This window comes from Sorex araneus, chromosome 10 (genome assembly GCF_027595985.1).
Source record: "Sorex araneus isolate mSorAra2 chromosome 10, mSorAra2.pri, whole genome shotgun sequence".
NCBI lineage: Eukaryota > Metazoa > Chordata > Mammalia > Eulipotyphla > Soricidae > Sorex > Sorex araneus.
Genome location: NC_073311.1, coordinates 9,626,005 through 9,770,183, shown reverse-complemented (window position 1 = coordinate 9,770,183; position 144,179 = coordinate 9,626,005). Strand labels below are relative to the sequence as shown.

The 144,179-nt window shown below is 39.0% G+C and overlaps 1 protein-coding gene and 1 pseudogene across 1 annotated transcript; both read right to left on the bottom strand.

Moving 5' to 3' along the window:
• Positions 1-10,170: 10,170 nt before the first annotated feature.
• On the bottom strand, positions 10,171-30,711 carry LOC101540188 (RNA-binding motif protein, X-linked 2-like; annotated as a pseudogene).
• Positions 30,712-50,555: 19,844 nt separating this feature from the next.
• CAND1 (cullin associated and neddylation dissociated 1) lies at positions 50,556-95,492 on the bottom strand. Its single transcript, XM_055118648.1, has 15 exons — positions 95,108-95,492; positions 83,834-83,977; positions 76,741-76,895; positions 74,255-74,378; positions 72,194-72,450; positions 72,006-72,111; positions 70,982-71,127; positions 64,977-65,269; positions 63,392-63,533; positions 61,563-63,056; positions 60,806-60,901; positions 59,031-59,200; positions 58,762-58,926; positions 56,618-56,725; positions 50,556-55,865 (listed from the first exon to the last, which is right to left on the bottom strand). Exons 1-15 carry the CDS (start codon positions 95,173-95,175, stop codon positions 55,641-55,643), a joined length of 3,693 nt encoding a protein of 1,230 aa, XP_054974623.1. The 5' UTR covers positions 95,176-95,492; the 3' UTR covers positions 50,556-55,640.
• Positions 95,493-144,179: the final 48,687 nt, after the last annotated feature.

Genomic DNA, 144,179 nt, shown 5'->3' with positions numbered 1-144,179 from the left:
ATTTTTATTGAATTATCATGAGATAGTTACAAAGTTATTCATGATTTGGTTTTAGTCATACAATGTCCCAACACCCATCCCTTCTCCAATATACATTTCCCACCACTAATGTCCCCAGTTTCCCTCCCACCATCCCCCAACCCCAGTCTGTCTCTTTGGCAGACACTCTCTCGCTCTCTCTCTTTACTTTTGGGCATTACGGTTTGCAATACAGATAAGGAAAGGTTATCATGTTCGTTCCTTTCCCTCCTTTCAGCACTCAATTCTTGTCCAGAGTGATCATTTCCAACTATCATTGTTATAGTGGTCTCTTTAGCTGCCCTCCACCCACCCCCAACTTGTGGCAAGCTTCCAACCACGGACCAGACCTCCTGGCCCTCATTCCTACTGTCTTGGGTATTAGTCTCATACATGTTTTCTTATATACCACAGGTTATGACTTTCCCTCTCTCTCTCTCTGTCTCTCTTCTTTGAGTCATTTCACTTACTTTTTAAAAAATCTCCAAGTAATCATTTCACTTTCTATGCTCCCAGTGCCATGTTATTGCCAGTTCCTCTTTCCACCACTGCTTCCAGTTCCATATGCCACCCTGCAAGCAACAGCCAGTTTCCTCTCAGACTGGCCTGTCACAAACACCTGCTTTTCAGTGATGAAAACCAGGATCATGAGAAAGGATGGTCTTATAGCTCCTTCCCCTTACCCCCAACCAAGGAGAAGAAGTTCATTTTTATTTTCTTTTTGGGTCACACCTGGCAATGCACTCAGGAATTACCCGTGGCGGTGCTCAGGGGACCATATGGGATGCTGGGAATTGAAGCTGGGTCGGCCGCGTGCAAGGCAAACACCCTACCCACTGTGCTATCACTCCAGCCCCCAAAGAAGTTGATTTTTAAGAATCTTGTTCAGTCCTCTAGTTCTGAAAAAACTGGATGTAGAATATCATAAACTAAGTCTTTATGTACCTAGAGTGCAGGCTCGTACAGTAAAAGTTAGTGTGGTGTCATCCCTTTCTAATTAATCCCCAGATAAACGAAGGGTCTGGCTTCGAAAGAGAAGGGACCGGCTTAGGAAACAGTCAGACCAGCTGAGACCAACCTTAGGAAAGGCCCAGCCCCACCACTATGGACTAGTGCTGGGCGCCAGGTATGACCACAGAAATGGCCACACGAACCCCAGAAAACATGTGGGGATCCTTAAGCAAAAGGAACAAGTTTGTCCAGAGGTGCAGATTTTACGGAGAAGCCCAGATCTAGCCCAGCAGGCCTTCCTCTGTCTCTACTCCCCGTTCCTGATGTAGAGAGGGAAACAATCATCATTCCGGAGCTCCCCAGAGACACGCAGCATGATGGGAAGTTTGTGAGAACCAGAAGCGTCCTCCAGGCTGCTCCATGCTATCAGTCAGGAGAAGCAATGGGTGCCCCAGGCTAAACCTGGTTGGACAAGTATAGCCAGGTGTGTCCCTGGCTCCCCAGATCACTGTCTGTGGTTTCTGTGTTCTATTTTGTTTGGGGGTCACATCTGGAAGTGGTCAGGGCTTACTCCTGGCTCTGTGCTCAGGGAACCATATGTGGTGTTGGGGATCAAACCTGGGTCTGCCACAGGCAAGCCAAATGCCTTACCTGCTGTACCTGAAGAAATTGTATTTTGCGAGAGAGGTTCCCAAAGAGTTACATGAGGGTCTGAGAGGTGGGCCCAGGCTCATGCCTCAGCACCACACATAATCCCCGAATCAACACCACCAAGAAGAGCAAGATTTGCTCAACTAGGTCAGGTGGTTCATTGTAGGACCTGAGAATTCAGAACTGCTCAGCCCCTGTGGAACTGCAGATGACCAGGACCAACCTAAGGGTCCTGGGGGCCTGGAAGTACTTGAGGCCTATAGAGCACTCTTTGTAGTGCTTAGGGGTCATATGGGCCTGCGGTTCCAACTGGGTGGGGTCTTGGAATATTTGTGCCCCTGACTGCTGAACTATCTTCCTGGCCCCAGAAAATTCTATTTTTTATTTGTTTGGGGTACACACCTGACTATGCTTCAGGGCTTACTCCTACTCTGAGCTCAGGGATAACTCCTGGCAGTGCTTGGGGGACCATATGCAGCTCTGTGGAGCAAAACCAGGTGACTACATTCAAGACCAGCACCTTACCTGCTGCACTCTTATTGGCCCCCAGAAATTCTTTTTTTTTTCCAATTGGATAAAATGGCATTTCGGTCCAGAATAGAATAGAATTGAGTTAAACTCATATCACCCAAACTTTAACTACATGTTAGTGGTGTCTTATAGAATGTTTTAATGGCTCCTGCCAAAATAGAACAATATTTACACTGTTTCCTGTATGAAAACTTTATTTTTTGTAAGCATGTTCAGCAGTTCTTCATAACAGACCATTCAAAATATATTTTTTGGTTGTGTTTTGGGACAGGGCTTGGGGCTTGAAATGAAAACATCCTGAATTTGGTGGTGGGAAGGTGTAATGGTGGTGGGATTGGTGTTTGAATAATAAATGGAACCAAATATTGTGAACTAACTTATAAAATAAAAAAATTAAAAAGAATAGAATTGAGTTGAGAAGCCTATACTTTAGCAACATTTAAATTTGGTAAAACATTTTAAGTACCATAACTTTTTTATAACTTTGACCTAAAACTACATGTCCAGTAATGCTATTCTTGATAGAAATAATAATATTGGTTTAAGTATTTACTCATTTTAGTACATATTAAAAGATAAATTTAAGACACTCTTGAATTTGACAGAATTTTTTCTTAGTTTATTATGTGCCTCATTGTCCACACAGAGAATATATCCTATTTTTATAGAATCTGAGAGGCTGGAGATATACTTTATCAACTAGTCCTCAGGCTTTTCATGGCTGAGTTTGATCTCTGGCACCAAAAGTTTTCCTGGGCACCGCCTGAAGTGACCCTCAAGCAACAGCCAAGAATAGCTCCTGAACACCTCCAGGTGTGTCCCCCAAACAAACAAAAAGTTGGATCTTTAAAGATATTTCACAAGACATTTCAAAATTTTCCAAGTTACCTTATACTACAAATTATAGACAACGTTCAGAAAAAGTTGAAACCATCTTAAATTTACTCAAAGGAAATGGAGAAACCTAGCACTATAATCTTAGAGAAAGATCCAAATAAGAATTTAATTAAGGGGCTGGAGTGAAAATACAGTGGGTAGGGGGTCTGTCATGCACAGAGCAGACCTGGGTTCAATACCCAGTACTACCTATGGTTCCCTGAGCACTGCTAGGAATGATTCCTGAGAGCAGAGCAAGGAGTAACCCCTGAGCATCACCATGTGTGGTCCTAAAATAAAATAAAACAAAACAAAATTAAATTATTGGGCTGGAGAGAGAGAGTACACTCCTGTGTACTTGCTTTGCATGTAATTAACCTGAGTTCAGTCCCTATCCCCACTTACCGTGCTCTGAACACTGCCACAAGTGATTTCTAAGCACTGACCTATGAGTTATCTGTGAGCACTGTCAGGCCCATAAAACAAACAATAAGTTATTTTTTGCATTGTTTTGGAATTTTTATATAAGCTATACATATCCTTTATTATTTTAGACAGACCTTTAAAACTTAATGGGGGTGGAGCCACACCTGACAGTTTTCAGGGCTTACTTCTGGCTATACACTCAAGGACAACTCCTGGTGGGCTTCGGGGACCATATGGGGTGCTGGGGATCAAACCTGGGTTCGCAGTATAAAAGGCAAGAGCACTACCCACTATCACTCTGACCCTTAAAACATCATTTTAGTTCCGCCCAGAGATGAACCGAGAGCCGCGGCACGAGAAGCAGAGCCTCCGCGCCTATTGACTGTGATCCTGAGGTCTCCTAACCCATTTTGGCACCAGAGCGGATGCTTGAGCCATGCATTTTGACTGTGAACTGAGCTACAACCTTGTGCAGGCCGGGGAGGGTTTTTTTTTTCCCTCTCCACCCCATTTTTCTGAGCAAAAATGGCGGCAGCGGCAGCAGCCACGCGGTGAGAGCCACCCTCTAAGACCCCTCCACCAGGAGGTAGGACTTTCTTTAGTGACGTAGCCTGTAGGTGGTCCTGGGAGGGGGGGTGTTCCCGGCGCGCCTTCCGCCCAGAGATGAACCGAGAGCCGCGGCACGAGAAGCAGAGCCCCCGCGCCTATTGACTGTGATCCTGAGGTCTCCTAACCCATTTTGGCACCAGAGCGGATTCTTGCAGCCATCCATTTTGACTGTGAACTGAGCTAAAATATTAGAAACCCAAAAGGGTTTCTAATATTTTAAAGAGTGAAGACTTTGAGGACTCAAAGTCCACTCTTACCAATGAAGAGAAATTATTAGATGATGCCTATTCGGCAGGCCTGATTATTGGGGAAAATTTCCAATCAATAATAGTGAGTTCTGTATGGAAATATGAAATGTACTCAATATATAGAGAGAATAATGGGAATATCATTAGCTACTTAGATGGGGGGTGGGCTGGGAGGGGGGTGTATTGGGGTTCTTGGTGGTGGACCGGGTGCACTGGTGAAGGGATGGTGGTTTAATCAGTATTTGACTGTGACTTGAACCTGAAAGCTTTGCATTTTTTTCTTGTTTTCACGGTGGTTCAATAAAATATTTCTTTAAAAAAAAAAAACATCATTTTAGTGGGATTTTTTTTCTAGATCTAACAAGACTATGAAAGTGGAGCCAGAGAGATAGTGCAGTGGAGAAGGCATTTGCCTTGCACGTGTCAATACAGATTTGATCCCAAGCAGCACCCAAGCACAATTATGGGGTGAGCCCTGAGCACAGAGCCAGGAATGAACTCTGAGCACAGCTAAGTGTATCCCAAAACAAAAACATTTTTTAAGAATATAAAAATAGTTCATTAATAAAGTGTATGTATTATAAAATTCACATAACTTTTTTTTTTGAGGAGGTCTTTGACCTACACCCAACAGAGCTCAGGAGTGATACCTGGTGGTGGTTGGAAACCATGTACAGTACCAGGGATTGAACCAGGGTCCACAGCATGCAAGGCAAAAGCCCCTCTACAGTCTCCCCGGCCTCGATAGGTTAGTTTCTCTTTTAAACTCAGTCAAAGGGCAGAGTGTGCAGCAACAGAAGAGTGTGGAAGGAAATTTTACTCAGGGCTTACTTTCAGGCCATACTGAATTATATCAAATGCTTAAAGGGACAGGACCTTGTGCAAGGGGAGATGGATGGACAGTGCCTTGCCCCCTTCAGCCACAGCAGCTCAGCCCCTTCTGTTTTACTTCTTGGTTTTCCAAGCAAGTACTAACTTGGAGAAATGGTTCTCCAGCTAAAAATAAACCTGAAAACACTGCTATAGGCAATGAAGAGTTGGGGAAGAATTTTAAGCAGGAGAGTAACATGATCAGGTTTTCATTTTTAAAGTCACTCTTGCAATAGACATAGGATGGAAATTTATGAAAATTAAGCACTGGGATATATAAATTTAGCACATTCATAGAGGACTTTATTAAAATTTAATATCATGTTTGACTTTTAGAAAAGACTAAAAATCATGTGCCCAAGGCCCACTGTATGAGAATCTGCATATTAAATTGTGAGTGGAAGTCCACAGAAAGAAAAATTTTTTTCTTTAGAAAACCTAGTTTTATTTTAATTTCAAGTCAACAAGAACTGTATTATACAATGTGTTAGTCTTTTAATTATGTTTTGGGTCACACGCAGTGGTGCTCAGGGCTTGCTCCTGATCCTGTGCTCAGGGATACTCCTGTAGGACTCAGAGGACCATATGGGATGCCAGGGATTGAACCTGTGTCAGTCACGTGCCAGATAAATAACATACCCATTGCACTCTCTCTCCAGACTCAACTGTATCTCTGCTTTGCCTTTTTTTCCCTAGATTCCCATCTTTTGAAATAAAAATAAAAATCACAAATAAAAACTAGGGGCGTGGGGGGCTAGGGGTGTGGGGGTGCGGGATGGAGCTATACTGTGATTCTTTGTGGTGGAATATGTGCACTGGTGAAGGGATAGGTGTTCGAGTATTGTATAACTGAGACTTAAACCTGAAAACTTTGTAGCTTTCCACATGGTGACTCAATAAAAAAATTTTTAAAAATAAAAAATAAAAAATAAAACAACAAGTGTTGCTAGGAATATGGGGGAAAGGAACCCTCATCCACTGCTGGTAAGAATGTTAACTGGTCCAGCCTTTTTGGAAAAAAATATATACATTTCTCAAAAAAATAAAAACTATAACTTGCTCTCCCATATGATCCAGCAATTCCAGTTCTTGGCAGTTACCACAGGGGCCCAAAAATTCCCTTCAGAACAAATATTTTCACTCTTATTTTCATTGCAGCTATTCACAATAGCCAAAATCTGTTAACAGCCCATGTCCAAGGACAGAAAAAGAAACTGTAGTACATGTATCAAAGAATAAGTCAAAATCACAAAATTTGCAGTTATGATCTGGAGAGTATCATGCCGAGTGAAGTTAGTCAGAGAGGAACAGATACAGAATGACCTCCTTTTTTATGTGGTATACATAAAAAACATTTAAAAAATTAAATACTTAAAATCAAGAAAAACCTGAGTTGGGCTTTAATAGGAAGCACACCACTGTGTATGGGGGTGGGGAAACTCTTGGCTATGCTGAAGATAAGCTGATGCTCTAACAGACGGTGTGGTATTGGAATGGTTTTGCATGAAAATCTGCCATTAACAATATTGTAAATCATGATACTTAAAACAAAGTTTAAAAAATAAAAATATAAGTCCTCAAGAGTCAGAGAGATAGTACAGGAGGTGAGGCACTTATCTTGCATGCAGCTGAGGTGGCTGTGACCCTTCTTCAATCCTTGGTCTACATATGATTCACTGAGCACCACCAGGAAACACTCTTGGGCCTAGAGCCAGGAACAGTTCCTGAGTACCACCAGGTGTGACCCGAAAACCAAAGCAAAAATGACTTCAATGAACTAAAACTAAAATATTTAGGAGTCATCTCTCTGATCTTCAACTCCCTCTTACATAAAATAAAATCTAAAAATAATGAAAGGTTGTAGGGAATTCCAATGTGAAAAATAATGAAAAAACATGTTGAAAAATTTAATGTGACATGCAAGTGTTAGTTTTTCTGGAAAAGATACCATGGATTCTTTATTATTACCTTATACTTCTGGCATGGACTGAAGCAATAGCATAGCGGGTAGGGCATTTGCCTTGCATGTGGCCGACCCGGGTTCCATTCCTCCATCTCTCTCAGAGAGCCCAGAAAGCTACCGAGAGTATCTCGCCCACACAGCAGAGCCTGGCAAATATACCCGTGGCATATTTGATATGTCAAAAACAGTAACAAGTCTCACAATGGAGATGTTCCTGACGCTTGCTCAAGCAAATTGATGAACAACGGGATGGCAGTGCTACAGTGCTACTTTCTGCACATTTCATCGGCAAGTCACAATTCACAGTAGTCCAGAGTTTTGTGACTTCTGGGCAACCCTGCTTTAGTACAGGGTATCATGATCTCTCATCAGGATGAGACCCATGATCTGGGTCTCCTGATATTCCTCCAACACCAGATAGAGTGATTCTTTTAAAATTCAGTGCAACAATGGAATACTATGCAGCTGTTAGGAAAGATGCAGCCATGAAATTTTCTTATAACTGGAAAGTCATGGAGAGTATCATGCTGAATGAAATGAGTCAGAAAGAGAGGGACAGACATAGAATGACTGCACTCATTTGTGGAATATAAAATAACATGAGACTGACACCCAAGGTACAACAGTCAGGAATATTGCTCCATAATTGGAAGCCTGCCTCATGAGCTGGGGAGAAGGCAGCTGGAATAGAGAAGGGATCACTAAGTCAATGATGGTTGGAGGGATCATTCGAGATGGGAAACATTCGATATGAAAGTAGATAAAGGACCAAACATGATAGCCTCTCAGCAGTTATATCAGCAAACCATAATGCCTAAAAGTAGAAAGAGAGTATAGGAGAAATTGTCTGCCACAGAGGCAGGGGGAGGCTTAGGGTGGCAGGAGATGTGGGGAAGTTGGTGGTACTGCGGACATTGGTGGTGGAGAATGTACACTGGCGGAGGGATGGGTGTTTGATCATTGTATGACTGAAACTCAAACATGAAAGCTTTGTAACTGTATCTCATGGTGATTCAATAAAAAATATTTAAATAGATAAAAATGAAAATAAAATTCACTGCAAGGGCCAGAGGTTCAATCCCCAGCACCACATATGGTCCCCAGAGCTCCACCTGGAGTGATCCCTGAGCACAGTTGTGTTGTTGCTCAAACACTAAAAAGCATATGAAAAAATAAAGATGCAATGCAGATCTTCTCCCTCCTCTGATGTAACTCTTTGAGAAAAACAGATTATTGACCCCTCATAGATTCCAGTAACCAGATTCCCTCATCAAAGAAATGGGTTTTCTTTGATTAAAATCCCCTTGAGGTATTAGAGGGGATAGATGATTCTTGATTTTCTGGATCCTTATAAATAGGAAAAAGAAAATGGGGGGAAGATACAGAATAGGGAAAAGAGAGGTGGCAGCCTGGCTGGAAGCAGCTAGCCTCCAGAAGCAGAAAAGCCAAGAAATAGATTATCCCTTCTTGCAGCAACACAGTTGTGCCATTGCTTCAATTTTAGCTGAGTTACAGATTGAATTGGGTGCCACCCCACCCAGCCCCACAATATGTTGGAGTCACTTTCACTATGGGTCAGCATAAGGTCTCAGAATGAGACTATATTCGAATACAGTCTTTATAGATACGATGCAGTTAAAATAAGGTCACTGCCAGAGAAACGGTATAATGAGTAGGGCTCTTCCCTTACCTGCAGCTGATCCCAGTTTGATCTGTTACCACATGTAGTCCCCCAAGCACTGGTAGGAGAAATCTCTGAGTAGAGAGCAGGAATAAACCCCAAGCACTGCCAGACATGACACAAAAGCCAAAATGGAATAAAACAAAATGAGATCTTCGCCATGGGTCCTATTCCAATCAATATGATGTGTGTACAAGTGGAAATTTGGACTCAAATCCACACACTTACAGAGAGAATGCCAGATGAAGATAAAGTCAGAGATCAGGTGATGCTTAAAGTAGGATATTTAAGAATTCCAACAAACGTCCAGACACTAAAGGGAACAGAGGCTTCCTCGAAGCACTCAGAAGGAACCAACAATTCTGAAACCTTGTTCTCAGGCCTTTGGTCTCCCAGTGTGTCCAACAATACTTTCCTAGTAAGCCAACTAATTGTGGTACATTTTTTGTGACAATCCTAGGTAACTGATATATCCCCAGCAGACCCATTTTAGATGGATGGACTCCAGAACTATGAGATAATTAACTTGTATTGCCCTAGGTCACTAAGTTTTTGGTCTTTTATTACAGTTGCAATAGAAAACTAACATTTTCCAAAGGCTCCCCATTTCTTAAAACTGGAAGTCCTCACCATAGCTTCACACCCTCCAAGATGACACTTCCTTTAACTTACCTCTGTTCCTTGCTCTTTCCCTCTGTCACTAAGCCACCTGCCACAATAATATGTTTTGAACTGTTTGTTTATTCATCTTAGGATTTGTGGCTGTTCTGACTCCCAACTTTTCCAGAGAACATGGCTTCAAGTTCCTGCTCCTGGGACATCCTATCTGAAATCCTCAAATCCCATATCAAACAACACTCTCTTTCTCCTGTCTTTGTTTTGTTTTTCTTAGCACTTGTCACCACTTGACATGATATACACCTCTTAATTTATGATCACCATCTCCCCTTGGCCCCCATTTACTTTTTTTTCTATATAAAGTATAAATCTCTCAAGGATTGATACACAAGGGACTAAAATAATTTAGATTCAAAAGATTTTACATATCAAAATAGAGAAATAATTGGTATTGCTTTTGAAAAACTGCTTTTTATAACAGCTCAAATCTGGGGCCAGAGAGACAGTTTAGTGGACAGGGTGTTTTTCTTGCAGGCAGCTGTCCTAATTTCAGTCCCCAGAACCTCATATAGTCCTGAACCCTGCCAGGATTGGTCCCTGAGCGCAGAGCTAGAAGTCATGAATACCTCCTGGTGGAACCCAAAACACACACAAATACACACATACACACACAAAAGAACAAACCATTTCATATCCAATTCTACTAAGCAACACAATCGGCTGCAGTCTCAGTGATGCCTGTAGTCTCTGGAAGTGGGGGTTCCCCAATCCCGGGAGTGCCAGGATCTTTGGTACCTGTGGGATTTATCACTGCTCCTACTCCTATAACCATGCCATTCAGGACGCTCGTTCCGGCCAACATGAGTATCTGAGCTTCAATCTCTGTCCCTATCCCTGTTCTTTTCTGCCCTTTCCTCCCTCCTACTTAAGGACCTGTGTTCGTGTTTTGGCTTCTCCTTCTTTGGCTCCTTATCTTGGGCCTCTGCTCCGGAGTGGTAGGTTGTCCTGACCTCAGGGGAGCTGTGGTACTGCTTCAGCCCCTCTGTGGACTCTGACTTCAGAACCTTTTCAGAATCCTTGCTGTTGAACTTTTTATAGTCAGGGGAATTGTTTTCCTTTAGCATCTTGCTTCTGGGTGATGAAGAGGAGACTGGTGGTTCTGGCGGTACCTCCCGCTTGTCTTTCTTCATTTTCTTTTGTTCCTTTTTGCCTTTTTTGTGCTTTTTTGTGGGTTTGTCATCTTCAGAGTCCTCAGCTGAACTGTTTGAAGGCGTGTGAGCCCCACAGCCCTTCTCTTGAAGCAATCTGGTCACATCATCCAATTCATCTCAGTCCTTAGGAGCCCAATAGTTAGACACATGATCCACTCGAATAGTTCATCCTTTGATCTTGATGCCATTAAAATTGTCAACAGCCAGAATTGTGCTCCACTGGTCTTCATAGCAAAGGAAACAGAATCCCTTGGATTTCCCAGTCTTCTTATCCCATACCAGATTTATGTTAACAATCTCATCATATCTATTTATTTACCAAAAAAGACATGGGAGAAAACACAGATAACATCCCCTTCAGTCAGTTCATAAGGAAGTCCTCCCAAGAAGATCCAGGCGCAGTCCTTGTACTCGGACACCTTCTCCGCCACCCCCAGCTGGACCTTGCTCGCTGAGCTCGTTGATTAACTGCACTTTTGTTAACGGGCTGCGGGAGTTACAGCGGAGTAAAGGAACGCGGTCCGTTGAGCAGAGAGTGCTGAACCAGGGCTACCCTGAAAGAGTCTCTGCTTTCCGGGCTTAGAGATCCCTCTCCCCCTCAGACGCTTCACTACCCCACCTCGGTGGCCCCCATTTAAATAGATCTTGAGAACAGGAAAATGTTTGCTTCTTCCTTATGTCACCGCTACCTCCACTCCTGCAGGGCATGTGGGAAATGCGTCTTGGTTCATCAAATGCCAAATTGTAGCTACATTCTGCCTGGAACATTCTTTCCATTTAAACGACTTCCAGTATCTTTGTTTCTGACCATAAGAACAGTGAGATCAATAGGCTCTGGGGTCATGAATTCAGGCTGCTCACCCCATGTGACCCTCATCAAAATAAATGGAAAGGAAATGAGCTCACCAGGGAGATAGCGGCACGGATTTCTCTCAACTTCAAAACCTTTCAAACCAGTCAAGAATACAGGGTTGACTGCTTCAACCAGAGAAACCAGTTGGAATTTAATGACAGCTCTGAACTTGTAATTAATCTCATAAAGTTGGTTAGGCAATTAAACCTGGACTTGGAACCATGTATTAAAATATTTTTGCATTAAATGTAATAATGCAATAAATGGGGGTTGACTCTAGTTGTTTATAGGAACTCAAAGTTAATCATTGTTTTCAAAAGCTCCAGCATATCTAAATTTCAATTTGAGCTAGTAGAAGGTGGTTGTTGGTGACAACATAAGCAGCCTTGTCACTGAAATAATAACGCAGCTAGAAAGCTGGAGGTGCAGCTTGAAAAGAAATTGCTTTTCAATCCCACACCCTTTCTACTATTTTTTCCCTTCAATTTAGAAGTTTGATCACACTCCAGTGATGAATATGGGTAAGGATAGAAGCATTTTTTTGTCTTTATTTACATCCAAACTCATTTTTTTAACTTGTAGCGCCACTACTTTATAGGCTTAGAACCTATAAAGCCAAACACAAGGAGCAGATAAATGTACTTTGTTTTTGTTTGGAGTCCACACCCAGCGATACTCCTGGCTCTGCACTCAGGAATTAGTCTTGGCAGTGTTTGGGGGACCATATGAGGACTCAGGGATTGAACACAGGTGAGCCATATGCAAATCAAACACCCTACCAGCTGTCCTATTGCTCTGGCCTCCTGAATGTGCCCATTTTTAAAGCGTTGTTTGTTACTTAGCACTGCTGGACATCTAGCAGGTTGATTTTTTTAAAGTATAGAATAGATTTATTTCACACCTTGAAAGATGCTTCTAAACTCCTCACATCCTTAAGGCTATAACTTCCTTTTAAAAAGAGAAACATTTATACCTTTCCCAGCTGCTCTCAAAGCAGGAGGAGGATCCTGAATCCAAAGTAATAGCCAAAGTAATCAGCTGGATATATTTGGTTTTAGTTTTGTTTTAATACGTTTCATTATCATTTATGTAACATGGCTGTAATAGTGCTAACACTTATGGCACTGGCATACAAAGTTACCACATCCCACCACCACCAAAGTGCCCAAGGCCCTCCACTACTGTCCTCACACTAATTTTCGTCCCACCTCTCCATACCCATGCTTGGTAATCTGAATCTTGTAATCCAAGGCCAAGGGTTTCTCGTTTTTCTGATGCAGGCAGATAGATATGACAGGGTCCATAGCAATGGAATTCCTAGGAAGTAATAAAGCCGATGCCCCAACACTACAAAGGGCCTAAGTTGTGAGTTCAGAGGTCTGATAAAACTTCGCCTGGCACCGACATACCCAGAGAAAACTGGACTCCCCTCAAAGAAAAGCTACAGTACCAAAGTCCAGAAAAGGAATTTCAAAGAACACCAGTGACCACTTCCAACTCTACCTCCTTGGCAACCACAGCGCACTCTTACCTAGTAGAAGCCCAACATAAGACGGCTTGGGAAAAACCTTATAAAAGCCACCTTGAACAAAAGAAGTGCACATACCGGGGCTGGAGCGATAGAATAGCGGGTAGGGCATTTGCCTTGCACTCAGCCGACCCGGGTTCAATCCCATATGGTCCCCTGAGCACTGCCAGGAATAATTCCTGAATGCAAAGCCAGGAGTAACCCTGTGTGTGACCCCCCCCAAAAAAAGAAGTGCACATACATGCTCCCCAAGTCCCAGTGCTGAGCACATGTGTTGCCCACATCTCCCATCTCTCTCTGCCTTTGGAGAAGCCCATGTTCTCTCTTGAGCATATAAGTCTCTTCCTTTCTCTCCCTCCTCAAAAACCCTCCAAATAAAATGCTTTTACTTCACTACTCTTGTCTCCTCTTGAAATTCCTTTCTGTGAGATAGGACAGAGATCTGTAATACCTGGATAAGGCCTGGAACTGGCCTTCTTTTCCTGCAGAGCAATTCCTCGCTCTAGCCTGAGGCTGTGGCTTCCTGAGAAATTGGGGTGGGGGTTAACTCTCCTGCAGAGAAGGTCAAACGGACAGCAGGCCTGGCTTGACGGCCACCTGGTGGGGCTGGGGGGCTCTGGCCTTATCATTCCTAGCCTCCTGAGCCCGCCCCAGGGGCCAGAGGCGGCTTTCTCCTCTCCGCCTCCCATAAGCCGACTGTGCCTGGTGAATCCCCTAGTTCTGAATAGGACATGTTCGAGACTGTGCTTTAAACAAACGTTAGCTCCTTCAAATTCTCTGCAGCAGACAGTCACTGCGTGTGAGCTGCCTCCAGCCCAGCAGTCTCTGTTCCCATTTCATGCTCCAACCTGCCCATCACCAATGAAACCTCTACCAGGAGACCAAGAAGGAGTGGGGAAAAGATTCCAAGCTGTGGATGGAGACTTGAGGGAAGTTAGGGAATCTCATTTGTTGCCTCTATTTATATCACTGTAGTACTGGCTTAATCTTCCTTCTCCCCAATAATGAAGAGAACTCTTTGTTTTTCAGATGCTATTGATCCTTACGTTGAATTTCCTCAGGCTTTCTTGGGTCCCTTTTGCCAAACACTATTAAACTCTCCCTTTAATTTCACTCAACCATATAATTTCCCCCTACAGTATAAAAGGAAAACATAAGCTCTGAAGTCATGGGCTTAGGAACCGTGGGTTCCTAAAAAGTATCTGAGCACACATATCTATCAGCTCCCTCTGTGGTTCCCTTCTCTCACACATTTAAATGACACATTCTAGCAAAATCACATAAACCCTTAGGCTGCTGTGAGCCGTCAAAACTGTCCTTGTGAAATGCAAGAATGCTAAATACTGTCCTATTTTCAGCAGTGTTGACATTCTGCAGTTACCTGCAGGCAGGATTATGTAGTCATTAAATACACAGGTTGAAGAGTTAGGCAGCCTGGGAAGAAATTCCAGTTCAGGTATCTGCAGGGTTTATAACCTCAAGCAAGTTCTTTTGTTTCTCATTACCTCCAAAAATGGAATAATACTTACCTGGAGGATTTTGTGAGGATTAAATAAAAATCATTTTGCATACTGTTTGCCACATAGCATGCACTCAGAAAATGTTCAGAGTGACTGAGAGTAGTGTTACTATTATTACTTTGTTACCAAATGCAAGAGTCTCAGAAAATACAGTGATGATGAATTAATCATGTTCTTTTCATTATTGGCATAGTTTATTAAAAACATGTGAAAGCAAAGCATAGCAAGCAATGAACCATCAGTGTACCTCAATCTCAATGTCATATCTTTAAGTCTCAGAAAGGAAAATGATAAATTGATCTCAGTACAAAAAAAAATAACAATGGCAAATCTGGGGATTCGTACTCTATTGTCACATTTAAGTAATCAACACTTAAAGACTTAAAACAACAGAAATTGTTAAGTCACAGTTTCCATTGGTCTGGAGTCAGGGTATAAACTAGCTGAGTATTCTCTTCAGGATTTCGTCAGGCTGGGGCAGCAAATGAGACCTGGAGCTTCTTAAAGGCACACTAGTTTTTCACAGAGCCAGTTCTTTGTAACTATAGACTGAGTATTTCACTTTTCTTGTTGAGTATGGTCTGGGAATTGATCATCACTAGAGGCCACTGTTAGGTTAAAATATACATATATGTGTATATATATATGTACATATATATATATATTTTAATACTGTCACATAAAGTCAAATTACAGGTCTCGAGAGAGCTCAAGTGTACATGCCCAGTATGTACAAGGAACTGAATTGGATTCCAAGCGACATATGGCTCCTTCACCTTGGTGGCCCCCAAGTACCTCTGCATGTGACCTTTAAAAAATAAAGTGGGCACAGTGTTGTGAGAGTAAGCCCTTTACTTATGGAATTTATCTCCAGAGAAAGTCTCCAGAATTGAACTAATTGCTGCTTTGTTAGCATGGGGAAGGCCTCCCTCCCACTCTGTCACAACCACCACCACCACCACCACGCCCCTCATGCCCCCTAGCCCCCATCCCCCAAATGGTGATTGCTTGCTTCTTCAAAGCTTGCAGAAGAGCCTCTTGTGTTGCCTGGAATTTCTGACCTCTATATCCTGATGCGCACCTGGTTCTCTGCCTGCCCAGGACAGTTTCTCCATGAACTCAATGTCAACTGATTAAGAGTTTCACATAAACTTGAGAAAAATGTGCATTCTGTTGCAGTTGGTGAAGTCATCTGTAGATGTCATTTATATACCTTGACTGATGACATTGTTGAGCTTAACTGTATCGTTACCGATTTTCTGCCTCCTGAATCTATTTCTAATAGAGAAGTACCAAAGTGTTTAATCATGATAGTGGATTCATCTGTTTCTCTTTGTAGTGCCATCACTGTTAGCTGCACAAAGCTTGGCACTTGGTTGTTAAGCACATACATTTTGCATATTGTTTAATCTTCTTAAGAATTTACATTATCCTTATATGCTGTCCCTTTATTCTTGATAATTTTTTGGCTTTAAATAATTATTTGAAATTAATATAACTGCTCCTTATTTCTTTTGATTAGTGTTACCAACATATTTATTTCTACATTTATTTCATTTTAATCTATGCCTCATATTTAAAGGCTTCTTATAGACAGTATATTCTTGGATCTTTCCTTTTAATCAATTTTGAAATTATGTCTTTTGACGAGTGCATTTTAGATCACAGATGCCTAGTGTAATTAATGATGGAGTTGAACTAATATCTACCTTATTTATTTACATTTTCTATCTTACTGTAATATATGTTGTTTCTATTTTTTATTTCCACTCAGCCTTGTATAACAAAACACCACAGTGCATAGCTTATAAACAACAGAAATAGCTTTACATCTTGGGGATTAGGTTTTAACTATAAATTTTTAGTGGACTCCAAAATTCAAGACATAGCAAAATATTTTATGCCTTTCATGCGTTTAACTGAGATTTCATAAGACCATTTTTCTGAACTTAGCATATTATTATATATTTTTCTTTTTACTTTTATTAGTGATTGTTCCTGGCTTTGTAATATACATTTCCAACTAATTATAGGCCACTTTCAAAGAGGATTCTAGGGTCTGGGAAATAGTACAACATTCAGAATGTTGCACTATTGCGCCAGAGCAGGTTTGATTCCCACGGCCTCCCAAGCATTGCTGAATGTAGCCCCGGAGATCCCAAGCACCACAAGGTCATCTTGGTGGTCTCTCTCACCAGAGGGCTGGAGCAACATTGCACACTTGGGGCCTCATGTTGAACCACTAGCCCGGTTGTCAGAGAACTGCCAGGAGGGGCCCCTGTGCCCCCCAAGCACCCCAAAAAAAATCAAACAGCAATATAGTGCTTCATGGATGGTATGATTCTGTGTGTGTATATATATATGTATGTATATATACATATATGTGAATATATGTATGTGTGTGTATGTGTGTGTGTGTGTGTGTGTGTGTGTGTGTGTGTGTATGCAGAGTCTCTTGCTCCCCGCCTGGCTGTTTTCACCGGGGTCCCTCGGAGAGGGCGAGTTGAGTTTCCCTCCCTGCCCTGAGCAGAGCCCTGGCAGTGGAAGACCTCCGGAACCCAGCCACAGCCATGCTCAAGGCCACTCTCCACACATTCGGATGAGTCACACGCATGAAGGAACCAGTAGAGGAACCCAGGTGTGCAGGACCTGGGGCTAAGATCTCCAAGCCTGCTCAGGTCGGGACTGGGCCTCCTCCACCCAGATCCCCCATTTTCCAGTAGCTTGGCAGCCATACCTACAAACTGCCCCCAGAGTCGTGTAATCCCATGAACAGCCAAGATCCAGAGACTATACAACGAAGCTCCCTGAAGCGTGCGGCCACATTTGTGGCCACACGACTTCTTATAACCTAATTCTCCCTCTCGGAAAACCTGAGAAGGTACTGAGAGCATCCTGCCCGCACGGAAGAGTCTGTCAAGCTTTTGAAGTATTCTATATGCCAAATACAACAACAATGATGGGTCTCATTCCCCTTACCCTGAAAGAGCCTCCAATGCAGCACCACTGGAAATAACAAGAGAGGCTGCTAAAGTCTCAGGGCTAGGAGATGTTACTGGCACCCACTCAAGCAAATTGATGATCAACAGAATGACAGTGATACAATGATACAGTGATAAATGTGTATATGTATGTATTTATACATATGCACACACATGTAATATAGTAACAAAATACTGTAATTGTTAATTTTAATCCTCTTCCATGTCCCTTATATGATTGTTGCTGTTCAGAGTGAAAAATACATATACCTACATGACATATTCATTATCAAATGAATTAGTGGTTTCTTTCAATATTTTACTCCTCTTTTTCTGACTTGCATGGTTTTTGAGAAGCCAACTATAATTATTGTTATTATCCTTTTGAATTGTAGCTGATAGATCAATTGAGAAAAATAAAAGGGTTTTAACTTCATTTATTGCTTCTTTGTAGTTGTCATATTTTATATAGATCCTCGTGTTTTGATCTAAACTGTCTCCCTTACCTTTATTTTTTAAAGTTTAAAACTTTTTCTTCCTCCTCCTTCCCTCCCTTTTGCTGTTGCTGCTGTTCAATGACTGGAGGCTGTAGACACACTGGCTGTAGTGCTTGCACATCTGATTGTTCTCGTTGGGGTTCAACATCTGATTGCAGTATGCATACATTCATTCGAGGTGCTCACTGAGGGGAGTGTTGCTCTTCTGGCCATGGTACTTGAGCATCTTTTAGTTTTGATGCTCCCAGGGGTAGCATACTTCTGTGGTGATGCTCAGACACACTTAGCTGCAAGGTCCCAGAGGTCACCCACTCTGTTGTGTGAAACACATAAGAAGCATCAAGGACTGAACTCTGGACCTCACACAATGTGGGCACTTTGTCACTGAACAATCCCCCAGCCCCTATTCCCTTTCTCTTTAAAAAACTTCTTTGAAGTTCCTTGGAAGGCTACTGGCCACACATTTCCTCAATCTTTGTCTGAGAAAGTCTTTATTTTTTTCTCTCATTTTGGAAGAATTAATTTGCAAGATACATAATTTACATTAGTGATTTCTTTCAATATTTTACTCTTCTTTTTCCTGATTTGCATGGTCTCTGAGAAGTCAGCTATAATTATTTTCTGTAGGTAAGATATTTGGGGTATTTTTTACCCTCTAGCTTTTATCAAGATATTTTTCCTTTTATTTTATTTCAGTTCAAAGTACCATGCCTATGTATAGCTTTTGTTTTGTATTTTGATTTTTTATTCTCCGTGGTATTCTCTATGCTTCCTGCTTTGGCATCTGATATTAATTCAGGGGGAACTAATGGTTACTATTATTTCTACTATTTCTTCTATCCTGTCTCCCTTTCCTTTCCTTGTTATTTTCTCTTGCACATATGACACCTTTTTTGGTTGCCCCATTGTCCTTGGTTTTTCTACTCTGATGCTTTCAGTGTTTTGTCTTTGCTTTTGCAGTGTTAGAGGTTTATATTGATAGCATCAGTTAGGCATTCTTCATTTCTATTATACGTTTTTATCTCTAGCATTTCTTTTTTGCTTCTTAGGATTGTCATGCCCCTGCTTACATAGCATGCTGTTGTCTTAGAATATATTAATCCATTTTAAATTCCTAGTCTCATGGCTACAATACACCTGCCATGTCTAATTCTAATGCTTGTTTTGTCTCTTCAAAGTGCATTTTTGGCCCCTCTCTTTCTCTGTCTCTGTCTCTGTCTCTGTCTCTGTCTCTGTCTCTGTCTCTGTCTCTGTCTCTGTCTCTCTCTCTCTCTCTCTCTCTCTCTCTCTGTGGCACGTAGATGTGTGTTGGTGTGTTTGTATGAATGCATGGTGCCAAAGGTCAAAACCATCACCTCCCACATGCAAGGCATGAGTTGTGAGCTCTACCAGTTAAGCTTTATGACTGGACAAGTTTTTTGATTGCTAAACCTTAAGGATCTGGTATTAAACTGCTATAAGTAAGCCTTTAAATAATGTGGTTGGTAGTTGATAGCATTCTATAGTCCTATTAAAAATATATAATATTTTATAAATTAAAAGCTTTCAGTCTTTTTTATTTGTTTATTTATTTTTAATTTTTTTATTAGTGAATCACCGTGAGGTACAGTTACAAGCTTATAAACTTTCGTATTTGCATTTCCGTCATACAGTGATCGTTTACCCATCCCTCCACCAGTGCCCATTCTCCTCCACCAATGTTCCCAGTATCCCTCCCACCACCCCCACCCCATCTCCCACCACCCCACCCTGCCTCTGTGGCAGGGCATTCCCTTTTGTTCTCTCTCCTTTTGGGTGTTGTAGCTTGCAATAGAGGTATTGAGTGGCCATCATGTTCTATAGTCTACTTTGGGCACGCATCTTCCAAGCCAAATGGGTCCTCCCAACATCCTCTACTTGGTGTTCCCTTCTTTGAGATATCTGAGATAGCTTTCAGTCTTTTAGATGAGCCTCTGCCTCTCGACTATGAACTTCACGCGTGTTTCTCAATTTTTCTCCCCCTTAAATGGATAAAGATGGCTAGACGGGACTAGAGATGGGTATTTTCCATCTACAGCTGGTTAAGCTCAGGCTAACTTGTTTCTACTGAGGTCAGGCCTTCTTAGGAACAGCAGAGGGGTCTGAGTATTTCAAATACTTCCATTTTTCCTCTCCCTGCTGGAAGTACAGGAAGACTTTTCTGCACCATTTACTTTGAGAACTTGGTCAAGCTCCTAGAAATAAAACCACAAAAATTGGGACTCCTCTGTGACTGGATTGCTCAGGAGCTTTTAACAAGATGTGGTTCACATGGAGCCTTCAGAACCTGTCTATTCCAGTTCAGGATTTCCCCCGACACTGGGCAGGATCATTTCCACAGTCTGCCCCCGGTTTTTGCCTCTCAACTCACCAGTCTTAGTAGCAGCAGTTGGCCGTGTAGCCTCCGCTTGTTATGGAACCCAGAAGGGTTGTTCATTCTTCCCTATTTGGCTTTTTACCTCAGTCCGTGGTCAGTTATCATCTCGTCTATCCTGAGTTCTATTGATTTCTCCCAGTTGCTTCTTTCTCTTCCTATTCCACAGCTTGTAATTTAGTTTTTTTTCTATTCCTTCATGCCCTGTACTCTGTTGTTTTCACTTTAGAATACTTCTATCATTCACCTGATAAGATTGTACAGTTTGAATTAGGATTCAGGTGGTTATTGGTGGGAGAGGAGACAGCTGCCTTGTACTTCCTTAAGGGTTTAAAGAGAATTTATTGGTTTATGAAGCTGAATTTCCAGGGTATGTGGACTTCACAGATAACTGGATTCAAGGTTCAATATTTGCCACTTGACTATGTTTTTCCTCTCTGTGTCCATTCCTGACTCTTGACATTTGTAGATTTAATTTTCGGTGTCACTACAATGGCAAGTGACTGTAATAATTTCATCTTTACTTTCTCGAAGTTCGAGTTCAGCAAGCTGAGTGAAGATGGCTTTCCAAAAAAGGAAAAAAGCTCTGACAGATAAGTCACTTGTCTATCGCAACCCAACTCTTTATGCTAGAGGAACTGATAACACTATTGGTTTAGATCTGGGTTATATACTCCTTGGCATCTAGGAGCACCTCCCTTCCCCGCACACACTTTGTTCCAGTAGCCCTCAGGGACTAAGAATGACAGAGAGACAGATCCTCTTGGGAAAATCAAGCATGGTTACATTAAATCGTGTAATCTAGTAAATGACTGCTAGGTGCCTGAGGTACAATCATCCATCGTAATATTTTTATTTATTAACTCATATCCTCAAGGGTTACTACTGGCTCTGTGCTCAGGATGTTAATGAATAAGGGAGACCTTGGAGAACTGTATGTGGCGCTGGGAATTAAACTGGATTGACTGCATGAAGTCAAGCGTCCTACCCACTTTCCATCATCCTCCTTCCTTGTTTTTTTCTTTTGGGGGCACTATAATTTACAATACTCTAGTGATAGGCTTTTATGCATACAACATTACAACCCACCCCACTGCCAGTTTCTGCTTTTGTCCACCATAGTCTCAGGTACCCTCCCAGCCATTCCCTACCAACCCCCATCTCCCACCTTTGGCAAGCTGAGTTCTGTAGACCAGTTCCAGGTTCTGCTGCCTTTGACTGTGTTATTTCCCTATTCAGTTTCTTTATAGTCCACATAAGGAGATATTTTTCTGTGTCTGTCCTTCTCTTTCTAGCTGACTTCACATGATACCCTCAGCACTGTAATTTTTTGAGACTCAGCAGAAGCTGAACTACGAGGGAAGGAATATAGCCTTTCATTCGTGTACCCTAGTACCCTAAACTGATGATGCATTCAGAAAGCTTGCTGAATGCAGAACATGCTTCTAGGAGAATAATCATGACCACAAGTAACCGTCAGGGGATATTGGGGGAACTTTCAAGGAGGCTGTAGCACTTCAGACACCTTTTAGCAGAGAAGTATGAGTCCACCAGGAGTGAGGGAAATAGCAGGGCCTCCAAAGAAGTAGTAGCCTATGAAAATTTATAGACAAGTGAGAACATTTATGCCCAACTCATCTAGACTAGAACCAACAGATAAAATGAAAAAAGACAAAATCATGCAATTTGCATGTGGATGGAGCTGGAGAGTATCATCATCATCATCATCATCATCATCATCATCATCATCATCATCATCATCCTGTTGATCATCGAATTTCTCGAGCGGTCTCAGTAATGTCTCCATTCATCCTAGCCTTGAGATTTTAGGAGCCTTTCTTTACTTGTTCTTCCCAACAATGCCACATTGGAGGCTCTTTCAGGGTCAGGGGAATGAGACCCAGCATTGTTACTGTTTTTGGCATATGAATACACCATGGGGAGTTTTTGAGGCTCTCCCATGTGAGCAGGAAACTCTCAGTAGCTTGCCAGGTTCTCCCAGAGGGAGAAGTAGGCTATAAGATGTCTTCCTGGAGCTTGGTTTTAAGTCTCTGGATGTTGGCAGTTGGTGGGATTTCACCGTGCCCGGGGCAGTTCCTGAGTGTGACTGCCTAGATACTGGAAATGGGAAATCTGGGCAGAAGAGTCCCAGTCCCGATTGAAGCAGGCTTGGAGGTCTGAGCCCCAGGTCCCACACACCTTTGCCAGTACCTTCATGCGTGAGGCTCCTCTGAACATGTGGAGAGGGGCCTTGAGCATGGCTGTGACTAGGCTCCATAGGTCTTCGGCCGCAGGAGCTCTGCTCGGGGCAGGGAGGGAAGCTTTAGCCCACCCCTTCCGAGGGGCCCCAGGGAAGACAGCCAGGTGCTCGGGCAAGAGACTCTCTGCATCGCTCTCTCCTGGGAGCTTGGTTTTAAGTCTTTGGATGTTGGCCGTTAGTGGGATTACACGGTGTCGGGAGTATCATGCAGTGTGAAATTAGGCATAAGGAAGGGGACAAATACAGAATGATCTGATCTTTCCAATTTGTGCTCCATAAAGAATAGTAAGGGAACAGCAAATAGCTAAAGACAACAGAATCTGAGAACTGGGTCTACAGAACTGAGCTTACCGTGGCAGGGAGATGAGGAATTGGTGGTCAGGTAAGGAATCTGAGATGATGGTGGAGGGAAGTAAATATTGGTGGAGGGTATGGGACTGGAATTTTATATACATGAAACCCTATCATTAACAGTTTTATAAATCACAGGGTCCCTAAAATATTTTTTTAAGTTTTAAAGAATTAAAAATCAGGAAGAAATATTTTTGTATTTTTTTAAATTTAAATTTAAAAAATGTTTTGATGAATCACCATGGGGTACAGTTACAGACTTACAAACTTTTGTGCTTATGTTTCAGTCATACAATGATCGAGTACCCATCCCTTCACCAGTGCCCATTCTTCACCACCAATGATCCCAGTATCCCTCCCACCATTCCCACCCCCTCCCCTACCCCGCCACAACTCTGCGGCAGGGCATTCCCTTTTTGCTGTCTCTCCTTATGGGTGTTGTGGTTTGCAATAGAGATATTGAATTGCTATCATTCGGTTTGCAGTTTACTTTCAGCACTCATCTCCCCTCCCAAGCGGGCCATCCAAGCACCCCATATTTGGTGTCAGGAAGAAAACTTTTTAAAAGGAGATGAGATACAAAATGGGAGTTTCCTGCCCACATGGGAGAGCCTCGAAAACTCCCCATGGCATATTCATATGCCAAAACCACTAACAATGATGGGTCTCATTCCCCTGACCCTGAAAGAGCCTCCAATGCAGCACCACTGGGAAGGACGAGTAAAGAGAGGCTTCTAAAATCTCAGGGCTAGCACGAATGGAGACATTACTGAAACCACTCGAGAAATTCAATGATCAACATGATGAGATACAAAATACAAGGAAAACAAAAAGTTGCATTTATCTCTAAGCAACAGAAGATCGCAGTAAGATATTAATAGGTTAAATGTAATTGTGTGTTTTATTTTGGAAAGACAACATTGATCTCTTTCTTCCTCTGATTTATCCTCCCTGCTGTGATAGCCAAGAAACCAACTACGAGACTGTTACCTAGTCAGATCAGAGGATTGGAAGGAAATCAAAACAAGTATTTCTAGAAGACAAAATTAAGAACACATAATGATCATATTCACTTAAAGATAGAAGCATAAGAAAATATAGAAAATTATCAGACAGTCTTACCAAAATAAAAGATGCATCACTATTTGCTATTCTGTGTGTTTATCTTTGCTTTTCTTTTTGCTTTTTATTGGGGGATGGTGGGGGAGTGGGGTTTAGCACTACCCCCAGCAATATCCAGGGCTTACTCATGGTATGTGCTGGAGCCATAGCAAAGCGAGTAAAGCGTTTGCCTTGCACACAGCCAACCTGGGTTTGATTACTCCATCCATCTCAGAGAGCCCGGCAAGCTACCAAGAGTATTCCGCCCACACGGCAGAGCCGGCAAGCTACCCATGGCGTATTCAATATGCCAAAAGCAGTAATAAGTCTCACAATGGAGACATTACTGGTTCATGCTCAAGCAAATTGATGAACAATGGGATGACAGTGCTATAGTTTTCCTCCAGGCATAAATTCCTCTGGATAGTGCTATAGTTTTCCTCCAGGAGAATATGATGGTAGATAGGGTGTTTGAGAGAAATCTAGCCATAAAACCATGTCCTTACAATGGAGAAGGTGACAGACAGGGACTGAGCAGGTTGGGGCAGGGGTGGTTGGAGAGGTGTCGGGGAGGGGAAGGATACGAAATGGTGAAGAGTTCTAATCTTGCACTCATGACAATTTGCCTTTTGTTATTGTCAGAGTGTTCAATTTCAGTATTACCTTCTGACAGGTCACTCTGGATACTATATAGATGAAAGGATTTAAAATTGAAAGATTAACTTCCTGTTTGCAGTCAGTGAAAACCAATCCTCCATCTATACAAGAAATCACAATCCTGGAATTTCACTATTAAAGTTCTCCCGGAAGCAAGATTTACCTTCTTAACCAATCAATAACTAATTATAAACTGTATCAAGGAGTTATTACAATAATACCCAGAGTTGGGGAGGGTGGAGGGAAACAGATATTCTACAAACTGCAGTTTCCAGTATAATTTTGTAGAGGCCTTCTAGCAATTTTAACCTAGTGCATTAAGATGCCTTCAAAAATGCATAAAGTTTTCTCCTAGAAATTTTACTTTTGGATATTATTAGTGCAAATGTGTAAAACTCCAAGAAAATACATTCAAGGTATGCTTTATCCTGAAGAACTACTAGAAATAACTGAAATATCTAATGATAAAGGCACTTATTTACATCATTTTTTAAAAAATTTTGGGGCACCATGATTTACATATACTGTTAATGACATAGTTTGATGCATACAGTGTTCTAATACCACACCATCCACCAGAGTATCTGCTTAGGGTGGTTTTTTTGGGGGGATGGGGGATATGGGGAGCACACTAGTGATGCACAGGGGTTACTCTTATTTCTGCACTCAGGAATCATTCCTGGTGATGCTCAGGAGACCACATGGGATGCTAGAAATGGACCCCAGTTGGCCATGTGCAAGGCAAGTGCCTTATCCTCTGTTCTATCTCTCCTGCCCCCAATTTATTTTTCAATTAAACGGACTTCACTCAGAACTAAAGATATTAAGGTGAATTTATAGGTATATGTGTATTGATTATGTTGAGAAATTATTGACATTTTTGTATCTAAAATATGTTATATAATAAAAGTTCTAGTGTGGAGCAAGTCTTTGTTTAGGGCCATCCCCTGCAGTGCTCAGTGGTTACTCCCAGTTCTGTGCTCATGATTGCTTACAGCAGTACTTGAGGGACCATGCAGAGCTGGGGATGGAATTAGAACTCACTTTTAAAGACAAAATAGGTATGATAAAACATTAAATGGAAGCACTACTTTTCACCCTCATGCCTGTTATGACAGTGTCTTCAACTCAAATTTTAAAATCCGGGGCTATCCACAGAAGAGTTTTAAAGATAAACCAAGAAATAAACATAAAAGAGGAAAATTCTTATCTCCTAAGATAAAGCAAAAGTACATAGCTCCAAGAGAACATGATACTACCTAACCTTCCCAGGTAGGGTAGTATCTGGGGTCTTCTCAGAATGGGAGGGGGCACAGATTTCCCTTTCTGCCTGAAGGCACAGAGCCTCACAGTAACACCTGACACCCTCTGACTGAGAAACAACCCAGTTGCACAACTGAACCTCATCAGGTTCAATTTGCAGCCAAGTCACCAAATTGTCCCATATCTATAGCTTGTGAACCTCAAATTTTCATAGTACTAGACACTAGGTTTAGTAGAGGCCTCAACTTTTATTACTAGACCTAGTATTAGGCTTAGCAATACCTCAATCCTAGTACTAGATTTCATGGACACTGTAAACTTTCTTAGTACCATCAGCACAGTAGGATCACAGGAAATCTGGTGCTCATTGAGCCTAAACACACAGAAGGCTCAGCCGGCACTAACCAGCACAGGAGATCCTCAGATAATGACTTTGGTAACATCATTGTGAGATTTAACAATTATCACAAATTGACTCTTAGTGGACTAAGATTTGATCATTTTATTTGCCTTTGCATTGTAACAAACAAAATGAAGCAAATTTCATTGTGTCTAATAATGGATCAGTCTGAGTAGTTGAGTAGGGGACAGGAGTCTGGGAACATTGGTGGACAGAAGGGCACACTGGTGGTGGGACTAGAGTTAGGTCATTGAATGCTTGAGACAACTGTATTATGAACAACTTATGAAATCACAGGATTATAGTAAAAAAAATTTTTTTAAGGTTTTAAGTACAAAATACTGAAGACTTGAAAGTGGTGATGAGGTAGCCAGACCAGTGTTATCTCATCCCTTCTATTTCTGAAGGGAATCTTTTTCCCTTTCAGAAAAAGCCAGAGTTGAGCAGAGAAAGGGTTCAAGAAACTGAACAGGGGACTAACTTCTCCGCAGCCCTCCTCTGTGGGCTAGTCTGACAGACAACTGTCTCTTGCATTTGGGGATCTGAGGGAAGAGGGTATGTGTGTTCATCTTTCCACCAGAATAGTGCAAGTCCTTGGTGTCATATGTAAATGTTGCCCCACAAAGGACAAGGAGGATAAGTGTGAGTCTCCTCAGGGGAGGATGGGACCCCTAGCCACATGTTTCCCTCTTGATTGTTGTGGAAATCTGACACAGAGTTCCTGTCAGGAAGCAAGAGAGATGAAGAAAAGGTCCCTGGGTCTGTGTTGGGTCTTGACACCAGGGAAATGACACTAAGCAGAAAGTGATGAGGTAAACAACCCCCCCTGGGAATTAATACCCTACTACCACAGGTGGAAACTCAGTTCTCATGGAGGATGGAAAGAAGTAATAAAACGTGCCTGATTCTTATAAACCCAAAGAATTCTGGAGGGACCCTCTGCTCCTAAAGACTTTGATCGAGAGGTCTTCTAACCCATTTTGGTACCCAGAGCGGCTTCTTGCAGAAATGCATCTAGACTGTGAACTAGATAAATATCAGCTAAAATATCAGAAACCTAAAACTAGATAAATATCCGCTAAAATATCAGGAACCCAAAACCACGCGGCCGCAACAGCAGCCTCGTGAACTCAGAGTCTCCACTCTCAGCAAAGAAAAGAAATTATTTAATGATGCTTTTTCAGCAGGCCTGATTGTTGGGGGGAAATTCCAAACAATAATAGTGAGTTCTCTATTGAACTAATGAATGTATTCAAAGTATAGAGAGAATAAAGTGAAGATCATTAGCTATTTAGGTGGGGTGTGTGTGGGAGGGGGGTATATTGGGGTTCTTGGTGGTGGAACATGTGCACTGGTGAAGGGATGGGGGTTTAATCAGTATATGACTGAGACTTAAACCTCAAAGCTTTGTAATTTTTTTCATGATGATTCAATAAAATAAAAACTAAAAAAAAAAAAAAGAATTCTGGAGAAGCCTGTTCACATCCTCACGTCCATAGCCATCCCTGGATGTAGAGAACTGAAAATGCATAGGCAGCAGCTCTCCGACAGAGAGAAAGAGAGCACATATGCTGTTGTCTGCCAGAAGATCAACTCTTGCCTCTGAAATATTTTCAAGATTTAGAAAAAACAGGGACCGGAGCGGTAGCACAGCGGGTAGGGCATTTGCCTTGCACGTGCCTGGCCTGGGTTTGATTCCCAGCATCTCATATGGTCCCCCAAGCACCGTCAGAAGTAATTCCTGAGTGCAGAGCCAGGAGTATCCCCTGAGCATTGCTGGGTGTGACTCAAAAAGCAAAAAAAAAAAAATTAGAAAGAATATAAATTTTCTAAAAATAATGAAAGTGATTTGGTGCATACAGAATGGAAAATTTGGGCTAGGGATAGTTTGCATGTGTAAGTCACCGACCCACCCTGTCGGCTTTTTTTTGTGTGTGTAGGGTAGTAATGTATTCTTTATTTTCTGCACTAAAATAGACTATTAGAATTTTATGCATGGGTAAAACAACTGAATGTTTTTCTTTCTTTTTCCCTTCCCCTTTTCCTTTCCTACCCCACCTTCATCCTCTTGCGTTATTTTTGCTATGCTCAGCAGTGCTCAGGAGTGACTCGTGGCAGGGACCATAGGTGGTGCTGGGGATCAAACTGGGGTTAGTAGAAGTCCTGTCCTATCTCTCTGACCTTTCTTTTCTTTTTCTTTTTCTTTGTTTATTTTTCCCTGTCCTTCCTTTTAGGGCTATTTTTGTGACAAAGGTTGGGGGGGGCGGGGAAGAGGCAGGACTCTGCAGGACTCTGAGTGTGTTTGATTCTAGAGCTCACCGGGGTCGTAGTAGCACTCACCAGGAGTCGCACTCTTGGACTGTAAAGCTGGCTGGCGCACTTGTTTCTCAGGGTTTGCGCACTGGCTGCAGTCCTGACACACACCGCAACAGCAGTTCTGCAGAGATTACACACTCCGCCACAGTGCTGAGGGCCCCCGGCAGCAGGACCACCAGAACCACACTCGGCACTTGGGGGTGGGAGCTGAGGATGAAACCGGTAATCAAACTCATGACCTCACTCTAGCCAGGCAGGGGCTCTCAACCACTAAGCCATCCTCCAGGACGGAACACTTAATCACTGTTTGTGAGCTGTAATCTCGACAAGCCAATTTTAGCAGCAGCTTTGATCTGTAACTGGATTCGTTATGTTGTTATGTTGCTATTATATAGCGGGAATCATTATATCTATCATACTAGTAAACCACTTTGATCCAATAATTTTACTTCTGGAAATTTATCCTGACAACAAACCCAATATATGACATTGTAACTATTACCAAATAGATCGATGATGGATTTTTTTTAAATACCAGAGAAAATTGAAACTAAGAAAATCAATAAGCAAACAATGTTGCATACATTTCAAGCTTTAAAAACTAAAATAGGTCTTGATAAATGGGAAAATGATTAACATAATAGTAAATGTAAACGGCATTAAAATTAGGTACATTGCACACTGACAATTGTGAAATTCTGGAAAGAAATTCATGCAGCAGCCTTCCTGTGTGACCCTGGAGCTCTACATTTGAGAGAGCACCGAGTTAGCTGCCTCTGTGAAGCTGGGAAGGTGAACATATGGCATTAGTTTTCCCACATCTCTTTCCCTCCTGAAAAATGCCTGTTACCTGCTTACTACAAGGCCAAGAAGCAAAAAGAAGAGTGGACCATGAGAAGGCAGAAAATAGTTAGGAAGTTTTACTTAAAACAAAGAATCCAAAATAAATAAATAAATAAAATAGATCCTTACTCTTAGCCTATCTGCACACCAGACACTGTAAGAGTAGGGGGAATTACCCACCTTAGTGAACATAAACAAAAGCTCCAAGAAGATTTCTCTAAACTCCTGGATGAAGATTTCAAAGTGAAAAAGCTAATGATGTTCATGAAATTGAGAAAAGCAATAAAAGAGACCGCAACAAAGACAAAGTACAAGAAAACTTCAATCACAATAAGGACTGGAGCGGGTATGGTGCCACCAGCAGTATGGGCCCTGGACCTGCGGGGCGAGTTCATCAGCAATCTGATAGTGCTTCAAGCTTCCTGATATTACAAAATTACTGCCGTGCCTTTGGCCAGACCCAACAACTCAGAGCCAAGTTTGCTAAGAAATTAAACAACCAAAAGTTAGGTATGTGGGAGCTCTGCCCACAAAACACTTTTGGCTCCAGCTATACAATCTCATTTATTGGCCTTATTTCAGAGACCCATAAATCTCAAAAGAGATCAAAAGCTGCAGTTAATCTCAGACCTGCTCATGGATGAACAGACAGAAATAAATCGGAGGGGTGCCGGTTGGTCAGGGGCCTGCCCAAGCAGAGCCTTCAGCAGCTGCTCATTTCCACAATCCAAAATCGCCACCATACCCCTGACCTGACTCCACCATCTCAGGATGAACCTCACCAAGATATAGCACTGTAGCACTGTAGCACTGTCGTCCCGTCGTTCATCAGTTTGCTCCAGTAGGCACCAGTAACGTCTCCATTGTGAGACTTGTTACTGTTTTGGCATATTGAGTATGCCACGGGTAGCTAACTAACTGTAGACTCTGAGGTCGTAGACCAAGATATAATCTGCTGAAAATTCAGGTATGCGGTATCCTCTGCTTCTAGCAACTCAGCAGTCGTGCCCATGAGCCACCGCTGGCTGGCCCCAGATAATCTCATCATCGGCCACATGTCCTTTCCAGAAGAGAACACAACACACACCATAACCATGCCGCTGAACCTCACACCAGGCTGTTTAACTCAGGGAGCCCTCTCCACCCCAAGGGACCCAGCCCTGGCAGACAAAAACCTCCAGAACTCAACCGCCACCATGCTCGCTGCCACTCTCCACACACTTGGGCCAAGCTTCACCCATAACTGAACCTATTCCTGGACCTCAGAGCCAAACAATTCATACCTTACAACACACATACTCCAAGAGTAGCACTGTAGAACTGTCATCTCGTTGTTCATCGATTTGCTCAAGCAGGCACCAGTAACGTCTCCATTGTGAGTCTTGTTGTTACTGTTTTTGGCATATCGAAAACGCCATGGGAAGCTTGCCAGGCTCTGCTGTGCCGGCAGGATACTCTCAGTAGCTTGCTGAGCTCTCTGAGAAGGCCAGAGTAATCGAACCGGGTCTGCTGCATGCAAGGCAAATGCCCTACCCACTGTGCTATCACTCCAGCCCCAGAGATTACTTTGAAGGTGCTCAAGGGACCATATCTGGTGCTAAGGATCAAACCACCATTGACTTGCAAACAAGGCAAAAAAAAAAAAACCCTTATCTCCCATACTATCTCCCAGTTCCTTTTCCCCTTATTTTAAATTATATAGGCATTCACAAAAAATTAAAACCCTTATAATTTTCTAAGTCTTAGAACATTATATCAATACCATCTAATAATTATGTTCTGATTCCCTTAATGAGAAAATACTTTATTTTCACTTTCAAATATCCCATATTAAGCATTCCTATTTTCATCACTATGTAAAATAAATCGCAAGGCTGTATATTATATTGAGTGGCATGACTATTTCTGATGTTTATTTAGAGAGAACTCCTTTCTATCCGTATTAATCGCTTCACTTCCTCCACAGTTAATTAGAATTGTTTAGTCATTTGTTTTTATATGCCCACACCCAAATCTATTATTGCAGCCACCAAAATAAAATGCTGACAAATCAATTTCTATAATTTATGTACATCTATTCAGAGACTGCAAATTTTATGGCTAATACACAGCGAATAACAAATACTCATAATTCTTTCCTATCAAGAGTATTAAGTCCATGGTGTAAAAATGCCAAGAGAAAACCAGAGGGGCAAAGAAATCTAATTCTCAACCTCTTCACCAATGCAAAAATAATGCTCGAGTAAGTCTAAAAAACTAAGACACTTAACTCCAACTATATATAACTAGTCTTTTATCAGCATTATTATTATGGGGGGGGGGTGGAAGACTTTCATAAAGTGCAGAGCAGAGAAAGAAGATACCAAGGGCTTGTGGTGGAGAACAGGGATCCAGGGTAGGTGAGCAGGGACATAGTTTGACTAGGCAAGAAAATGAAAAAAAGACATAGTTTCAGGAGAAACAGACTAAATGACACAATAAAATGAACCATTTTGATACAGCTCAAAGTATCTGTATCAAAATGTATAAATCCAGGGGTAAGAAATTAAATGGCCAAAAGCTAGGTATGTGGGAGCCACACCCACAAACCACCTCTGGCTTGGCTATACAATTTCATTTATTGGCCTTATTTCAGAGACCCATAAATAAATCTTGAAAGAGATCAAAAGACACAACTAATCTTGGACCTGCCCATGGTTGAACAAACCAGCGTAAATCAGAGGGGGCAGGTTGACCTGGGGTCCGCACTAGCAGAGCCCCTGGCAGCTGCTTGCTTCCACAATCCAAAAGCACAGAAATGCCCCTGGCCTGACTCCACCTCGGGACACACGTCACCAAGATATAATCTGCTGAAAATTTGGGGATGCGCGTTTTGTGACTGAAATCTCCAGGCTTTCTTGGGTTTGGCATGGGCTACCTCCCTCTACCTCCCTGTGCTTCTGGAAGCCTCGGCAGTCACATCCACACCACAAAGCGACCACCCAATTGAAAAGCTACTCCAGCCTCACCATACTGATAAAAATACTGAATTCCCTGAACAAACACCATATCCTGTTAGCACCTGTATTGCAAACCATAATGCACAAAAGGAAAAGGAGAGAGAGAACATGAAGGAAATTGCCTCCCATAGAGGGAGAGTGGGGTGTTGGGGATGGTGGTGGGAAATGTAAACTGGAAGAGGAATGGGTGCTGGATCATTATATGACTGAACTATGACCAGTTTTGTAATGGTCTATCTCACAGATATTCAATTTAAAAATCTTTTTTACCCTATTGCAAACCACAACACCCAAAAGGAGAGAGAGAACAAAAGGAATGCCCTGCCACAGAGGCAGGGTGGGGTGGGGGGATGAGATTGGGGGGTGGGAGAGACACTGGGTTCATTGGTGGTGGAGAATGGACACTGGTGGAGGGATGGGCTCGAGAACACTGTATGAGGGAAACACAAGCACAAAAATGTGTAAATCTGTAACTGTACCCTCACAATGACTTACTAATTAAAAAATTAAAAGAACAAAAAAAATTTTTTAGAAAGCAACGTGGAGTTCATGCCCAATTCAATCAGCTTAATCAATAGCTGAATAAGTAGCAGTATTTCTATATTTTTTAAAAAATGTATGTCTCTGATTTTTTATGTTTTGTTATAAGTATGTAAAAACACACATATTACCACTATTAGAATTTGACTACAGTCTTTTATTTTCTCTAAATTCTGTGTCACAGGTACTGGTGAGATAGTACTCTGGATAAAGTACTTGCCTTGCATGCAGATGACCTGGGTTTGATCCCCATATAGCTCCCCAAGCCTAGTCAGAAGTGACCCCTGAACTCAGAGTCAGGAGAAAGCCCTGAACAGTTGAGTATGGCCCCCAAACCAAAAACTAAAAACATAAAATAATAAGTTATGTATTGCTTGGCTTTTGAGAGGATGGAGCTCTCCAAATCGTGCTCAGATACTCATCCAACTGGGAGTGGGAAGATGGAGGTAGGGCTTTCGGTGTCATGGCCTAAAGACAGAACTGTTCAGGCCCTGAAGTGCTGAGAACCACCAAGGCCAGCCTTGGGGGTCTCCAGAGCCCCCCTGGTGATGCTTGAGAGGCCATGGGGCTGCATGGATTGACCCAAGTTGGGGCATTTCAAAGCATGTGACCTAATTCCTTTGCCACTGCTGCAGCCTTTCTTGTATTCTTTCTTTTATAGTAGTTATTATCGTTTATAATTCAGAGATTCCCAACTATTTTGCCTACTGCTTCCTTTATTTTTTTAAAATTTATTTATTTTTTAATTAGTGAGTCACAGTGAGGGTACAGTTACAGATTCACACATTTTCGTGCTTGTTTTTCCCTCATGCAATGTTTGAGAGCCCATCCCTCCACCAGTTTCCATTCTCCACCATCCATGAACCCAGTATCCCTCCCACCCCCCAGTCCCATCCCCCCCACCCCACCCCGCCTCTGTAGCGGGGCATTCCAATTTGATATCTTTCTTTCCTTTTTGGAGTTGCGGTTCCAAATAGGGGTATTGAGTGGTCATCCTGTTCAGTCTCTAGTCTACTTTCAGCACACATCTCCCTTCCCGCGCAGGATCTCCAATCACATATTACTTGGTGTTCCCCTCTCTATCTGGGATGACTTTCCCCCAGCGTGTGAGGCCAGCTTCCAAGCTATGGAGCCAACCTCCTGGTATTATATACTACTATTCTTGGGTATTAGTCTCCTACTCTGTTGTTCTACATTCCACAGATGAGTGCGATCTTTCTATGCCTGTCCCTCTCTTTCTGGCTCATTTCACTTAGCATGATACTTTCCATGTTGATCCATGTTAAAAAAAAAAAAAAGGGCATGCATAGTGCCCTCTGTAAACCTATCCTTTTTAGGTGAACAAACAAATTGTCCCCTAATTGCATACTGAGGCTGCCACCACCGACCTCAATAGTGTAAAATAGTGTAAACTTAGCCTCCAAGGACGGGTAAATTGCCAAAAGACCACTTTTATTTCAAGTTTGATAGCGTCTTTAAAAATGTTTTTTAAAATATTTTGATTAATTTATTTTTAATTGAATCACCATGAAATACAGTTACAAAGTTGTTCGTGATTGAATTTTAGTGATATAATGTTTCAACACCCTTCCCTTTACCAGTGTACATTTTCTATCACCGATTTCCCCAGTTACCCTCCATTGCCTCTCTCTGTCTCTCTTTCTCTGCCTCTGTCTCTCTCTTTTCTCTTTCTCTCTTTCTCCCTCTCTCTCTCTCCCTCCCTCCCTCCTTCTCTCTCTCTCTCTCTCTCTCTCTCTCTCTCTCTCTCTCTCCTCCTGTCACTTCCTCCCTCCCTCCCTCTCTCCTTTCTTCCCTGCCCCCACATTGGGTATTATGGCTCAAAAGACTACTGAGAGGTTTTTGCCTCTATAGTTCAAAACAGGCTTATAGTATAAAGAAACAAGGTATCTATTAGATATTTTACTGGGATTACTGTCCATGCAAACTGGAAAACAAAGGATCATTTTTGTGCTATATCCAGCCTTCACCATCACATTCTCAGTATAGGGTGTAGAAAAGCCAGTAGCAGCATAATCTTGATTCCTAGGATCTAAAGCCCATCCAAGAATTTCAGAGTGAAAATGATGTATTACTAAGAAGAAATTCATTAATTTAAATATATGCATCATATATGATGTATATCGTATATATATGTATATATATATGAACACTTTAGAAAAAAGTTATTTTAAAAACCGTTCAACATAAAAGTGCTGGCACTTTGCCTAGAATAATGAATGCTATTGGAGAGAGCTCCTGGTCATGCATTTGCCTGCAGGATGGGATCCCAGGTGGGGCAGAACAGATATTTGAGCACTGAGAGGTATATGAAGTAGAGTCACAAGAGCTTAGTAACATGGATGCTGTAATGATGATCATCCCTTATTGATGAAATTCACACTCTCGGGAGAAGAGTTGATATTGTGTGGTGACATTTTAATGTGAATTTTAGAACAAACCTAAAAGGAAAAGAAATATTTCTTTTACCAATTTTTTAAAATCTAGAGGCTAAATATATTTTCTTTATTTTCAATGTTTTCATTTAAATAGTACAAAGATACTTTAACTGCAGCATAATCTTTTTTTTTTTTTTTTTTTTTTTTTTTTTTGCTTTTTGGGTCACACCCGGCGATGCACAGGGGTTACTCCTGGCTTTACACTCAGGAATTACTCCCGGCGGTACTCAGGGGACCATATGGGATGCTGGGAATCGAACCCGGGTCGGCTGCATGCAAGGCAAACGCCCTACCCGCTGTGCTATTGCTCCAGCCCCTGCAGCATAATCTTAAATAACAGAATTTTGGAAACAAGTTCAGTACAGGAAATGTGTGTGTGTGTGTGTGTGTGTGTGTGCGTGCGTGTGTGTACACATGCATAAGAAAATACTACTACTAAGTTATAAGAAAAAACTCCTGCAACTCATTGCTATGAGAGGGAATTAAAGGGGTATCATGCTGAGTGAAGTCCATCAGCGGGACAGGAAAAAACGCGAATGATCTCTCTCGTGTGGAATATAAATATAGTAAAGAAATTAAAAATGGCCAACGACCCTTGAGACAGGCCTGCAGAACCAAGATTGCCAATAGTGTGAAGGGAATGGAAGGGACCTGGGGACACTGGGGGAAGAAAGCTATCACTCTGGTGGTGGATGTGATTGTACTGGAACACTGCATGCCTGAAACACTGCTTTTAACAGTATTGCAAAGCACACTGAAAGAAAAAATAAAATAAGGAAAAATTCAATAAAAATCAAAGAAGAATCTAAAATAAAATGCATTGGAGCCTGTAAATCAACTAAGGGATTGAATGCAGTTAAAGAGAAACAGTGATAGTTTTTCATCCCAGTATAGGTCAAGGAGTAAAACAACTTCAACAGGGATACCAAAGCAAAATTTCTCATGTTCTCTTTCTGATCAAGGTGATGGTTACAAGGGTGGTTTAGTTTTTGGTAATCCACTGAGCGGTAGGATTTATGCTCCTCAGAAATTATTTGTTCCCGTTCCTCTTTCTTCAGTTTGTTTTATCCTTCTGAAATCCTCCTATTAAGAAATGCAACTTTTAACCCAATTTTAACAGAGCTATGGTTTCCTTCTTTTCGATTCTATCAAACACATGACCTGTGTGTTGGGGACCAGAATCCAGACTTCTGCTAGAGCCCAGACATGGAGTGCTGTCCCTAGGCGGATCTCCTAGAAAAATTTCCCCTGAAGGAAGTGCTTTATGTTTTGTTTATCTGTTTATACTTATGTTCAACTAAAACTATACAACATAAATATGCTGTTGACCAATACTCTCAGGTATGTAAAAGCCTAATCCAACTGAAGAATGTTTGTAGTTCTCCTAGTGTTTACTGACTCTAAGAATAAATACAGCAAACTAAACACAGTCAAGGCTCCCAGTGCAAGGAGCTGTTAGTCCCCGAATCCCATGCGTTCTCTCTCTCATTTCTGTCTCTTCTTAATCCATGCTGTCACCCTGCTTTGGGCCTCTTCACCCAGGGATGATCCTGGCACACATGTTCATGGGATTAAGGTCTTTTGACAATTGCTTTAAATAAAAGTCTCTTTCAGGAGCAAAGTGCCTGTCACAGAGGCAGGCTGGGGGTTGGGAGGGAAAGGGATATTGGTGGAGGGTAGTGGGCACTGGGGAAGGGACTGGTATTGGAACAATGTATGCCTGAATCTCAATCAGTAAATACTTTGTAACTTCGTAATTCACAGTGATTCAATTAAAACAGAGGTATGTTTTATTTAAGTCTCATTTAGAACACTACTGAGAGTGGCATGAAATTCAATATGAAATTCAGGTTCTTAAAGCAGGTGGGACAGCAAGCATCCCAAGGATCTTAGGTGGACCAAGGATAAGAGTAAGAGCCCTTTTATTTTCATACATATTTGTCCAACCCATGCAGTCCTTTCTCCTAAAAGTCCAAGGAATCTTCTTAAGTCTGATAAAACCCAAATTCATGAAGTTCAGGATTTTTTTGTTTTTTGGGGGGCTTGGTTCTGTGCTGTGTTGTTTTTTAACTTACTGTTTCAATTTCCGTATTTGTGATTTGTCAGTTAAGGGTTTTTTTGCTGCTTTTTTTTTTTTTTTCTTTTTGGGTCACACCTGGCGATGCACAGGGGTTACTCCTGGCTTTGCACTCAGGAATTACTCCTGGCAGTGCTCAGGGGACCATATGGGATGCTGGGAATCGAACCCGGGTCGGCTGCGTGCAAGGCAAACGCCCTACCCGCTGTGCTATCGCTCCAGCCCCTTTTGCTGCTTCTTGATTCATTCTAGGTAGGTTATTTTAAAATGCTTTCATTTCTTCTAGATTATCATATTTGTTGATCATCTTTCAGTCTCATAATTTTTCGTATCTGCTGCAATTTCTCCTAATTCTGATCTTATTTGTTAGTTTTCTCCCTTTTCTTTACAAGTCTGGCTATAGGTTTTTAAAAGATCAATGAAAAGATCAAAATCTACCTATAGGTTTTTAAAAGACTGATCTTTTAATTGATATTTTTATTTTTTGTTCCCATTTTATTTCCACTCTAATTTGTATTAATTACTTCAGATTTTATTACATACTTCTACTATTAGCTTGTTTTTCTGCTTTTTCTCAATTTCTTTAGCTGTAACTAAATTATTTTTGTCTATGAGGGCCTATATTTCTATTCATTTCCCTTTTAATATCACTCTTGCTGGATTCTATAGATTCTGATAACTTATATTTTTGTTTTCTTTTTTCTCCAGGGTTTTATTTTTAATTTCCGCTTTAAGTTTCATAGTGACCCAGTGGTTATTGAGAAACATCTTATTTAACCTTTTTATGTTGAAGGTCTTTTTCAATGTTCTTTTTGTGGTTAAGTTCTAATTTTATAGCACCAAATTTAGAAAAATTACTTGCTACAATTTCAGTCTTCATAATTTTGAGACACTGTGTTCCAGCATGGGGCCTATTATTTTAAAAGGTCTGTGAATACTTTGGGGAAAAAATGTGAATTTCATTTTCTAAAGAAAAATGTTCTATAAATATCTATTACACTCATGTGTTCCATTTCATAACTTGAGGGTGTTATTTACACACTTGGTTTGGTTATACATATTTATAAATTAAAAACTACATATAAAGTTCTACACTTTGGGCCTATTAGGCAGATTATCCTTATATGCATTTTAGTGAACAAACTGTTTTAATCTGATCTGCCACTCCCACCTTGTATCATGTGTTTTAAGACTTCAATGTGAAATAGCCTTTTGTTTTATAAGTTACTTTTTAATCATTTTTTGCAAGGCCTGTTTGGTGGTGGTAAATCTCTTTGCTTTTTGTATGCAATTTTGTTTTGTTTTGTTTTGTTTTAGGGTCATACCCAAGTGTGCTCAGGGTTTACTCCTGGCTCTGCACTAAGGGATCACTCCTGGCAGAGCTCTGGGATCATATGGGATGCCACGGATCAAACCTGGGTTGGCCACATGCAAGGCAAACACCCTACCTATTGTACTATTACTCCTGCCCCTATGTAAATCTTTTCATCCTACTTCAATTCTGAAGGATAATCTTCCAGGGTGTTTTCAGTTGAAGATGCCTTTTCTTGGGACTGGAGAGATAGTGCAGTGGGTAGGGTGTCTGCCTTGTATGTGGCTACTCAGGTTCTATCCCTGCATCCCATATGGTCTCCTGAGCACCACTAGGATTGACTCGTGAGTTCTGAGATAGGAGTAAGCCCTGAGCATCCTCACGTGTGGCCCCAAAACAAAACAAAAACAAACAAGCCAACAAAAAGCATTTTCTTCAAAAATTTTTAATGTCTTGTGCCATTCATTCCCAACTTTCCTGTTTGGCTTCTGTGGAAAAGTCCACAGATAATCTTATGGGGTTTCCCTTATATGTCATTTGTTTTTCTCCGAAAACTTGCAGTATTAATTTTTCATACTATATATTGTTTGTCTTCATCTTGTTTGGAAGTCTTTGAACCTCTTATATTTGGTTGTTTAGTTATTTTTCCAAATGAAGAAAGTTCTCAGGTATTAATTCTTCAGTTAGGGCTTCTATCTCTCTGTATTCCTTTGAGACCTTTTAATGCAATTATTTTTTCTCTTGATGTAGTCCCAATGGGCTTTTATATTGTTTTTACATGTTATAGTGCATTTTTCTATTTGCTGTTGTTTTCCTACACTCTCTATCTTACTTTCGAACTTGACTTTCAACTGCTTACTTACTAGTAAGCCACTCTATTATATACTTTAACTCAGCTATATTTTAATTCTTTATTTTCCTGTTTGAAGTTTTTTTAATAGCATCTCTGTCCTTTTAATAAATCTCATACTGTTTGCCCTATGTTCTTTGATTTTATTTAATATTCTTGAGAGAGTAAATAACTTGGGACAAGAAAAAATACATAGGGTAAAATTAGAGAAAGAACTTTTTTTTCTGAGAATTAAAATTAAAATGTCACTGTATGTATACACATATGTATGTATATATATATGTATGTGTAAATACATACTGATATTCTTGTACCTATTTAATGTTTAAAATATCAAAAGTCTAGTACAGGGTAGAGAATGAAAGAGCAGAAAGTCAAGAGGTTAGTTATCCTTAGAGGATACTATGAATTCAGGCCTTCGAAGGGGTTTCTAGTATCTGAGCTGGGATAAGCATTAAGATCTGCGACCTTTCTCTCTTATTTCAAAGCTAATCTCAGGCTTTCTAGTCTGCTTGAGGATACCAGTTAGTTTGTTGAACCAAGTCTGATCTACTTAAATGCTGCCACCCAACTCAGCAGTGTAGGCGGGAGAGTGATGCAGTTGTGAGTTTGGACTTTGGTCAAGCTGTTGGCTCAACAGTAATGACAGGTGGATACACTGTGATTCTGGAAGACGCTAGTTATCATCATTCAGTTCAGATGCTCCAAAAGCAAACACAGTTCTGGCAGGCAAACAGTCCTGGCAAAAGTCCCAGAGATGGATAACACAGATGCTCTGCATAGTCCAAGGTCAGATGCAGAGGAGAGTCCCTTTACGACGCCACAAATGGAGCTCATTGAATTCCTCATATGCACTACAATCACTGCACCCCCACCTCTGGAACACCAGCTGCTACACAATCAGTTGTTAGTTTCAGTGTCCCCCTACCCCTCCACCCCTACCCCTCCACCCCACACACACACCAAGCACGAAGGTAGCCACAAGAACAAACCATGACCCTAGGTACCACTTTCAGCCCTAGTCCCAAGTTAGCTTACCAGCTATCTGGTATCTGCCGTTGCCGACCTGTCAGCTCCCCTAGCACTCAGCCATGGCACTCTGCCCCCGTCACCCTGCTCCGTGGGGGAGAGGCCTCTGTTGCACCTGGCTATGCCGAGTCACAAGCACCTTACCTCTCAGAACATCCTCCTTGAAGTTCCATTTCTACTCTCTCCAAAGCCTGCACTGACTCTCCCAGTGCAGATGCGCCTCCTCCAGCTGTCTCATGCTTTTTTAAGGGCTATATTTTATTTGATTAGTACAAAATCCAAGAAACAGGAGAGTTTAGCAAGTCCACTGGTCTATTTTCTTTCTAGAAGTGCTTCTCTTCTATCTTTTCAAAGACTTTTAATAATTTACTTTGAATTTGCATTTGTTTTGGCCAGTGAAACCACCTGGTCCTATACTTTTATTTGTTTGTTTTTCATTACCGATTCGATTTCCTAGTTGTTGATCTTTCAGATTTTGTATTTCATTGTTTGGAGATTTAATGTTCTTAAGATATTACTTCTCCTAGTTTGTCAAAATTTTTGGCATATAAATGTTCACTGTAGTCTTATGATGTTTTAAATTTATGATATTTGTTGTAGTATCTCCTCTTTTGTTTAAGGTTATATTTGAATTTTTTTCATTGCTAGTCTAGGTCAGTATTTCCCAAAGTGGGAGTTACCATCTGCTATGGGGTACTAAAATAATCCGGGGGGTGGGGGCTGTAGAAGCCCATGATGTAATGGAGGAAGCACATTATATTTATTTCCTTTTAAAAGATTTCAGCAGCAAAAAAAAAAAAGAAAACGTGATTATTTTCTCTTTTTTTTCAGGAAGGGGGTTGCAAACCAAATAGGTTTGGGAAATCTGTGGTCTAACTAAAAGTTTGTCATTTTTACTTTTCTAAAATAAGATTTCAGTTTCACTGATCTTTTCTACTGTCCTTTTAAGCGTCTTTTTTTTTTTTACTTCCACTCTGATCTTATTTTCTTATTTCTGCCAGTCTTGGATAACATGAACCTATTTTTTTTTTTGGCCAGAATACAGTTTTTAAATTTTTTCACTTGATTAATCTTGATTTATAGCTATGCATCAGTTTCAGGTACACAGCTTCAAACCTTGACAACTGTACGTCATACCATACCTAGCATCAAATGTCTAATTACCGATCAACAATCAATCTACTCCCTCTATCTGTTACTCTTATCACCTATCTCCTGCCCTGGTCTCCTTTCATTCTCTTATTCAACCATCCTTTTGTGAATAAGGCATTTAAGTATTATTTTGTCCATCTGCTTTTCTGTTTATTTTATATGTTAGTGAAATCACATGCTATATTTTACATACCTAAGTGATTTCATTTAGCATTATCTCCTCAAGGTTCATTTAGGATGCCACAAAGGGAAAGATTCCTTTCCTAGCCAAGGAGTATTCAGTTGTGTAAACATGGCACATCATCTGTATGCTCAGATGGGCCCTAAGTGGCTATTTCCATATATTTGCTATTGTAAATGAGTATAAGGACATACATCTTTTTGAAATTGGTATTTTCATATTTTTAGCTAAAGCAGCATATTTGCTTGATCATGTGGTAGTTCTATTTCTAATTTTTCGAAGAACTGATTTCCACTGTGGTCGCACCAGTTTGTATTCCCATCACAGGGCACAGGGTTTCCTTCACTCCACGATTGCCAGTAGTTACTGTTTCTTGACTTTTTCTCCTTTTGTTCTGGTTTTGGGCCCATACCTAGCAGTGCTTAGGGATCTCTCTCTCTGCAGGGCTAAGGGGCTCATGAGCTTCTGGGGACCAAACTCAGGCCTCCTGAATTCAAAGCATCTGCTCTAGCCCTTTGAGCCATCTCTCTAGCTTTCTTGTATTTTTCACAATAGCTATAGGTTGAAGTAAAATCTCACTGTGGTTTTGATTCTAATTTTCTTAAGGATAAGCAATAAAGAACATCTTTCATGTGTCTGTTGATCACGTATAGGCCTTCATTCTTTAAATTTCCAGTAGGTAGGGCATTTGCCTTGCACATGGCCAAGCCTGGTTCGATTCCCAACATCCCATATGAACCCTTGAGCACTACCAGGAGTGATTCCTGAGTGCAGAGCCAGGAGTAACCCCTGAGCATCACCGGATGTGACCCAAAAAGCAAACAAAAACAAAAAATTTGAATTATGTATGAATTGCCTGAGCTACCCTGGCACTGGCTAGCACACAACAGGGACGAATGGAGTGTTACTGGCATCTGCTAGAGCAAATCGGTGAACAACGGGATGACAGTGATACAGTGATACAGTGATGTATAAATCCGTGGCCTATGCTTTAACTAGTTGCATGTACTACTGATTTTTCAATTCCCCCTTTCCCTCTGTTACAGTGACCCGGGATTGCAAACACACTCATTTGTGGTATTCATACATTTAAATGGGGTGCTTTCCAAGGGCTGTAAACCAGATTATGAAACACACTCTTTTCATTGTGGAGCTTCTGCACATGCTCCCAGAGGTCACACTTCTTTAATTGGGTGCTCATGCTGTCTGGTGGTAGTCACCACATGTTTTCTGGGGATTGTACTCTTCATAGTAGTATTCATAGATCTTTTTAGTTGCTGTGCTTGTCAGGGGTTGCACTATTTCAGTATTCACACACATGTGGCTGCATTGCACTGGAATCACTTTGGAGCACCAGGAACCTCCAAAAGTTGATGGCAAAAACAGTAGAATTATGCAACTGCATTTGGTGCATGTGAGCTGCACCAGTATTTGAAATTCTGGCCGGAGCTTACAAGAAAGGTGTTTGGTCACTTTGAGTCATGTTCCAGTTCTGCTATTATTTGTTTTAGTTGCTTATAAATTTTGTTGGGGATTTTTGTTTTTGGCTTTTTGGGTCACAGCCGGCGATGTTCAGGGTTTCCTCCTGGCTCTGCACTCAGGAATTACTCCTGGTGGTGCTTGGGGGACCACATGAGATGCTGGGGATTGAACCCTGGTTGGCTGCGTGCAAGGCAAGTGCCCTACCTGCTATATTATTGCTCCGGGTCCAAATGCTTATACCTTTAGAACTTATTTAAAATTTAAAAAATTGTGTGTGAGGGGGTGGGCATTGGGGGACACACCCAGCAGTGATCAAGGGTTACTACTGGCTCTGTATTCTGGGATCACTTTTGGCAGTACTCAGAGGACATATGGGGTCCAAGGATAGAACCTGGGTCGTCTATCTGCAACATCTCAAGTTTTGGATTTTAAACCCTTGTCTGACCTGTGGTTTGCAAATATAGTATTTCCACTCAGTAATCTCTCTTTTCATTTTAAAAATGGTTTCTTTTAATATGCAGAAAATATTTGATATTGTCCGATTTGTTTATATTACCTTCCTTGTTGCTGCAGAGGAATTCACAAATACATCACAATTGCCAAAGACACACACCTTACAATCTAGAGTGGTGGTAGTTTCTATGTATTTTATGGACTCAGATCTTAAATCAAAATCAGTTCATTTCGAATTACTTTCAACAAGTGACCAAAATTGAGATCTGATTTCACTATTTTTCAGGTGGTTGTCCAGTTTTCTCAGTAACATATGCTGAAAAAATTTTTTCTTGTTCCACCGTCTATTCTTATATCCTTTCATAAATTAGATGTGTGGCTTTATTTCTGGGCTCTTATTCTATTCCACTTATCTCTGTGCCTGTTTTTAATCCAATACCCTACACTTTGATCACCACATTTTTGCCATATAGCTTGATGCCTCTGCGTTTTTTTTTCTCAGAACTGTTCTATTTGAGATTTTGTGATTTATGGTCTGCATATACTTAATCTAATTTTAATCTTTAAAAGTGGGTTGGCACTTGTTTTGTGTTTCAACATGTTTGCTATTCTCAAAAATGTTCCAGGGGCCCTAGAGAAGAATGTGTATTTGGCTTTTGGAGTGTGGGGAGTCCATCTCATCCAACTCTTCACTTAAAGCTATTGTTTCCTTCTTGATTTGAAAATGCAAAGTTCTCCAAACTATTATGTTGCTGCTGATGTCTCTCTTCAGGCCTATGAATATTACAAGAAAATTTCAAGAAGGCAGACAACGCTCTTCAAGCAATTAAGAAAAAATTACAAAGCCCACACTCGTGGTGCTTAGGGGACATCTGGTCAATTCCGTGGTACTGATAGTGAACTCACAGCTTCACACTTGGTAGGTATGTGCTCTAATATTTGAGCAACATCCCTAGCCTGTTATTATTAAAACTCAAAATGGGCTGGAGCAATAGTACAGCGGGTAGGGCATTTGCCTTGCACGTGGCCGACCCGGGTTCGATTCCCAGTATCCCATATGGTCCTCTGAGCACCACCAGGGGTGATTCCTGAGTGCAGAGCCAGGAATAATCCCTGTGCATTGCCAGATGTGACCCAAAAAGAAAAAAAAAAATTCTACTGAAATATCAATTAAAAAGGAATATATTCAAAGCCATACACAAAGAAGAACTAAGTAGTTCAAAAATTCTGTCAAACTTCTAGAAGGCAAACTCAACAAGTAAAGGAATTCATATACCACACAAGGATCTTTTCATCCAGTCAAGTCCCCAAGTTCCCAAAGCTATGAGATAGTAAGCACAGCCTCAGTTGTTGACAGTATTCACTTTTTTATAAAGGAAAGAGTCCTGTTGGCTCTTCCCATACCAAGAACTCTACTTAGCAAGAACAGATGAAAAATTGCAAGCAGTATCTGCACCAGGGTTAACAAAAAATTCCAATCATTATATACATCATTTTTCTTTAAAAGTCAGTTGTTATTATTACATGGAAGGAGGCCCAGGTTCCCATCATGGGAGATGGTCCCTGGATTAAATCTATGTCACTTGGTAACAGTCAAGATGTCCTGGATTTCACGATTTGGCCTACAAAGTGGCAGTGCGCCAAAGAAAGAGAAGGCAAGATATTCCAGGCAAAAGACATCTCTTTAAATTGAACAAAGATATAAAAGATGGTAATGAGGCAGATAACCATATTTGGAGCTTGTTTTTGCCCTATAAACAGAATGATCCCTAAAATGACATAATGCAAGAATGTGAAATTTTAAATTTTAAAAAGTCTGGCATTTGTGTGGAGGATATAGGTATGAATGTCATCTAGATGTTGTAATGCAGTGGTTCCAAATGAGATAGCATCAGGACCTGAAAATTTGTGAGAATTGCATTATCATTAGGCTCCCTCCAATGCAGTGAATCAGAACTTGTATGGTAGAATCTAACAATGCTTTTGACAAACATTCCAGGCCATTGTGCTACGTTAGAAATCACTCTTCCAAGGAATGCTCCAAATTTCAAATCATTCTAATATTCTATGAACCTTTTCTGTTCCATCCCAGTACATAATCATATTCTCTACCATCAACAGCACTGTCCCCTAAAGAGGCTTCCGGATGCAGTCAAGTTTTGTGCAGTTTGTTTTATCGTAATAAACCAGCATTTATTTTTATGTGCATAGTTTCACCTGCCTTTGCAGCCATGTCAAGACCGGAAGAGCCTGAATTCGAATAAGCTTGAATGAACACAGAAATACCAGTTAAGAGTCTATTCTGATATTCTGGCCAATATGCCTAGAGAAAAGGAACTCTAGAACCAAATGACCAGTTGGGATGGGTCTAAGCTACTACTAGATAATGGGAAGAATGCTAAAAACTAGTACTCTGCTTTACAAATAACCCAATTGATTCCTACAATAACCCTATTAAGATTTATTCCCATGTTACACGAGGAAATTGAGGTTATGCAATTTGTCTATTAGATAACTAATATTGAGCTGTGATTCAAGTAGAATTGTGCCTACAAATTTGTGCTAAGATTTCCAGCAGAAGTGGTTGGGTAAAGAGGTACTGTCAGGAAAGACAAAGATGGGAGTAACTAGGGTGAAGATACTGTAAGATCAGTTATAAATATGCTTTTTGAGACACTTTACAAGGTTTAATAGTATGGAAAATAGGATACAGACAGAAAAAACAGTACGTACATGCACCATGAAAGTAAATGAATGAGACAGCCCAGAAAGATCAGACATATGGACCAATGGGCTAATCCAAGTAAACAATATTTAAGGGAAACTAGGAAAACCACGATGTAATGGTTAAAAGGAAACATAAGTGTCCTAGCAGTCAAGGTAACAGGTAGTAGCAATTATCAATGAGTGTAAGAAAAGAACTTGAGGGGCTGGAGAGATAGCACAGCAGGTAGGGCGTTTGCCTTGCACGCGGCTGACCCGGGTTCAAATCCCAGCATCCCATATGGTCCCCTGAGCATGGCCAGGGGTAATTCCTGAGTGCAGAGCCAGGAGTAACCCCTGTGCATTGCCAGGTGTGACCCAAAAAGCAAAAAAAAAAAAAAAAAGAAAAAAAAAGAAAAGAACTTGAAAGCCATTCTTAAGGACCTCATTGTAGTTGTTCTGTTGCATTAGAGGATGGGAGTTAGAATATGTTGAGAAATAAAATGAAAGCAAAAAACTTGGAAATCTAACTTTGCAGAGCTAGAAGATGCAATTAAGACTTGCATGACAGTTCAGCATTTTCTTCATCAGTTCAAACATTGAAAAAAAATGTGATTTTTCTACAAGTACTCACATAACTTTCTTTTTCAAGTCACTAATAAACCACAGTTGTGAAGGAATCACTAAAATGTATTCATGTAAATTTTTGATCCATAAAGGGGAGTGGTGTGATCAAGTTCTTAAAAATCAATGAATCTAACTTCTCTGTAAAATGGGCCATAGCAATGTATTGAGTCACACCCAACAGTGCTCAGGGCTTACTCCTGGCTCTGCACTCTGGGATCACTGCTGCTGGGGCTCAGGGATGTGGTGCAAGGGATCAAACTCAGGTTGGCGATGTGCCGGACCCACTACACCGTCTGCCCCCAATAACGTCTTTTGTCAGCAAACTTACTGAATTTTACATCACAATGAAGTATCTCGACGTATCCAATCCAGTACAATCCCAGTAAGGTATGCAGCTGGTAAAGTGATAGTGGTAAAGACCTGGCTTTCCCAAAGATGCCTGCCAGTCTACCCCTAAATCTGTGAAGACCAAGATTACCCCTGCACTGGAAATGTCCCACTCACGGTCAAACCAAGAGCACTGGCAGCGACTAGCACTTTCCCTTGGTCACACCTTCCAGGTAGGTACTATTGACTTTGCTTCTGAAAAACACCCAGTGGCCGAGGCTTACTTACCACCATAATCACCAATACAGAGCACCATAATTTTCTTGGTGGCCCCAACCCACAATGAAAATTCATGTCCTTATGTCTCTGTGTCAGTAACTCATCTCTCCAGATACTAGTTGCCTTGGAATCATGTGGCTACTCCTTCAGTTCATGCTAAACTGCTAGAGTAGCAAAATTAACTATAGCCTGGGTATTGCTAACTCAAAATAGAAGAAAATATAATCATGAAGAATTCATATTTCAGCTGCTGATGCAGGGCCCAATGAACATGTACACCAAAATGCACAGCAATGAAGGGCCCTGTAAAGACTCCCATTTTCTAGACTTTAACATATTTGAGTCTGACTGATGGAACCAGTAGGAGTGGTGTGACAAAAGGAAGAGAAGTTGGACCAACTTAACCATAACCTGGAAAAGGCTGAAGAAAACTGGGGTTCAGGAGATTTTTGGTTTTGAGGTAATGGACAACAATCTTGTGAATACAATTGGAATGCTCAAGTTTCAGAGAGTACCAGAGTAGTTTTATTGATGAGATTAATGGTGTTCTTCTCATACACAGAGGGTCCTATTTAACTCATATATAGAGGGTTAAATATATTGGTTGTAGAAACATTTTGAAATGCAACAACGGTAACTAATGTTACCAGTAAGGATCAATCAGGACATCATGATTGGGTAAAGACAGGTGAATAGAGGCTGAGAGACAATGGTGGGCAATACCAACTTTGTGAGGCAAAAAAGTCTGAATGAGAAAAAATGGTAAGAGGTTGAAAACAGAATACTGGATTTAAGTATGAACCACTCAGAATGAAAACATCTAAGCTGTCTTCAGAGTAGTGGGCTGAAATAGTTAAGATGACTGACCAAAGCAAAAATCTGTAGCTAGAATATTAAATAAAGCACATCAGAAAATATCTAAATGGATCATATTCTTAGGAAGAGTGCTGTTTGGAAACACTGCAAATGTGAGGGTAGTGTGTGGCATGGTGAATGCTTTGCCATAAATGATTCACTCCCCAAAAGCCTGATCTGTACTGTGATTAAGGGATAAAGTCGTACAGGACAGCGAAGAAACCATCACAAAGGAGGTTATTAGTAAGCATGAACGAGAAATGGAGAAACACAGCGACAGGGTGGGTGAGAACTTAATAGATCATTTACTGATTTAGTGTTTTGTGTGGAGGGTATGGGATGTGATTTAGCTCCTCTAGAAATACCCCCCACCCCGAGGTCAACTGAACTTAGTATTTCACCTTTGTGAGTCAGCTATTCATCATCTCCACCAAATCTGATTCTAAGGGGTCTATGTCACTGCTGGCAAAAGTATCGAGATGTAATTCACTCGCCAGTTTCCCTTTTCCCTGGCTAACTGACAATGTTCCCTAGGGTAGTCTAGTCCTGAGGAATCCTGGTGACGAAGTTAAGCAGAGCTCTCTTGCTACCCACAACATGTGAATAAGCCTGTTCTGAATTACTGTTTAGGGGGCATTTGGCATAACTGCCCATCCATCCTTCCATTATCCAATCAATTGCTGTCCTGTCAAATACCTTGAGACACTCCAAAACTACACTAGTTCAAGCAGAACAGCCCCCTGTATGTACTATACGTTGTATTTTAACCCATCATCTTGTTTCCAATTTTTTTCTAACCTCAGCTAATCTCAAAAATCCAAATTATACTACGACTTGGCTTCTTTATGGCTTGCCACTGTTGCTGAAATTAAAGCAACACGCTCACAAGGCTTTCCCAATTGTAAAACTATGTAGAATTCTCTGTAACAATGGCCCCAGTGTCAACTAAACGAACTAACGAGTAAGAAGTGGTAAGGAGAGGAGGAAAAATTATTTTCCTGAGTAGTTTTGCCTTGATTCTCATTCCACTTACAGAAGTGGAGGCATAGAAAGAAAATATGAATAAAACTCAACATGAAGGGCAGGGGCAAAGATCCAGATCAGCAGAGGGCCTCTCATCTGAGCAGCCAAAGGCCATTAATATTTTAATATACTTTAAAGGACAACTGATGTTATTACCAATAAATCTTTTATTAGTAATAATAAATTCTAAAAGCTATTGAATGATTTTCAAGGCTTCCAAACTCAGCCATGTTAGTATTTCAACATGTCTGTTTTTCCCACTGAGACTAAAACGGTTCAGAAGCTTAAAAAAACTGTTTTATTTCAAAACTTTTTTTTTGCTTTTTGGGCCATACTGGAGTGCTCAGGGGTTACTCTTGTTGATGCTCAGGGGATCATATGGGGTTCCACAGATTGAACTCAAGTCCATTATCTGCAAGGGAAGTACCTATCTGCTGCACTATCTCTCCAGCCCCTAAGTAAACAATTTATGGTAGTTTTCTTGACAGTTGCCTATCACCAGAAGTCTTTAAAACCCTGTATGGGCATCAAAATTCATTTTAAAAAGCACTTTATTCTCTCCAAACACCAACCAATTCTTGAAAAATAGCGAAACCCTGCTATAGTCTGTTTAATAGTTGCTTGCAAAGTATATATTGTTATGAAATTACACAAAATATCACTACTTGGCATGTCTATATGCAATACTTAAACAGAAAATTACCCCCACTGAGAAACAAGTTTTAAGTCACAAAAGGAAATTAATGGACAATATTCTCTTGAAGAGAATACAAATAACTTTGAAAAGCTTTTACTTGAAACAGTGGCTTCCCTCAGCTTTTTCAAAATAAGAATTTAAGGAAAATGTATGGTTGATATATAATATAGAAACTTATTTTCACTAAATCACAATGGTTATAACTGGAAGAATATAGATAAAAAGCAGTACTTAATTTGAAAAACTGTCAAGGAAAACGTCTAAATGTACCTAATCTTAGTTACATAAAGATGCTAGAACAGTAAACTTTTCCCACTAAAAAAGTGATTTCTCAATTGGAGCAATTATGTGCTTTGCTCAATCCTCAACTCCACTGGGGGCATTATAGAACAGCAGGAAGGAATTTAGTTGTTGCAACTAGGTTGGCAGCAGCAATACTGGGTCTACGTGGATAGAAGTCACAGTACCTTGTAGAATCCACAAGATAACTCCCCTCCCCCAAGGCAAAGAATTCTCCAGTTCAAAGTGCCAACATTGCCACTTGAAAATCCTGCTCTAAAAAGAACATGCAATTCTACTAATGCATAAATTCTGGAGGAAAGCATGGATTTTATTTCTAGAATAAGGATCCAGGAGTTTTATTTCCAGACCTTTTACGAAAACCTAACTTAGGTCAAGGATGTTAACGTTTTTCAAGCAAAATGCACACTTTGTGTCTTTAAAATATACTATACTAGGATTATAATTAGCTATTATCACACACACTTAGCTGCCCTTGCCAAGTAAGCAGCTGGGACTATATTAAAAATGAAATGTTGGAGAAACACGTAAAAATAGCTTTTCAGCACAACAACAGGATTATTACAGACTATTATAACATAATGGTACCATGGTATCACACAGTTCTGGATTACAAATTTTTTTTCTCATGAGAGCGTCTTAGAACAAAATCTGTGAGTATCAACCATCAATTGTTTATAATGGTTGAGTACATGAATTCTACATTCCCCAATCTGGAAAGAAGTTGAGAATGAGTTTTTTCTTTTCTAAGACCTAAAAGAAAGAAATCAACTAGCCAAAATCACCACTGATAATCATTTAAAGGACTTTTCAGACTCCTCAAGTTTAAATCTTTATACTGAAAACCATTCTGAAACTTTCACATTGATATTATGGGGTCTTAGAAAGTAAAAATATCTGCAAGTTGTTTTTAATGTCCTATCATCAAATCTCATTTTAAATTTAGAGCTAATTTTCTAAGTTACAAAGGACAAAAACATACTGTTGATAGACTTTGCCTTACACTATACATAGTATAGGTACTCATTTTTTTCCCCTAGTATCAATGAGAAAGAAACTTTATTGTAAAAGGAAAATGTACTTTCATTGTATATCCTAAGAAAATGGCCAATCTTATTGAGTTTTTGGCAACTTGCCACCTAATCTATTGTGTTCCACTTCTGCAGTCAAAGGTACAAAGGAATTTAGTTAACTGGAGAATTCAGTTAAAACCAGAATATCCTTTTTCTAAACAGAAAAATGGACCATTACTACACTGTCCATTTTCCATTCCACAAAGGAAAATTAAGATTTCAAAAACAGATAAAACATGCCTGGGGTGGCAGTGGCTTGAAGATGAGGATTCAATTCAAGAGCTATAATCACAAAATTTACTGAAATTCAAGATCTTTAATATCAAAACACTAATATTAAGATTGGCAGGTAATTAAGAATTTAAGGTAAAATTTAATGTGTGTAAAAAATGTTATTTCAACTTTATTAATTATCACTATACTTGGTTATGTGGCTAAGTATAACTTGGTAATTATCAATTAATTCAACATTTTGGCACATCTTATTTTTGCATTGCTGGGGATCAAACTCAGGTGCTACTCATGCAAGGTATGCATTCTATCACTGAGTTACCAATGTCCCTGGTCAAATAAAATTTTGAGGACTTGAGGATTTTACTTATTTCATTATTTTGAACCTCAATCACATTTTTATACCTGAAATTGAGCTTGATATAAAGATCATAATATCCCTTAGAACTAGATATGCACCTGTTACTTCTTTACATCATTTACCCAACAAAGTATATATATATATATTTTAAGTGGCTGTTTTATACTTCCCTAAAAATTATGTCAATATTGCAAATATTGGATGAAATCATCATACCCCCATGTTTTATAAATTTCCCAATGGTTTAGTTTTTGGTATCACTTACAAAATTATAAAGTATTTAAAAAAAAACTTAAAATTATGCCGTCATACCAAATTTTCTTTATGCCTTAGTTTTATAAAATCACCTAACCTCAAATCTTAACTTTTCTGAAAGAAATTGGGTAGATTTAAACAAATTTGAATGCCCTCAAGAAAATCAGCAAAGAACTGTTTTCTTATTATTACATATGAGGAACCACGTATGAGGAACCTACACATTATTAAACTGAACTTCCTCAGTTACAAGACCAGTAATAGGAGTGGCCAAATATAACAAGACCCCAACACCTAGCCACACCCATTCTATAATCAAGACATCACTTTTACTAAAAGCAGTTAATCAGCATAACTAAACATTAAAAATCTGAATATTCTTTTGTTACTTATTATGTGTATGTTCATCATATAAACAGCTGATCCTTGAATAATAGAGTTAAGGGTACTGAACACCGTATGGTCAAAAATTCATGTAAAACTTTGAATTCTCCCAAAACTTCTTAATAAACAGCTATTGACCAAAATACCTTACTGATAACAAAACAATGCATATTTTGTATGTTCTAGGTATCATATAGAAAGTAACCTAGAGAAAATAAAATACTAAAAATATAGCCTGTTACTTGTTTACGGAGAAATCTGCAGGTAAGTGGAACCGCTCAGTTCTAACACGGTTGTTCAAGGATCAACTGTATGTACGAACAATACCATATCCACAACCATAACTGAACACTATTTTTTCTTCTGTATTTTCAAAGAATCTCAGTTATATTAGAATTAGCCAATCTCGCAAGGCTCAAAAAGTGTGTGAATTAGCCAATCTTGCAAGGCTCAAAAAGCATGTGTGTAGGGGGGGGGGCTTGGGGAGGAAGGGGACAGTTTGAAGTTTAAAATGAAAAGTATTTGGATTTAACTTTAGACAATTAACTAAGACATTCACACACATATGCATGTCAGTCTCCTATTTGGTCCTAGAGCCTGCAGATTTGTAATTTATTGTGAAACCATGTAACCAAATATTTAAATATATCCACAACATCTATACCACATAATGCATAGTACATAATATACTAACATCTCAAAATAAATTTCTTTTACAGTTTTACGCAGTTATGGTATAAGATTATCACCTGCCACATTTTGAAATGGCACCAACTTCATGTAATGTTTCATGTCAATGTAGTCAAAATCCTTACTGGTAAGGATTTCTTTCTTAGCATTATCTGAACATCTGACATTAAGTTGGTAATCTAAAAACCACAGTACATTTTCAATTAAAATCACTGCATACTTGGATGTTAAAGCAGGTGAGTAATACAGCATTTTAAAAAGTACTTCTAATTCACAGTTTCAAAAATAAAGGGTGCAGTTTTCAAATATCTGATTGCTTCAAATTGGTCACTCAATTTAACAACTGCCTCCTTCAATACATGTAAACTGTTTGCACAGCATTGGGAGATGTCTTTTATTTCAGAAGTTAGCTCTTACTATTACAGGAGCACCACAAATTTGAAGAGGCTACAGTGTGAAATGAGCTCACTGAAGGAATGTTAACTACAATATAGGTATTGCAAAGCTTTCCCCCCACCAGCAGACAACTTAATCAGGAAAGAAGTCAACAGTTATCACCAAATACACTAAGTATATCAGCTCTGCAAGAGATGGGGGAATCTGACGCAAAAAAAGAAAATACTATTGTAAGCTAACAAACCTGTGATAGCTGGCTTCAGAATTTTCCTAAAACTAAAACTCAAAAGCATACACAGTATTTGTATGATTTGAAAAGGAATGTAGAAACCCAAAGGCAACAAAACAAAAATCTGACTTTAAGAATTTCTAGATGGAAACACACACACACAATGGTCAACTGAGAAAAACCGAATACTTAAATATTCAAATTTTAACTGTATAATAAAATTTATAATAGAAAAAAGTGGCAAATTGTTATTGTGACTTGATTTGCTGAAAACATCTGCAAATTCACACTGGCATTAAGAAAACCAAAGTTTCAAAAATTTACTCCTCTCTCTCTCGCTCTCTCCAGATATGTTTTCTGTGCAAAAATAAATATCTGAAAATTGCACTAATACAATAATACTTATTTTAACTTTTGTATTATGAATAATCTGCACATGCTGCTTTATAGACAATACATATTTGTAAACTTGTTCATGCAAAATTAGTGTGTGCAGCAGGGATGTCATTAATCCCTATACTTAAAAAAAGATACCTTATTATATATTTTTAACTGCCAAACCCTCTGAAATGTAATAAATCTTACACAGATTATTGTCTGCCAGCTAAAAATCAATTTATGTTGCTGAAACAAGTTATACAAGAAAAAGAAACATGGTTTTTTGTCTTGCAGAATTTTTGATTTTTAAATAAGAGAAAATTTATAAAAGAAAGGAATTCATGGTCACAAAATTTTAACTTTTAATCCTAAACATGACAGGGCAAATAGATACTGGACCCTATTTCCATTCTCCAAAAAGCCTAACTTTTAGTTTCCATTTTAAATGTTGCCCTAACCACAAGAACATTAGTGGTTTTACAACTTTCGGATTATGGAAATACATATTTCTGAAATAAATGCTACAAAAACAACAATGGAAGAAAGCCAAACCGTCTCCATGAAGGAAAAAAAAAGTGGAACATTTTGAAGCTTTTAAACACTTCTCTTCCCATGTCTTATGATTAAACCTGTCAATTCAGTGCATTGTATGGTAAATATAATGGTCCCCAAGCTGAACAAACATCTTAACTAGTGTCCATTGATTCCAAGTTAGTGGATGATGAATCTTTTTGGATACTTTCAAAGATGGCTGCTAGTTCAGGGTTAGAACTGATCTGTGACTGGAATTCACTCATCAGTGGACTCTTCTCTGCTTCTGGAATGGTTAGCAGTGCTGCTACTGCTCTCATGGCAGATCGCTTGAGTTCATCTTGCTTTTCAAATTCCTGTTTTACTGAGTTTGCCTTTACCTGAAATATCGAATACATTTGTATTAAAAGCTATAAATGGCAGCTCATATGTGAAGAATTTTATGTAAACACATAAAAATTTATGGTAAGTAATGCAAAGAAAATCATTCCATAAACCTAAAAAGCCCATTATATTTTCATTAAGTTTTCTTTTTTTTAACTTTAGCTATCTTCTTTTAGGGGACTATTTTATATATAAACCTACTATGCAAACAAAATAGTTCAGAATCATGGCTGCAACAAAGACCTAGAGGCATTATCATACTAACAAGTACTACTTTGTCTTCTACCAAATAGAGTAACCACTTCTCCAGGTACCCCGTCTATTCAAAATTCCTCAGTCACATCATATACCGACACCTCCAAGTCTTTATGTAATTATTTTTTAATAAAAAGCTCTCTTCTAGAATTTAAAAACAATTGTTTAAAGATCCAGTTAAAAATCACACTCATAAGAAACTATGACTTCCACCCACCTCCTCCAAAGGAATAAAACAATTCTCTTTTGTTTCCATTGGAAGCTTTTTAGTTTATTATGTTCAATTGTATCGATTGTATGTTAAGTGCATCAAAACACATCATAAATGAAGTTTCAGGTTGATACTTAACAGCATCAGTTTTCCAAATTATCTATCTTCAACTGTTAACTTTTATAAAACTCATATGATGCTGGCATACATGGTTAAATTTATGGTTTACTAGGAATGCTGAATACACTTAGTCAGACTCAACCTGCTTTCTACAATCATTACCTTAGTTGTACAAGTGGCACGTAATGGCTCAACAAGCCGGTCCAACCTCTGCAGTACTGCACTTGGACAAAGGGTAGATAGTCGTACCAACATTAAAAATGTTAGCATCTATTAGAATTGGAAAAAGACAAAATTTAAATGTTTGCATTATTTTCTAAATACAAAACTCAGACAAAACTTTAAAAGGAATGACTTCATAATCTTCCATTCTATTTACCCTCAAGTTTTGTCCCCTTAAATTTTGTTTCTTTGGGAGTACTCATTCATCTTGTTGATGTTTTCATGTTCCTTCCCTTTTCTGTGTATGCTCACATTTCCCGTCACTTGTGTCCCTCCCCTGCTGGTTCTCTCTGGACATTCTCATGTGCATGTAATGCTTTTCACACATGTGCTTTCTATCCCCTTCCTGTAGTTTCATGTGTTACTTTACTCATTTGGTACCTTTCTCCTTGTCATGAGTGTGCATTTATGTATGTTAGTAAGCTCATACCATTTATCTAATATACTAAGCCATGTCTTCCCTAATGGTACATTACGCTTTTTTTTTTTTAAGGCAAATTTTATTTGAAGGGTTTTGGGAAGGGGAGAAGGGAGGGAAAGTGAGAGAATAGAGTAACACACTCAAGGGAGAAAGTAGGCTTCTCCAAAGGTGGAGAGAGCCTCTACAAGTATGAAAGCATGAAAGTACAAAATCTTAAGAGGGGAGAAGTGGGCACCACATGTGCTCAGGCACTAGGGCACAAGGAGCATATGGGCTTGGGCGGTATATGCGCCTGCACATTACACTGTTGTCCATGCATTTTTCTCTGTGTGCCCTTATGGTATAGCTATAGAATGTTCTCATTTTCCTTTTGCACTTAAACTCAATGTATTCTTCCAGTGGTCTTAAGCTTCCATCCTACATATTACTATGTACTTCTCATTCATATTGACGGGACAGCGATACCCACTTCTTATCACACTTCATTTCTGGTAGAACTTGCCTTTGTTCCACCTTCAATCTACTCATATCATCTTCTCCTAAGATTTACTCCTTTAGTTTTGTGTCTTTGGGGGAAAAATTAATAGGGAAGAAATGGAAATTGGTATGGACAACTGCTTCTGGTGGATAAATAGTGAGAATCCAGATCAAAGGAAGGCACCAGGACTATTGGGATGGAAGGATAGATCAACAGGACCAGAGGGCATACCTTCCACATTGTAGTGTCTCTTGGGAAAGACTCTCTCTATAGCTCAATAAACCTTTGCTCATTTTTTTTTCTTTTTTGGCTTTTGGGTCACACTGGCAATGCTTGGGGCTTCTCCTGGGTCCTTGGCCGGCTTGGGGGACCACATAGGGTACTCAGGGTCAACTTGGGTTGGCTATGTGCCTTACCTTGCTGTGCTATAACTCTAGCCCCAAAGAGCTGAGTTTAATTTTTTTTTTTTTAGGGGCTAGAGCAATAGCACAGCGGGTAGGGCATTTGCCTTGCAGGCGGCCGACCGAGATTCAAATCCCAGCATCACATATGGTCCCCCAAGCACCACCAGGAATAATTCCTGAGTGCATGAGCCAGGAGTGACCCCTATGCATCGCCGGGTGTGACCCAAAAAGCAAAAATAAATAAATAAATAAATTTAATTTTAAAAAAATTATTATATTTTTAATGAATCACTGTGAGGTAGTTACAGACTTACAAACCTTCATGCTTACATTTCAGTCATACAATGACGCATCCTTCCACCAGTGTCCATTCTCCACCACCAATGTTCCCAGTATCCCTCCTCCCCACCTCCTTAATCCTTGTATCTCTCCAGCCCTGACAACCTTTTATTTTAAAAAATTAAAACAACCAAAAAAAAAAAAAGGGACAGAATTTCTTTAAAATTCCCATCACTTACACTTAAATTTTTTCAACAAAGATTATTAGATTTTCTTCTGCATAGTCAATTTATGGCATATCATTTCACTATTACCTTCTGCATATTGTAACATTTTATTGCTATCTCTCAGCTGGTTCGACCCCAGCAGACAGCAGAGAAAAGCCCCTGAGCACGGCCAGTGTGGTCTACAAAAAACACCAGTATTTCTCACTTAATACATAAGAACAATTATAAGGGTAGAAATCAAAGGAAGACATTTTACAAACAGACATAAATCTTACCTTAATATCATAATGGTCCTTCAAACCATCTTCAACATGATTTAAAAATTCAAAGATATCTAGTCTATCAAGACAACTGTCCAGAAGTGTATACATGCACTCAAAAGCTGCCTTTCTAATATCCAGGCCATCATCAACTGTATGCTTAAACGGACCCATTTCTACCTGTTTCAAACAAAAAAGAATGTGTGAATACAAGCTTATATAAACCACACTTGTGGGCCAGCAAGTAGAGAACTGAGTTGAAAAGCACTCATCTAGTAACTTACCTCTCTTATAAGCTCCTTTCTAACTTTTGTTTCATTGTAGAGATGTGGAAGGACAGTATCTAGAAGATCCCTTATTAATGATGGTTTGTTATGTGCTGCTGAATTGAATGTGACTAAGGCTACCCTTCGCACATTCAAATCTGGGTCTTCCAATGTTTTTAGAAAATCACCTAAAAATTATAAATAAAGCAACACAAAGTCACAGTAAGCTTCAACTATGAAGTTTTCCCCTAAACTGAACGCAAAAAATAGATTTAAGACTTAGATGTCAGACCCAAACTCATAAAATACAACAAAGAAAAAAACAGGCAACTACTCCATACAATACTGGTTTCAGTGGTGTCTTTGGTGATTTTATTCTCTAGGAAATAGAAAGCAAAAAAATCAACAAATGGGATCATATCAAACTAAAAATCTTCTGCACTGTAAGGCATTCATTCACCAAAAAAGAATCCTACTTCATTGGGCTATTCACACCATCTACCTGACAAAGAGCTACTATCCAAGATATATAAGAAACTCACAAGTAAAACAAAAAACAAAAACATGGAGAGAAGAGCTGAATAGACAGATCACACCAAGACAGCAAAAGCCAACAAGATCATGAAAAGTTACCCATCACCGCTTATCAGGGAAATGCAAGTCAAATGATGAAACAGTTATCACCTCACACGAATGACAATGGCTTATATCAAAAAGTCAGAAACAATAATGCTGGTGGCAAAGTGGAGAAAAGGGATCTTCATCAATTATTAGTGGGAAGGAAAACTAGTTCAATCTCTATGGAAAACAGTATGCAGATGTCAATTTTAATCACATATCCCAGCAATTTCACTTTCTACTCAGTTTCTGCCCAAAATACACAAAATATTAATTTAGAAAGTTACATGCACACCTAAGTTTACCACAGCACTGTTTAGAAGAATCAAGATGTAGAAAAAACTTAAGTGCCTAATGAAAGATGAATGGAAATGATGTAGTATAGGAAGTCTGCGAGAAAAATCAAGGAGCAGAGCTATCATTCAGGTGGTTCAACCTAAGTAGTGAGCACTGGCAGTGTGGTCCACATTAAAAAAATGTGAAATTTGTGTACACACACACACACACACACACACACACACACACACACGAATGCTACTCCTGTTTTAGCTATGGGAAAAAATCTTGTGTTCTGCGGTAACATATGGAACTAAGAGGCTGTCAAGCTAAGATGAAGGGACAGGGAGGAGAAAACATTCAGTTACAGGATTTGAACTCGGGATCTCTTACCTGTCTGATATATAATGCTCTACCATCTAAGATATTATTTCCTGGCCTCTAGGAATCTCTATTTTGAAAAAGCTTTCTAGTGTTTCTCCTGTTCACCAAGTCACAAAACTAAACTAGATCACAATACAACTACAGTAATACTCACTGACTATAACAATGATGGAATGCCAATTGACTATGATCTAAGAAATACATAAAACACTAAACTGAGCTGCTCCCACCCGGACGGGACCCCAAGCGGCCGCCCATGAATGGCTCCCCCACTCCGAAACAGCCATGATCCCAGAGGCACACAAATCAATTCTGGAACACAGTGGCTTCTGGCAAAAGTGCTTCTAGACTGTGAACTAAGCTACGGCTCAGTGCCACCCCAGGGGAAAAGGGCACTGTCCCTTCCGCATTCCCCCTTCAGCGGCAGCACGGTGACCACCATCTTTCAGAGTCTACTGGACACAGGTCCAATGAATTTTAATATAATTAGTACTTTTACCTTTGCTTCCACTTACCTATGCAGTTCTTTAGTAGTGGATCAATAGGTTGTGGATGATCGGAAATGGTAAATTTCACTGCTGTAACCACTGAGCTTCGGGCATACGATGAGCCTAATTAGAAGTAAAACTGTAAGTCTGTTGAAATTCAAGTATCTTTATCACTGCCAAACCATTTCAAGTAATATCAGTGTCTTAAATTCCTTAAAATTCTCTTTAGTCACACTCTGTATCTCAGGATTATTAATGGAGCAAAGTTTACTCATCTCATGAAAGACTCCCAAAGATATATGAAAGAGTGGAAAAATCCAGGCTTCACAAAACTGAGACTGATCAAATTCACAAAGATCTTCAAATTTTATTATAAGAATTTGCTATTATCTAAAAAAAAATTTTCTCTAACTGGCAAATGTAAAATTCTTCTATTTGATCTAAATTCATTAATATTAGTATATTTAGTAACAACAAGCGAGTGATCTTTTAAGAGAGATGCCACTGAAACAAACCAAAAACAAAACCAACAACATTAAAACAGAATGAACAGGAATTAGAACAGATTTCTTTAACTCTTCAATCTTTTTAAACAAACTGTCATTTGACTATAACTCCTGAAGAAATTATAACATAAAGCAATAGCTTTGATATTTAACAATTTGTTAGGGGAAGTGTTCAATTAGTTTACCAGGCATCTTTCCAGGCAACCAACTACTGACAAAAGTGATCTTTTTAAATTAAAAAAAAAAATAATAATATATATGTATATATAGGTACCCACCTGATATCAAATATCCCTTAAGTCGTGGAAGAAGAGTTTCTGGATCAATTAGAGTGAGTTTGCCTAGACATTCTGCAACAACATTCCTAGTTCCTTCTTCGGCACACTCACAGTGCTTTAGTAACAAGGCCCAGATGTTTTCAACGTATGGTTTAAGGCCTACCACTGATGCAGAGCTAATAATTTCCTTCAGAGAATGAAGCAAAAGATACTGCCTTTTGGGTTGACTGGTTATTTCTTGTAAGACAAACGGCAGGTATTCAGGAAGGTTGCCAACACTAATGCTGCCTAACGCGTAAGATGCAGCTGATTTGACTTCTTCACTAGGAGATGAGAAGGCTTCTAATATTACAGATTTTAGTTCCAGCTGTCCACTTAAGTCAATATGATGACCAACTTCTCCAAGAGAAAGCAAAGCTAAGAGACGGATAGAATCTGTAGATCGTGAATTCTTGACATCTTGAATAAACTGACCTACTACTGCTGGTCCTTCTTTAGGACAAGCTCGAGTTAGGGCAGCTACACATTTGGCAATGGAATAGTAAGACTGCTTATGAGTCAGAGCTGTACTCTGAGAATACACAGGACCTGTCAGCATGCGCAACAGATCCATGTATCCTAGATTACTTGTTCCAGTGACAACCAGTGCCTGGAAGAAGTCTAGCATGGCACTCAGAGCTCCACCCTGCAATAAGGGTGATCTCACCAGTCCAATTAGTTCATTGAGAATGGATCCACTTATCTTTGAAAGGGAAGAGGGATAAACTTTTGCCAATGTGGTAAGGAAACTGATAGCCATCTGTGAAACATGCATATCACTTTCGCTGATAAGGGGTGGGAGCTCATCTAGAACGGCATCAATCATGGCAGCTGTCAAGCTGTCACTATAGTTTTTAATCAGAATATCTAGGGCAGAAAGTGTACCAAGTTTCAAGGCTCTCTGGTTTTTCCTGAGAAATGAAGCAAGGATAGGCACTCCTTCTCCCAGGACAGGCCTCAAATCTATCTTCAAAGGTGACCCAGCAATTAATGTCAATGCCTTTACTGTAGTTAAGCGAGTTATTTCATTCTTCAGTCTTTCCAAGAAAATCTGAAGTGTATTAGGCAAGTCAGAACCTAGATTGTCTCCAAGGTTGCAAATAATTTGTCCCATACATGAAATAGCCCTTTCCTTGACTTCCTGATCAATGTCAGCTGCTTTTAGCCTCTTAATGGTACAGGTAAATAGATCTTTGATGTAAGGAGTTGCATCAAACGAGGAAGGTTGATCCAAGGGACGAATTACTTTTACAAGCTGTTGAGTAACAAGAAGTGCTTCAGATGTAATCTTGTAAAATGGGTCTCCAACACAAGCCACCACTGGAGGGACCAAAGCCTGAACATGTGGATGGAAGACTTGAGGAGAGTGGTTACAAAGGATTACATACAAACATGACAAAGCATCAATCTTCAAATTTGATGAACTTGATTTATCATTTAGTGAGAAAATGATACCTAAAAAAATGAAAAAAAAAATTACAAATTGTAATTATATGCATGCTTTATGAAAGAAAAGAATAAAGTTTCTCCCTACTATACTGCCAAAGCTTCCACTTTATCGTCTATAAAGCAGTAGAAATTCCATTATCTATTATAAATAATAGTCAAAAGCTTTAAGGTAAAAATTTAAACTTTACCTTCAAATCTCTAACTTTCAATATGAAGACGACTCTCTGCTAAAGTTCCGTACACAAATTGTCAAGGATTTTTTTGAGCTAAGTAACTATTTAAGCTGATCAAAATTTTAATAAAAATGTTTTAGTCCCTAAAGTGATTTACTGTTTTCATACCTGGTACAAGTACAGGAATGTGTTGCGTCAGGGCCCCAGGTAATACATTTACCAGTTCAGTTAACATGTTAAAACAACACTGACGGGTCTTCACACTTTTTTCTTTCATCTGTTTGTGCAGAGCTTTAACAATATTGGGAACCTGTAATTATCACACATGCATTAGGAGGCGGAGTTACTGGTATTCCCTGAAGTACACTTAACACAACTACAGGGGATGAGGAATCTTCGTTTTGTTGTGGTTCAGTTGCTAATCCTACTAATAAGATTATTATATGCAAAGTTTGTAGTATTTATCTATTAAGTATATTCTTTTACAACTTTTTTTTTATATTGGCAAGTAAAACAGTCTTCCACAATTAGTTGTGCAATAAATTTAACCAGTCATTTTCAAACAGTTTTAGAAGGAAACTTAATATAGTATTCTGAACAAGTATAGTACACAAACACATTGCAAGGGGAAAAGAGCATTAATACTGTCACTGCTTTTATTTTATGGTTGCAATAAAATCAATCTCACTTCCAGTATAATTACAAGGACCAGAGAGACAGCTCAATGGACTAAGAGCATATTATACCTGCAAGAGATCTTTATTTCATTCCTCTCTGCCCCAGCACCACTAGATATGGCACCAAAAACAAACTTAGTTACAAGTACAAAGTATAATTCAAACACCTCTAATCTTTCCATTGTTTTGTTATCAGGTAAAACCTAAATTCCCTATGTGAGATGCTAGAGTATCACATACACCCTAACCAACAGAAAGACTGGTGATCAAAATAAACCCTTAATGTCCTATACCAATATCAAATATCAAAATTACTTGTGACTGTATCTGAACCCTATAAACTTATTAAATTGCTTGTCTTCCGTTTGCCATATGTGATTTCCTTTTGCGATCTCTAATACTCATTTTTATGAATAAACTGGCCACAAAATTTTAAAACCTGTATGATTTGAAAATAAGATACATCCTCTAGCATTGCTGGGGTGGCCTGGGTAATCCCCCCACCACCATACTGTCCCAAGCAGTACCCTAACTTTGGACGCTCAAATTGAATCATTTATATATATCTGCTCTCCTACTTTAGTGGTTTAGTTCCTCTCATTTTCTGTTGTAATCTATAAAATATGTGCCCCTATGAAAATCTATTACACAAGAGTGAGGGTCTTATGAAAATCTGCAACGCAGGAAAATGCTTAATTTGTACTAAATATTCAATGAATGGGAGTTACCTAGTTTTAATACTTAAAATCTAAGATGTCCTGATGTGAAAAATATGTGCTCTGTTAATAGTAAGAGCTGTGCATAGCAGGCATTTTATTTAAATTTCATCAGGTTACTGAATCATAAGATGATTTTGCTTATCCAGTAAACTAAAAAAAAAATAATTTACAAATAAAATAACAATCATATGAAACTCCTCTTCAAACATATCCCAGATATTGTCCCCTAAAACAGGTTCTTAAACTCCCAATTCCAAATGAAAACAACACAATTAAAAGCAACGTATTTATTCTTGTGATTTACAAAACCACCTTTTACTTATTTTTAAACAAACAAAACTATTTCTTTAAACACACCTGACTCTGAAGCATTGTTAACGGTGTTTCTCCCTGCTCCATTGCATCAGGGTCACAGAGCCAACTCTGCACAGGTCGAGTTTGCTTCAAAAGAGAAAGGTATGCATGAAAAACATCTGCTTTTACATTCTCTTCACGCTCTTTAAATCTGGATATTAGTGCAGGAGAAACAGTCTTGTAGAATTCTGGAAGCATTTCATGCCGCGTGCTAACTACAGCATCCAAACACTTAGCAGCTGCACGTCTCACTTTCCAACTCATGTCGTCATCATCACTATATTCATCATCACTCCCTAAAAACAAAAGTTAATATTAATACATTATTAATCATAAGAAAAGCTTGTTTAATATGTAAAACAAATTAATGGCAACCAATTAACTTTTCACTAACATTACACAGTAATGGAGAAGTCAAAAAAAAAAACAAAAAACCTGAAACTTAGATGCAGCATTTACTTATTTCCTCAACCCTTGGTCCCCTGATCTTTATGTGTTGTGTGTGAATTATTTGAAAATTATTTCCTTCTAGCTCATAAAGACCAAATCTGTTATGTGACATGCAGTCAAGAGATGACAAAAAAAGTATTAGCAGTTCCACACAGTCTAAAATTATCTGAACATATTTATCTAATAATACTATGGATGAAATAGGCATAAGCCATGTAATTCAACATAAAGAACTGGCACACTAAGACTCAACAAGCAAATGCTGGAAAGTATACTACCACCACGTTTTTTTTTTTCCCCCCAAAGGCAATTCCTATAAATTAAGGCTTCTTATACATGTTAATTTTGCATCAAACAAAACCTGTACACTTGTCACTGTATCACTGTCATCCTGCTGATCATTGATTTGCTTAAGCGGGCACCAGTAACATCTCCATTTGTTCTAGCCCTGAGATTTTAGCAGCCTCTCTTTACTCGATCTTCTCAGCGGCTGCTGCATTGGAGGCTCTTTCAGGATAAGGGGAATGAGACCCATCATTGTTACTGTATTTGGCATTTCGAATACGCCATGGAGAGCTTGCCAGGGTCTGCCATCCGGGCAGGATGCCCTTGGTACTTTGCCAGGTTCTCTGAGAGGGAGAACTAAGCTACAAACAAACAAATAAAATAAGCTGCCAGTACTCTTGGGTGTGGCAGTATCACTTAAGTGATAACTGATATATATATACACACACACGTGTGTGTGTGTGTGTGTGTGTGTGTATTGCACTGTCATCCCATTGTTCATTGATTTGCTTGAGTAGGCACCAGTAACTTCTACATTGTGATACTTGTTGTTACTGTATTTGGCATATGGAATACGCCATGGCATGGGCAGTCCACCAGGCTCTGCCATGCCGGACAGAGGTCACTAGAATTTAGTACTCAAACAAGAATTGTAATTTCAACCTTCATGAAGCTTACATTCTAATTACGCATGTCAGAAAGTGATTAAGTGTAAAATGAAATTTGAAATTCTGGAAAGGAAGCTAAGAGCATTATGGGAAAATTCCTGAGATGGAAGACTGAATGAGATATGAGATAATCAAATATAACACCAAAAATTTTGCCTCAAGAAGCTACAAAGAATAAAACCATTTGGGGATAGAAAAATGACTAAAAGATATGGGTTTTATAGGGAATAAGAAAGGGGAAAGAAATGATTTCTTAAGATATTTGAGCAGAAAATCTATTAAGATGTTACGTATAATAATAGGAGACTAATACCTAACGACAGTTGAAATAAGAGTCAGGAGGGCTGTCCCATGGTTTGATAGCTGATCTCATGTGCTGGGGGAAAAGGTAGCTGGGATGGAGAGAGGAGCACTAAATAAATGATGGTTGGAGGGATCGCTCAGGATAGTAGATACATGCTGAACGTAGACTATGGACCAACCGTGATGGCTGTTTTTTACCTGTATTACAAATCATAATACTCAAAAGGACAGAGCGAGTAAGAGGGATTGTGTCTGCCACAGAGGCAGGAAGTGGGAAGGGCTGGGGGTGGGGGAGGGATACTATGAACACTGGTGGTGGAGAAAGGGCACTGTTGGAAGGATGGGTACTTTAACATTGTCTGACTGAAACACAATCATGAAAGTCTGTAAGTCTGTAAATGTATCTCATGATGATTCATTAAAATCCAAAAAAATGTTACATACATGAGCTTCAAATTAATTATTTCGGTTTTTGTGGGTCACACCAGGCGATGCCCAGGGGTTACTCCTGGTGCTGTTAGGGGACAATATGGGATGTCAGGGGTTAAACATCAGTCAGCCGCATGCAAGGTAAACGCCCTACCTGCTATATTATCGCCCCGGGCCCAGAACTTCAAATTTATAGGCAACTTCCAGAGTTAATATAAAATTTGGGAGATAAAAGAGAGAGCTAGTCAGCTAGTTCAAAGAGTGAGAGACCATACTTGGTATACTTAATGCCCCAAACGCAATCCCTGCCACCACATTTGTACCATCCCCACAACTAGCAATGTCAGGTGTAGCCCCTGTAGTCTCTGAGCACCACTACTGTAGGAAGGTTCTCCAAATGGTAAAATTGTTTTAGATTGGGGCAGCGGATGGGAGTTATCTTGTGCCTTAACTGACAGTGCTGAGGGATTACTCTGGGTAGTGCTCAGGGACTACATGCAGTGCCATAAATCAATACAGCATATTAGTTCTTTTTTTTTTTTTTGGAAGATAAAAAAGATATTTTTAATTTTTTTTTTTTTACATCTCATACATTTTATTTTTTTTTAAATTTATTTTTAATTAGAGAATCACCGTGAGGGTACAGTTACAGATTTATACACTTTTGTGCTTATACTTCCCTCATACAAAGTTTGGGAACCCATCCCTTCACCAGTGCCCATTCTCCACCACCCGTAAACCCAGTGTCCCTCCCACCCTCCCCAATCCCATCTCCCCCCCACCCCACCCTGCCACTGTGGCAAGGCATTCCCTTCTGTTTTCTCTCTCTAATTAGCTGTTGTGGTTTGCAATAAAGGTGTTGAGTGGCCGCTGTGCTCAGTCTCTAGCCCTCATTCAGCCCGCAACTCCCTTCCCCCACATGGCCTTCGACTACAATGTAGTTGGTGATCGCTTCTCCAGCATATTAATTCTTATACTATCTCTCCAACCCTAAAAAAAATTTTTAAGGTAAAATCTGGTTTTTAGCATACTGATATTGAATGGCAGTAGCACAGCGAGTAGGGTGTTTGCATGTGGCTGACTCGGGTTTGAGGAATCGAACCCGGCGATGCACAGGGGGTTACTTCTAGCTCTGCACTCAGGAATTATTCCTGGCGGTGCTCAGGGGACCATATAGGATGCTGGGAATCGAACCCAGGTCGGCTGGATGCAAGGCAAATGTGCTACTCACTGTGATCTGGGGTGGAGGCAAAGAACCATTTTGGGGTTGGAGCAATAGCACAGCAGGTAGGGCATTTGCCTTGCACATTGACAACCCGGGTTCGATTCCTCATCCCTCTTTGAGAGCCTGGCAAGCTACCGAGAGTATCCCGCCCGCACGGCAGAGCCTTGCAAGCTACCCATGGCGTATTTGATGCCAAAACCAGTAAAAACAAGTCTCACAATGGAGACATTACTGGTGCCCACTAGAGCAAATCCATAAACAAGGGGACGACAGTGCCATAGTGCGACAGATATTGAAGCTAAGAAACTAATGAGATCAACAAAAACATAAGGATAGGATCCAGGGAGGGTTCGGTGACAAAAATAACTCCATAATTGTAGGATAACATAGCCTCAGTAGTTTAGGTTTATTGGGTTACTCCCATTACAGTGCTCCTATTCCTCTTTGTTTATTTGTAGCTTCTTTCTTAGTGTTCTGTTGACTTGTAAATAATGTTTTTCTCTTCTCCTTGAGTCCTTTGCATAGTTTATTCAGAGCAAGTCCTTTTTGTATGGACACAGGAAGACTTAACAAATGTTATGCTTTTGTAACCTGGGAGTCATTTGACTATACATGATATTTTCCTCCAGGGCATCTGTTCTCTTGACCTAAGCCTCAGCTGCCCTTACTTCCTAGCACCCCCAAAGCACGGTCCCGACGTGGGACAAGAAGGACCCAGGGCAAGCGGTGAGTTGTGTGCTACCCTGGCATCGAGATGGGCCTGGCTAAAGTGCCTAATGCTTAACTATAAGTTAAGAGCTTGATCATGGACAAATGTTGTCATGATCCAAACAGTGATAGTAGATTTGGACCCTGCTAGGGTGAGGAATGATTAATCTGGCCTGAGTGCTGTGGTCTGAGCCTGTGGCAAGATGTTGCCAGGAGAGCTGCCTTGCAAGCCTCAATGTATCCCTTGCTATGTCCATACAAAAATAACTAGTATTGAGATGTTAATAAGTTCCTGTACTAAGGAAAAGAAAAAAAACCTTAAGAGTGAGGAAGGGCTTTGGAGTGCCCTGCCCTCAGGAAGGGCTTTCTTATGTTGATTTGGCTACCTGGCTGGTTGTAGCCTAGAGGGCAAGGTGGGAGAGACAAGTAGGAGGAGAGAGAGAAGCCAGGAAGAAGCAAAAGCAGCAGTGGATCCACAGAGAGGCTGGAGCTGGGAGTGCGGGAGATGAGAAAGTTTGAAGATTGAATAAACGGTAACTAATCAGCAACCAGCTTGGTCCTCGTTCTTCCTTCGCCTGTCCTTGACCACCGGCCGTCCTGATCGAGTCCACACACTGCGGTTCCAGAGCACCGAACGCGGGTGGTGAGACAGAGCCGCCCGGAGAGCCCGTGAGTGCACTCGCCCCTGGGCGAGCTTTAGTTTTTTACACATAAGACTAAGATTGTGAACTGGATGACGTACTGTACTATTGTGGTGAACTCTGGCCCCACTTCTGGGTAAATGATTTCTAGAGTATAGCAATCATCTCTGTGAAACCTGGCAATAATGTGTGTGAGCACTGAAATCATATACACAATCCCTTTCAAATACAACCAGAACATGAGCATTATCACAGGGGAAGAAAAAAAAAAAAAGAGTCTAGTCAGGAGATGGTTCCAAGGGCATGCCTTGCATGTGGGAGACCCATGTTTGATCCCTGACATCACCAGAAGCACTGAGCAGGGAAGGAACAGCCCTTGAGCACCACCAGATATGACAAAAACAAAACAAAAAAGTATTAACAGAGAAGTCCAGAACTGAATTTAGTGGAGTAATAAAGGAGTAACAACAAAGTTAAGACTTTAAAAAGTCAATGTTGGTACCCTAGAAGTAAATGCTAAGAAGATTTCTGGTCTCTGATGATCAAATCTATCACTAGAAGACTAGAGTCAACAAAGAGGGTGAAAAAGAATTGTGGAAAATTATCAAGGTGTTATGTTGTAAAGATGAAAAATGGAGAATAACTATTAGAAGTATAAGGGATGAATAGTATCTTGTTGTCTTTTTTTGATATTGGCTAAAGGACCAGATCTAAAACCTGGAAAGTCCTTACGTTAAATATATTCAGAGAACTAAATTAAAAAGTGAAAAAAAAAAAAAAAACCCACAAAAACAGAAAACAGGAACTTCACCAAACTACCAAGCCATGTGGACTAACTTACCCAACTCCTCTACATGATTCCTTAACACCGCTGGAAATACAAGCTGTATCTTTGATGTGCCACTCTTTTCCAAAGTAAAATCATACATCATAGTATAACATCACTCTCAGAAGCCTAAGAAATGTCTAGATTATCTGTCAAAGGTATACGGTACCTTGAAAGTATTTGGGCATTTCTGTAAAAGAAGTTATGTATACACTGCTCTAAACCAAACTAAAGCAAAGACACTTTATCTTCTTTTCACTCAACTAATTTACAGCTTTAATATAAAAAAAAGAACATGATTTTGAAAATACTGCATAGCAGCTCAGTACATAATGGCCCAGTAGTTTAATCAATTAGATATTGCTGAAATAAGTTAGTTACATCCATTGTCATTATTATAAAGAATATCATTTGGGATTTCTAACACTGGGTCTTCTGTGAAAATGTAACAAGTTTTATTTTGTATGAAATACCTTGGTCATCATCATCTCCACCATCTGCATCCATTGCATTTTCATCTTCATCTTCATCATCATAATTATAATTTGGATCATAGGTAAGATATTTAAGACAAATATTTATAATGGTAGAAACATGAGGATACACTTCCTTAGGACATCTAAGGACCAAAACAAAAACTGGACTCAGTAACTACTTTCATTTTTGATTGTCAATACTTACCACACTTTGTTTTGTAACAGATCTCTTATTAACTTCAGAAAGTGATTCCCCAATTTTTCAACAATCACCCTCATTTCTATTTTACTCATTTCATGCTTTAAAGATTTATCATTCAAATTACACTTAATAAATTTGCCATTGCTAAAAAGACTAAAACAACTAACCCTTTGGAGGTCTGGAGGAATAGCACAGCGGGTAGAGTTCTTGCCTTCTAACTGCTGACCCTGATACCAAATCCCACTAGGTGTAATCTCTGAGCACAGAGTCAGGAGAAAGCCCTAAACATATGTACTGAAAAAAGAATCCCTCCCTCCACTCATATTTTAACATCTTTGAAGCCACTGAATTCTTATAAAAATGGTATGACATCATTACTGCAAAGAACAGTTATAAATGCCCAATAAAGGAGTAATTTTTCAGTTAAAAGAACAAAAATAAGCTGCGTGATGTGATTATAATTGAATAATTGCTACGGTCCAGAAACATGTTGAAATTTTAAGGCAGTGCTATTATACTGTCAAAGATAAGGATAGCCTTTAACCAAAGGCAAAGAAAAACAAAAATTAAACCTCTTACTCATTCACAGTAAGGCCTTCCTGTACATAATAACATTTCAAATTTTCATTGTTTGCCAGTTAGTGCTTAGTAAGAATCATTCCACATCTGAAATCCAAAACTCAATCTTGGCCATCGGTAAACTAACCCACATCTCCTCTCTATATCTAACCTTAAGATCTTGATTTATCTAGATCTTAACTATCATTCAATTATTAAGGGACTTTTTTAATTTGCAAAACAGAGTTCCCAATAACTTACCTTCTAACAAATGATTCAAAGGCCTGAATGCAGTATTCTCTTAATTCATCGTCATCAACATTACAAAATTTTACCACCAAAGGAATTATCTTCTCAAGGTATTCACCTAAGAAAAGCATATTGTTTCTTAAAATACATTCATCAGTTTTTTCAATTAAAGAAACTTAAAATAATCAAACAATTCTTACCTATTCTATGGCCAGCTTGTCTACTAATAGCAGCGATGCACTGTATGTAGGTTCTTGTTGTTGACATGGAATCATTTTTGGACAACTCGGATAACAGATGTTCAATAAGATCTACAAAAACTATATTTCCACAGCTCATAACCAGGTGGCCAAGAGCAATAATGGTTCTTTTTCTTACTGCAAGTCTAGGGCTGGTCAACTGGGGGAGCAGACAGGTCAGAATTGAAGGATGGAAATTAACAAGAAGTCCTCCTTGCCTTAAAATGCAATAAAAAAAAAAGAGAGAAATAATTCAAAATGCCAAAACACACTGTAATGTCTAGCCTGATTTCAATGTACTCAAAGAGCAAAAGTTTAATTGATGGTAATTCAAACTCAGAATGAAACACCGAAGTATTATCATTTTTATTAACATTAAGGAAAACCTGGGCTAAGTCAATGCAGTTAAAATTTGTATCTCCAACAAGCTCGGCAGTACATCTGAAAATAAAAATTGTCACTTTACCCCTTCTCAGATCTCTAAATTATTTTCTCTATTTAGTTTTTTTTTTCTTTTGAGACTTTGTAACATTTAAAATCTCAGTGTCTTCTCATCCTGCTCCCTCGCCACATTGCTTTATCTATTAGGTTCCATTGACCCTGATGGAACAAACACCGTATCTCCCAAGTTGCTTCAGACATGTGATTGATTAAAGTGAAGAGAAGCCAAACTACTGCCAGGAAAGTATTTGTGGTTAAGTCATACACAAGGGGAAAAAAATCCAACTAAACTTTCACTATTCATAAAATTCAATTACGAATTTTTCACTTTCCTCACCATGACTCCAATCTATCAAAATGACTTCTTTCAACTCTCCTATTCACTCTATGCTAGGGAAAATTGGGCCATGTTTTCCAACACAAAGACTTAACTTAAGCTTATACGTATTCTATGCCTGAAAACACCATTCTTCAAAACTAAATTCTGCCACCACCCCTTCCTTAACAAACTTTTATGAATCACTCTATTGTAAACACAAAGCATGATATACACCATTTAACATCCAGCCCCACAAGTGCCTTCTATATAATGACACATGGCTGAGATCAGTTCAAAGGGCTGAATCACATGCTTTGCCTATAGGAGACCTGGTTTGTACCAGCACAGTTCCCCGAGTACCACCAGGAGCAACCTCGTTGTGGCACATAAAACAAACCAAAAAGTTATAATGGGCCAGGCTAGAGTGCATGATTTGCATTCAGGAGGCCCAAGTTTGATCCTCAGCAACACATAGTTCTCCAAGCATTAAGCTGTGAATAGTTCCTGGGTACCAGTATATTGGGTATCACTGTATCACTGTCATCCCAGTAATGTCTCAGAGTCATTCTGAGACTTGTTGTTACTGTTTTTGGCATATCGAATACGCCACAGGTAGCTTGCGAGGCTCTGCCATGTGGGCGGGATACTCTAAATAGCTTGCCAGCTCTCCAAAAGGGACGGAGGAATCGAACCCAGGTCATCAACGTGCAAGGCAAATGCCCTACCCACTGTGCTATCGCTCCAGCCCCAAAACGGTTCTTTGCCTCCACTCCAGATCACAGTGGGTAGGACATTTGCCTTGCACGCTGCTGACCTGGGTTTGATTCCCAGCATTCCTTAAGAGTTGTCTAGAACTATGTTTTTAAGTTTGATTTCCAGAGTAAAGTTAAGAAATCAACAATTGTATAAAGTGAAACTACTTCCTCTCCCATATCATTGTAGCTGATGTTTACAGGTATTATTTCTATCAGCAACTTTGCCAAGTCTACTAACACATCTACCTAAACAGATCACTGTACTCAAGAACATGAAGAGTATTGAGTATATTTTAAAATATTTGAATCAAAAATTTTATTACTTTTCAAAACTGCAAAATAATAAATGCTGTATAACATTACTATGGTGATCAATATAATTTCCTCCCTCACCCTACGTTGTAAAATAACCATAACTAAGTACAACTGGGCCTAAATTTTAATGTTCTGGAAGAGCTTCTAATAAATGCACATAAAATCTGCTTGAATATAATAGGTATTTTTTACCTGCTCAACATATCAGCCATTATATCTAATGCTTCTAACTGAACAGAGACATCTTCCTGCTTTGCTATTGCACTGGTAAGACGTCCAGTAATCTTCTTACATACGTTAGCAGCCAAAGCAGAACCTGGATGAGTAAGAAAGAGTAATAATTTCAAGACAAGTATGCCGAGTTTCACCTTTTATGCTCATCGGTATTTAACAGGTATTCAACAACTCCAACTTGATTATGAAACTGACTTAAGAAATCCATCTTAGAAAACCGTGTTACATATTTCAAAATATGTAACTTTTCAGTAAAGCAATTTACTTCGTATAACAGAAATGAGAAATAACTAGAGAAAGGAAATGTAACCTAGAAAAAATAATACTTAGGGGCTAAAGTGGTAGTACAGTGGGTAGGGTGTTGCCTTGCAAGCTGCCAACCTGGATTCAATTCTCAGTATCCCACATGGTTCCCCTGAGTCTGCAAGAGTGATCCCAGAGCGCAGAGCCCAAAGTAGGCCCTTGAGCATTGCCAGTTGTGGCCCCCAAATAAACAACAACAAAACATACAAAAAGAAAAAAAATACTACTACTGGATAATTATTTCTATGCATTGATATAAACGTAGGTTATGGAGTGGTCTGGAGAGATACTAGAGTAGGGTGAGAGAGTTTACTTTGCACACAGCCGATGTGGATTCAAACCAACACCCCAAATGGTACCCTAAGCCCCACAAAAAGTGATCCCTGAGCATAGCGGGTGTGTGTATGCCCGCCAAAAGCAGACTAGTATTTTGATTGTACCTCAACTGAAAAGAGGCAGAAAGACTTTTCTATACATGAATCCTCTTAATTTGTAACCTAGACTTTTAACTTTCAGTGAATTTAAAAAAACACAAACTATATTCTGAGTTCCAAAGGTTAACATGATTTTTAAAAGATGGCTGAAACCTCTATTTAGACCCTTTCATTTCAAATTTCTTAACTTCTTTATGCAAAAGAAATGTCTCAGAAGACTCAAAAGTTATTACTATTTTCAAGTAGATCATGTTACTAACAAAAGGAAAAGAGTAACAAGAAACTGAAAGTGAATCTGGCTGGAAAAGAAAATACTGGTTGGAAGAGTATCCAGTAAAAACATCTTTCAATGAGGAAAAACACGGGGAAATTATCAATATAACTAAATACAATTATAGTGAATAGATTTCAGAACAAATGAAACAGTTTATTGAAACAACTAACATGGGTCAAGTAATACTGGTAGAATACAGCAGCAAAAGCATCAGTTCAGTTTTGAACTAAAAGAAAATAGATTTGAATTTTCAATAAGTTAATTCAAGTTTTGGATGAATTAACCCAGTCTCTTTCATGTTCCATTCCCTCAACAAATCTACTAAGATCTCTTACTTAAGATCTATTATGACTGATGAAAATATCTGCATTTCACCCACCCATAATCACTATACCATATTTTTTTCAGTCCAAAATTTAGTTTATAACCTTTAATAGTGCAATTGTAGAGTTCAGTAATAAATGGCATTTAAGTAACACTGACACAATTTTGGTGGGGGGGAATACTGTAATGCTGTATCCTATTTTTGAGCAAAAAAAAAAAAAAAGTCATAAAATCAAATACAGTTGTGTCACCTAGCATTACCAGCACAGTGAATGGTCAATATTTTCTAAGTTAATGGGCAAAAAATATATATACATGAAATTAACATTGTCTACAGTTTTTCATGAAATATTACATCCCATCTGCACATTAGACAGTAACTTTTAATCTATTAATTTTACACAATAGTCTGGTAGTCAAAACCAATTCTAAAACTTACACTGACTAGGCTTTTCTGTCAAGAGGCAAAAGTTAATTAACTGACATACTCATTAATTGTAACTTTAGCTTTTTAAAACTACAAATAACTATAAGGGCCTCAGTCTTAATTAAAGATACTAGTAAACTGAAGTATTCTACAGCTGTCTAAACTATTACATTTTGTATAATACATTTTGATGTGAAGCAAAATTAATACTGAAAATAGCTAACAGGAAGTACCCCATGATTGCAGTCATACTTTTCCCTCACAGCACTGTGCATAGGCCATTATAACTCTATTCTGTAGTCATGATCCATAAAACAGAAAACCTTACACATATGTGAAAATCCTTTAAAATGATATTCATGAGATAAATTCAATTAAAATATATTTGACTGGAAAATTAAGTATAGGGGTAATGCACCTGCCTTGCATATTGCTGACCATATTTCAAACACTGGCACCAGATACTGGTCCCCTACCAGGAATGATCCCTGAACACCCCAGGCACAACCCAAAAAGAAAACAAAAAACTAATTTATTAAAGACTAAAAATTTGAGTATATTTAATTATAGGGAAGCTTACAAAAGCCTTTAAGGAAAAACAAATCTTTACTTGACCAGGACAAACAAAAGTAAAGGAGAAATAAGTCCATATACAAGAACATACATAAAATGTTCTACTTACCACTGGAAGCTGGAGGAAGTTCTCCAATCACTGTTTTAAGACCAATACTTGAAATATCTCGAAGCTGTTCTTTGTCAGAAAGCATGTTAGTGCAGAGGGTATCTACAATTGTCTCCACTTGGTATTCTTTCACTTTACTCACTAAAGGGCCAAGACTGTAATATATAAAAAAAAAATTTATCTAGATAAATATAAAATCACTTGTATCACTTATAGTCCCGTTGATCTTCGATTTGCTCGAGCGGGCGCCAGTAACGTCTCCATTTGTCCATGTCGTGTGCTAGAGCAGCCCAATGATATCTGCTTGCTCCAGGAACAGGAAGAGCCTCAAACCGTTCATTCAGGGATTTGACGAGGAAATCTGACCATCTAGTTGGTGGGCGGCCACGAGGTCTTCTGACGTCCCGTGGAATCCAGTTGGTAACAGCTCTAGTCCAGCGTTTTTTTTTTTATTTTATATTTTTTCATCCAAATATAAAATCAGCAGTTAGAAATACTAATTTTTCTGCCTAATGACTATCAATAAAAAGTAAATACACTAATTCAGTATCAAGAATAGTTCACCAATGAAGGTGTATTTTTTTTTTTTTACTGAAAACTATGTCATTGAGAAAAATATGAAGCGGGGGAGGGAGAGAGTTATGTGCTCTCTTATAAACAATAAAACAACATACCCTGCTACTAGGTTTTGGACACCATTCCCAAGTCATCTCCACCCCACCATCTTTTCCTCAATAACCTTACACTGCTTTGTAATTATTAATTTTTATACCTTTATATTACAAGCATAGGTAAAATAATCCAATACATGTCTTTTATTATTATACTGCTTCACAAATTCCCCGCATCTTCCATTTTAGTGTGAATACCAAAATTACATCTTTTTTATAAGTTGGGTTGTAGCCCAATGTATAAATGCACCACATCATCTTTATCCAATCTTGTTTGGCTAACTGCTTCCATATTTTTACTGTAAAAACTGCTGCAGTATATATAGAATGGAGAATATATATGGAACGGAGAAAACTTTTTGTGGTTTTTGTGCCAAGGTGGGACTGTGCAGGTCAGAGACAGGATAGGGGCTAAGGTGTGGGGTCTTGGCCTTGTATCTGGCTGACCACGGGTGGACACTCAGCACCACGAGTCTCCCCCCCAAATAGCTCTGGAAACGTCTGAGCAACACCAGAGAATCCTGGGCACTGCAGGGTCTAAGGAGCACCACACAGTCAGTTCTCACTATGAACCACTAGCTCGGTTAGCCAGTAATTACCAGGAGCGGATCTCCCCTCCTCTTAGTAAATAAAACAAAGAATTTACTACTCTGAACAGTCACTTAAATTTCAACGTTAAAATTCATAGATTGGGGCCGGAACGATAGTACAGAGGGCAGAGCATTTGCCTTGCACACAGCCAACCTGAGTTAGGTTTCTAGCATTGCCAGGAGAAATTCCTGAGTGCAAAGCCAGGAGTAACCCCTGAGCACTGCCAAGTGTGACCCCAAAAGCAAAATTAATTAATTCATTAATTAATTAATGAAATTCATAGAAATATTTTTAGGCAGTGAGTTTTGAAAGGATGAAGGATGTTGTTATGTTTTCTAAGAGCATTTCAAACGAGAAGATCAGAGACTAGAGCAGAAGGTACACTGAATGAAAGGAGAAACGTTTTATCACGTGATATAAAAGATGATAAATAGAAAAAGCAGATCCCTGCAATATCATGGAGAACCCTTAAAACCATGTCAGCAAGCCAGGAATGCATCTCTATAGCAAAGCACATGCCTTGCTTGAGTTCAATTACTAGCAATACAAAAATGTTAAAAAATTAAAGTCATGTCAATAAACTGAAATGATGTGGTTAAAAACTAAGAACCACTGAATTTTTCTCAAGTATACCTGACATAATTATTTTATTATGACAAATGACCAAATCTGTTTATTCACAGATATTCAATAAGTAACTACTGACTGCTTAACTAAAGGAGCAGAAGACAATAAAATTTGGGGAATCAAAAAGAGAAATGAAGAGAAATAGGCTGGAGAAATGCAATAGCCTATCCCAAAATGATGGTAATGGAGGCCATTTCTATTTGACACTTAGAAACAACAAAATTGAAAGTGAAAATAAAAGCAATTCCAAAAGTGAACTTAGAATGGCACAGCAAAAACAGTCCTAATGGACTTTTGCAAAAAAGTGTTCAATATCTGAAGCTATATTTTATCTCCTGTGCTTTGAATAGAGTCCTCATCTAACAGCTAGAAAAGACAGATTGCCATGAACCACACTCAGGTATGAAAATTCTGTGCTCAGGAGCATCCATAAGGAGCACAGGGAATTGAACTCATGTGCTCCATTTCTTGAGCTGTCTCCCAACCCGAAGCCCTTCAGAAAAGAGCAATATTAGATCAGATAATATAACTAGGGAAGAAGAAAGACTACAGGAATTCCGGATCCTATGAAATTACCCTTTAAAAATGAAAATAAATACAATTTCAGATAAAAGCTGAAAATATATTGCCACCAGACATACCCTCCAAGAGTTGTCAACAGAAATTTTTTAGGCTAAAGGAAAATCTCAAATTCACAGGAGAAAACCCAAAATGGTAAATATCATGTACTATACATAAAAATACTATACATCAATATATTTGTCAAATTACCAGTAGTCTTAAGGTTACACAAGTATATACACAGAGTATATACAAATACACACAATGTCACACAAAACAAAAAATTGGAAAAATGCTATACTAGTTCTTAATTGATAATTTTTTTTTTTTTTGCTTTTTGGGTCACACCCAGCGATGCTCAGGGGTTACTCCTGGCTCTGCACTCAGGAATTACTCCTGGCAGTGCTTGGGGGACCATATGGGATGCCGGGGATCGAACCTGGGTCGGCCGCGTGCAAGGCAAACGCCCTACCCGCTGTGCTATCGCTCCGGCCCCTTAATTGATAAATTTAAGATGCAATTTATAATCCCTACCCTAGAGTGACAACTGAAAAACAATACAAGATATACAAAAAGTTGACATAAACACAAAAAACATTAATTCAGGGACTGAAGAGATAGCTCAACGGACTGATGCTTAGCACGCAGAGGTCTCAGTTTAATCCCTAGAAGTAGTACATAGTTCCAATAGCCCTTCCCCCCAACAAAGCAAAACAAACCAGGAGCCAGAGTGATTAACACAGTGGCATGGTCCCTACCTTGCACAAGGCTGGCCCAGGTTCCTTTCCTGTCATCCCATACGGTGCCTCAAGCACCACCAGTAGGACCCTTAGCAGAGCCAGAAGTAACCCCCAAGCTTCAGCGGGCATGGCCCGAAAACAAAACAAGTGTGAAATAAGTGTGAACATTTTTAACTATGAGGCTAAATAGTGGTTACTCAATAGAGAAGAGGAAGGGTTGGTAAATTGGAATAAATGTATTGTCAAAGAGGACTGAACTGACTTCAGTGGTGGATTTAGTGTGTTCACATGTTTACAGTTTCAGTGACACACATCTGAAACTCATGGTTTAATGCAGCATTACTTCAAGAGAAAAAAAGATGGATCAGGAAGATAGCTCAAAGGACAGATGCACATGCTTTGCCATCCAGAGTCATAGGTTTGACCTCTGGTACTGCATTTGGTTCCTTGAGCTCCATGCAGAAGTATCCCTGAACAGGCCAAGATGTGATCCTGGGGGCCGCGCGTGTGCGGCCTCTCCGTAGCTGCACGAGCATGACTCCAGACTGAGAACTAAGCCGAGGCCCAATGCCTGCCCAGGAGGGGAAAGGTATTTCTCTCTCGCCCTTTTCCTTGCCGGGTGGTGAAGGGCGTGGCGACTGCCATATTATGAGGACCACAGATGAGAGTTACAAGCTTGTAATGATCCAATATCTGGAAGAAATTTCCCTGGACTTAGTTACTAAAATACAGAAATCCAAAACCGCACGGCTGCGATAGCTCATATCTCTTCACAACAGGTCTGACTCTAGTGGGGAATTCCTAACAATAATAGTGAGGTTTTTGTTGAAATATTGAATGTAACCAAGTAAAGAGAAAGTAAAGTGAAATTTATCAGTTGCGGGGGAGGGGGGGCGGCGCGGGATGGGAGGTATACTGGGTTTTTGGTGTTTTGTATTTTTTTTTTTTTGTGGTGGAATATGGGCACTGGTGAAGGGATGGTTGTTTCAGCATTGTATAACTGAGACTTAAACCTGAAAGCATTGTAATTTTCCACATGGTGATTCAATAAAGTAAAAAGATTAAAATAAAAAAATAATAATAATAAAAAAAAGTATCCCTGAACACCACTGGGTATGCCCCTAAACCCCCCAAAATGTAAGTACATGGCACAGGGAAATAATTTGGCAATGTATTTACATTAAAAAACCCTGAAGGGGGCTGGAGCGATAGCACAGCGGGTAGGGCGTTTGCCTTGCACGCGGCCGAGCCGGGTTCAAATCCCAGCATCCCATATGGCCCCCTGAGCACTGCCAGGGGTGATTCCTGAGTGCATGAGCCAGGAGTGACCCCTGTGCATCGCCGGGTGTGACCCAAAAAGCAAAAAACAAAACAAAACAAAACAAAACAAAAAAAACCCCTGAAGGGACACCATTTGTTTTAGATAAAATACCAAACGACTAAAAACTCTGAAAAAAGTTGCTCGAATTTCTGTTGAAATTGTGGAAAGTCCACTTGGAATACTTGTAAGAAAATCAGTATCTTAACTCTGCATAAATATGAAGTATACTACTATTTCACACCTGTTTCATTAAGAGAAAGCATGTCCAACTTATTCTACATCCTAATGATATAGTAAATGATATGATGCTGGTTTGGGAATGGCGTTTCACTCATTTAACTATACTCAGTGGCTTTTTTTCCTTTTAAAAATAAATACCAATGTAGCATCTTATCAGTGCCTTATCACTTATCACTGATAAGTAAGCAGACAGTTTTTCCTTCCTCTAATGTGAAAGACATACTAAGACACATAACATTCAACTGGCCTTGTATTCTTAAAATGAACCCCAATGAATCATGGTATGTAATAGTACTTATTTTGAACATTTAAATTAAACTAAATCAACAGCTCATAATATTTATGTTTATTTTTCTTTATTAATCTCACTCCAGGTAGGAACTGTTGTCAGTATTTAAGTACAAGATTAGAAGCTTTCATATTTTATGTACTGAATAATCTGTTTTTTTTTTTTTTTTTTTTTAGGTTTAAAAGATACATGGGAGATTTTAGGGCCTTCTGAGTTTCTTATGGATGAAGAGTTCATAGACTATATCCCCAGTTTGGGGCAGTGGGCCACACCCAGAGGTGCTCAGAGGTCATTCCCAGTAGAGACAATGTGGTGCTCAGGATCAAATCTGGGCTTTCTGCACACAATCATGTACTCAGCCCTTTGAGTCCTACAGCCCCCCCCCCAATTTCTTGTGAAGTTACTAAGTAATCTGTTTCCTTACTAGGGTTTTCCCTTGTAAAAATAAGCGTCAAGGTTTCATCTTGTAATACTTTCTACTTTTCTACTTTCTACATGTATCTTAATCCCTTTCTTATTTTCTTGAAAATGTGTCATTTCCCCCTAAACCCACTAGCTGTAAGATTGTCAAAAAGATGAAAAAGATAGTACCATGGGTAGGGTTCTTGCCTCATAGGGCGAACCATAGTTCGATCCCCAGCACCATACATGATTCCCCCCGCCCACCACCAAACCCAAGACTGATCTCAAGTGCAGAACCAGGAATAAGCTCTGAGCACCACCAGCTATGGCCCCAAAACCACAAAATAAATATAAGTAAAAATTAATTAAAATAGAGAAATCATATTTCTAGCATTTAAATGAAGATTAATACTCATAATTAAGATCTATATACCCCTCCACTCAATCTGGATATGCTGGTAAGCATTCAGCAGTACTGAAGAAGTCTTACTTCTGTTTATTTAAAGATCAAAAAGGCTAACAAAAAATAGATTCACATGCACTACACCATAACTTACTTTGAAGACCTGTTTCGTTTTTTGGGGCTGGAGCTATAGCACAGCGGGTAGGGCGTTTGCCTTGCACGCGGCCAACCCGGGTTCGATCTCCAGGATCCCATATGGTCCCCTGAGCACCGTCAGGAGTAATTCCTGAGTGCAAAGCCAGGAGTAACCCCTGTGCATCGCCAGGTGTGACCCAAAAAGAAAAAAAAAAAAGACCTGTTTCGTTTTAAAAAATTGATAAAAAATTTCCCAAATTAAGTAGAACTTGGCTGCAATATTTTCTGCAGTTACACCGAATATTAACAAAAGGCTTAGCACACAAATCATTCTAAGTAAATCCAACAGAGGAAATAAGACAATGCTTTATTTGATGCTCAATAACACAAAACTTCATTAACTTAATTTTATATGAAACTAGTCTTTACTAACTATGAAATCTAAGTATTTCTAAAATTTAGTATACACAAGTTCAATAGATGTGTTAATAGGCTTGATGAAGATCCAAGAATTGAAATTTTGCACCCAACTATTAGGAGTCAATTAATATCACACATAACAAGATGTTCCTAGTGCAGCATAGACACAAAGAATTGTAGTTTCCACAATTTAAAAAATTCTCTGTAACTACCATTGGTGTGAAAAATATGATTTTTACTAGTGCTACTCTGTATATCTTTTACTCCCATCAGTGATTCTTAAATTTATTCCCCAATTGGAACAAAGAGATGGATAAAAAAAAACTTAACCTAGCTTTCAAAAAAAAACTGGGTTATGTATGGTCAAATAAGTGAGGAAGTCACTATTCTGAAGTGCACCCCTATGTACTTCTTAAGAATTAAAATGCCATGACTGACCACACAGTAAACATAGAATTATGAGAAAATGTACCAAATGTGCCAAACACAACCAGTAAACATTTACCTACAAGTTCTTACATAAAACTCCATTCTCCTTGGTGGTGCAGTGGTTAGTATCTTACATAAAAATTCAGAGAGTAAAAAAACTACCAATTCATTCACTAAGACTTTTAGCAAGGGGGTCTGGGGGTGCAATGGGGGAGGAGCAGTAGTGAGGTAAATGAGATGGGGAGCATGTACAAAGAAACTTACCATTTGACAGCTAAATTTTGTACCTCTCCATTTTTATCTTCCAGTAACTTCAAAATCATTTTTACTACCTTCCTTTCACTGTCATCATCCAGTTTGATGGAATCTTTCTGCAATTCTGTCATCAAGTCATTTGTAGCCATAAACCTGTAAAAAATTTAATTAACTTTTAAATTATTTTTTAAAAAAAGTTCGACTACAGGATCATCATCTCTGTCTTAATGTAACTTATTTAAATAGTACCTTCCCCAAGTTAGCTGCAATTTCAAATTTACTAACAGAACGAATAATGTGCACTCTTTCATTCTAACTGCCTTCAGAAAGTGAATAAATCATTTTCTCTGCATGTGATTTGAATTTTATCTAGGAAGCTTTAACTATGAATATTAAGAATATCTTCCTGAATACCTTCCTGTGTCATACAGTGTGTGAACTGAGAAAATTCCAAAACAAATTTTCAACTCCACCTCAACTTCTACCACTAAGTATCAAGTTGTGTTTTCAAGAAGAGGATTATAAAAAATTGTTACACATGACATCAAATCTTTTCTCCTTGGAAAAAAACAGTACAAAGGAAGACTAAACACTGAACAAATAGCTGGATAAAATCCATGTTCTGCTATTTAATCTAAACTAAAATGAAACAGTCGAACTACTGGAAATACAGGCTTGAGACTTTTCCTCATACACTTACCTCACCATACTTGTAAAAATTCTTTTTTTTCCTTTTTGGGTCACACCCAGCAATGCACAGGGGTCACTCCTGGCTCTGCACACAGAAGTTACACCAGCGGTGCTCAGGGGACCATATGGGATGCTGAGAATCGAACCCGGGTCAGCCACGTGCAAGGTAAACGCCCTACCCACTGTGCTATCGCTCCAGCCCCATGCTTATAAATATTCTATCCTAATTAATAAACAATTCTGAATCTGCAATAAAAACTAGCTACGCACACCATCCTGCAATACAGAAAACAACCTGAGCACTGACAAAGCAAGCTAACACAGCAATTCATCACTTCTAAGGAAATTTTAAGAATAATTTTAGTAACTAGTATTTATATTTAAATAATCTGTTTTTAGACTACATGCATGCATAATTCTATCAAACCTTATAAAACTGTTCATAAAGAAAAGCTTATATTTAAACAGATAAAATAAAAATAAAGCATGAACCTTAAGAAAATGGATGTAACTCTTGTGATTGAAAACTTCTCTTCATTTTGTACAATAAAACAGAATTAAAACCTCAAAATATTCTGAAATGTAAAACCACACAAACCAAGAAAGCCCACAAGTGAGAAGCACACTAGCACAGTAATGCAGGCATTTCTACAAAGCACACTGAAGTAGCTTATCCACTCTGAGATTAACAACAACAAAAACCAGAGAAAACAATAAACTAACCACAATTGACCTTCAAGGATCTCTGAAATGCTACTCACCAAATGCAAGAAAACAGAGATCATGAATCTAGGTAAAAAAGCTGGTGACCTCAAAACAAAAACTTGTTGTATAACATTTCTAAACATATTTTACTGGTAAGTCAAGTCATCCTATTGTTTATCATCTATATAGTTACCTTCTATTATGCTACAAAGGCTTGGCAAAGGAAAAAAAGGTAAATAAACCTTGACTTCTGGAGTTTATTATCTAAGAAAGAAGAGAAAATCTGACTAATGCTAAATTTGGGGGAATGGGAGAGAGAGTTCTACAAAATAAACAAGATAGTATGTTTTAAAGTTCAGAAAAACAATGGGAAAAAAAGTCTAATAGTTTTCACTGCTGACTCTAAGTCCAAAGTCCTAAGAATAACTTCCTTCGTTAATTTAATATTAAACTGTGTACTTAAGGCCAGAGAGGTAAGGTGTACAGGAGGTAAGGTGATAACTTGCACACAACAATCAGACCTTCTCTGTCACCACATAAGGTCTCTCACACACACACCCTAATTTATATAGAAGTTGTTGGCCCATAGCATATTCAGTCAATTTGTAAATGATCTCTAAATTATTTACTGCTTTAGATATGGTTTTAAGCACTGGAATGAGACTCCCTTTCTCTTAACTTTTTCATCTAATGTGACAGAAAGTAAATGTTACCAAAAATGCAATACCATTTTTGAAACAATATTCAAGGGCATTCTGCAGAACACTGAAGAACTGAGGTTTACGCTGGGTCTAGCCACTCCTAACCAAGATCAAACAATGGTTTGCATGGCTGAAGCTGGCTTGAGATTTTAAAGTTTATCTATGTACCCCCACCCACCATTTAGTGAGAACTTAGTGATAGAGCTAGGAATATAAGGACTGGCAAAATGAGCCTTGGAACTTAAAAGGCTGAGTAGAGGTATTAATTTTTAAAACCACACACACACACACACACACACACACACACACACACACACACAGGAATTATTATGATGAACTGAGACAATGCTGTGAGAATGTGGAACAAAGAAAACACAATGGTACAAAGTAAACTGACCAGACTGGAAAGGTTTGTATACCAAGACAGAATCTAGAGCATGGACAGCAATTGGAGTAGGTGGGTATGGGGGCAATAACTAAGGGATCAAGAAATTAAAGAGCACAAGCAAAGATACAGCTTTGCAAACTGAGCATATGCTTTACATGCAGGCCAGGTTCTATCCCAGGCACAACATCTCCATGCACCAACCACTACCAGAGCAATGCAAGGAGTAACCCTTGGGTCCTTCAGTGAGTGGCTAAAATATAAAGAAACGTGTAAGTCTGAGTAGAATTTTAGTCTCTAACAGCAATGGAAAGCTACTAAAAAGCATTTAGGAGATGGAGAGTAAATAGAATGATCTGAATTGCATTTCAAAAATATTACTCCAGGCACTGGAAGTTTGGGCAGAGCCAATTTTCATTTAGCCAGACTAAATGAGAAGAGCTAAGAGAGGTAGTCTAGAAATAGTGGAGACTAGGTCAGGGAGATGGCCCCAAAGGCTGGGCACATGGTTTGTATGCAGGAGGTCTGGGATGATCCCCAACACAGGCCTCCTGAGCACTGCAGGAGGCACACAGCAGGCAAGAGTCACCAATCCACTCCCCACCACTGGAAAGCCACCCTCCTCCCAATAAAAATTAGAAGTTACGCCTGGTTTCTTAAAACAAATGTGGGTTGCAAAAAAAAAAAAAGCATTAAATATTTTTTGGGGAAAAAAGACAAAATGACATTAAGCTAGCATCAGCTATGATAATCAATTGGGATACAGGGGAAAAAGTCTCACGAACAAAGTCTGTAGTATCCTCCAATCCTTCAATGTTTTTATCATCATTTGAGCTCATACTTAAAGTTCACAGTTATTAATGTTTCCCTAGACAGAAATAACCTCACAAAACATCCAATTTAGGTTAAGTACACATAAGCAACACCTCCAAATACCAAACATCCTCCTTTCTTACTCAATGAATGACTGCTTCTTTACCAATTTATACTTTTTCTCTGCTTTAATTTGGTTTCCCTGTATTGTCAAATGATCCCCTACCCAACATTTTTGATAACCAAATATCCACTTCTTTTTTCTTTTTGGGTCACACCTGGCAATGCTCAGGGGCTACTCCTGGCTCTGCTGCTTGGGGGACCATATGGGATGCTGGGAATCGAACTTGGGTCCGCTGTGTGCAAGGCAAACCCTTACCCACTGTGCTATCGTTCCAGCCCCAAATCTCTACTTTTAATGGCAAATCCTCCCCCAATATAGTTACAAACTCTTATTTAAGTGCAAAAAAACTCTTATTTAAGTGCAAATATTTAACTAAGAAACACATCACAGTATGATCTCCCTGTCTGCAATGAAATAAACTTCACCCGTACCAGGACTATCTTTATAAGAGAATTTCAAGGACTTACTCTAAGTAACAACTGTGTGCACACATATAGATATGAGAAAATAAAATATCCACTGAATTAGTTATAAAGAGATGATAGGGATTGGAGGAGAGTAATTTCAATGAGCTAAGAATTTCAAGGGGCTTGGTTAGGTGGTTAAGCTATATTTAGTGACTCAGTCAATAGGAATTAGAGAGAGGCAATGATCAGTTAGTTATATTTAGGAAGAAAATTTTAATGGAAGGAATTAGACTGGGTTTTTAAAAAAAAGGCTGACAGGGAGATCAATTTTAGAATATTCATCAGTGAAGTGAAATAAGAGAAAGCATGAGGAAAGGTGACCTCAAGGCTTCCCATCTGGGACACTGAAAAAGGATGGTAATGCAACAAGACAAAGAAAAAATTAAACGATTGATTTACGGTAAAAGAGGGGAAGAGTTAAGATGTAAACTTTTAAGTTCCTAGGGGAGTCCCACATGGATATAACCTACGGGCATCGCCGTATCATTCATTTACTCAATAGGTATTTGGGGGATAACATCATTAGGAACTATGCCAAAGTCTGCAAACATAGCTATAAATAGAACAGTTACAGTCTGTAACTTTATACCTGGTTTCCTCTACTGAGGGGGAATAAAGCATATTGATCTTTAAAGTTAAACATGGATGGAAGTATTTTAGTATATCCAATGCAGAGGTACAAAAATAATGTTTGAAACAGATATCCTATATTGTACAATGACTACAGACCTTCTCAGATATAAAGAATTCTACATTTTCAACAGAAGCCTAACTAAAAACGAGAGATGAAAGACATTTTTAAAGACACAGAACTAAATAATAAGACATGAAAAACACTTTCCTGTAGCTGGGTCAATATAGTCAATTTACCAGAAGCAATTTATAGACTGAATGCAATCTCAATCAAAATTTAAATGTCCTATTTTCTAAGGGAACAAAATCAAAACATAACGAAGTTTATATGCATTATAGAAGAACCTCTATCAGTTATGGCAATTCTGGGAATGAAAAGAAAAATGTAGGGCCAGAGAAAGAGTTTAACAAGCTGAGCTCCTATTTTGCATGTGCGGGGCTGAGGTCTAATCCCCTGCACAAGGTCCTCTATTAACTCCACCAGGAGTGATCCCCAACACAGAGCTGAGAGTAGCTCCCAACAATGCAGGATACAATCCAAAATTTAAAAAGGGAGGGGGAAAAAAAGGAAAAAGAAAAATGGTGGCACATATCTGAATCCAAACTATACTACAAAGGGACCTAGTCCTATACAGCACTAGGATAAAATCAGACACAAATATCAGTAGAATTGGAAGCTCAGAAATAAAATCCATACATATGAATATGTAAGAATATTTTAATATATAATACTTAAGGTTATACATTGGAAAAGGGACGGTCTCTTCACAACAAATGGTGCTAGGAAAAGTTGAGAATGAAAGTGGACTACTTTCTAACTCTATATACTAAAGTTAATTTAAAATGTACTAACTGTAGGAACCAATCAAATGAACTAACAATGTTAAGACCTAAACCAAAGTATATAGACGATAATATAGGTGAAGCATTTCATGTCATAATATTAAAAATATTTTGGGAGACTTGATCAACAGCAATATAAGTAATAAATAAGCAAATGGGAATGTACTAAATTGAAAAGCTTTTGTAGGGCAAAATACCAACATAATAAAGACAACTTGCTGAATGAAAAGTACTTGCATATAATACCTAAGAGGCTAAGAGTCAAAGTATATGAAGAATTCATTCAACTTAAAAAAAAAAAAATGTGGGGCTGGAGTGATAGCACAGCAGGTAGGACGTTTGCCTTGCACGAGGCCAACCGGGGTTGGATTCCAGCATCCCGTATGGTCCCCTGAGCACCGCCATGAGTGATTCCTGAGTGCAGAGCCAGGAGTAACCCCTGTGCATTGCCAGGTGTGACCCAAAAAGAAAAAAAAAATGTGCAGAAAATGTGTAGACACTTCAAAGAACATATAAGCTAGTAGGCTTATAAAAAAAGGATCATCACAAGTCATCAAGGAAATGTAAATGAAGACCACAACAGGATACCTGCTAACAGGTTACACCAAAAACAGAAGTAACAAGTGTTGGTCAGAGTGTGGAAAATAAACTCGAATTCAGTGTGGGTAGAAATGTGAATGGGTGCAACTATTTTAGAAAACCCAATGGAGCTACCTTTAGAAGTTAAAGACTGAACTACACCATAATCCAGCAATCCCATTCATGGGGTCCTATCTGAAGACTATTAAAACAACAGAGGAAGTTATTTTCACCCCAGTGTTTAATGCAGCTATTATCTACGATAGCTAAACTGTGGAAATAATCAAAGCGCCTACTGATCAGCTCAATAAAGGTGTCTACCTGTTATTATTCAGCTACTGAAAAATGAAGGAGCTCAATGTAGTGAGAGCAAAACAAAAAGGAAAACCAAGCACTGGATGATTTCACCTATGTATACAATAAAAATATATAAAACTTATGAACTTGGGGACATAACCAACTTACCAGAGATGGAAAGTGACTTCATGGAAGAAAGAAACAGTGGGGAAGGGAAAGGGAGGGCGTATCCTTGACCTATCTACATACTTAAAATGACAAAATGAAATAAAAATTGAAAACCTAAGAAAAGGAAACTTTAAAATCCAATTCACAAGAACAAGATCATACAGAGTAAGAATATGGAATATCTGAATTAATTCCATGTTTGACTTCCTTACACCCTTTCAGCATAATTCTCTTGAGCTCTACCCAAGTTGTTCTACGAACCATATTATACAGGGCAATATAAAAGGAACCATAAAAATGTTTATAAGCTCTAATTCTAGATACTTAATAATGGTCATGTATATTTTGGTCATTTTTTTTCCTGATTTCAATAAGGTCTTTCTCTTTTAATCCCTGTATTTGCAATACAATTCATATCAAGAAAAATTACAAAAATAGATTCTCAACCTATTTTTGAGAAAATACTTAAAAATTATCTAGAAACCAACTTCTTTTTTTTTTTACTTTTATTTTTTTTTATTTTTTTTTTAAATTTATTTATTTTTAATTAGAGAATCACCGTGAGGGTACAGTTACAGATTTATACACTTTTGTGCTTATACTTCCCTCATACAAAGTTTGGGAACCCATCCCTTCACCAGTGCCCATTCTCCACCACCCGTAAACCCAGTGTCCCTCCCACCCTCCCCAATCCCATCTCCCCCCCACCCCACCCTGCCACTGTGGCAAGGCATTCCCTTCTGTTCTCTCTCTCTAATTAGCTGTTGTGGTTTGCAATAAAGGTGTTGAGTGGCCGCTGTGCTCAGTCTCTAGCCCTCATTCAGCCCGCAACTCCCTTCCCCCACATGGCCTTCGACTACAATGTAGTTGGTGATCGCTTCTCTGAGTTGCCCTTTCCCCGGAACGTGAGGCCAGCCTCGAAGCCATGGAGTCAACCTCCTGGTACTTATTTCTACAGTTCTTGGGTGTTAGTCTCCCACTCTGTTATTCTATATACCATAGATGAGTGCAATCTTTCTATGTCTGTCTCTCTCTTTCTGACTCATTTCACTCAGCATGAAACTTTTCATGCCCATCCACTTGACTACAAAATTCTTGACCTCCTTTTTTCTAACAGCTGCATAGTATTCCATTGTATAGATGTACCAAAGTTTCCTCAACCAGTCATCCGTTCTGGGGCATTCGGGTTTTTTCCAGATTCTGGCTATTGTAAACAGTGCTGCGATGAACATACATGTGCAGATGTTGTAGAAACCAACTTCTTAACCTCCATAAATATATTCCTAAGCTTACTTTTCTTTAAGCACAGGTAATCAAAGTAAATTTATTTGGCATTTCATGTTTCTTTATTGTAAATGTCCAGTAAGACACTTTCAAGAACATTAACAGACTTGTGATTTATTATTATTAACATTTTAAACAATTTCCGAGAGAATATACCCTCCAATGTCCAAATATATATTTAAGTGGTAGCATAAACTATTACTAAATCAGCACATACTCCAACACAAAAAAAGATTTTTTTTTGGTCAAATATAATTTATAAGGCCGGTAGATTTTACAATGGCTCTGTAAAGAAATCTTCCCCAAATCCATATAAATGTATTTCCCTCTTTAATTCAAGAACAAAACAGCCAATTCAGTGAAAGTCATCTATTGGAGGGGCTGAAGGTAAAGAGATAGCACAGCAGGTAGCGCACTTGCCCTGCACTTGGCTGACTTGGGTCCAATCCCTGGGACCTCATATGGTCCCCTCTCACCCCCAGTACCACCAGAAGTGATCCCTGAAAATAGTTAGGAGTAAACCCTCACCACCACTGGTCTGTGGCCCAAAACCAAACAAACAAAAAATAAAATATGAACTCACAAGGCCAAAGCAACAGACAAAATAACTCAATTCAATGAGATAAAACTCCTCATTCTCCAGTCACACCCCCACCATGCAACCAAAAAGCCCCTCCAAATAGTTATGTAATTGTGTGCTTTCATACTTGCAACCTTTCTATACCTAGAATTTCAAGACTGACCTCTCATCACTCCACGAATCTGTCAATCTCCTGCTCTGTCACATTAAGACCAACAACTACATAGTACTCTCAGTAAATTATTTTTTTCTTAACCACACAATGAGGATATAGATTTATCGAGGTAATAAGCACTGGATCTTAATCTTTTGTTGTCTCTCAGGAAATTAGTTAAAAGTACCTTCTAGTACAAAATATTCCATAGGCCTTAATTAAAGAAAATGAAAATTTAAGATCTAACTCTTAGTTGTCCCCTTTTCAAAACTCTTAGAAAATATGCTCCCAGCATATCTGAAATCCCCAGAACTACCACTGTCTAACAGCAAGAACTTAACTCGCCTATAAAAGACTATTAGAATGGGCTTTAATAGAGTTTTAAGGATGATTAGAATGAAGTAGGCAGAGTCTAGAGTAAGCATCAAAACTTAGTGGCAAAACATACTAGGATAAAAGCAAATTTTTTTTTACCTCAAACCACTGAATTCTGATACTCATTTTCATAAGTGGAACATTCGTGGGGTTCACGCACATTTAAGTTTTCATTCTGCTGCCTACAGAAGTCTGCCTACTGGTACCAAACCTTAATAGCCCTTCAAAGAACAAAATATCAAAACATGTAAAGAGGACTAGGATGTGCTTTCCAGAAAAATGAACCTATGATTTAAGCCTAACAACAAGATTCTTTTAAAAATGCTGACATTCTAAAATTGAGTCCACACATTTCTTGTCATTTTTTCATTAGTGGATTAGGTAGTTATCCAGAGACCTTAAATTTCAGGCCTACAAGGGGCCTTTAGTAATCATCCCACGTACAGATCTCTAGAAGGTGAGGATTTAATCCCAAATTAAATTCTAATATTTATTTTAAAATTAAGTAGTCTGTCCAAGACCTCACAATTAACACATCAAAAAAATTATGTCTATAACCCCTATCTTGTGATTTAGTGGATTATCTGTTCTTTGGATTCTACCATAAGAACTTATTTCTTACATGTTAGTATTCTGTTAACTAACTTTGTACTAAACATGATCCTTCTAGCACCAAGTATTTTAAAACTCAGCACAAACTGCAATTAACAAATTTATGAGAAATAAGATCGTGTCACTTTAAAACAGAACACATGTAGTCAAACTAATCAAATAAAATCAAAGCGTCCTTCTTATCACATTTTAAAATTCTCAAGCATGCGAACATTTCCAAAAAATTTCAGAAAGGCAGCTTGTCAGTAATCATATGTAGTAAAAACACATGACTTTCTAAACGTATTACCCATATACAAATCTGACTAGTTAAACAAGTGTACCGTTATAGGAAAACTGGTATCTTTAGTTTACAAATATAATAAAATAAAAATGAAAGCATTTTTACAGAATGAGTCAGACTAACTGGAAGAAAAAAAAAATCAATCCACACATTCCAGTTAGTATTTTAATATATGTTCACTTAAATCTCAATGGCTTGAACTGAGAACAAGTTCCAAAGTGCATTAACATGTAGCCACCACTGTAATTCTTCAGAAGTATTTTCAAATTTATGTCTCCCGACAGCTTTGATTTTGGCCCTCAACTACACAGATCTAAATTACCAGAATACCCAAACAATCCGGTATGAGTAAATGCCACGATACAAAAACTTTTAGTATTAGCAAACTGGCTTTTGAAAGTTTCAAAGGCAGTTACTAAACTCCCTGGGTAGCAAAACTTTTGAAAACCCACTTTTGGCACCCAAGCCACAAAACCAAACTGTTATTTCTTGGGCCACTTCAGTAGGCCAGCACATCGCTCTTGCTGGGCACGGGGGCATTAACTTTTTTCACGGGTCTCCTTCCACACATCGGAAAATTTCTTCCCGGCATCGGAGGGGTTTGGTTGTGCTTCGGGGCATCAAGGAGGTTGTTATCCAGAACCTCGAGAGGGGGGGGAGGAAAGCTCCCCCGCCACAATCCTCTAATCGAAGCCCATTTGGCTCCTTCCTTTAAAATTCACACGCACGTCCCCACCACCAAGAAACCGCAAGTATCAAAATACGCCCCCCTGGAAACCCGGGGGCGTTCGCGGCGGACGGGCGGCGCCTGCGGGGGGTGGGGGCGTGGGTGCGGGAGAACCCGGGAAAATGTAACCATTCTCCCGGGCCGCGAGCGCGGGGCTCCCGCCGGCACATGGCTCCCGGCGCCCGCTCCTCACCCCGCACCCCGGGAGAAACCCCCTCCTTTCAACACCACCCGTTTCCGCGCTGCGCCGAAGCGCCCGGGTTCCCGCCGGGGGGAGGCGGGGGGGGGGTTTAACCTGAAAAGGGGAAAAAATGACAAGAGATGCTGGCGGGAAAACCCGACGGGCCCCGGGGCCTCCACCCCCGGCGCCCCTCCCCCTCCTCGGTCCTACCTTCCACGAAAGAAATCGTCCACACACACAAAGTTTCCCACCCCCTCCACTCGCGCACCCTCCGCACCCCCCTCCCCGCCTCGAAATAAGCGGATCGCGGCGCGGGGGGCCTCCGAGGGCCCCACGGCCAGGGCAGCCGCCGGGGCCCGCAAGCCGAGCGGCCTGGGCCTCCAGGGCCGCGAGCAGGCCCGGGCCGACTCCCCTGCCCGCAACCCGAGACTCGCGGACCATACGCCGGGGCCCGGGGGCGCCCGGGAACGCAGCAGGGCAACGGCCCGGGGGGGACGGGGGCGGGGAGCGGGGGCCGGGGGTCCGGGCCGGCCCCGATCCACCAGCTGAGCGGCCGGCCGGCCACCTCGGGAGCGCGGGGAGCCGCGCCGAGGCCGGAGGGGTGGGGCCGGGCCCGCGGGAGGGCCGGGGGTCCGCGGCCCGGCCACCCCGGGCCGGGTCTGGGGCCGGATCTCGGCCTCACCTGAAGTCCTTGTCGCTGGATGTCATTTTTTCCAGCAGATTGGAAATGTGGTACGAGGCGCTCGCCATGTTGACGGCCTGGATCCCGCCCGCTGGCGCCGCCGGCCGCTGCCGCTGCTGGAGCTCCTCCTCCCCTCGCGGCGGCTCCCGCTTCCAGGGTCGCAGCGACGCCGACGCCGACTAGGGAGGCGCCTCGGCCGGCCGCCCCCCCCTCCCCGGCGAGGCGCGGGCCTATCCCGGGGGGAAGCAGAGGCTCCGGAGCCGCCCTAACGACGGCGCTGCTCCCCGGAGAAGGCGCTCATGGGCGGCGGCGCGCACGGCGGCGTCTCTCCGCGGGGCCCAGCGCTACCTCTCGGGCCCGGCTCGTCCCCACTCGCTCCGCACCCGCTCCGTAGGGCAAGAGGCCAAAACCCGCCTCCCTCGCTACGGGAGCAGCAGCGGCGGACGCGAGACGCGACGGAAAGCCGAGGTCAGGGGTCACCGAGGTCTCCTCACGCACGCAGTCGAGACGCCGAGCGAAAACGCAATCCTATTGGCGGGGGTGGTGTCCGTCTTCGCAGGGCCCGCCTTCCTGGCGGCATGACAACGACCAATTAGGGGCGCTCTCGCGAGACTTGAAAGCGACGGTTAAAGGACGGGGGGGCGAGTGGGACAAGCATTTCTTGATCTGAAACTGGGGGAGGAGGGGCGTTATTTTGCGTGACAGATTTAAAAAAAGATTATTATTCTTAAAGAGTGTAATACTTAGGAGTAACGCCGATTGGGGGTAAATTGAGGAGCAACAGAAGCACTATCGGGAGGATCTTCCGTCTCGAATCTACGCGTGGCCTAGATTACTGGAAGCCGAATGGTGAGATGCTGCCACGCGAAAACCACAACTCCCAGGATTCTTGGCGCTGGGGCAGGAGGTCGGAGGTGATTGGCTCGAGGGACTTGTAGCGTCTTCATTGGCTCCCATCGGAGGAGTGAATGCCGGGACTTGCAGTCCGGCGAGCGGCCGCGGCGGAGGGGAGCGCCGCGCCCTCGGGATGAGGATCGTGGTTTCTCCCCTTCTGCTGGTGTCGCGGCTGGTAGAGAAGGTCCCCGGAGCGTGGCCGGCGCGGCCCGGGCGGGCGCACCGCGGGTCGGTCGTGTGTTCCCAGCAGCTGCTTCCCCGTCGTACTGTGCTCGTAGCTCCATCCTCAGACCAAGGACACTCCCTCTTTGCTTTGAAGACGAAGGACCACAGTTACGAGACTCTGGGGCCAAGGATCGATGAATGTATCTGCTTACCCTTTTAATTCAAAATAACTAAACTAACGCCACCCCCACGCCCCGGCACGCACATAAAAGCTTATATAAGAGACAAGGAAATTCAATCTCAAATGTTACTTTCTCTTCTAAAAAAACAAACAAGCAAACAAAAACTTTGAATAGCCCTTTCCAAATTTCTACTCCAAGGCATGTCGTCTGAAAGCTAGAAACTGTTACAGGTAATAATAGTTAACCAAAAAAGATGGGATGAGCTAGCTCATAATCCTTACCTAAACTTCCCCTCTAGATTTACTTCCATGCTGTTTCATCCCAGTAGTATCAGATTTCTGCCTTTTTCACCTTAATGAGTTGGCATATTATGTTCCCTGAACCGTTTGGCACAGTTAATTCCCTTTTGCTTTACACAATCCTTTCATAATATGTACTTTACACACATCACACCAACAAGCTGGTGATTTCTCTTATGTGGATCCCTTGGCTTAAAAATCTTTGAAAGGCCACTCTTTTTTTTTTTTTAATGAATTCAATCAAAACCCTCAAACCTTTGTTTTCCTTTTACGTGTGTAAATCCTTTATTTTGCCTGTCAGTTTGCAACTGAACAATAACATCCTCAGACTGCTCAGGATGAATCTTGTCTAGACTCCCTGATTCTCAGGGGTTTTTTTATGGATAACTTGATAATAATCTCTGTTACTTAAGTGCTATTGCACTAATTGTCTTAAAAACTCTGAGATATTGTTCAACATTATGTAGAGAGTAATAAATACAAGTTTTTGACACGCCCCTAAAAAAAGGCGCCAAATTGTTTTTTTAGGGTTGCCATAAGAATATATAACAGACTGAGTAGCCTAAAGGCAGAATCTGTTTTCTCACAGTTCTGTAAGCTGCAAGTTCAAGATTAATTGTGTCTGTACCGCAGGTTTCTCCTGGTTCCTTGGCCACCTTCTCAGGTGTAGTCAAGTATTCACACGGCCCTTTCTCTGTTTACTTTCTTTTCTCATAAGGATACTTACAAATTTTGTTGATTTGAGGGCCCATCATATATTTTACTTACTTTTTTAAAGGCTACATAATATTGCCATATTGGAGGTTGCATTTTCAACAGATGAATTCTGGGGAGACAATTCTAGTTATAATAGCTGTCTTATACTAGTACAGGAAAGTGCTACATAATATATAAAGGGCAAGCAATTGCCCAGAATTTAATAATATTTAAGACATTTCTTGAACATTAGTCATGAAAGCATCTAATAAAATTCATTATTATTATTATTCTGTATTTTTACTTATCTTTGTTACATTCCATTTTACATAGCCTGCAGATTTTTCCAAAACACTCTTTTTATAGCATTATACTTGTCTCTTAAAAGCATTCAACAACTCTTCTTTGCCAAGTCCAAGAATTTTGGCAATCAGAAACCTTTCTTTCTCTAAAAGAAAGGTTTTTATTTTCTCCCCACTATTCTAATATGGAGTGGAGCAATAGCACATTGGATAGGGCATTTGCCTTGCACAAGGCAGACCCAGGTTTGATTCCTCAGTCTCTGGGAAAGCCTAGCAAGCTACCAAGAGTATCACGCCCACAGGGCAGAGCCTGGCAAGCTACTGGTGGTGTATTCGATATGCCAAAAACAGTAACAGGTCTTACAATGGAGACGTTACTGGTGCCCCCTTGAGCAAATCTATGATCAACGGAACAACAGTGCTACAGCGCAGTGCATCAATATAGCTTGTTACCAAAAAATCAGTGAAATGCTTTCTTTAAAAGACTTGTAAAGGCTAAGTCAATTTTAAATTGCAAAGTGAATGTAGATAAGGCTCTCCTCTCTTTGTTCTAGTCTTTCTAGTCAGTGCTCTTTAATGGGAAACTGAAAAGAAATTTGAGAGTGATGGAAGTAGAGTTCTTCAAATTACTGAAAGGTGCTTCCAACATCAAAGAATTATTTGGGTTTAGTTCATACCCATTTATTGAGTGTCTGCCTCTCCTGTCCTGGGCACTATACTAGACCCTGGCTAGGAATGCAAAATGAGTAACACATGTTGCTTAGTTTTGAAGAACATTTATGTCACCAAACCTTAAGTTTTATAACAGAAGTTTCATATTTAAAGAGAAATTGATAAAATTGCTTACGACATATAAGTACTCAAAATAAATTTATATTTTATTTTGTATTTAAAATGGAGGCAAAATCCTAAATTATTTTTTAAATATTAAGAAGCAAACATAGCTCAGTGGACATGAGCACATGCTTTGCATGCAGGAGGCCCCAGCGTCACATGGTCCTCTGAGCACCAACCAGGAGCCAGTCCCAAGCATAGAGCCAGGAGTGATCCCAGAGCACTGCCAGCGCCGACCCTAAAATTAAATAATGCTAAACATAACAAGACTGAGGTGAATTACATATTATGAGATAGCAATCAATAAATTAAAGATAATGGAAATATTATGCAATTGATTTTCTGAATAACGTGATATTTTTAGAGCCTGAGAGATAATACAGCAGGTAGTGTGCATTATGTGCAGGTGACCTGAGTTCAATTCCCAGCACCCTACTTGGTACCCTGAACCTGCCAAGAGTGATCCCTGAGCACAGAGCCAGGAATAATCCCTGAGCATGCTGGGTGTGGCCCCCCCAAAAAAAAGAAAGAAAAAAGGACAAGGAGGAGGAAGAAGAGGAAGAAAAAGAAGGAGGTGGACGAGGAGAAGGGGGTAAGGAGGAGGAGATGGAGGAATAGGAGGAGGAGGAGGAAATGGAAGAGGAGAAATAATGTGAAATTCTTAGAGTAAAAGCAAAAGAAGTTACTTTGGTTTTTCTCAAACACATTCTGTCAGAAGGTGGCATATAAGAAAAATTTGTTTTCTTTCTGAAACCACAGCAATCTACACCAAAACTTGGATTAATCTACACTAACTCTGATGAGTAAAACTTTCATAGCATAGAGCAAAAGGTTATCATCTGAATGGACTGAAGACAGTGATGCCCTCATCAATAAAGAAATTCTATTCAGGTAACAAATCAAGAAGAGATCTCCAAGGTGAGGAAATTTACCCTGGAGTGGAGTGACATTGCACCAATCACTTTGCATCCCAATCTATAATCCTGTACTTAATGACACTGGAAGCAAGAAACTACAGGCTGTGGACAGGGGATGTCATGACAGGCACCTTTTCACTTGTAATCTTGTAATCTTGTTTGTAGATGCCATATTAGATCTCATTCTCTTAAGATCTCTTAAGAAAGGCCTTAAAAGAAAAGCTTTTGTTAGCGTCTTTTAAGTTTTTTTTTGTTTGCTTGTTTATGGCCAAACACCCAGCTGTTATCAGAATATACTCCTCTGCTCTGTGCTTAGGGATTGTTCTTAAAAGTGTTTAAGAGATTGACTATATATGGTACCCAGGATCAAGTCCCTGATCAGCAGCATACAAGACAAGAATCCATCTGCTGTACTATCTCTCAGGTCCCAAGATATTTAGGTTTCTATAAGGTTATGAGGGAATTAGTCCCCTTTGTGGACTAGCCTGATGGGATTAGTGCCCTTGCAAGAACCCACTAATAGAGCTTGCTTTCTCTCTAGGGTCTGTGAGAAGGTGAGAAGAAGGTAGATGTCTGTAAGCCAGAAAGCAAGACCTCACCATAATTCTATAATGTACACACATACTTGGATTTCCAGTCTTCTGAATTGTAAAATAAGAGATTCAGTTGTTTAAGCCACCAGAGTCTGTAAATTTTGTTATGGCAGTCCAAACTTACTAAAACAACTTTACTTAAGCACTCTGTGACACATTTAGAATGAGACTATTGCAAATATAATTTGAAAATTATTTCATTCATAACTTTTCCCCCTAAATTGTAAGCTGAATGAGCAATAGTAAGGGAAGAGGGCTTTGACAGAACATTAATCTTATTTGAGATTCTTTGTGGGAAGGGGCCATAGAATACATCCTCCCAAGGGTTCTTTTCTAATTCAACTGGACCATTATGACTGAGGGTTAGTGCCTGAAAATGAGCTGTTGCTTGGGCAATTTTGTCAACCGCCAGGCCCATTCTAGTGATGCTCAAGGGATTCCAAGACTATATTCTGCTCTGGTGTGGGGGTGATGTATGTAGTTCCAGGAACTGGAATCTGAGTCAGGTGATGCTAAGCGTGTACCTTAACCCTGAAACTATCTCCTTGGCTCATTTTTACATTCTTTTAAAAAGAGTCTTCTACCAAATACATATGGACTAGACTGAATTCATATATCTTCTATGAATTGAGTTAAGGGAAACAAAAAGATAAATCTATAGTTATATTTATTGAACCAGTTATTTCTGAAATGTAATTCTTTTTTGAATGTCAAAGTCAATATGTTATAGAGGGAGGAATTTTGATTTGTATATCAGTATAAACAACTTTACATACAAATAAACAGACTCAAAATGCTTCCTGTTGCAGATCATTTGTCAATACTGAAATCAACTCAGATGCAAAAGGAAGGAAATGCTATGGCAAGTCTAATCTTAGGAAGATTTATTTCCAATTGATTGGAAACAATCCAAAAGTTATATTTGTTCCTATGATCTACTCTCTTCTAAACAACTTCTAGAAGTACTTGGTTAATTTTTAGTGGCACTCTAAATCAAACTTAATTGTTCTATGAAGGGATTATTCCTCCTGAGTGAGAAATACATTTACAGCATATTAGAAGACATCGCAAGGATTATTTATATCACAAGGTGCTTACATTGGAATGTCGACCCTTTAATTCTTACTTTTGACTTTTATATTATTAGCCATAATCTGGCATTTTAAAATCTGGCACTTTCTAATAACAATTTATAAGAGCACTTTTCAGGATTTATAGGCAACTAAAATATGTTATAAATGCAAAGCTGGTTATCAATTTTGGTGAAAGATGCAAAAGTGCTAAAATTCAGCATATACTGCATTTTTGCCTGAAATGTAGGTATCGTACCAATGATATTGCTTTAAAAGTATCCTATTACCAGATGCAAGTTTTAATTTCTAGGGGGAAAAGGTGTGAAAAAAAATTAAAGATAAATCATGAACTCATAAGACCAGAGATTGAAACATTGTAATGAAATTAGTTTTGAAAAATAGTAATTTTAGTGAAAATAAAATTTAATGAAATGGTTCTTAGATGCTTTTAGTAATGGATATTTCATGCAATGAAATTAATTCATCATTATTACTTATAGTAACAGGTTATGTAAAAATTATGATCACCTAGGGAAAAGTTGCTGGTTTTGAATTTGTGCTGTTAAAAAAAAATTGCTAACTAAATGTAAAAAATTACTGAGCAGCCAAAGAGAAAATACAGGGGCTGAGGAACATGCCCTATCCCCTGCCAATCACGGTTTAAATCCAGGGACCCCAATAGCAATCCTCAGATTAGGCTCAGGGCAAGGGCCCCAGGATGTGATGCTGCTCTGGCCTGGGGCAGGGGACCTGGGTCATCCAAGTAGTGCAGAGGCATTCAGGGCTGCACCTAGCAATGTTCAGGGGATCATGTGGGACTAAGATTCGAACTCAACTCGCATGCACGCTACATCTACAGGCTATCTACTGTACTATCTCTGGCCCCTACATGTTCTATTTTGTTATTTTCTGCAGATCAATCCTAGAAAGTCACATATATAAGGCATGCACCCTACCTCTGAACATATTCAGAGCATTGTAGAGCCAGCTAAACTCAATATGCTATATTGTCTAGACAAGTGATTCAGAATTCAGGCTATAATTCACATAGACATGGTTTTAAATTTTGGTCATACCACTGAATCTTGGGAAATTACTATACCTTAAAATGATAGTAATATGAACAGTAATTTATGACAAGGTTATATGAGCCTCAATGAGATGCATGTAATAAGGTTGCCACAGTTGAGTATAAATATTACATATATATGTTTATGTATATATTTGGCTTTTGGGGTCACACCTGGCAACGCTCAGGGGTTACTCCTGGCTCTGCACTCAAAAATTACTGCTGGTGGTGCTTGGGGGACCATATGGGATATTGTGGATCAAACTTGGGTGGGCTGTGTGCAAGGCAAATGCCCTTCCCGCTGTACTATCACTTCTGCCCCCCATAATTTTTTAATCACGTACACTATAAAGGGCTGGAGCGATAGCACAGCGGTTGGGCGTTTGCCTTTCACGCGGCTGATCCCATGTTTGATTCCTCTGCCCCTCTCGGAGAGCCCGGCAAGCTACCGGACCCCGCACTGCAGAGCCTGGCAAGCTACCCGTGCGTATTGGATATGCCAAAATCAGTAACAATAAGTCTCTCAATGAGAGACGTTACTGGTGCCCGCTGGAGCAAATCAATGAGCAATGGGATGACAGTGACAGTGACACTATAAAATCTTAGGAAACAATTTAAATATTGCATTTCCTTTATTATCTATATTCAAATTAACACTATCCTCATTCTCTTTTCTAATAAGCTCTTGGGATGATTCGTTTTTATAGACCCCTGATAACGTACTACTCATAAAGTAATTCAGTAAACCATAGCCACACTGGCTAGGTGATTTAGGCAGACTACTTAACCTCATTTCGTTTTTGTTTTCTCCACTACATATTGAGCATGCTAATAAATACCTCACAGAATTAATGTAATGCACTAAATAATCTGTACCTTCTCCTATATAAAAGTAATTACCTAACAAATGGGAGTCACTTTTATCACTACCTAGTTCTTTTTTGTATTTGCAACTTAAGGTCTTTTTTAGATTTTTCAGTTGCCACGTCTCAATATTGCTTCATTTATCATATTACTCATCAACGCTTTTAAGTATTTTCCTACATGCTCTGGGATTTTGTTGTTCTCTTTTTCTACTTTCAGAATTAATGTAATGTGATTCTCATAGCTCTGAATCACTTAGAATGCTTCTAAAGAACATTACGCTTTTAAAAAAGGGTATTGGTAAAATAAGAAAATAATGTAATACTAAAAAGAAATGTGGCAATATCTAGTAAAGTTATATATTTGTTGACTTCTTTGACATACTAGTCTCAATATTTTGAATCTATCCAAAACAATAACTTCTAATGAAGTGAATAGTTTATGCACACACAGAAAAATAATAGTGTTCACCCACCATCACACTCCAAATCAATTAAATAAAATCATCCCCAGATAATTCAGATACAAAATTAACACTTTTTTGGGGGGGTTAGTGTTCTTGTTTTACCTGTTCTGCTTGGGATCTAAATGAAAAATTTCACTGTATCACTGTTATCCTGTTGTTCGTTGATTTACTTGAGCGGGCACCAGTTATGTCTCTATTACACTCAGCCCTGAGATTTTAGCAGCTTCTCCTTACTCATATTTCCCAACGATTGGAGCTCTTTCAGGGTAAGGGGAATGAGACCTATCGGTACTGTTTTTGGCATATCAAATATGCCACAGGTAGCTTGCCAGGCTCTGCCGTGTGGGCGGGATACTCTCAGTAGCTTGCCGGGCTCTCTGAGATGTATGTGTATATCTTTTACTGTATTTGGGATATGAATATGCCATGGGGAGCTTGCAAGGCTCTTCTGTGTGGGCAATAGACTCTCGGTAGCTTGTCAGGTTCTCCAAGAGGGAGAATAAGGCTATTAGATATCTCGAGGCTGCACACTTGGTCTTATAGTCTCTGGATGTGTGGTTGGTGGGATTACATGGCGCTGGGGGCATTTTGTGGGTGTGTCTGCCAAGTTACTGGAAAATGGGGGGTTTGGGTGGAGAAGGTCCAGTCCCAATCCGAGCAGGCTTGGAGATCTCAGCCCTGGTTCCCGCACACCTGGGTTCATGTGCTGGTACCTTCATGCATGAGGCTTGTGCGAATGTGTGGACAGTGGCCTTGAGCATGTAGCTGGGTTCCAGAGGTCTTCAAATGAAGAATTTACTTCAATTTCTAAAGATTATTTTGATTTTACTATGAAACCTGCTAGCTTTCCCTTCAATTGAGCAATTTTCTACAGATTTAATTATCATATAGGTGATGTACTCACCAATAATTGTAAAACATGCATAATAAGGATTATCATGTCCTTAGAGAATTCTTTGTAACTGGGCACTAATTTATTAATCAGCTTTTTAGAAGAATATCATTAATTTAATGTACTAACTGTAAATCCACATAACCTCACTGATGGTACTTCTTAATCAATAAACATCAGCCTTCTAAATCTTCTACAAATTTTATTATGAGAAAATATGTCGAAGAACATTCTAAAATTGAGATATGTACCATAATACTATATAGGAATATAATAAGAGATTGATATTTTCTTTTTTCCCACATTTAAGTAACCCTATTGTACTAGTCTCAAGTAGCACTTGCCTTGAATCCTGTTAACACTGGTTGGATTTCCTGACACCACAAGTGGTCACCTAACCACTGCCTAAGCATTTCTGAGCACTGAGAGAGGAATAGCCCTGGAGTACCATTGAGAGTGGCCTAATCTCCTCCCCAAAAGAAATAAAAACACAAAACAAAAACCTGTTCATGTAGAATCTTACTGCAAGTCAAAGCTGCTTCCCAATTCAAAGTATGCAGTATTTTTAAATATTTTTGAAGTTTTACTTTCCTGATTCTACATTTGAATTCCTTTCCACTTATTTTTAAATTTTGAAAGATTATGAATAATATTCAGAAGTTTATATTACCACTAGATGCTTTTTGATACCTTGAGATATTGTTTGCCCAGACTTCAAGATGAACTAAAGAAGATGAATATTTTTTCACTGTTTAACTCTCTGAGCCTCCATTTCTTTTTATTGTCTGTTTATTTTCACCAACTGATGATAAATCTTCTAAGTAAAGATACAAACCTACTTAAGGAGTTAGGAAAGAGAGAGAGAGAGAGAATATAGCCATTCAACTACATATTGTCAATTCTATAGTATTATGCCATTCACCACAGTAGTCTTATATCTTCTTATTTTCTTAATTCACAAATAAAAGTAACCTTTGGTGCAGCTGTGGGTAGCTTAAAGAGGTGCAGCTTATACCCTGTAGGTGTGAGGACCCAAGTTTGATCCTTGATTGACTATGTGTGACCAAAGTCCTATCAGCACCACTTGGGACGTCCCTCCAAAATAATTTCTCTTGCTACTAATGAATTTCAGAGACCTTTCATACATTCCACATTTTCTCTAGTATTTTAAACATAAACTCTGGAGAATTCTCTTAACATTTATATGCACCACATCATAATACCCCCTTTTCTCTTTCATGAACTTAGACCAGAAGTTGACAAACTTTTCCTATTAAGACACAATAATTTTAGGTTTCGTGTTCCTGCTTCTCAGTTGTATTTACTCAACTCTTACATTGTATCACAAAAGCATCCATTGAAAATAGACAAATAAATGAGTCTAACTCTGCTGGAATATTGTAGAAGGAAAACCATCATTAATACTATAATAAATTAAAATTCTTCCATCCAAAAAAGAGTACTTTAAAAACTATCTACAATACCTATTCTGAGTTTTCATTTCCATGTCACCTTTTATAAAATATACTTTTTTGTATTTTAAAATTCACCAAGATATTCAAACTATTTTAAGTTGACAATACTTTTCAAAACAAACCCTTTCAGAACTCCACGTGTATGGAAGTCACAAGGAGAGTGTAGGTGTCATTTCCTTCTGGAGTAGGGTCAAAGTATACAATGCACACTATTATCTTTAAGAGAAAAATGATGGAAATAAAAACGATCATACAAACAAGCTCAACTTTTAAATTCACATCTCTGTTGGGAAGTATTGTGGGTTAAATTGTGTTCCCCCAAAAGATATGTTAAATCAAGAGCTAAGCCCTGGTATTTAGAAAACATCATGATTGAGATTGAGATTCCAAAAATCTTGGCTTGATATTGCAGCATCTGGCATTGCACCTGTGGGTATCACATATGTTTGTTAATTTAAAACAACAAATGCAAAACAGTTGTTAGGATATATTATTCAAATCATATATACTCATACTGTTGAAAAAATCAATTCATTGGCACCTAAATTTATATTGTTTTTTATTTTATCTATTTATTTTGGCATTTGGGAGCTACACATGACTGTGCTCAGGTTTTACTCCTAACTCTGTGCCCAGGAACCATTCCAGGTCGCTTTTGGGGTACCATATGTATGTCAGAGATCAAATCAGAGTTGGCATACACAAGGCAAGCATCTCACCCACTGTACCTGAAATCTCTCAGGTGTTATATTGCTCTTAAAGAATGTGTTATTGTCTTGTGAAACCCAATTCTCATTTGAACCGAGCATAGACTTTACCCATAAGCCACATCCGGGCCCTATTTTGATTTTTTTAATTAATTATTTATTTGATTTCTTTGGACCCATCGAGTAATGCTCCAGGGCTCCTCCCAGCTGAAAGGTCATCCAGGTGGTACTTGGAGGGCCATGTGGTTCTAGGGATTGAATTCAGGCCTTCTCACATGTGAGCTCCAGACTGCTGAGCTATATCTACTGGACCACTTATTTTCATTTTTTGTCGGGGTGCTTAAAAGGCAAGAGCCTTATCCACTCTACTATTTGTACATCCTCTCTGGCTCACCTAATTTTCTTTTTTAAAAGAAATAATATGGGGGGAAAATCAGTATAATACAATGATATGTTATTATAAAGAAAAGAATTAAAGAAGACAAGAAAATATTATTACAGTGGAAAAATACTAAAAAAATATACTTGAGAGAATATGTTCATTTTATAATAACACATCACTTTTTTATTTATCTTGACTTTTTCCAATTCACAGTAAATGGTTAATGATGCACATTAAAATAAAAAGTATTCTACTAAAAAAGGTATCACCACCACAATGTGGAATTTGATGACTTACCTATGAGCAAGAGAACAGAAATTCTGTTTGACCTAGGCTTTTCAGGAGAAACCACGAGGACTCCTTTGTCCACAGCTTGGAAAATGCTAGTAGAGGGATTTACAGTTCACTGGCAGAGGCCTGAAAGACAGGAAATTTCTCCTAAGATTAGAGAAAAGTGAATCTTCGTTATATCACAGAAGAATCTGGCCTTGGGAGATTAGAAAGACCCTTTTGAAAATAGATCCTGAGGGACTTCCTGACTGCTCACTGGAGCTTCTCTTGAGGACTCGTTCTAAAATTCATATTTTTAAAAAAAGCTTCTAAAGCTTAAAGAGTAAAATGACTCTTTCTGAGCCCCAAAATAGTCTTATTCATCATTTAAAGTCAATTCAAGGTTTTTGAAGAGAAATGAAAAAAAATTCTTTAACCTTCAGAACCACCAAACCTACTGGGTTAGAGCACTAGAAGAATGAAGTTCTGACAACCAAATCATGAATGACACTGACACTTCAGAATACATTTCTGAAATAGCACTGGGTGTATTTTATTTTCTCACCAATTTATCCTTATTTATTTATATTATTTTAACTTTAGATACTATAATTTATAGTATTTTTAACGGTAGGGTTTCATGTGTGCGATATTTCAATGCCACACTCTCCTCCAGTGTTCACTTCCCTCCACTATTGACTGAGGACCCTCCCTTTACCCCCACTTACAGCCTTCCTGTCCCCTTACCATGTATGGTAAACTCAGTTCTGTCATTAAACAGAACTAAAAATTCAGAGAGAGAGAGAGAGAGAGAGAGAGATGACAAGCAATCTTCCAAGAGACAGCTCAAAAGAGGAAATTTTTTTATGATATAAGGTTGATCATAAATAAATAGCAGAGACAATGAGAATATAATTGGGGGATAGTGCTTGCTAAACTGTAAAGGGAATTATGGCTGAAGATGGGGGTGGGCAAAAAGAATACTTTTCTCCAACCGAACTAGAGCTAAGTTTCAGGACATGTCAACAGAGACACCCAGAGAGGAGAATCCATATCAGAAGTCTAATGATCACTTTTTCTGGTAAAACTTGGAAACAACTTTTGCCCCTTAAGAAATCCCTCAGTGATGAGATACCAAAGGCCATTATAGAGTTGGAGAGTAGATATAACCAAGATGGAGCTCTAACTCAGAGTTCTGAACCATCTTTCTTGGTATAGACAAGAGCCGGCCCTAGAGAATGACGATTCTGTTATGAGTCAAGGTAACGTTCACTCTCATTAGCTATGGATGCCACTATGAGATCCACAACACTAGTAGAAACCACTCAATGCACCTTAGTAAATACTAACAAAGGCACCCAGAAACAAGCAGACCAAGCTGTACCACAGTGGATGCAGTGAAAATGGGCACCAGCATCCAGATACCAAGTCGGCTAAGAAATCACAATTGACATCAACCATAGGTTACAATGGACTAAAGTGGCCTGATGTGGGTATGCCATATATGAAAGTTTTCTGTATGGCCAGATGCCAGTTTGGGGAGCAGACTGAGATGAAGAAAAGAGAATAAACTATTATTCAAAAGACATCTTTATAAACCTTGAAAAGATTGAGATACTATCTTTGGCATAGAAAATTATTTTCGTTTTTGTTTTAATTTTTAATTATTTTTTGTTTTGTTTCAGGGTTTTGTTTTTTCTCTCTCTTGCACCACACCCTGCGATGCTCAGGGATTACTTCTGGCTCTGCACTCGAAATTACTTCTGGTGGGATTCAGGGAACCATATGGAATGTTGGAAATTGAACTGGAGTCTGCTGTGTGCAAGGCAAAAACCCTACCCACTGTACTATCACTCCAGCCTCAGTTTGTTTCATTTTTGCAGCCACACCCCACAGTGCTCATGGACTGCTTCTAGTTAATTGCTTGAGGATTGTGCCCAGTGGTGTTCTGGGGGTGTTGGGGGCGGATGCGGCGGGGGGGGGGCGGTGGAGGCCTAAGAGGACTGTAGGTCTAGGGATGGGACCAGACTCCTGTGTGCAAAGCATGTGCTTCAGCTTATTGAGTGATCTCCCCAGTCCTTAGTAATACATTCTTTCTCAATTTTGAAGGCTGGGAGTTTGAGATCTGGGAGTCAGTAGGACCATGTTCTTTCTGAAGGCTCTAGGGAAGAATAAGCTTGATGCTATTCTTTTAGCTTCAGGCATTGCCAGTAAGCCTTTGCATTTCTTGAAATACTACATTGTGGTAGTGAATTTCCTCTGTAGAAATCTTCTATATTTTTAATATGCAACATTAACCATCTACTGTGAATTGATAAAAGTAAAAGAATAACAAAAATGTTAGATGAAGAATGTGAAATGAGCTCATTCTCTCAAGTAATGAGTTTATTTTCCCACTTTAACTATATTCCAGTGTTTTCTAATCTTTTGCTTTAGTAAATTATTGCAGTTTTCTGATTTTTCTCTATATTCTTTTCTCTTAGAAAATAACAAAACTATATTTAAATAATCATATGAATTTTAAGTGCCAATGAAATAACTTATTGAACTATATGAACATCTATATCTTAAATATATATGTATTCATAGTAACTTTTGTATTTGCCTGTTCACATTAACTGACATTTGTACAAGGTGCTATGCTGGATGTTGTAATATCATGTCCTTCTGGGGTACTGATCTAGTCATTACATTTCACATCATACAGTAGAGCAAAAGGACATGGATTTTGAAGTCATATACATCTTAGCTCTTCTTGCAGCTACATTTGCAAATTATGATCTTGGCCAAAATTGTCTTTATTGTCAGGCTGCTGATGAAAATTGCCACAATGTGAAATATGTAATTTGCAGGTAAGTGACTAGCTTTTACTATAAAAAGGATAGATTTCAGAAATACAATCAGAAAGGAACTGTAAAACGCGTTGAACTGCAAAAGGTGGAACTGAGGCATATTCAGAAGAATAAAATGAATGTGACTTGGAATGTAGGTGCACACACACCTTTATCCCTTTATGAACCTGTGGACATTTAGTTTATTTCCATAACTTGGCTACTCTGAATAATACTGCTCTGATATAAGACTACAGATCTCTTGTTATGTATTATGTCACCATGTTTTATAAAGGTACTCTTAGCTGAGTTTCAGGCATACAATATTCCAGCACCAATCCCACCACCAGGGTCAACTTCCTCCACCAAAGTTCTAGCATTCCCTCCTACCTCCAGTCTGTCTCCTTGAAGGGAACATTTTAAAATTTGATTGTTGTAGTTTTGACTTTGTACTTATGGTACTGTTGGCTCTGTAGTATACATATACATACACACATATACTAGAATATATATGAATTAGAATATATATGTGTGTGTCATATAGATGGCTATATATATAAATTATATATGTATAATACCTGTACTATCAATGTGCTTGTATTGCTCATATGTGTATATATGAGAATTATATGTATATATGTATACATATGTATGTATATAATATCTGTCACTGTCACTGTCATCCCGTTGTTCATCAATTTGCTTGAGTGGGCACCAATAAATGTCTCCATTGTGAGACTTGTTGTTACTGTTTTTGGCATATTGAATACGCCATGGGTAGCTTGCCAGGATCTGCTGTGCGGGTGAGATACTCTCGGTAACTTGCCGGGCTTTCTGAGAGGGACGGAGGAATCGAATCCCTGTCGGCCGCGTGCAAGGCAAATGCCTTACCTGCTGTGCTATCATTCCATTTGTATGGTAGCTCTACATTTAATTTTTAAAGCAACTTCCATACCGTTTCTCATAGTAGCTGTAACAATTGACACCAATAGAACTTCTGCATGTCCTCACTAACACTAGAGCTCTCTTGTTGGTTTGGTAATAGCCATTCTAACAGATGTGAAGTGAAATCTCATTGTGGTTTTCATTTGCACATCTCTGATGATTAGTGGTATTGAACATTTTCTCATGTACCTGCTGGCCATCTGTATGCCCTATTTGGAAAAACGTAATCTGAACCTTCTATCTAGTTAGAACCTTCTATCTAGTTAAATATGATTGTTTGTTCTTTTGCTATAAAATTATACTTCAATTGCTTAAGTTATAGTTAATTTTTTGGTTAATAATGGATGATGTAAGTTAAACATATATATACTTGGAGAGCTGGAAAGATAGTACCGTAGGAAGGGCACTTGCTTTGCATACAGCTTATCTGGGTTTGATCTCCAGCATCCCATATGGTGCCCCATGCACTGCCAGGAGTAATTCCTGTATGCAGTGTCAGGAGTAACCCCTGAACATTTCCATATGTCACCTCAAAACAAAACAAACATATATCTATCTATATATAGTTTTTGTTTTGTATATATATATATTTTGTTTTTGTTTTGTATATATAGATGTATATATATATATATACACATATATATATATATGGGCTTGAGTGATAACTATACTGGCTGAGTGCTCCTTGCATGTGGACAACCCCAGTTCAATCTTCTACAGTACATATGGTACCCAAACACCCAAACACTGCTGGGAATAGCTCCTGAGGAACACCAGATGGGCCTCTCACAGGCCAAACAAATATATGTGGATAGATATAGATATAGATAAAGAAATAGATATAGATATAGATATAAATAAATAAATGCTCTAAGTTGTTACATTCACACAGAGCATTCACTGCAGTATTTTATAAAATGTAAGTTGCAAAATAGCACATTAACACATAGTTATAAAAGACCATTTATTCTAATTATCTGAATAAAATAAGACATGTAGATTAAAACTTTGACTTATATTTTAGTCTTTAGCAAGTAATCAAGGGCATCTACACATTGGGTTTTAATACAGTAAGGTTTTTTTTATCCAAAACTTGTAATTCAATCTTGTATAAATTAAAATTTTATTGGTTTTCCTAATACTGATTTAACTCAATTTTGAATAATGTTTTACAATAAGATTAATACCTTAGATATCAACAAAATTCATTTTCATTATTGCACGCTATCTCTCCAGAAATGTTGTTTTTTAATAAATGTGGTTTTTAAATGCTTTTTAATTTTATTCCACAGGATTAAATATAATAAGGAGCTAGGGATGAGGCTAAGTAGTAGTATGCATGCCTCATTTGTTTGCTACTGTTGGTTAAATCTCTTGGGGCCACAATAAAACAATTAAATATATCAAGATAGTGACTAATTAAGGAACTTGTGAATTTGAAAGAAACGTCAGGCCAGCCTGGTCTGTCCAATCTAGATTAGTGTGTTTATTCCAGGCTTGTTCAAGACAACCTAATTAGGTATAGCTATAAATATAAAAATTGTTATTATATATTTATTCTATGTTAGTAATAGAAATTTTATTTATATTATAAAAATTAAATGAAATAAAATTTTAAAAAATTATACTTAGTTAAGTTCAATTCCTCCGCCCCTCTTGGAGAGCCCGCAAGCTACTGAGTGTATCCCCAACACAGCAGAGCCTCACAAGCTACCCATGGCGTATTCGATATGCCAAAACAGTAAAAACAAGTCTCACAATGGAGACATTACTGGTGCCCGCTCAAGAAATTGATGAGCAACAGGATGACAGTGACAGTGATACTTAGTTAACTTCTATTCTTCCGCCCCTCTCGGAAAGCCGGGCAACCTACGGAGAGTATCTTGTCTGCACAGCAGAGCCTGGCAAGCTACCTATTGTGTATTTGATACGCCAAAAACAGTAACAATAAGTCTCACAATGCAGACACTACTGGTGCCCGCTCGAGCAAATCAATGAGCAACAGGATGACAGTGACAGTGGCAGTGATACTTAGTTAATAAATTTCTATTTTTGTAAGTTTTATTTCATATTTAAAAAATTATGATCCATGTATACAGTTTGTAAATAAATATATCTATATGTAATGAGTGTTGCTTCATTAGTTTTAACTATTGATATATGCAATTTGAAAACCTAATCTTGAAGTGAAATGTCACTCCCATGTCTTCATGGAGTGCCCACCTCAGCCCGAGTCTGATTTCCTTACTCTGTGGACTGTGGGCACTTACACCATGTCCCGATCAGAAGCAGCTGCAACCCTAATGAAAGAGTAAAGAGTACTGATGCCCTTTGAACCTTGCGCTCTGGGGACTCTGCCAGTTTGGATAAACAAAAGAACAACGCAGACCACAGTTTCATTGGCCATATCATTTATCAGTGACTGCATGAACATGGATTAGTTTGGACTTTCAAAGTTTTTTCTCCGTGTAGCTTTTTATATTTTGTTTTGTTAGTTTTCTTCTCTTTTTTGCCCACTTATTTAGTTGTGTGTGTGTTGCTGTTTTTGTTTTGGGCTTACACTGGAGGTGCTCAGGGCTAACTCCTGGCTCTGTGCTCAGAGATCACTCCTGGAGGGCTTGGGGGACCATTATGTAGAGTCTGTGATGGAACCAGGTTGCTGGCATGAGAGGCAAATCCTCTGCCTGCTGTACTATGGCTCTGGCCCTTCTCATTTATATTGAGGTGCCGTGATTTACAATACTATTAATGGCAATTTTGTGCATTCTTTGTTCCAACATGGCACCTACCTCCAGAGTGCCTGCTTCTGTTCACCCACCAATATTTCAAGAAAAAATACTTCCTCCACCAATATTCCACAAGGAAGCCCTTGGCTCCCCCTCCTCTTTAGGTCAGCCCAGTACTATAGACCAACTCTCTAGTTCTGCTGCCTTTGAGCATTTGTTATTCCCTTACCATGTTTCTCTATATCTCGCATATGAGAGAGATCATTCTGTATCTTTTGACTCAGCATGATACCCTCTAGTTCCATCCATGTAGTGAAAATTGCATGATTTCATCTTTCCTTATAGCTGTTATATATATATATATATATATATATGCATGCAAAATTTTATTTATCTTGTCATCTGGGGGCACTTGGATTATTTCCACATCTTGGCTACTGAGAATAGTGTTTCAGTGAACACAGTGTCACAAATGTATTTTCAAAATTATGTTTTTGGGCCATTGGTGTAGATGCCAAGAAGTGGTTTTTATGGGCTATATGGAAGCTTGATACTTTGGATTTTGAGAAATAGCCCTATTGTTTTCCATAGAAGTTGAACCAGACTACATTTCCACCAATATTGGATGAGGTTTCCTTCTTTCCCTACATCTACTTCAGCACTCGTTGTTTTTGTCTTTTTTATGAGTGCCAGTCTCACTAGTGTAAAGGGATATCTCAGTGTTGTTTTGATTTGCCCTGATGATAAATGATGCAGAGCATTTCCCCCCATATACCTGTTGGCCCTCTGTATCTCCTTATAAGAGTGTCTTTGTATTTCTTCTCTTCATTTTTTAGTGGTGGTGTTTTTGGTTATTGTAGTAAACATTTGCAAGTGCTTTATACATCTTGGATATTAACCTTTTGTCAGGTGAATGGTGGGCAAATATTTGATCTCAAATCCGTGGGGTGTCTTTTTAATCTAGATATTGTTACTGGTGCCCACTTGAGCAAATTGATGAACAAAGGGTTGACAGTAATACAGTGCTACAATGCTTGCTTAGCCAGTACCATTGAGTCACTGAAGATGTCTCCCAGATTGAGTTTTGTGAAATATAGCATTCCTATATTTTCCTCAATGTAATTTGGGGAGTGAAGTCTGATAACGAGTTTCTTCATTCATTTGAGCTTTTTTTTCTCTTTACCATTTTTGTTGAGATACCATGATTTAAAATCCTGTACATTATACTTCTCATGCAGATATCATCTCAATACCACACATGTTACCAAAGTACCTGCATTCCTCAAACAGTGTCCTAAGTGCTCCTCCCAGTCACCCTTACCACCCCAGGTAAGCTGAGTCCTGTTGACAAAATCTCCAGTTCTGATGCCTTTGGCCATTTCTTGTTCCCTTATTATGTTTCTTTATATTCTTTTAATACATCTTGAACTGATTTTTGTGTAAGCTATAACATAGGGGTCTGAGGTTTTTTTAAGTGCTTTTTTTAAAAGTACTTTTAAAAGTGAATGGGCAGTTTTCCCAGTATCATTTGTTGAAGAGGCTTTTTTTTTGTTCCATTTCACACTCCTAGCTCTTTTGTCAAAGATTAGATTCTGTGTCTGGACTCTCAGTTCTATTCCGTTGATCTAAGTGTCTATCTTTTCCAGCATTGCACTGTCTTGATTCCTATCAAGTAATAGTAAAAATATAAAATTGGGGAAACTTAATCTGTTTTATTTTTTTCCTTAGAATTGTTTTGGCTATTGGGGGGCATTATTTGGCTATTTTCTTACTCAATATAAACTTCAGCAGTAATTGATCTATGTCTCTAAAAAATATCTTGGGAATTTTCATAGGGACTGCCTTAAATCTGCATAGTACTTTGGGAAGAATGATCATTTTGACAGTATTAATTCTTCTAAGCCACATAAAGGGAATATGTTTCCATTCCTTACGTCTCCTATTTTTTTCAGCAATGGCTTATAGTTTTCTTTGCATAGTCTTTCACCTCTTTTGTTGGTTCTAGATTATTTATTTTTTGAGGCACAATTGTGAATGTATTTTTAAGAATTTCCACCTCTTCAACTCCATTGTTTGCACATAGAAATGCCATGGATATTTTGTGCATTTATTTTGTAGCCTGCCACTTTGTTTTGTTTTAAAAAAGAAAAACTTCTATATCCTTCTTGGCCCTGTTTTCATAAGTAGTATCATTGTAGTGTTTGGATTTATCGGTATAGTCTATGTAGTAGCAAACAAATTACTTGAAACTTCAATTTAGAGATGAGATCCCGAGCAGCCTCGCACGACACGGCCGGCCCCTCTGCTCCTTAAAAGACTATGATCCAGGAGGTCTACTAACCCATTTTGGTACCCAGAGACTTACAGAAATGCATCTAGACTGTGAGCTGAGCTAAAACAACAGAAATCCAAAACCTATAATCTCCTATAATCTTCATTCTCAGCAATGGAAAACAAACTATCAAATGAAGCTTTTTCAGCAGGTTTAATTGTTGGGGGGAAATTCCAAATAATAATAATCAGTTCTCTGTTGAAATATTGAATGTATCCAAAGTATAGAGAGAATAAAGTGAAGATCATTGGCCACTCAGGTGCAGGGGAGTGGGTGGGAGGGGGGCATATTGGGGTTCTTGGTGGGGGGACAGGTGCACTGGTGAAGGGATGAAGGTTTGGTCATTATATGACTGAGACTTAAACCTGAAAGCTTTGTAACTCTTGTCATGGTGATTTGATAAAATAAAATTTTTTAAAAAGCCCACTGTCAATTATTACATAATTTTGGTTATAGTATAAATTGGATAACAATTTTTAGCCTTTCTTAGATCCAAAATAGGAAGCTTTTTATCTCAAATCTATAAACTATTTGTCATATTTTCTTATGTGCAGCTCAAAAAAACCCCTTACTTCCATCCCACTGATAAGACTTCTTAATGAAAGATCATAAGTAGAAGAATGAACGATGATTTAGTAGATTATTTTAGTCTTACCTGAGTAAATTTTGGATAATACAAAAATAAAATTATTTTTAACCAATTTTTACATTAAAAAATGACTTCAGGGGCTGGTGAGTTAAGACAGGAGTTAAGACACTTGCCTTGCATAAGATCAACCCTGGTTCAATTCCCTGAACCCACTTATGGTCCCTTGAGCAATTCTAGAAACAATACTTGAGCCTAGAGCTATGGGTAAGCCCTGGACTCTCCTCCATATGACCCAAAACCCTCCCCATGACTTCAGGGTGATATAGCAAAGAGGTAATTCGAAGGGTTGGAGTAGCAGGCAAGAGCCCTTGTTCTCAAGAGACTCAGAGTATTGCTTCAGATGAAGCCCAAAAACAAAGAAGGAAAATTTAGTGTCATGACAGGCGATTAAATCATTTTTCCTTTTTAAAAAAGCACTTTGTAAGGATTTAGGATTACTAGCCCTGTGCCAACTTTCAATTCTTAGAAGTGTCACAATCAGAGATTAAATTGTATACTAACCTCAAGAGAACACCTAACATTTAGGCTTATTTTCACAGAAGATTAAGTTCTTGTCATCTGCACCATTCTCTGAAGATATGCCACTCTCAGACTATTTCGGTGAAGTTAGAAACTCTGATCAACTGGACATCAGGAGTGGGAATCCTATTAAATCTTATTTTACTTCAAGTGTTCTTTTAAAGGATCAATGCTTCAAAAATAAATCTCAAAAAGTCATGTGCCCTAACAGAATATATGATAGTCTTTCTGATTCCATTTTCTGACTTTTCCTATGAAACTTAGCCATTGAGAACTTTGAGAGTATTCTTAATTTCCACAAATATTAGGGATTCTCCAATATTGAAAATAGAGTAACTGGTCTATAGCAACCTGTACAGCAGACAGGGCACTTTCCTTGCTGTCGGCTGACCTGGATTCCATCCTTTAGTCCCACCAGGAGTAATCCCTCAGCATTACCGGGTATGACCCAAAAACTAAAATAACAAACAAACAAAAACCAGAACGAGATCTGACAACCACAAGCATTTGGACATGTGATATATAAAAAAAAACCCCTGTTTTCTTTTTGCTTTCCAATTCTTATCCACACACGCCATCGAGATTGTTTTACATGATAAATCCACTGTCTGGGTACACATAATCTCAGAGTTGAAAGGCTTTATCTCCACCGTACGGGACATAGACATGCAGTGTTTGTTTATGCTGTGTTCTTAATAGTGGTGAGCCATTATACTTGTTTCATCTTTCCAGAAAGCAGCTTTTGCGCCACACAAGATAGACCCTAAGTAATGCCATTTAGATATCCATCATGGCACTGTTGTCTGACACTAGACTTTTCTAAAATTATTTGTTGAAGTGTTAGCCCAATTTTAGCATGAAAAAAATCACCAACACCTAATATTTTTTCCAAAAGTATGGCAAGTTGTTGGAATATGAGGTACTTAAAAATTTTTCGTGTGTAATAAATATCAAACCTATTTATACAGCTTGTAAATAATAGTGATGTGGACAAGATGGCCTTCCAAGAAACACATATTTATTTGTGGGTACGCTATGAGCATTTTTAGGTAGATGTATCATCCTGCCTTTAAGATACTTGAAGTTTTTTGCTGTTTGGTAGCATAGAGCATCTTTTAATGCAATTTTAAATGTTTATTTATTTTAATTGAGTCACTGTGATTTACAAAGTTGTTCATAGAGTTCAGTAGAGTTTCTGGCATACAATATTCCAGCACCAATCCTGTCACCAGTGTGACCTTCCCTCCACCAATAGTCCCTGGTTGTCCCCAAGCCTGCCTCCCTGGTAGACACATTTTTAAGTCTAGTTATTGTAGGCACAAAGCATCTTAAGAACTAGGCGTGAAGTGCTATGAAACTGCTTTGGATTTGGACAGAGGTGTACAGGTTGGATAACAGGATGCAGAGTTTAACTAGTCTTGTTTTGTACTCTAATTCATAGGTTCATTGGAATAACAAAATGGAAACCTGTATACAAGACTTTGTTAAGTATCAGGCACATGGGTTGGCCCACAAGGTACAGGCTATTAGCAAGGAAGAAACTCAAATCTATTCTGTTTTATGACAGGGCTGGAAAATGAAAGAAAGACAGAGAAATTGAGACTAGTCTTTGCATTTTGGAGAGAGGCAGTTAATCTTTCCTCCAGATGTTTACACTCTTTTCATCAGCAATATTTAGCTTTATTGTTACAAAAGGAGCAAAGGACTCCAGAAGTTATATTATTAATGTCATTCCCATGGAAACTTCTGAGAGAGATAAATTGTTTTGATCAAAGGTAATTGATTATATTAGAATCAGAGTAAAAATTCAGCTCTCACTGCTTTTTTAAATCTGTCTGCCTCGTTTATGCACATCCAGGATTCAAAGCAAGCCATTGCCTGTATGACTCACTGGAAATTAGAAAGCTATCTAGTCTATTTATGTTCACAGCAGAATGTTTTTATTCCTATTTATTTCTACTAAATTTTTTCACAAATCTTCATTCATAACATGCACATATGTTTCTGCACTTGTAGTTACGCTTTGGGCCAACAGACAAGCTGTTCTTAGCACAAATGTAATAATTGAATATGGTTTTATCTTTATTTTCAGTAATCACAATAAAAGAAAATTTGAGTGTATCAAAAAATATAGCTTAGGAGTGGTTGTTCATACCAGAATTTTTTAATTCACAATTCTTGAAGAAAACAAATGGTTGGCAGAAAGCATGATGCTGAAATTTAGGGGTTCTGGAACAATAAAGCAATGGAAAATTAATCAATGGGTGAAAACTTTATGAATATATATTATACAAAAATACACATTTTTATATGCATAAATATATGCATATGTACAGATATATATATTTATGTTGGACAAATTTACCTCTGGATACTCCCATGTATGTTTTAATAATATGCCAGGTATTTTTCCATATATCACTAAATAATTTAATATATAATTAAGATCACTATGCTGAAAAGGAGCTATTCTGAGTTGAAGTACATTAATAATCTCCTTCATATATAAAATGAAAACTAACCACTGTTCAACTAAGGATAAAAGTAAACGGAAAACACTGAAATAAGCAGAGTTACTGTAAGACAAGATAAAGCTTCTGCTTTTCATTAGGCTTTTCACTTGACATCTGTAACACCAGGTTAGCAATCTATCTGAGATTCTAGTTGGGAACTTTCCCTGAGTCAGTGATACCAACTCCTCTATGGGGTGCTGGAATGATCTGGTGGTGACTGTAGGATCTTCTGTGCAATTGGGGAGCACTTTATATTTATTAGATTAAAGAAGGTAGATTTCTAGGGAGGTACTACATTAGATATCCCTCTCAGAGAGGGATATCCAGAGTATCCCGCCCGCACAGCAGAGCCTGGCAAGCTACCCATGGTGTATTCAATATGCCAAAAACAGTAACAATGATGGTCCTCATTCCCCTAATGCCACTGGGTTACACTAGCACGTGAGAGGGATGAATGGAGACATTGCTGGCACCCGCTTGAGCAAATCGATGAACAACAGGATGACAGTGATACAGTGATATAGTAATACTACATTAGATAGATAGATAGGTAGGTAGATAGATAGGTAGATAGATAGATAGATAGATAGATAGATAGATAGATAGATAGATAGATAGATAGATAGAGTTTTTAAAAGTGGATGGTAAGCCAAGTAAATTTGGACACCTATGGATTAGAGGATTAATCTCCAAACATTGCAAGCCACTGTGGCTTTCTATGTTTTCTTTGAATCAGAGTTTTTAAAAAATAGCATAAAATACTTGTTCCTCACCTTTGCTTAATGATGTCATAGAATTTCCTAGCTCATGCTGGTCAGCTGGTCACCTATTTGTTTCTGGGGCCAGTAGTTACTGATTGGCCCAGTTAAGTGGTATTATATGGAATTACTAATTAAGATAAAGTGATGTGTCATAACATATTATTCACCTCCAACATTTCTCCATTTTTAACTTGAATTATCACAAACTGTATTATTAACACACAACTATAAGCCTTCCTTTGACAGGAAGCACCAAAGAAAATACTACGCAGACCCAGTGAGCAGGCCTGGAGTGCACGCTCTGTGGAGGGGACCCCCCGTTAGTGTCCCAGTAGTGCACGACGCCCCCTGACCCCACATGGAGTGAGCACAGACCTGGGAATAGTCCCTGAGCACCACTGGATGTGTTCTCCAAGGAAAAAGAAATTATGCCTTCTAAAAGATTTTTACTCATATTTTTACCACAGCCTACATTAAGAAAAATGTTTTCTATCATAACTCAGTAGGTGCAAATTTATAGATCCATGTACCACACATATGCATGCATCCTCACAAAGAGAAATAACTTGAGGTTTCACAAAACAGTACTTAGTCTTAGTTTAGGCAAGGCACTCTAATATTTTCTGATCTGTTTTTTTCATTTTCCCCCTGAATGCTTGGGATCCAGTAATGGACTGAAACGTGACTTTCAGTCTGAAAAACTGCCTTTACTTTTTTTATTTTTGAATTTATGTTTTTTTATTAAGGCACTGTGATTTAAAAAGTTACTCATCATCGAGTGTAGGTGTACTCCAGCACTAGCTACACACCAGTGTCAACTTCCTTTCTCAAGAGATTTTGTAGAGCTTGCATCTCCAAAGACTGTGTGTGCATTTGTCATTACCAGAGAACAAGGAAAAATGCCTCCATTCTGCTGCTTATATAATTTCTGTATGTCAGAAACCAATAGGGAACAGATTTTTGTTACCTCCATGATGGCAAATGTGTCCAGAGACCTAGGCCTAGAATCTGATGATTAGGTCTGCATAATCTTTCTGGCAGTATTTCTTAGCCTCGTTCTGATGAACCAGTTAAATGTGTAATGAGCTTTGGGCAAAAGAGGGGTGGGAGACCCAAAGCACTTTAAAATAAAATGTTGCCATTGCCTCTGATATTTTAAGAAGAGCACTTTGAAATACTTCACTTACAACAATAAAGCATAATACCTCTTGCCTGGAGAAAGAGATGCAGGTTCAGATTAACCTAGCTGAGAAACAACTATGGTTCCCATTGTTTTCTGTCAAGGGCTGATCTGTACTTAAAGTGTGTGTGTGTGTGTGTGTGTGTGTGTGTGTGTGTGTGTGTGTGTGTGTGTGTGTGTGTTGAATAACATGAATTACAAAGTTACCAAGTTATTCATGATTGAGTTTCAGGTGTACAATGTCTATATAGCTACTAAGGGTTTGTTTTTTTTTTCACCTCTGACTTTAATCTTGCCATCATTTTTCAGTCAGTGGCTGGAAATAGTTTTTTAAATGTATCTGTGAGTATAGTCAGCAGCAGAGACTGGGGACAACTTCCGCCTGCTACAGCAGAACCGTGAAGAGGCAGGTGTGTCCTGTGGGAATAAATGTGTATGCAGAAAACTGGGCTTGACTGAGTCCACTTTGAATTCTGTTCTGTTTAGGTGAAAAGGCATTCGGTGTATTTACGTCCCAGGTACACTGTGGGATCTTAGAAGAAAAAGACAATGAACATGTAGTGCCATTCCCTAAAATGGAGATGATAACACTCTAATACTGTTATCATAGTATTATTAAGACTAAAGGAGAACAAACAGGAGATACTAAACACAATTCTTCACCCATATTAAGATTATCTATTTTTTGTGTGTGTGAAGCCATTTTATTATAAAATAAAACACACAGAAAAATGCAAAAACATAGATGTCTAGCTATGTTAATTATGAACCAGATTTGTGCAGCTGTCATGTAGATAGGGAAATAGACAATTGCCAAAACCACAGAAATCCTCTCTTGCTTTACCAAAGAATTACCTCTCCCTTCTAAAAGTAGCAATTTGTTTGACTATGTTTGGTTTTTTTTTTTAAGCCAACTAAGCACGCATCCTAAGCAATAGAGTTTTTTCTTAGGCTAGCTTTAAACTTATACAACCTGTTTTAGCTGGGTTCCTTATCACCGCGGTCACTGTCATCACTGTCATCCAGTTGTTCATTGATTTACTCGAGAGAGCACCAGTAATGTCTTCATTTGTCCCAACCCTGAGATTTTAGCAGCCTCTCCTTACTCGTCTTTCCCAACGACTGCAGGTTTCTTTCAGGGTCAGGGGAATGAGATCTGTTATTGTTACTGTTTTTGGCATATCAAATATGCCACAGGGAGCTTGCCAGGCTCTGCTGTGCTGGCAGGATACTCTCAGTAGCTTGCCGGGCTCTCTGAGAGGCATATATATTTATTTCTCTCTATGATGATGTGTCCAGGAATATGTTCATTCATGTGTGAGGCTTGGCCCTAGTGTGTGGAAAGTGGCCTGGAGTTTGGCGGCGGTTGTGTATTGGAGGTCGGCTGCCCGACCTGTGTCCCTTGGGGCGGGGCGGGCTCTTATCCGCCCCCCCTTTGGGGTGCCCCGAATGAAAACAGCCTGACATGGAGTTTGGTGGCATGGTTATGGGGGCCTCACTTTATGCTCTCTTCTGGAAGGAGCAGCCATGGGTTCTGGAGGGTGGCCGATGGGGAGTGGTGACATTATTTTTTGATATTACATTTATTAGTACTATTAAGCATTAGCTGTTGTTGGAAGAAGAGAATGGATGAAATAAAGCACATATTATTTTTAGAAAATTATCCACATTGTTGTGGAGTTCATGCCTGCTTCAGTCAGCTTAATCAGTGGCTGAAAAAATAGCAGTTCTCCTACATTAAAAAAAAATTATCCACGTTGTAAATGTGAGTTGTAGTTAATTCATTTCTGTTGTTATGTAATATTTAGTTGACTAAATATTTTTTAGTTTTGTTTTTTCTTTTTGTTTTTGAGTGATCCACAGTGCCATTGATGAACTTCTGGTTTTTTCCACCCACTATTTTGCTGTTGAAAAATATGCTGCAGTGAAGTTTTTGTAAATGTCTTCTAATATATCACTCCAGCATTTCTGTAGGACACATGCTTAGGAGAATTGATGGGTCATGAGAATATGTACTTTTACCCTGCTAGATACTGCCTAAATATTTTCCAAAGTCTTTGTACCAACTTACTTTCTAATCTCACCAACTCTGGAAATTGCCAGACTTCTAATTTTAGGCATTCAAGTGGATATGTCAGTCTCATTTTAGCTAAAATTTTATACCCTGATTGCTAACAAGATAATGTACTTTTATAAGCCTTTTGAATTTCCTCTTACATATTCTTGATTACTAATAAGATGAAGCACCTTTATCAGTCACTTGGATTTCCTCTTATGTTTAATTTCCTCTTCGTGAAATGTTTAAGGTTTAGTCTCCCTCCCTTTTTGAGTTGTCTGTCTTTTCATAATGTTCTGGATATAATTTCTCTATTAGTATATGTAATATAAATGATATGCAAATGACTTCTCCCACTCTGTGACTTGTCTTTTTATTTCTTATTGTGGTTTTTGATTAACAGAATGTCACAATTTTTCTACATAAAATACAGTGGACAGTATAATTACCAGGGCCAATATTATTACCAAGCTCAGCAGGTAAGGTACTTGCCATTCATCTACTGATCCAGCTTTGATTGTTGGCACTCCATTTGGTCTCCCCCAGCTCCTCCAGGAGTGATCCCTGAGCACAGAACCAGGAGTAAGCCCTGAGCACTGCCAAAAACAGTAACAAGTCTCACAATAGAGACGTTACTGGTGCCCACTCAAGGAAATCGATGAACAATGGGACAACAGTGCTACAGTGCTATAACTTCATAGTTTCTATTGAGGCCCCTAGGACCTTGATAAGCTTAGTTCCTTATACCAAGATGATGTGGATTAGAAATAAGTCTGTTAATACTATGCAGAATTTAATATGCCAAAAGCAGTTACAAGTCTCATAATAGAGATGTTACTGGTATCTGCTTGAGCAAATCAATGAGCAACGAGATGACAGTGACAGTGACAATACTATGCAGCTGTTAGGAGAGATGAAGTCATGAAATTTTCTTATAAATGGATAGACATGGATAGTGTCATGCTAAGTGAAATGAGTCAGAAACAGAGGAATAGACATAGAAGAACTGCACTCATTTGTGGAGTATAGAATAACATTACATGAGGCTGACACCCAAGGACAGTAGATAGATACAAGGGCCAGGAGGATTGTCCCATAGCTGGAAGCCTGCTTCATGAGTGGAGGGGAGAGGGCAGATGGAATAGAGAAAGGATCACTAAGAAAATAATGGCTGGAGGAATCAGTCGGGATGGGAGATGTGTACTGAAAGTAGATAATGGACCAAACATGATGACCTCTCAGTGTCTGTGTTGCAAGCCCTAATACCCAAAAGTAGAGAGAGAGTATGGGGAATATTGTCTGCCATGGAGGCAGGGGGAGAGTGGGAAAGGGAGTGTGTACTGGGGATATTGGTAGTGGGGAAAGTGCACTGGTGGAGGGATGGGTGTGTGTGGGATCATTGTGTGATTATAACCCAAACATGAAAGCTTGTAACTATCTCACAGTGATTCAAAAAAATAAAAATAAGAAAGAAGTCTGTTTTGGACATCTTGCTAAAATTATGTCTGAATATTTGGGGTGGGATGTCATTCCCTTGTTATGAAGTTAGATAATCTTTATTTAACTTTCCTTATTCAAAATATTAATTTCTATTCTCATTGAACATACACTGATGTAGATTTTAAACTTCTGCTTACTACTTCTTTCTCTTTGCCCCTTTTGCTACATGAAACTTTATGTGTCTTTATAAGTTATTATTTATTATTTGGTTGCTCTTAATTGTGGCTCAAGTTATTATAATAGATATCCTTAACTTATAAAGCAATACTTTTATCCTTTTCCTTGAAAATATATCACCATTTTAAAATAATATAGTAACATTTTACTCTCTCCAAAATTTCATGTGAGAATTATACATTTTGACTGCATAATTGTTCTCTTTAGCATCCCATTTGTTGTTGTCATTATTGTTGTTGCAATATCTCGGGGTTCCAACTCCAGACAAGGATGGAGATCATATTTGATCAAGTGGGGTGATGCTGGCGATCAAGCTTGGAACTTCACAGAACTCCATCATTGAACCATATCCACAGGCCCTTGTATATGTAAGTCAGAAATCTTTTAGATTTACCTAGAAATTTTCCCTCACTTGGTCCAATTTTTTGCTACACTTTAGGGATTCTCTAGTTATTTTGCTCAAGTCCCAACAATAGTCTTTGAACTCTATTTGTGTGGATATGTTGGGAAGCTCATTCAACTTTCATTTGTGTTGATGTGGCTTGATTTTACTTGCATTGTTGATGAATATTTTCTTCTGATTGAAAATTGTAGATTACCCATCATTTTTCTCTTAATCCTTTGATATCAAATTATTTCACTGTCTTCTAGAGTCCAAGTGTTTCTGCAAAGAAAGCAGGTATCACTGAAACTGTGCTTAAGTCTATGATGAACTTCTCAAAAGGTGCAGAGTAAAGCATCCCAAGTACAAAGCTTTATCATATTGTCTGGAAGCAAACTAGAATATCACAACCCAGATCCAAGCTGCTCTGAGTGCTGTGAAACAAGAGACTTCAGTTACTCGAAAGGAACCCGAGAGGCCAGTTTTCACTTTATGTGTAATCATTCATGGGGGTCGCCTAATTTAAACTTAGAGAGACTAAAATTTTACAAAGACACTACATTCATGGTCTTATGATAAACCTTGACTGATAAATAGGATGGTTGATGATTTCTGTTTGCTACCACTAAAACTTTGAGGCTTTATTTGAACTCATTAATTTGCAGTGCAAGGCATTGACTCCAGGTCCACACATATGTAAAGCAAGTAACCTATTTCTGAGCTATATCTCCAGACCCTAACTTTTTCTTCTTTGCCTTTTAGGCTAATTTATTATCAGTAGATGATTTTTAGCTATAATAAAAGGTCATTTGAGTCTAGTCACATTTCTAAAAATGTGAACACTTTAAACGTTTATTTTAAAGGAATTATTTGTATGAAAACAAAGCAGAATTGAAAGCAGTTGAAAATAATTCAGTGGTTTATATTGAGAAGTTAAATATAGGCACATTACTGGCAGTAAATGCTTCTTGCACATTGCTAGTGTTTAGGACTAATTTCAATTTATGACCTTTTTTCCTCTTTCCATTTATACCTTTAATGGTATACACAATGGTAGTTTTCATTGATATCAGAATTTTCTCTTATGTATTTTCTCTTATGTACTTCTCTTATGTATTTAAACATTAAATACACATGAAAGTGTGTATTCATTAAAAAATCATATTGGGCTAGAGCGATAGCACAGCGGGTAGGGCCTTTGCCTTGCACACGGCTGACCCAGGTCTGACTCCTCCATCCCTCTCAGAGAGCCTGGCAAGCTACTGAGAGTATCTTGCCCTCAGGGCAGAGCCAGGCAAGCTACCCGTGGTGTATTTGATATGCCAAAAACAGTAACAACAAGTCTTACAATGGAGACGTTACTGATGCCCGCTTGAGCAAATTGATGAGCAATGGATGACAGTGACAGTGATTTTAAATATTAAGTGTAATTGAGATATAAATAATAGACCCTCTTTATGATAGCTTATATGAATTAGTACTCTTTTTAATAAGTTGTGCGGCCATGGTAGCGGCTGCACGGTTTACAATTTCTGTATTTTAGTAATTAAGTCCAGGGAGATTTAAGTTGGAAATTGAATCATTTCCCTTCCTGGAGCATCATGGAGCAAAAGCTTAGTTCACAGTCTGGATATATGGTTGCAAGCACTCGCTGGAATCCCAAGTCATATAGCTGGCTCTGGATCCTGCTTGTTCAGCAGCCAAGCGGCTGTGCAAAGGCATGGCCACCCGGGTCCAATCTCGGGGGAGGTCAAACCGGCCCCGGCCCCGGCCCGAGACTGCCCAGGCGTCCCGCTGTTTCAAGTTCAAAGCACATTTTTTTTTTCCCGCGCCACTAAGTTCATACCTGCTCAAAATTCTCATAAAATGGTGGACACCACACCTCCTCCTCCCGGAGGGAAGAAAAATCAAGGAAGAAGGATATTTCCTCCGTTAGCCGGCGTCGGGTAAAAGCTTAGTTCACAGTCTGGATACATGGCTGCAAGCACTCGCTGGAACCCCAAGTCATATAGCTGTCTACCGTATTTTAACTACTCCCTTCTCTATACTGTTTCTTTCATATTTCACCCTATATTATCTAGTCTGAATATATTTACTTCTACAATGTGAAGTTTAAGAATATGGTCTAGAGTAAAAGAATCCTGGCCGGCGGGAACTGCAAGCCGGAGTATGCTTCGGACCCCAGACTGGGCCACCAACACCAGGGTGCCCCAGATGGAGAAGGTGCAGAGTCCCCGCCTTCTCCAGATGGAATCCTGGCAACACTGAGCTTCTACTAACACGGCTCCGATATGTGGGACCTGGACTATTTCTCCAAACCGAGCGGCCGCACGTCCTTTCCTGATACACAAAAAAACCTCTCAGGAATGGCTCCTCTGCCCCTGAGCAGACATGATCCCAGAGGCACACAAACCAATCTCAGAACGCAGTGGCTGTTGGCAGAAATACCTATGGACTTAATTACTAAAATACCAGAATTCCAAAACCACGCGGCCGCTTTCATGGCCATGCAACATCATATGCTCTTCATTATCAGCAATAGAAAACAAATGATCTAATGATGCCTTTTCAGCATATCTGATTGTTGGGGGGAAAATTCCAAGTAATAATAGTGGGTTTTCTGTCAAAAATTGAATGTAATCAAAGTAAAGAGAGAGTAAAGTGAAAATTCTCTGCCACACAGTCAGGGTGGGGAGTGGGAGGGTGGTATACTGGAGTTCTTGGTGGTGGAACATATACACTGGTGAAGGGATGGGTGTTTGATCATTGTATGACTCAGACTTAATCCTGAAAGCTTTGTAACGGTTCTCACGATGATTCAATAAAATTTAAAAAAAAAGGTCTATGTGTTATTTTTATTTTGCAATGGTTAGCTCTGTTCCAGTCAACAACAATAACAGTTCATTATATGTTAAGCAACATCTCAAGGGCTTGGATATAATAGTTATTCAATCAATGCTTATTGATTAAATAGCAAATTTTTATTTTTAATGTTTATTCTTTAAATAAAATTTTGTTGATTTACCATTAGTTTATAGTTCTATAAAAATTTGGGAGTAGAGTTTTACAACTCCATATGTGATGACTCACCACACTCAGCATTAAAGTTTCAGTGCTATCAGATTATAAAAATTATACTTCATGGGCTGGTGATGTACTCAGTAGTCTAGCTCAAACCTTGTCTATATATAAGAGCCTGCATTCAATCCCTGGCACTGTCAAATAAAATAAAAAAGGAAAGAAAAATAAAGAAGAGAACTAAAAATAATCCTTAATTTTTTTATCACTCCTCTTTTCACCTTTGGTAACCATCCTAATTTTGAAAACCCTAAGTTGTCTTTTTTGTTTGCCAGTTTGTTTGCTTTTGTTTCAATATTTCACATGTAATTTAAAGCATATGCTAATTGTTTTCATTTCATGATTAATTTCACTTAGCATGAATCACCTCAAGTTTTTCCATATTGTCTTAAATGGCACGATTTTTTAATGGCTGAATAGTAGTCCATTGAATATATGTTATAACTTGTTTATCCAGTCATCTGTTGGTGGGCATTTGGGTTGATTTTGTATCTTATATTTATAGTTTGTTTTATATTGTACAAAGAGGTACAAATATTCTTTCAAGTTAATGGTTTCACATCCTTCAGGTATATGTTTAAGAATATTGTTGTTGAATCACATGGAATTTTTATTTTTAGTTTCTTAAAGAATCTCAGCACTATTTTTCCTTGAGGTTGCACCAATTTACATACAGCCCGCCCCCACCCCCAAATACAAGCGTTTCTTTTTTCTCTACACCCTTACTAATATATGTTCTTTCAAGTCTTTTTTTGGTTTTAGCTATTTTCACTGGTGTGGGATATTTCATTATGGTTTGGGTTTTTATTTCCCTAGTAATAAGTGAAGAGAAAGATGAAGGAACTAGTAAAGCAAACACCCATGTATCTATCACTCATCAGAAGAAATGAAACATTACCCTGTATACTAATCACATTCTTCTTCATTTGGTGCTTAGCATTTCTATGCATTTCTTTTGGGTTTTCATATGTAAAAGACAGTATAGTACCAGTGTCAGTTCATGGAGTTAGACATATATAAATGATATTTTCCACTGTGTGATTCTCTGTCAATCAGTGTTTTTTTTTTAATTGCTCTCACTGTGTTGCCAGGTCCTTCCTTTTGTTGCTGCTGTCATAATGTCTGATGTTTGCACACATGGAAATGTGGTTCTGGTAACCTCAGTAGCCCTACTATTGAGCCTAGGTAGCATACCCTGAGCTCCTCAGTCATTAATTTATTTTAATTTTATTTATTTATTTATTTTTTTGGTGAGGGGCTCACCTGGTGGTGTTCAGGGTTTCCTCCTGTCTCTGCACTCAGGGATCACTCCTGGTGGTATTCAGGAAACCTACAGAGTGTTGGGGATCAAACCAGGTCAGCTGTGTGCAATGCAAGTGCCTCTATCCCAGTCCCTCAGTCACTCTTTTAAATAAAGAGAAAACAGTAGCAAGAGAACCAAGTTCTTGCTCTAATAAAATTTAAGTCTGGAGCTGGGAGAAGACAATAATGCACAAATGAAACAATATAAAATTTTATCTGGTAATAAGCAAAACCAAATAATACATAGAAAGAAAAAAGAGTGAAAGCCTGTGAAAGATGGAAATCCTCTTTCATCAAGAGATAGTTAAGCAGATATCTGAATGGAATGAGAAAATAATGACTTACATGCTTACATTAAAAATCAGCTATGCCATTGTGAATGTATGGCAGGAGGTTAAGAATGAAAACTGATGTGAATAGTTCATATGAGAGATAAGAATGGCTGAGATTATCGGGAGAGAGTAAGTGATCAGATTTGCTTATATTCTGAACGAAGCATTTAAGTTCTTACAAGAAGTGATTGGTGCTTTTCTTGTCTTGATTTGAACTGCTTTGGAGTCAAGATTTTATCAGCATCATAAAGTGATATGGAAAACTTTTGTTCCACCTTTGGGAAAACTAGCATCAAATAGAAACTTATCTTTCCATGATGTTGTTAGAGTTCATTGAAAAGCCATTATTTGGGGCAATAGGAGGTAGAGTGAAGCAATTTTTATAAAATACTTGGGATTTCATAAAATTTTTATCTTTTCACTTTAGCTCTTATTTTTCTTTAAATGTTTTTACTTAAGAGTTTTCAAATTTCCTAGCATGTGCTTGCTACTTTGGGCTGGAGCAAAAGCACAGTGGGTAGGGTCTTTTCCTTGCCTGTGGCCAACCCGGGTTCAATTCTTCTGCTTCTCTCGGAGATCCTGGCAAGCTACCAAGTGTATCCAGCCCACCCGACAGAGCCTGACAAGCTATCTATGGCATATTCAACATGCCCAAAACAGTAACAACAAGTCTCACAACGGAGACGTTACTGGTGCCTGCTTGAGCTAATCGATGAACAATGGGATGACAGTACTACAATGCTATTTTAATCTTTGTCTGTATCCCTGTCTCAGTTTGTATCTTATTTAATTATATATTCTCTCCTTTATTTATTAGTTTTGCATGACCATCTTGTTAAGCTTTTTGAAATACAATATCTGGGGTTATATAAAACTCACCATTTCCTATTACTGTTTTTATTCTTATTAAGATTTTTGCCTGTGAAAAGATAGACTATGTTTTCTTTTCTTCTTTATTTCTTTCATTTGCCTTGCACGCAACTGACCCAGGTTCGATTCCTCTGCCCCTCTTGGAGAGCCCGGCAAGCTACTAAGAGTATCTCGCTCACATGGCAGAGCCTGGCAAGCTACCTGTGGCATATTCGATATCCAAAAACAGTAACAACAAGTCTCACAATGGAGACGTTACTGGTACCCACTCAAGCAAATCGATGAGCAATGGGATGACAGTGATACAGTGATACAGTGATTTAAAAAAATATATTTCTGGTATACTATAATGCTTCCTGACCCATATGGCCCTAACATCTACACTGTATGCTTAGCTAACACATTCTTCTGACTCAAAAGCCCCAAAGAACAAAACACAGTACAGAGGAAACCTGATCTCCTATACTTATCCCCATAAGCTCAACTCTTTCCAGTGCTCGAAGGCTACAGAACAGAGCACTGTTCTTAATTGTACATGTGTCAGTCAAAAGTTAATGCACATTTTATTGGTATAAATACGTCCTCTGTTTCCTACTTTTTAATGAAAGGTTGCATATTTTTTAAGGAAAGATTGCATATTGTTGCTTATTTGTGCCTTTACTTTTCACTTACTAATGTAAACGTTTTATAGCTATTCCATACAAGTACATAAAATACTTCATAACTTTTTCCAGATGCATAAAATAATGTCATTTGTTCAATCTTTCTCCTATTGATAGATAACCTTTAGAGTTGCTTCCCATCTTTTCTTGTTATAAATGATGCTGGTAACAGACTTTGACTTTTTCAGCCTCAGCAGGATACTTTTTTACAATTTATTTCTTGGCCTTGTGTGCTCCCCTGACCCACTGCAAGCTAAAAATCACTACAATTAGATAGCGTCTTGTATCTTACTCAGGACACGATTGAGGGTACCTCTGACACTCTCAGAGGATAGATGTGTTGTAGACAGTTAGACAGGGGGTTCCTGGTAATGAATTTTGGGGAAATAAGAAAAGCAAGAAGAAACTGCCTGGTCCTGAAGTAGCCAAAGGCAGGAGACCACATCTCTTTGAGATGCAAATCCTGAGCTCCTTGGAAATGGAGAAATTGAAGCCCCACCCACAGCAGAGTGGCCCATTCCTCACCTGCACAAAAGGAGAGCTATAGAAGAAATCTAAAGTTTCTAATATGAATATGAAAGGACTATCCAGAGTTGAAGACTTTCTTCCTGTGACAACACCCATATTGACTTTAATGTATGCAGAGAACTCCAGGTCAAGACACTTTGGAGATTAGAATAAGTTGCATACTCAAATGCCAAATACAGTAACAAAGATGGGTCTCATTCCCCTGACCCTGAAGAGCCTCTAATGCAGCACCATTGGGAAGGATGAGTAAAGAGAGACTGCTAAAATCTCAGGGCTAGGATGAATGGAGACTGGGCCCACTTGAGCAAATCAATGATCAACAAGATGACAGTGACAGTGACAGAATAAGTTGTTCTGTTTTTTTCCATTCTGAAGAAGGCCTTGTTCTCTCTCTCTCTCTCTCTCTCTCTCTCTCTCTCTCTCTCTCACAGACACACACACACATATAGTTACCTGGTTCTGCATTCAGGAATCACTTTTGGCAGTGTGCTGGGGACCTAAAGGATGTGGGGATCAAACCTGAATTTCTGTGAGGCAATTGCCCTGCTCACTGTACCTTAGGTCCCCCATGTTCTCTTTTGAGTAGTTCTCTCTCTCCTCTCACATTTCTCTAAGAAATTTCTTTGAATTAAGCTATTTTACTGAATTATTTTGTGTTCTAAAATTTTTTTCTATGAGGGAATGCAAGTTCCTGAAACAAAGTTCTGTGCTATTAGAACTTTGACTTTTCTTCTCCTGCAAAAAGCAGTTCCTCACTCTAGCTTGAATCTGCAGTTCCCAGAGAACTTTGGTGGAAGAGACTGGGTCCTGCACAATGTAAAACAAACGGATTTCAGGCACATCTTGACAATGACTTGGAGTGGTGGGGTACTAATGTCCATGCCACATAGATGTCTGTAAAAGACTTGACCAGAACGAACATGTTAGCATGAAAGTGCATTTTCTTGGGCAGGTGGGTTCTTGAGAATTGTATGAAAGGTTTGTATACAAAACTTGGAAGGTTAAGAAGTTAGAATTTATGGTACAATTGAAGGAGATGGGTCCAGTTCCCTCCCCAAATATCCAGGACTCTCTTGCCCTATCCCAGGCATTGATCTTCAGTCTTGTCCCAGGCATTGTATGAAATTACTTTTTCTTACTAGCATTGAAAAGGTCTGCTTTTGACTTGGAGATGACACTCTCAGAATCAACTTCCTAAATGCTCAAGTTTCAAATCTCAAGATTCCATTCTCTAAATTTTTTTTCATCAAGGTTCTGACTTTTACATAGAAAATCTACCAAGTGTGTTCCATCTCCTTGCAGTGTTGCCATGCATAATGTCAGATTTAGGGCCCAGTGTTTTTGCTGAATCTACCTTATGACTATGGAAGTTTAGCATTTTCTGCTAAAATACTCTACAATCTGATACATATAAAGACCCACTGTTGGTAGTAAGTGGAGGAGACACAAATCCCCTGATTGCTTCAGCATCAGAATCATTTTGAATTTCATCCTACCTGGAATGAGGCACTGGGAAAACCAAAGCTTCACATGTTCAGTAGTACATGCTTTCATGCTTTAGGGGTATAGGGACAATTATTACAATTATTAAAGCATCTGGATTCTATTCATGGTACTGGGCAACATAAATTATGTTGCTTAAGCCAATTGCCATCGAATAGTCTGAGTGAAGAGTACCTTGCTGGTCATTAAGTTGTTTCTCAACCCCAGTCTCACTTTTCTATATTTGGTTTGTGATGTTCTGTCAGTCCTATTCCTGTTTCAGCAGTTGGCTTTTCAGTGTTTTGTTTTGTTCTTGTTTTCGTTTTTTAAAAAGAAACACTAGAGGGAGACTGAACTCCTGTAGGAAAGAAACAACCAACTCGGTGTTCTGTGCCAGCAAACCACCTCTCAGACATCCCAGCTTCCTGCACCCTCCTCCAAGGCCCAACTTTCTGCTACACTGTGTTCCAACAAGCTTCTGCGTTTTCATAAATTCAACTTCTCTCTAAGGTTGTACAACACTTGGTATAATAGAAAGCTTCTTTGTCTGTGATTGTTTTGATATTAACTCAATGCCTTCCTTTGGTCTTTTTTAAGTCCTTCGATATTTGTTTAACCAATTTCTTATGCTGCATGGTCTGTTTTTATCAGTGAATCAAGTCAGGTAAATAGAAAATGTTTCTCTTTCTAGAAACTGTTGATGTACATACTTTGCTTACATACAAATGGTTCCATTTTCTTGGCTGATTGACAAAACTTGGGTTCATGTGGTTTGCTTCATGAGATAGAGATGCAGAACACACACTCCCCATCACACACACATACAAACATAATGTAGAGGAAAGAATTTGTTACATAGCATTCACACTGTTGATGTGAATTCATCATAAGTTACTTGTGTACTAACCCCTGATCCGACCTCACTACATTATCTTGGATGCCTCAGAAGATGATTTCTTTACTTGAACAGCAAACACATTAGTGAGGGGAGCACCAACAGTGTGGTCCTTCTCCTCTGTATTCTGTAGGATGTTGAACGATGCTGCATTGTAGTGGATTACCTTATTTCCATGCAGTGAAGGAATCCTAATACAGCAGAGCCAAGTGGCATCACTTATCCACTAGAGAAAACAGGGACACATTTTCAGTAATAACAGTGGTCATGAGGGGGAGTACTTGACAACTAGTTATAGAAAATAAACATTCCAGTAAAATGTTCATTGATTCTTATAATGTAAAAAATAAATCCTGGTCTCATGGACAAAAACTGACTTGTCTCCACAATGGAGACTCAAAATCTTACAGTTAGTTTGCAAATCTAAGTGAGTTTACAAACTCAAATCATTCTGATTGAAGAAGAGGATAGATTTCTTTTTAAATTACTGTAACATTTGGCCACAAGTATATTTTGTAGATCATCCTCCATGTTTTTTTAAAAAAAATTACAGTTGGGGGAGAAAAAAATTACAGTTATTTACTATCATGACTATACACTAAGGGAAAGGAAGTACTCAGACATTGACTAATACAGTTTGTAGAGTAGTTTATCAGAAAATGCTAAACTTCCATAGCATAAGGTAGATTCAGCAAAAAACTGGGCCCTAAATCTGACTTTATGCATGGCAATGCTGCAAAGGAGACTAAATGCACTTTTAGATTTCCTGAATGCAAAAGTCAGAACCTTGATCAAAAAAAGACTGGGATCCTGAGAGTCCCAGTTATCTAAACAACTGAAGCATTTAGATAGTTGATTTTGAGAGTGTCATCTCCTAGTCAAAAGCAAACCCTTTCACTTGCTAGTAAGCAAAAGTAAAAGAAAGCTATCTCATACAATGCAACTAATTTTAACCTACAAATCCTATCCCATTATTCCTGTCTTACAACCAGGATCAGACTTTAGTACAAATTTGATGAGGTAGTAGTTTACTCCTGGAAAAAATAGTTTACATGTCAAAGGAATTGAATAATGTGAATTATATATATAGACAAGTACAAATGAAGAAAACACATGGGGGTCTGATCTTTAGAGTTAGAGAACTGGAGAAGAATGTGAAATATATGGCTAGATTGAAGACTATTTATTGTTATGGAGGCACTCATTCATGACTCACCTATGACTCAGAACTTAATGTCCTGACAAAATTCCTGGAACCTCACCCCTATTTAGTTAACAGAAGTTTGCACACAGCAATAACCTATGGTAAGTTAGGAGGAGGTATCTGAATATTTTTGACATGAGATTGGAAAATTTTTCGGAGGGCACAAGAATACAAGAATGTTAAAATGTTAGCATGAGTTTACTCTGTAATTCCTAAGGACCCGCCATCTTATCCTTCCCAAGAGCTTCCAAAGGATACTCCCTTTGGGAGTGAATGAACATTATTTACCCAACAAAGAACGAACCTGTGCAGGGGTCACCAATATCTTTGAAGAAGTACAATGGCTATTTTGTTGTATAGGTGATACAAGAACTGGTAGTGTGAGATGCTACCTTAGAGATATGATTCTTGCAATTCAGGAAAACGTAGGGATTAAAAAATGGCAGAAGCCAGGTGGCAGCACTGAATCACCAGAAGCAATCTGGATATAATTATCATAATTAATAAGGTCAGCAGATGTCATAGTTTGCTCAGGACAGTTCTCCTGTTGTTCTAGCAAAATTATTAATAGTGCCAGATTTCATTCTCAAAAGTATCCTGGTTTTGACAATAAATCTTTTACCTTCAATTAACAGAAAAAGTAGAGTAATAATCAGTATATCTTGATCCACGGGGATCTAGGATGATATCTATTAGATCATGTTATTGTTGGGTACAAAGAGAAGGACCAAAGACTAGAATGAAACATGTAAAAAAATAGCACTAGCCAAGGTTTTAATTGTTTTTCTTTAAATAGGACCTAATGAGTAGTGAGATTATATCAGTTATTTTAATTGTAAGGTGCATTTTCTATATCTAAGTTAGTTTCCAGATCCAGAGTCAACCAAGTGAAGCTGATGTATGCCCTTGAAGAAGTGTCCTGCAACGTCATTACAAGTATTTCTTTCTTCAGTCCTCTGCCAAAGAGACCTTTCAATGTTTTTCCAAAATTACTCTCCTCTGAGGTAAGGAGAATATTCAGACTTTTCAAAGGCCATTTGTTTTTTTTCAAATAAAGTAAAATTTACGGAAGGTTGTTGATAAATGAAATCCTGACCCAAGTTCATTTTACAGTGAATCCTTATCTCCACCTTGTGGATATTTTCCTGGTCCTGAATATATAATAAGAATAAAATATCCTTGGAAAAAACGAACTTTTACATTTGACCATAGGTTTATGAAGTAAGGACCATAATACTAGACTATAAGAGTAAAGTTAAGAATCTCTGAAAATGCCACTCAACCTTGGCAATATAGTAAATCAGAAGCACCTGTCCAAGAGGAAGTACATAAACTAGTGACCCTATAAAAGTATTTGAAGGATAAAATAACATGCTTCCCTTCTCCCCATTGTTTAATTCTTGCTCCAGTAAAAATGGTATATATATATATATCCCCTATTGTATATATATATGTTGTATATATATTGTATATATATACAATATATATACAGTTTATATATTGTATATATATTGTATATATATATATACAATAGGGGATAATATAGGAATACCAAAATATAAACAAATGCCATCCCTAATTGCAGCTGCATACCAAATAGAGTACCTAATTTGGAACAGATCAACCTAGCCACTGGTATTTTGTATCCAAATATTGATTTAGCAAATGTGCTCTGCTAATCTCAATCAGTGAAAAGGATCAAAGGTAGTTTAATTTTACATAGCAAGAACAAACTACTGCCTTGATTCAGAGTTATTGACTCTCTTACACCCTATCATAATGCTACTACTTACTCCCAGTCATCTTGGTATTTCATAGGTCATCACTTGTCTTCTATGTATATATAGTCACAATCACTGTCATCCCATTGTTCATCGATTTGCTTGAGAGGGCACCAGTAATGTCTCCATTGTGAGACTTGTATATCATGCTAATTGTTCTTGTAATACAAAGTGGCAAGTATTCTAGATGATGTCCTTGTATTACAAAGTGTGAGATAAATCTCACTTATATTCATCACTTATCACTTGTCTCACTTGTCTTCCCATTGATCTTCGATTTGCTCGAGTGAGCGCCAGTAATGTCTCCATTTGTCCTTGTCACATGCTAGTGTAGCCCAGTGACATCTGCTCGCTCCAGGAACAGGAAGAGCCTCAAACCTTCATTCAGGGTTTTGATGAAGAAATCTGACCATCTCATTGGTGGGTGGCCACGAGGTCATTTGGCATTCCATGGAATCCAGTCGGTAACAGCTCTAGTCCAGCAGTTGTCTCTGAATCACATTACATGTCCGGCCTATCTGATTTTTGATGTCTTGACAAACGAGTCAGCATCCCTGATTCTTGACCGTCGACAAAGGTTGGAACTCAGGATTCCTTCTCTCACTTGAGTGAGACGTGATACTCCTAGCATAGCTCTTTTAATTCCTCTTTGGGATACTCGAATAGCGTTCTCATCCTGTTTTTGTAGGGCCCAGGTCTCTGAGGCGTACGTTAGTGAAGGAAAAACAGTGGAATCAAAAAGATGTGCCCAGAGTCAGAGGTCCTTCATCCTCTTAACCACTTCTTCGACACTCCTGAAGGCATTCCAGGCTGCTCTCTTCCTCCTGCGCAGTTCTGGCACCAAGTCATTCCTCATGTTGAGTTCTCGACCCAGGTACCTATTAGCTGCTGCATTCGGAGATGTTTGTTCTATTGAGAGCAAATGGAGCATCAGGGACTAGTTCATTTTTCATGAGCATCATCTTGTTGAGTTTCAGCTACAGTCTGACCTTTCCACATAGTTGAAGTTGGCCAGCATTTGTGCCACTTGGCTAAAGTTTGGTGTTATGAGAACGATATCATCAGTGAAGCATAGGTGGTGTAGTTGCCAACCGTCTATCTTCATTCCCATTACTCCCCATTCCAGTCATCACATGATGTTCTCGAGGGTGGCACTGAAGAGTTTCGGTGAAATGGTATCACCCTGCCGAACGCCTCTCTTTATGTCAATGATCACTTCCTTGTAGAATGGTGAGATCCTGGTGGTGAGTCCATAATACAGCTCGTGAAGAATCTTGATGTACTGAGTTTGAATGTCCTGTTTGGCTAGGGCTTTGATGACCGCTTCAGTCTCAACAGAATTGAAGGCCTTCATTAAGTCAATGAATGTTAGACAGAGCGGCATCTTGAACTCTCGCGAAACTTCAATGAGTTTGGTCACTGTGTGGATATGATCGATCATGCTGAGTACTTTTCAGAACCTGGCTTCCTCACATGGTTGTCCTTCATCTAGTGTTCTGCCTATTCTATTCAGGATGACACAAGTGAACAACTTGTAGGTGACAGACAGCAGGCAGATTGGGTGATAGTTGCCAGCCGTGGATGTCTCCCTTCTTGTACAACAGAACAGTCCTGCTAGTTTTCCACTGTAATGGAACCTTGCATTCATACAGGTAGTGTGTGAAGAGCTGAGCCAGTGTATTGATGAGTACTGGTGGCAGATTCTTCAGGTGTTCGGGTCTGACCTTGTCTGGACTGGGTGCTATACGCATCCATCTTTACCAATGAAATGGCATGTCGGATTTTGGAAGGGAGGATGTTGGGAACGACATATCCATCCTGCAGAATTTGATATGTGGGCAGGTGGATATGGCTGTCAAAGAGATCGGAGTAGAAGTCATGAATAATCCTCTCCATTGCCTTTCTGGAAGATGTGATAGATCCATCAGGACATCGGAGGGCAGTCATCTTGGTCAGGCAAAACCTTTGATTGAATATGATGTGTCAATTTCATTGTGGAACTGTCAACCGGGAGACTCCATGTCCAGCATTTAGATCCGGCCTTCTGGAACTATGAGTTACCATGGATGGTCTTGGTTGACAGAGGCGTCGGTAGTGTTGGTGTCCTTGTCAACACGAACTTGGCCATGAGCATTGATTTACTTGAATGCCTAACAACCCAAATCAGACAATTATGCTTGAACAGATGTGGCTCACTGGCAGCAGTTTCTATTTTCGTCTTCTACGCACCAACATCCAACTACAATGAAGAAGAAATGGAGAAGTTCTACATTGAACTGGAGAGGTTCTATAAAGAAGACCACACCTTCTACAAGATCATTGTTGATGATTTTAATGCTAAGATAGTACCTAGAAGGTCACCCGAAGAACTCCACATTGGGACCATGGCTTAGAACGGAATGATCAGGGTGAGAAACGCCTCTGTTGTTGCATGTTCTGAGGAAAAATTCTTCTCCAGTGTCGAAAACAGCGTGATGTGATCGATATCTTCTTGTTTCGGTCAGACTAATGATGTAGTACTCGATCTTCTGTGCTTGCACCATCAGGTCCTCGGTGGATGCTTCCAATACCAGCGTACATGCATTGAAACTACGGACAGTCACTTTAGTCTTTCTTGATTTTGGCAGTCTAGTTTGTCCCTGAGATTTTTTCAGCCTCTCCTTACTCATTTTTCTCAACGCTGCCGTATTGGGGGCTCTTTTGGTGTCAGGTGAATGAGGTCCATTGTTGTTACTGTTTTTGGCATATTGAATACACCATGGTAGCTTGCCAGGCTCTGCTGTGCATGCAGGTACTCTCGGTAGCTTGCTGGGCTCTCCAAGAGGGATGGAGGCTTTTAGAGCGGCCTCCAGTCACCCTTAGAGGTGTTCCCATGGTTCACACCATATTTGAACCCTATCAAATATGGTGCAGAAATTATGGAAAATGGGTATTAAGTGACTTATGGTGTGTTATGCGGCCGCAAATTGGCCATGTGGTCCGGAGAGCGGCCTGGAGTGTGGTGGCTGGGTAGTAGAGGTAGTGGGGGTCGGCCCGTGAGGTATTTATCTGGCTTGGATAGGGTTGGGTGTCTGTGTTTGACCCCCACCCTAAAGTGACAGATATTGGAGGAGGCAGACAGAGGATCTTGTTTCCGGGTCTCGTTGAACCTAGAGTCCAAGGTCGCAAAGTTCTGCTTACCTGGTTTTGTGGGGCTTCACTTGTGTGTGAGGTTCGGCCTGTGTCCGGAGAGTGGCCTGGAGCGTGGTGGTGGCTGGGTAGTGGAGGTAGTGGAGGGATACTTATGTTCATGTGTACTATTAATTTTAAGGTTTATATTTGAGGCCTATATGTATAAACCATTTTAATTTTTGAAGATTCATTCACTTGCTCACATGTAAAATATTCACTTTTTTACTTTTTCAAAATATTCACTTTAATAATATAAATTATAGTCTATTATAATTTACAAGGTTCTTCCCTGATACACTGAAGTCAACACATTCAATTAATTGGTAAAAATATTTTTTAAATAATCTATGGGGATTTTATTTTTTTTACCATCCACATATTTAATTAATTTTTTAAGTATATTACATTTTTTAATGCTTGAATCTTGTTATGGTAATAATCATGTCTCACCTGTAATTAATAACACTTTTAAAGCAATTTTAAAATTTTTATTTATTTATATTTTTTATTGAATCACTGTGAGATAGTTACAAAGTTTTCATGTTTGAGTTTCAGTCATACAATGATCAAACACCCATCCCTCCACCAATGCACATTCTCCACCACCAATGTCCCCAGTATACCGCTCCCTTTCCAGCCTCCATGGCAGATGTTTTCCCCATATTCTCTCTCTACTTTGTGGCATCATGGTTTGCAATATAGATAATGAGAGGCTATCACATTTGGTTCTTTATCTATTTTCAGCACACATCTCCCATCCTGAGCAATCCCTCCAACTATCATTGACTTAGTGATCCTTCTCTATTTCAATTGCCTTCTCCCCAAGCTCATGAGGCCGACTTCCAGCTATGGAGCAATATTCCTGGCCCTTGTGTTTACTGTCTTTGGGTATCAGTCTCATATTATGTTATTTTAGATTCCACAAATGAGTGCAGTCATCCTATGTCTGTCCCTCTCTTTCTGACTCATTTACTTATTATGATACTCTCCATGACCATCAACTTATAAGCAAATTTCATGACTTCATCTTTCCTAACTGCTGCATAGTATTCCATTGTGTAGATGTACCAAAGTTTCTTTAACTAGTCATCTGTTCTCAGGCACTCAGGTTGTTTCCAGATTCAGGCTATTGTGAACAGTGCTGCAATGAACATATGGGTGCATGTGCATGTGTCATTTCTACTGTGCTTTTCTGAACCCTCGGGATATATTCCCAGAAGTGGTATTGCAGGGTCATATGGAAGTTCAATTTTAGCTTTTTAAGAAATGCCCATATTGTTTTCTAAAATGGTTAGATGAGTCGGCATTCCCACCAACAATGAAGGAGAGTCCCTTTCTCCCCACATCCTCATCAGCACTGGTTGTTCTTGTTCTTTTTGTTATGTGCCAGTCTCTGTGGTGTGAGATGATATGTCATTTTTGTCTTGATTTGCATCTCCCTGATGATTAGCGATGTAGAGCATTTTTTCATGTGCCTTTTGGACATTTGTATTTCTTTTTTGAGGAACCTTCTGTTCATTTCTTCTAATTTTTTTATGGTGTTGGAGGTTTTTTCCTTGTACAATTCTAGTAGTGCCTTGTATATCCTGGATATTAACCCCTTATCAGATGGGTAAATATTCTTTCCCATTACATGGGCTCTCTCTGTATTTTGGTCACTGTTTCTTTTGAGGTGCAAAAGCTTCTTAGTTTAAGGCACATTTGTTTATCTTTGTTTCCACTTGTTTGGCCAGTGGTGTTTCATCCTTAAGATGCTTTTAGCTTCAATGTCACAGAGAGTTCTACCTACATTTTCCTCCATGTACCTTAAGGACTCTGGTCTGATATTGAGGTGTTGAATCCACTTTGATTTGACTTTTGTGACATGTTAGACAGAGGTCAGAGTTCATTTTTTGAAGGTAGTTTTCCAGTTTTTTCAGTCCAGTTTTTCCAGCACCACTTGTTGAAGAGGTTTTACTTGTTTCACTTCACATTTCTTGCTCTTTTATCAAAGATTAAGTGATCATATATTTGAGAGTCTGTGATAGAATAATCAACTCTGTTCCATTGGTCTGTGGGTTTGTTTCTATTCCAGTACCATGATGTTCTAATTACTACTGCTTTGTAGTACAGTTTGAAGTTGGGGAAGGTGATGCCACCCATCTTCTTTTTCCCCAAGGATTGCTTTAGCTATTCATGGAGGTTTATTTTTCCATATGAATTTCAGAAGTGTTTTGTCTTTTTCTTTGAAGAATGTTATAGGTATCCTTATAAGGACAGCATTAAATCTGTATAGTACCTTGGGCAGTATTGCCATTTTGATCATGTTAATCCTCCCTATCCTTGATCAGGGGATGTGTCTCCATTTCCTAGTGTCCTCTATAATTTCTTGAAGTAGTGTTTTGTAATTTTCTTTGTGTAGGTCCTTCACCTCTTTAGTTAAGCTCTCCAAGATTCCAAGGTACTTGATTTTCTGAGGTTCTATTATGAACGATATTGTGTTTTTAGTATCTCTTTCTTCTCTTTCATTATTTGTATATAGGAAAGTCATGGACTTTTGGGTGTTGATTTTATAGCCTGCTACTTAACTATACAAATCTATTGTTTCTAGGAGCTTTTTTGTAGAGTCTTTAGGATTTTCTAAGTATAATATCATATCACCCACAAATAGTGATAATTTGACCTTTTCCTTTCCTACCTGGATGCCCTTGATATCTTTTTCCTGCCTAACTGCTATGGCAAGAACTTCCAGTACTATACTGAACAGGAGTGGTGAGAGTGGGCAATCTTGTCTTGTCCTCAATCTTAGTAGGAAGTACTTTTAAAGCCATTTTGTATCAACATATAATAGGGCAGACCTACCTATGTAAAATTTCCCCTTACACTTTATATAAACACTGTAGTTTTAAAAAGTTGTTCATTTGTTACAGGCATTCAATATTCCACCACAAATCTCACCACTATTGGACCTTCTTTCCATCACTGTCTTCAATTTTCCCAATAATTCCTTATTCCTGCCCTATAGCTGACCCTCAATAATTTATTTTATATATTTTATATTTTAATAATTGGCTAACAGAATTATCAAAAAATGCTTTCTTGAAGAAAGTTAGTGAAAATTGTATCTCACCATGGAG

Bases quoted from the DNA above. Each gene is read 5' to 3' on its own strand.
- CAND1 (XM_055118648.1), bottom strand. From the start codon at position 95,175: ATGGCGAGCGCCTCGTACCACATTTCCAATCTGCTGGAAAAAATGACA. The intron at 76,896-83,833 runs GTAAGTTTCTTT...TATATATTACAG, and splicing joins CAAAATTTAGCTGTCAAATG to TCTTGGCCCTTTAGTGAGTA. The intron at 65,270-70,981 runs GTATTTCATACA...TTTTGTTTTTAG, and splicing joins TGGAGATGATGATGACCAAG to GGAGTGATGATGAATATAGT.